We start from the raw sequence: 144,179 nt of genomic DNA on the forward strand, positions 1-144,179 counted from the left end.
TCTCATGTCACAAACTTCAAAACAGCCCAGAGGAGGATAGTCAGAGAGCTCTCAACACACATAGATTTGCCAGGAACCATATCAATGATGGCAGTATCACCAGATTTCAAGAACTTGAGACTGTCTTCCAGCTTTTTTCCAGAATGACAATCTACGCCTTCAGCTCAGCAAACTTGCAAGCAATGTGCTCTGTGTGACCATCCAGCACAGGTGCATATCCAGCACTGATTTGGCCTAGACGGTTCAGGTTAATCACCTGAGCCATGAAGCCAGCTGCTTCCATGGGTGGGTCATTTTTGCGGTCATCAGTCACACTGCCACCATGAACATCTTTGACAGATACATTCTTGAAATTGAAGCCCACATTATCCCCAGGAAAAGCCTCACTCAAAGCTTTATGGTGCATTTCAACAGACTTTACTTCAGTTGTAATGCTGACTGGAGCAAAGGTGACCACCATGCCAGGTTGAAGAACACCAGTCTCCACTCGGCCCACAGGGACAGTACCAATACCACAAATTTTGTAGACATCCTGGAGAGGCAGACAAAAGGGCTTTCCAGTTGGACAAGTTGGTAGCAGAATGCAATGCAGAACTTCAAGCAGTGTTGTTTCACTGGCATTCCCATCTTTAGGGGTGACTTTCCATCCCTTGAACCAAGGCATGTTAGCACTTGGCTCCAGCACGTTGTCACCATTCCAGCCAGAAATTGGTACACAAAAATGCTACTGTGTCGGGTTGTAGCCAATTTTCTTAATGTAGGTGCTGACTTCCTTAATGATTTCCTTGTATTTCTTTCGGCTGTAGGATGGCTCAGTGGAATCCATTTTGTTAACACCAACAATTAGTTGTTTTACACCCACTGTGGAAGCCAGAAGGGCTTGCTCACGGGTCTGCCCGTTCTTAGAGATAACTGCTTCAAATTCACCAACACCAGCAACAGCAATCAGGACAGCACAGCCAGTCTGAGATGTGCCGGTATCATGTTTTTGATAGTCTCTGTGTCCTGGGACTTCAATGATAGTCACATAATACTTGCTGGTCTCAAATTTCCACAGGAAGATACTGATGGTGATACCATGTTCGTGTTCAGCTTTCATGTTTATCCAAGACCCAGGCTGAAGGAGCCCCTTCCCAATTCAGCAGCCTACTTGAATGGGATCAAGTAGTTGAAGGCACTTTTCAAGTGCTATGAAATAGGAATTATTATTATTTATGTTGTTAATAAAAAATAATAATAGTCATATGCATTATTTTGGTATGTGTAGTCCTTGAAGATAGACAGAATAATTATCTTCTTACACATAAGAGAAGTATCAGATTACATGTGACCTTCCCATAGAGACATAGCTGGTCAATGAGTGGCAGAACTGGGAGTCAAGACTTCTCCCGTAGAGCTAGGAATTAACTCCCCTGCAGCACACTGCCTTTATGATGAAGGAATCTGTGACATTTTATAGTTCCCAAAGTACTTTGGACTGAAGTCACTCAAGTAACAATAGACTCTGTTTAGACATCATTCTTTAAGTGATATGCTTATGTGATTTTTCACTCAAGGTACCAGGATAAAAATAACACATGTTGGCTAGATCTACCCTTTCTTTAGTAAATAGCACCTTTCTTTAATAAATGTTGATAGAACTCTTGTCAAATAGGAGCTTTTATAAGACAACCAAGAGATTACTCAAGATGAACTGAATACCCACTATGGAATACCACACACACACACACACACACACACACACACACACACACACATATATATATATATGAAATTATAAATGATATGCCCAACAACTACTATTACTTTTAATGTTAATACCATCCCTCATTATTCTGGTGACTGACTGTATCATATTTCTATTCTTGTCCTTTTCATCCACTGTCTTTCTCTGCATGTTCTCTTATTTAAATGTTCTAGTTCTTGATCCCATGATGGGACACGATGAACCAATCAATTCTTTGTGACAAGTGAGATACACTCTCTACAGGATGTTTTCGGTAATGGTTCAGTGTTCAGTCACATAAATGCAGATGGGTTCTGCCTAAACTGTTCAAAACTTAGAAACTATTTTGATGTCTATTCCTAATTACTGTTACATAAATGTTTCAAGGAAGGAAATTTAGGAGATGTGACTATCTTTGTTCTCTATAAAAACCCAATATTCTGTGAAAATTTTCTGGGGCTTCAATGGCAGAAATTTTTATGGTTTTCCTTGCATTTAAGGGTAGAAAATGAGTATCTTCTAGTCTGAGTGCTACTTTGTACCCCCTCTGCTATTACTCAAATTTTCTTTCTTCTCTCTTTTCCCATTTTGCCATCAAAAGTTCCTCCCACATCCCCACCCATTTGTAAAATTTAGGATTAGAAGCTACTTTGCTACAACAAAGTGTTTTCTCAACAGGAGCTTGTTGTTTAACTGTTTGAAGACCACCACACTTCACTTGCTCTTTGGTACATTTAATCTCATAAATATACACCAGAAAAAATGAGAGAAAGTGGTTAGATTCAACCAATCCTTTGAAAAGATGGTGCCTTTGATTTTCTTTTCCTGTTAAAAGCTCACAATTCACTAGCTACGCAGTTTGTGAATATTTTTGTATTCTTTTTATCTGTCAAAATGTACAGTTTTAAAGGACTTATGAATTTTTTAATCACATGAGTTTCAATGCCAGCTCTCTGTACTGGTAATAGCATAAGAAGAAGGTCAGTCATGAGGCCTTAGCCCCACCAATAATTCAAATCTCAATAAACTGGAAAAATGCCCCTCCCTAGGAAGTCACAGCAGGATCCTCCATCTCTTTTATATCTGTTACATATTTTTGATATTAACATAATGGAATTTATAAATCCATTGAAAAGGAAATATACATGGACTTCCTAGCAGTAAATCTAGTCATTGCCTATGACTTTAGAATGGAAAAGAGGAAAATCCAAAATTTTTCTATTTTATATAACCTAGAAGGAGAGGAATAACAATGGCACCAATCCCAGGGCCCTTTCTCTTTTCTTCTTATCTAAAAGCATCTGGACTGGCAGAAAAAGGCCCACTTTCCTCTAGGCGGCAGTGCTGTGCAGGTGCCATGGTTTTCACTTTCATGCTCAGGGGCCATTACAAGTACTATCCACTTATATTCCATTACAATTGATTGAATATTATACATCAAAAAGTAGAGAGAAAATGTTTAAGATTTTATGAATGCAAGCGAAATGATTAGAGCTCACAAAAGCTTTGAATTTTGAAGCTTGGCTTCTATCTTGTCCTTACATAAGCGTCTTTGATCTTCTCTTCACCCAGCTTTTTAGATGACTTTTATGTGGTCTTATAATTGTTTTATTATTTTAGGAGAATTAGTCATGTAGACTTCTTTTTTAAATTTTTTCTATAGAGGTTATTTTTAAAAGAAAGTTTCCATTCCATTACAAGTCAGGGGATTTCTCAAACCAGATGGAATTAGTGTTTACTCTTCTGTGTGTTGTAAGGAATAAAAGATGGAAGAATTAGTTAGGTTCTAATCTTAGATCTTCCATAAAATAATGTCGTGACCAAATCATTCATCAGATCCACTTTAATTTTTCTCTTCCTACGATGGGCTACTTGTCACTTATTTTTCAGGATTAAAAGAGTCAATTTTGAAGAGACTTGAAAACTATTTTACAAATGTGAGGTATTACTAATGTAAAAATCCAAGTTCTAAGGTTAGGTTTATAATAAACATTCACTAATAAATAAGAAGAAACTGCACAAAGGACAGTCAGCCTCCCTTCAAATTGTATTGTTTTCCTATTAATAGCCACCCTTGATTGTGCCTTCATGTGCACTGGCAAGTTGCCAAGACTTTGCAAACTTTTCCTGTGGGGAACCCCTTAAGCGTAATCTCTCAGAATAGAGACAGGATTAGGAAACACCTGGAACTCTTGGTTTCTGCATGTGGGCCAACCATTGGAAAGTCTCCAAATAATGGAATTTTCACTATTCTTATGGTTCTACCACCACTGATTTACTATTTGCTCAATTGGAATAATGATTTTTGAGCACTTTCTCTGTGATAGACACTGTTCTAGACACTAGAGATACAGTGGCAAACAAGAGACCCTCTCCTTCTACTTCAAAAAGGAAGCAGACTCCAAGAGAAATTGTGGTGCAGCAAGTAGCAACTTTCCAGTAAGTCAGAGGTAGGCTCTATTTGTGATGCTGATAAATTTACCTTCGCCGCCTTTTTTGTTTCTTTCCAGGTGTACACCTGAGCAAGGGTTTTCATTCTATTCCTGCTTTTCATTTTTCCTGACTTGAGTAATGCAGTCAGTCCCTAACCATGGCACTCCTTGTCACATCCATGTTGATCTCTGCCATGTTCTGCCATTTGTCTCGTTTGAGCTTCTGATCAGTGTGTGTAAAGCAATTTTTCCTCAATTTTCCTATTTGCCATTAAAACAAATCTCATTTGAAGGCTCTGAGAAGTCCTACAGTAAAGAACTCTCTTTAACATCATTTAACAAAGAATTTTCCAAACTTATTTTGACCACAAATTGTGTTTCACCCCAACTCTCCCCTAATACTATCCTTTGGTGCTTATTATCTGAGTATCACATTCTAGGAACCGCTGCATTAAGCAATCTTCAAAACACCTAATAACCTCTTTCCCATAATTCTCTCCCAAAGGCAAGGTCTTGATAAAAAGGTTGAAACAAGAACATTTTTTCCCTTAGCAATATGTTTCCAAATTAAATATATATGTATATACAGCAAATATATAGCTATTAGATGATTTTTAATTACTAAAAGATAAGAAATACAATGCATGTTTTAAAGATTAGCATATTGGGGTGCCTGGGTGGCACAGCGGTTAAGCGCCTGCCTTCGGCTCAGGGCGTGATCCCGGCGTTCCGGGATCGAGCCCCACGTCAGGCTCCTCCGCTATGAGCCTGCTTCTTCCTCTCCCACTCCCCCTGCTTGTGTTCCCTCTCTCGCTGGCTGTCTCTATCTCTGTCAAATAAATAAATAAAATCTTTTAAAAAAAAATAAATAAAGATTAGCATATTATTCAAAATAAATTGATAACAGAATTAGATCAGCAATCACTGTTGTATTAGTAAATGTTGATGGTTTGAAAGAAAAAAAGGTAATTATATTAGGAAGGTGATAAAATGATAACAGCTATTGAATTATGTAGCTAGGTGAATCTAGTAATATTTCTAAAACTTTTGAAGGTATGACCTTGACATAAAACACCACTATTTAACACATAAACTAAGGCTGTTGTGGTACATTAAGACATGAGTTGAGGTCTGGAGTTCATGGGTTTATTCCATTTTTCCCCCCCCTTTTTTTTTTAACTTTGTTGAGAAATAACTGACAAATATAATTGTATATATTTTATGTGTACAATGTGATGATTTGATATACATATACATTGTAGAATGATTACCAAGATCAAGCTAATCAGCATAATCACCTCCTCACATAGTTCCCTCTCTCTAGCTCTCTCTTTTTGTATGTGTTGACAGTGCTTAAGATACATTCTCAGCCACTTTTCAAGTGTACAATATCATGCTATTAACTATAGTCACCGTGCTCTACATTAGGTCTTCAGAATTTATTCTTATAACTGAAACTTACAGCTCCCCATTTGTCCCTCTCCCTAGCCCCTGGCAACCACCACTGTATTCTCTGTTTCTATGAAATCAGCATTTTGTTTGTTTTCTATGTTTTTCGTTTTGTTTTTAGATTCCACCACCACAGAGTGACAGCATATAGTATTTGTCTTTCTCTGGCTTATTTCACTTACATAATGCCCTTAAGATTCATCCATGTTGTCACAAATGGCTGGATTTCTTTCTTTCTCAGGGCTGAATAATACTCCAGTGTATATACACCACATTTTCTTTATTCATCTCTTAAAGGACATTTCTTTTTCATTCATCTGTTTTTTATTCTTATTTCATTCTTGCTTTAATTAAAAATCTTATAAAAATGTCCTGATTGGAATGCCAATTCAGTACATTTTCTTGACAGTATTGTGAATAGATTTTATTCAAGTCTTTTCTGGCATGTGGTTGCGTTATATAGCTGCTTGCAAGGATCTAAGGAATGATGAAGTCTTACCTCTCAGTTATAAATGAGGATGTCTTTTGTAAGGACTGGCATCTATGTCCTTGTTTACCCCTTCCTGTTCCTTAATTCTGCTGTTCTCCCAAGTTCTGCCATATTTTGGATCTTCTCTCTTTTCATTCTAGACTTTCTCTCTGGGGCAATCCAGCTTTCATGGCTTCATATGATATTTGTATGTATTTGACTCTGAAGAGATACATCTTTAAGCAAAATATTTCCCCTAAGCTCAAGGTCTAAATACATCCTTCCGTGGATGGCCCTTCCCTCTGCCACAATCTGCTCATTGACAACACATTGAAACTGAACCCTTCATCTTTTGTCTTAACCCACACTGTTACCAAGTAAATAATATAGACCATGCCTTATTTGCATTTCACTTCTATCTTTTGGAGACCTCTATCCTAGCATCTATAGTATTTTACTCTTTTTTGTTCAATGACAGTCTTCCCTTATTATATTCTAAACTTCTCAAGAGCAGCAATTAAACGTATGCTTTTATTCTCTTTTATTCTTATGTAAATATTTTATCCTCAGCATATAGCATAAGGTCTGGCACATAGAAAGTTCTTGATGTCTATTTGCATTGAGTGGATCCGTCCAAGGAAAGAGACAAAACCAGGTGATGGGCTCTAGGGAAAGTGTGGCACTGTGGTTTGGGGAGATACATTACCCCGAGAAGATAAATCTCTAACTGTGGGGTGAGTTCCAGGGGAAAAGATATAGGATCCCAGTTATACTATAAAAGTGGGTGAGAGTGAGGTTGACTTCCCATTCCTGAACCTAAGAGTCAGGCTGCTGTAGTCAGAGCCAGAAGGCTTTGCCTCTACTGCCTTGGCAACTAATAGAGTGTGTTAATGTTATGTGTTGCATTTCTCTCTTCCAAACTGGAACTTCATGGAGGGCAGAACCCTCCCACAATCATTTTTGTGTCTGTGGTCCTTAGCTTAATGCCTAGAACACAGTAAACACTCAGCAAATACTGTTAGATAAATAAATGGTCTGTCTGAGTCTTATAATACATAACTTAGAAAAAGTAATAACTACTTTAGTGGTTATTTTAACAATTAAATGGGAAACTGTAAGTAAAACAACACTCACAATGATTGGATGGAAAGTACTATAAAAATATGTCACTCTCCTTAATGTTTACTACTCTAAGACCAGAATTGTTTCCAAGGTTTGGAAGGAAAAAAGGAAGAAAGAAATGATAACATGTTTTGCGGGCCTACCAAATGTCTGTGCTTTCACATATTTCAGAGACTCTTCTGTGAAGGAAGTAGGCCATTTTCCAAGTAAGAAAACGGATGCTTCATGAAATTAAGTGCCCAGCCCAAATCAAACAGTCAAAAGGAGCAGCGATGGGATTGAAAGCTACAGCTTCTGAGTCTGACTCATGAGCTCTTTGCACTGTAAGGAATAGGAATTAAATTTCCTCAGTAGCAGTGGGTAGGTGGGATCAGACATGGGGAATCATATAGGAAGTTAATGTTTGGCCTCATATAAGATAAACTGGTCATGTTAATTGTGCAGTTAATTGTACAGCCACAACCAAGCCTTTCAAAGAAACTAATATTAATTAATATTTAACCAATGTTCTCTTCACCAATCACAACTTGTCTTTAAATGTCTCTATATTCCCAAGAACCTCTCTGAGCTTTAAAAATACATCTTTCTAATATTAATCACTGGAAGAAAGGGGTGGTATTGTGAAGAAGCCGTGTCAATACGTAAAATCTCTTCTCTTGGGATCTATGCATAATGACTAGCATATTTTTCCCAATTTAAGGAGCATTTCCATTCTATTTCCTTGTATGGGAAGACTCCAGTTTTGTGGATAATGATAAATGGATCTTTAATCACTCCCATTCTTACTCCTGTCTTCTCTCCTCCATCTCAGACTTGCTCTCACGTCTTTTAAGTTTTTCTTCTTGACTTCATTTTTCTACATTAACAGATTTGGCAGAGCAGCTTGGAAAACCTCTGGGAGCAGAAAACCAACATATTTAAATGTTTACTGCAGCTGGGAAATTATAGTTACATCCACTCTAACAGATGACAGGGAAGCCATATTTAAATGTCTGAAGGGTAGCTTACAGGTATTTTAATGCATTGTCTTTCTTTATTTAGGTCCAAAAGACTCAAACCTTTCTAATATCCTAAGTAAATTTGCAGAATGGACTAGTCCTGTTAGTCTATAAAATAGAGTAATATTTGTTATTCTATAGTCTACATGCCCATACTGTCACATATGAGGTTTTCCTGAACAATTTCATGAATAATAATTTAGCCATGCATTATGTAGACCCAGGAAACAATCTCTTCCTTACTGGTTCTTGGAGGAGACTTAGGTTCTCATGTGGTAAAAACTGCTTCATATGTCTTTGGAATAATGAAATATAAGGATTTTTTTTCTCCTGATAATTAAAACCTTAAATGAAACATGTATCATCCTCTTATAGGATTAAATTGATAATGAAAATATTAAATTTTCTAGAAATGCTTATTGTGGTATATGTTCTTTATTATTTTAATGTAGTTTGAAAATAAGAAGCGGTCTTCGGTATCATAAATGTAAAATTATATTAACTATGCAATCAATAAGAAATTACCAACAGACACAAAAATAGTATTGAATGTATGACATAATATAGACATAGTCTCCACTGTATTTAAAAAATGGAAGCAAGTATTCTTATTGCTGGCCTTAAAAAGAACACAACATACTATAAGCTCCATGAAAGCAAAATCAATTTTTCATTACCTCCTTCAGTTTTTAGTCCTACAATAACTTGCATTTGGGGTAGTACTTAAGACCCCCAGGTTATAGAGCCCAAGTGTCAGATTAAAAACAGGCTCTTCCACTTAAGGTCATGATGGCCTTCAGCAAGTCACTTAAGATTCATGTGCCTTGGTTTCCTTGTCAGCTGTGGTGGGAGACTAATACCTACTTTGTATACACACTGAAGGAAGTAATACTCTAAGAGTGTTTACAGTAGTGCTCAGCACATGTTAAGACCTATATAAATGTTTGCTATTATTATTGGTGTTTCTATTGCTGTTATTAAAATTATCACTAGTATTACTGACGTAATGTCTTACAGTTAACTGATGAGGAGGAATAAATTAATGAATGTACACTAAACTACATTTTTTTTTCTTTTTGTCACAAAACAAACAAAAACTTCCACTGCAAGGTTGAGTGCACGTTAGCTGCCTGTCAGGCCTTAAACGAGAGAGCACACAAACACACATGCACATTGTGATGAGTTCTATGAAGGCAAAGAATAGGATAAAATGATAGAGACTAGAAGGGTGTGGGTGAGAAACTAATTTAGACGGGCTTGTCAAGAACAAGCCCTCTGGGGAATTGGCATTTAAGATGGCACCTGGAGGATGAGAAGAAGCCTGAAAGTGAAGAGTTGGGGGAGGAGCTTCCAGGTGGAGGAAACAGCATATAAGAAGAATGGCAAGCGAGTCTGCTGGGGTCAACCACAAGATAAGAATGAGGTCAGGAGGGTGGATCCCTCAGGAACTTGGAGGTGAGTTAAGAACACTGGATTTTATTAAAAGTGCAGTAGGAGACTTCTGACGGATTATGAGTCAGATAGTGACATCCTCAGGGTTTAAAATGTAAAAGCTCATTATAGATGCTTCCCAAATAACAGAATGGAGAGGGTAAGAATGGCAGAGACAATTTAGGAAACTATCGAGAGAAAATAGTTTATACACTAGAGCGGTAACAGCAAGCAACGGGAAAAAGTGAACATGTGATGGACATAGGAGGCAATAGTGACTTACTACTGAAGTTTTCATATAGGGATTGAAGGAAAATAAATAAAGAAGGACTCCTAAGTTTTTGAGAGTTCCCCCCAAATGAGAAAACTGCGTGAGTAAAGGGTGTCGGGGTTGTTTGAGTTTGGTTTTATTCAAGTTAATACCACGTGGAGCTGTCAAGAAAGCAGTCTGGTAGAAAAGTCTGGTGCTCAAAAACAATAATCTTAGCTATTTGGGGAGTTGTAAGCAAATAGATGGTATTTAAAGCTGTGATGCTGGATGAGCTCAGCTAGAGACGGGGTAACTAGAGAAGAGTTCAGTGAGGGAGGCGCTCTGGGCTCTGGGACACGAAGTTGGATGCAATGACGTTAACGAAAGAGAATGAGAAGGGTTGGTCACGGGAGGTGGCGGTTGGAATCCGGGAGAGTGAAGTCATGCGAGCCATGTGATATTTCACAAAAGACTGAATGCTCCTGAATGCCTTAAATGCTACTGAGAAATCTAGTAAGATGAGAATTGAAAAATACGCTTGAGATTTGTTATGTGGAGATCATTTGTGATTTCGGCAAAAACAGTTTTATTAGAATAGTGTGGGAAGATGCCTGACTGAATTGCTTCACGTTGAGAGGTAAGAGAGAATTGGAGACATTGGTTGTAGACAACATTTGTATTTATGGAAATCAGTCTTCGTTGTTTTGGGGGGAAAATGTTTAATCGTAATGTGATTCAAATCATGCTGAAGAAAGCAGCACTTATTAAACTATACACTTCTCTGATAAGTGTTCTAAACCTTTTTTTTTTTTTTTTCCATCAGGGACCTCTTCTCTCCTGTTGTCTCACATTCTTCCTCTAACAAAAAAGATATATATCAGAATTGCCATATGGTGAGAAGGAGCAGGCAGATAGAAAGATGTTTATAAAAACAAAATAAAACCCTGGAGAGACAATGTAAGCCAAAAGTAAAGGGGCAGATGGATAAGCTTACCCAGAAGAATTAGCCCTTAGCCTCTGCACAATCAATAAATGTTGACTGGCTATTGACAAGAAAGGGGACGGGAGAGCAAGAGAAGCACATTGGGGGGACAGGCATTTCTTCATAACAGCTGCTATTGCCACCACCAAGCAGCTGTTCAGGTCCACAGCTCACAACTTTTTGCTCTCCTTACAACTCTCCTCAGAGGCCCAAACTCACACCCTGATACTGCAGTCTTAGAAGAGATGTCATGTGTGATTTATAATGTATCGAGCCAGAAATTGTTAAATCACTGAGTAGGCCAGGGGAAAACTGTGTCTATGCAATGAGTGGATGGAGTTTACACTCCACTTTCTCTACACTCTGAGCTTTGGTGATCCTCAAAGCCAAGTGGTAATATGCAGTCAAATGGAGTTATAGCCTTGCCAGCGAGAAAGAGGAAGCCATATTTTAGAGATTCAGAAAGGGAAAATTCTCTCATTTTCTCAGTAGGATTACATTTAGAATGGTTAAGATGAGGTTAGGTTTAGATTATTGTACCCTAAATTCAGCCATTTGTGTCTATTGGGAGTACTGTTCTTATAATATGCAGAGTCCGAGAGTGTCGTACTCGTGCGTTTCAATGCCCCAGATGAAGAAGCTCCTCTATTGCCTGTTATGTGGTTCATATGATAATTCTGTTCCTCATCCACAAGAAGCTGAAATATCAAACACATCCCCTTTGTTTTAAAAATAAAAATGCTAATTTGTTAATTATTTAGGGATGTCCTAAACGGGGGGAAGAATATTTCCATCACTATAGAACATATATCTCAATATTGAATAACCAATCAACTGCATTAGTAACCAGATATCTGCTTGGTAAGTATGGATGTGGTGGGATGCTCATTTCTGGCTGTAGGCTATTCAATTCCACAATAGAATATACCTCTATAGACATAATAATGCCCATCCTCTGGATTCAGTTGTTGATTTTAACACCAGAGAAAATATGACAACACTAAATATTTTGCTATTTTTTTTCATGCAATACTAAAATATTACTAGCAATATTGGTATTTTTGTGAAAAACAGGTTCACAATTTACACATTTAAAAAAAATGAAAGTAACCATGTATTACATTTCCACACAAACATTTCACCACAGCAATCTAGTATTATTCGGTGGAAGAGAGGCAAAAGAGGATGGCAGGAGGTCAATGGCTTGTAGGAGATGACTAGGAAAAAGAGGCTGAGAGAGGTTGGCTGAGGATATCAGAGTGGGGAATAGGTAATTAGAAAGTAGAGAAGGACAAGGATGAGAACATAGAAGAGAGAGTCAACAAAAGTGAACAAAACCGCTGATGAATATCTGAGACAATAGTATTACACATGCAAAAATATGATTTTTTTTTAAAGATTTTATTTATTTATTTGACAGAGACAGCCAGCGAGAGAGAGGGAACACAAGCAGGGGGAGTGGGAGAGGAAGAAGCAGGCTCCCAGCAGAGGAGCCTGACGTGGGGCTCGATCCCATAACGCCGGGATCACGCCCTGAGCCGAAGGCAGACGCTTAACGACTGCACCACCCAGGCACCCCACCAGTTTGATTTTTAAAAGCAGCACAAAATATCAGAAGGTCACTATCACATTTAATAAAGAAGTCAGGAGAAATACTGTGAACATTTGCCTTTTGGTTTCCTTTCTTCAAGATTTATACAAGGCCACCCGTAAAACTCCTTTTTATTCACAGTCTATAATTACTAGGTTTCATCTTTACTTATTGCTTCTGACAAATAAAAACATATGTTAACGTGCTCTAGTCTAAATACTAGTGTTCAGCACTAATGATTTAATTACCATGGCATGCAATCTATGTACACATTTATTCTATTCATTTCCTGCATTAAGTAAATCTTCCATGACCCAGACTTATTTGGAAAGTGACAGTAAAATGCAAGAAACTAATCCAAAACATTGACTGTTTCATCTGGGAGAATCGGACCATGCAGAGAACAAAAGCTGAGAGAGATGGGATTAATTCACTCCTTGTATATTTATTGAACGCTATACTAAACATGAGGAAAAGGCACATAAATTTTGCCATCGAGGAACTTACCGATTACTAGGAGGTGGGGAGGAATGACTATAATAAACAATTAAATCAGGTGCGACTGATGTTAGGAAAAAGGTGAGATAAGGTGCTATGGGAGGGATTTTATTCCAGAGTAGAGGGTGAGAAGAAGGGAGAAGTGACAGAAATGGCAAAAGGAATGAGTCTTAAAACTGAAGTTTGGACAAGGTGGAGGTGCATTCATATTCTAGGCAGAGATCCGTGAACAGTGGCCTGAAGTTGAAGAGAACAAGACAGGTTCAGGGAGGTGAGATTAGTTGTTCACGTGACAAGGTCAGACATGGAATCTGTATCGGGGGAAACAGTGAGGGATGCATGAGAAGGAAAGCAAGAGTGAGACCATTAAAGGCCTGCTTTTGCTATTTGAACTTTAACTGAAAAACCACGCAGAATACTGGGAAAAAATTAAGACAGGAGGGACATTCACATATTTGCACTCTAGAAAGAAGTCTCTGGACAATATTAAGAACAGATCAGAGAAAGTGGTGTGCTGAAAGATGGTGTGTTCCAGGGTTGTTTAATGAAACATTAGAGGATGCATGTGTATTGATTAGATACTTGTGTACTGAGCAGGGTAATGGGTCGTGGGTGTTAAGCTAAAAGGACAAAGAAGAGAATAGAGTGACTGAATGATGAGAAGAGAATCAGGGATCCAATCCTGTATCCATGAGCTCAAAGAACAAATGTGGTAGAATAAGGGAGGAGATGGGTGTGTCATGGGGAAAGATGGCCTAGTTACGGGAAGAGTGAAGTAGGATCAAGGCGAGAAGGTAAAGGGAAAAACCTGTGAAAACTGAGAAAATGAGAGAATTTCTCTGCTTTAGAATAGGGAACTCAAAAGAACAGCACACTAAGAGCGGAGAGAGCTAAGATGGGAAGTTTAAAGAGAGGAAGCTCGGAATAGTATGGGTGTTATGTTTACGGATGAGGACCAATGGTTGGAAGAGCTTGATTCTAGCTATGACAAAAGATGCCAGGGATGTGAAGCATCCTGGGTTCTCTATTATCTCTTACATGGCTCACAGATGGTGAACAAGAGAGCTGGTTGTAACTCTGCTTTCTGTATTGCCAGTGCTGGTCTATTTACAGGTTTGTCCTTACAAAGTATACATATATAAAATTTAGTTTCAGGATTTATCATAATAAGGCAAACATATATCCTTTGAAAAAGATAAATGTGAAACTAGTGAAAAAATTTTACTCTAGTTTTCTAAATAGACATATTTTTTTTTAAAAATGTAGCTTCTTCTTCCCAAAATCTGAACACTTTTAAGAGAACTAATTATACATTAAAGAAACTAAAAAGGAAAGAGTTTCCTTCAAATATTATATATATATCAAAATAGCTGACAGGCTTCTTGAAGGCTCTTATTTTAAATAGTACAATTGGTTTTATTAATTGAATTGCTTTATAAAAGTTTTTGGGAAAATGTTTTGTAGGCTTCCAGGTAAGGGTGAGGGTATGGGCTGAAATTCAATTTATAATGACAAACAGTACTGAAGTAGAGAAAAGCGGGCATCTATACTAGAAACTAGAGAAGGTTGCCTTCCTCATAGCGGACCCTTCAAGGAACATCTAAGTGTATGCAGGTGGGGACAACTGAATGACGGATCATCCTACTACAAACCAACTGCTTCACACTAGTTGATCCTATCTGTATTTCCGGCATATTCATCTTTTGTATTTACTTGACCAGAGATAATTTCCTTTTATTTTTTTAAAGATTTTATTTATTTATTTGTAAGAGAGGGAGAGAGAGAGCACAAGTAGGGGGAGTGGCAGGCAGAGAAGAGGGAGAAGCAGGCTTTCCGCTGAGCAAGGAGCCAGATGTGGGGCTTGATCCCAGGACGGGAGCCGAAGGCAGACACTTAACTGACTGAGCCACCCAGGTGTCCCAATTTCCTATACTTTTCAAATGAATTTGGCAGTTCTAATTTTTTTTTTTTTTTTTTTAGTGAGCCACTTCAATCCACTGTTAGTTCATGTGGTTGGGATGGTGCTGACATATCTCTATTAAAAAGGATTGGATTTAGCTGTGAATGATGAAAACCCAAGATAACAGTTAAAACAAGGCTGAAATTTATTTTTTCATGCAAAGTAAGACTGGGAAAAAAAAAAAAAGAAAAAACAGGGGCGCCTGGGTGGCACAGCAGGTAAGCGTCTGCCTTCGGCTCAGGGCGTGATCCTGGCGTTATGGGATCAAGCCCCACATCAGGCTCCTCCGCTATGAGTCTGCCTCTTCCTCTCCCACTCCCCCTGCTTGTGTTCCCTCTCTCGCTGGCTGTCTCTTTCTCTGTCAAATAAATAAATAAAATCTTTAAAAAAAAAGAAAAAACAACAGGACTGGCAATGTGTCATTTAATGTCACAGCTCTAAGCTCCATCATTTTTGTTGATCTACCATCCTGTCCCATTAAGTTACTTTTCTGAAGGGGCATGTACCAGTTCTTACTTGCTGTTGATCAGAACGTAGCCACAGGCATACGTCTAGCTACAACAGAGGCTGGAAACTTAAGCCATGAGGCTAACTAAAATCCAAGGGTTGTCTTTATAAGGTAAGAAACGGATAATGGATTTTCAGTGAAACTAGCAATCTCTGCCATAGCACTCTTGGTTCTAGAGTGGGCAGTCTGAGAACTGTATCCCCTTGGCTGCTATGATTGGTTCAGAGATATGTTCATGTTCAAAGCCTATATACTACAAAGTGTGCCCATGATTTTAAGAGAAATAGTAAATAAACTAAGCCAAACAGATATGACTGAATTCTGGGAAACTCTCTTCTAAACTTGATGGTGGGTCAATGTAAGCCTGGAGCTGCTGGACACCACCATAAGAGAAAAGGCAAAAAAGAAAACTGATCCAACAGACGGAGAGATGAGGACTGACAACATCTAAGCCTGGAATAGAGCCATGCCTGAATTTTGACTAACTGAGATATTTCAATTAAGTGAGTCAATAACCTTTTGTTGGGTTTTTAATACACAGAATGAAAAGTTTAGTGACAAAAAGAGAAGGCTGGAGATAAGGGAAATACAAAGAGAATATACCACTTCTATTCTATTTTACCACCATGAATCATCTCCATTTAAAAACTCAATCTGAAAAAACAGACAAAAAACTGCACCTGGTCCAGGATGGTGCACTTCATTCACACCCACACACACACAAAGAATGAAAGATCAAACAAGCTCACATCCAGACACATTCTTGTAAAGTCTTAGAATATTGAGAAAAACTAAAGCATTCTAAAATTTTTCAGAAAGAAGAAAGAGATGCCTACAATGCCTACAGCATTGAAGGAATGTAACTTTCATCTTTGAACTCTAGAGTCACAAAAACTTGCAACCAAGTATGATAAAATTAAGATATTTACAGATGTTGAAGAGCCTAGAAATCTTACCATGATTTTCAATACATGATTATACTCAGTAGCTAGAAACTGAGATCAGAAATAACAGGTGCTCAAATGGAATATGTTTTTCTATCTGTCAAATGTATTTGTAGCCAGTATCCATATTTGTTAAGTACAATATATTATAACACGGCTAGTAGAGCAGTTCTATGATGTCAACGAGGACATAGATTCCCCTCCTTTTGTTGTGCTGTTTTTGGTGTATAGCTTCAATTGTCAGGATTGCCTCATGTTTCAGATGATTGCTGGAGCTCCTCCCATCACTTAGAAGTAGGTGCACGTGTGTCTGTAGAGTCCTTACCAGCTATGTCATCCATCTGAGGGGTGTTCTCTGAAGTTGCACCCAATGCCCCCTTAAATTATTAGAATTAACCTAGCTACGAGGTAGAATCTTTCATTTGTGCACTTTGCAGCCTGAAAAATAAATTGGGACTCTGCTCCTAAGTACGAAAAGGAGGATGGATGTTGAGGTCACTAGGTCCCACACCATCTTATGAGCAGCCACACCTCCCAAATCTCATTCTGTAAAGTTACCTGAGTTTGTACTCTCAATAAATGAACGAGTAGATTAAGAAAGAAAAAAAGACATAAGAACAAGGAAACAGAGAGCAATAAAGGGAAAAACCTCAGGATGACAGTGGTCTATCAGGTCGAATAGTGGCTGTTTTAGAATGCAGTAGAAGGATGGTGGGCTCTATGGGAGTGGTCTCTGAAGGTAAAAGTCTTAAAAAGAATTGTATGATTAAGGGGACAGAACAAACTTGAGACAAGATTAAGCATGTTATTCAAGATAAAAGGAAAACAATGCAAAATTCCAGGAAAAAATTAAATTGCATATAAACAATTGATTTCAAGCAACTGTTGGAATGTAAGAGAATTCATCTTTGTCTTGATGCTCCTAATATTCTCTTCTAAGTGGCTCAGGAGTTATGGTATTGTTTACAGAAGAAAAGGAATGTAATCCTAGTGCTTATTCATAATAATATGATAATGTCTTAATGGTTTTCAGCTTAGGCAGCCCATGGATAAATTGTCTAAGACTTGGTTGTAAACGCAGAACTTAGAATGTAAATACTAACAAAATTCCGGTATAAATGTAAAATAATAGCACACAGACAATGGGAAGTGAAAGGGCAGAGGAATTATGAAAGGGAATAGAGGAGCACTAATATTTAAAATACTAGATAAAATCTAAGAGCCAATAGAAGAATCACACACACCCACACACGCGTGCACGCATGCAAATGCTACTGATAGCACTGAGAAAGCAAGGAGGGGAGGTTAAAAGTTTACTAAGGAAAACTATTTTTAATTTTAGAAAATCAATACTCATTTGGAATATTTAAATTGAAACAGAAATAGAAGTATATTACTTGGTGTTTTGAAGGTAACAGAAAGTAAAACAGCTTGTTCCTAGGGAGTGGGACTAAGAGCTTGGACAGATATGGGATGGGGAGGTACAGAAATTATGATAGGCTAACCTTATAATTTGATTTATTCACACATATCTTTATAAATATGACAAAAATAAAAGCAGCAATACCAGAAGGCTTCAATTTTCCTGGAAGTCTTACAAAGCACAAATCTCAGCAGAGAAGCAAAGGCTTATCACTGAGGTAACATGAGCTTCTCTCTTATGTGGTGTGTGACATGTAGGGAACTGGCTACAGACACAGCGTGAACCTACACCAGCCAAACAGACACTGGATACCAAAAACTGACCATTGGTGAAGTAGCTTTACTAAACACAGGAAATGAGCAGAGAAAATGTTCCCCTGCTGGGACTGTATTCAACTTGGACTCTCTCTTTTCAGGTTGTTGCATAACTTAATTGTTAATTGAATTTAGATCTACCAGTTTTGTTAGCATGTTCAAAAATTCTAAGTATAGTCAGGCATATAAATTAAGGGGGACAAGGATATTCTCTGTTTAGAGATGTATACATCCTAGATAAACATCATGTGGAACCAATGAAGAGATTCACAATATAAGAAAATAGATAATAGCAGTTATTATGAAGAAACAGATGACAATTTTAGAATAATTATGACATTCAACAGAATTAAATTGTACAAATTACTTGCTGAAATGTTAGGAAGAAAATAGGAACGGTTATATGGTATGCTAGTCAGGATAGGCAGGGTTTTGCTGCAGTAACAAACAATCTAAAATCTCAGTGACTTAAAGTAGGATGATTTTATTTTTTCATTTATTCCACAGATTTAACATAGGTTGAAAATGGGCTCTGTTCCAAGTTGTCATGAACAGCTCAATGAATTACCCTATGAGAAGACAATTGTGTTCACTACTCAGGCTAAGAAATGGAACATTCCCTGTGTCCTTAAAGACATTCCCATGCACTCTCCTCCTCAAAGGTAAGCACCATCCTAACTTCTAAACCTGTATCAGTTTTGTGTATTTTCAAACTTGATATAAATGAAACCACATAATGGAGGTTTTCTTATATGACTTTTTTCTCTTATCATTCTGTTGATGTTCCAACACGTTGCTTTATTATAATTGCAGCAGATTCAGATTCATTGTTGTATATAATTCTATCACGTGAATATACTAAAATTTTTATTTATCCTAGTGTTGATATACTCAATAGAATTGTTTCAAGTTGTTTGCTATTACAAATAATGATTCTTTAACATTCTCATACATATTTTTTGCTGCACACACATATTTCTGTTGGATGTGAAATTGTGAAATTTAGTACTACATTGTTATCTTTATTGGAGGCCATCTCTAGATGCCATATTTAAAATTGCAATCTTCCCCTTTTCTCTTAGAGCTCACATTCTCTTTACTCTCCTTTATTATCTTCACAGCACTCAATCCTCATCAAATAAACTATAATCACTTATTTTGTCTACTCATTTTTATTGCCTATAGTTTGCTTATTGAAGTATAAGCTCCATTAGGGCCAAGATTTGTGTTTATTTTGTTAATGGCTGTTCTCCCAACATATAGAAGAGGTACTCAATAACCTTTGTTGAATGAATTAATTATTTTGTATCATTATGAGTTGGGCTCCATATTGCATTATATATTTATTTCACATTTGTAATTTTTTTCTGTACACTGCCTGTTTGTAGCTCTTGATTCCTCTTTAAGATTTTATATATACATTTTGAGAATTTGAAAAATTTACTTTGTGTCTGCTGTACATGCTGAAAAATTGTTTTCCAGTCTGCTGTTGGTCTTTTGACTTCATTTAGGGTAATTTTTTAAATATATGTTTTTTATAATATAGTTGATGTTATTTATCTTTTTTTCTATAAATCTTCTAGATTTTATATCCAATTTAAAAAGGCCTTTCTTATTTCAGTAATATGAATAAATTCACAGTACTTTCTTTCCAGGTTTTTTATGCTTAGTTTAAATCTTTGCTCCATCAAAGTTTATTTTGTTTTGAGGAATGAGGTGAGGATCCAGCTTTACTTTTATCTTACATGATTTATAGAATTATCCCTGGCTTCCCCACTAATTTGAAATTGCATCATTAATTTAAAGTTAAGCCAATCATGTTTGAATCTATTTACTTTCCTCCTACTCTGTTTCACTGTTTGTCCCAACTTATCTCTAGTGACATTATAAACATTCATCTCTAGTGCTCAAGTTTCAAAACATTATTTTATATTTTTAATATATTTTAAAGTTGTACATCTATCCATCCCTATTATTAAAACTTTCTAATTTTCTTCATTGTTAAAAGATGTCCTAGCTATCTTCACATACTCATTTTACAAGATGAACTTAATATATTTTGTTTACTTTCATGTGGCATGCAAAATCAAATCCCAAACTAAAAACTACAAAGAAAGAAGCATGCAAACAACAATAAAATCCTCTTATTTGTTAATTAGGTTTGTGTTGAATCTATAGATTAGTTTAGTAAGAAGTGACATAACCAGTGGATTATATCTTCCTATCCAAAAACATATCTTTTTGGTTATTTAAATCTTCTTTAATGAGTCTTTATAGATTTTTAAAAGATTTTAAAATTTTGTCTAATGCAATAATTATAAAATTTATATCTAAGTATCCTACTGGGTTTCCTTGTTTCTTGAAACAATATACTTTTTGTAATATTCTGTTTTCTGACTGGTTATATGTGAACATAGGCAATCTAGGGATTTTTATATATAACTTTCTATTCCATCACCTTATTAAATTCTATTTCTCTAATAGGTTTATATCTAATTCTCAAAGCATATAGGCATTATTTTCTAGAACTATGATAATGAATTGATAATAGCAGAATTTTATTAATACAAAAGAGAAAAAACATGTATACAGAATTGATTTATAAATCTGAGATTTAAGAATATTGAAAAATTCAATGAACTTAAAAATACTGATCAAGTAGGTACATATTAGGGAGGCTTTCAAAAGAAAAATATAGAAAGGGAAAATCAGCAATATATACTAAGAGATTTAAAATATCACTAAATTGCTAAATATAATTCTTTAATGATTTTTTGCTTTAATTTTTAGGTCCTATGATCCATTCTGAATTAATTTTTGTGTATGGTCTGAGATAAGGGTCAAGGTTTTTGTTTTTTACCATTGGGATATTCATTCATTCTAACACTATATATTAAAAATACCATTTGTCCCTGGAGGGCCTGGGTGGCTCAGTTGGTTAAGTGTCTGACTTTGGCTCAGGCCCTGATCTCATGGTCCATCTCTTAAATGTAGAACTAATTTAGAGCTAAGTATCAAACCTTCTTTGTTTCTCATTCTGACCCAGCTCTTTTCTCACACTCTATTTCACATTCTATCTACAAACCATTTCCAAATACATAACTCTAGTCTAGTGTACTTCCTTAACCATGGGAGACATAACAAGTTCTCTAAGTGGCAACATGACATCAAAGTGGAGGGTCACATCACACTGAGACAAGGGGTAGATGTGGGACTATCTCCAAGGCGATCTTTGGGTTCAGTCTTTAACAACCAAAAATGCTCATCTGGACTTGTGTTAGTAAGTGTTTCACTTTACTTCCTATTACACAACAATGACAACCAACATTTACTGAGTGTTTACTATCTACCAGGCACTCTTCTATGAGCGTTACACATATTAATACATCTTTGTAATCCTCATGACAATTTTATCCTACGTTATTCCAATTTTACAGATTAGGAAATTTAGTCATTGGGAGATTAAATAAATTACTTAAGGTCACAGCTTGTAAGTGACTGCAATTACCTTGTAGCCTGACTTCCGGGCCCATACTACCAACTACTGTGACAGAACTACGATTATATACAACACATCTTACGACAAAGGTGGCATTTTAAAACAAGATAAGGAAGTTTTAGTAGAAAGAAAGAAAGAAAGAAAGAAAGAAAGAAAGAAAGAAAGAAAGAAAGAAAGAAAGAAAAAGAAAGAAAGAGGAAAAGAAAGAAAGAAAAAGAAAGAGAAAGAGAGAAAGAAAATAAAAAGATAATTAGAATATTATTTGAAAAAATTAAGGTTTTTTTTCTTCACAGTATATGTCAAATGAACTAAAGACTCATATAAAATGCAAATCTTTAAAAGGTAGAGAACATACAAATGTCCTTCAAAATACTTTCAGTGGGGGAGAGGCATTCCTACATATGGATTTACAAGCTGAAAACAAAGATAATTCTAGCAGATTTGACTATGACCACTTATTTAAGAAAGTCCTATGCTACCAAATGCCACAAACAAATGAAGAGGCATAAAGCAGGGAGAAAGTAATTGTGGATTAACAAGAAAAATAAATGCTCAAATAGAAAAATAGTACATAACATGACAAATATTTCACAAGAGGGTATATTTTCATATCCCATGAGCATATGAAATCACCATATAAATAAAAAAATAAAACAACATGTTTTTTCTTTCAAATGGTAAATCTATTTTTTAATGAAAATTCCCAGGGTGGGTGTGGATGTCAGAAATTTTATAATCCTACACTGCTGAACTGGTGGGTGTATAATTGGTAAAACCTTACTGGGTAACAATTTTGTAATAGGTATTTTGCCTTTAAAATTGTTCATTTGTCTTGCAAACATTGCTACCTTTATCCTAGCATTTCTACACTAAGAAAGTTACTCTAATGGAATATTTGCATTTCTGTGTTTATTTTGTAAGGATATTTACTCAAGTTAACTATAGCAGTGAAATATTGGTAATAATCTAAATATCCCATATGGAAGGATTACCACAGTGGGCTGGAAAATTAATTTTGTTAATTTATCCTCAAATATATAACATTTCATTGCAGGGTTTAAGGTTGCTTTCAGAAGTAGAATCTCCACATTGTCAAGTCAAGGCTTGAATTGAGAACATAGATGAAAGAACATTCTGGGCTATGTCTGGAAATCCTATGGCTTTTGACATAATGTGATTTTACTATATCACATAACTTGAACTCTGTCACACACTAATTTAGTTTACCATATGCTGAGTAAAGTAAAGCTTCTTTATGTATTCCTTAACTGCTACAAAGAGGCAGCTTCCCTTGAGGAAACACCCACATCATCATTATCATCATCATCATCATCATCATCATCATCATCATCATCATCATCACAGGGGTGGTTTTCACTTTGCCAATTTGGTTAAGTCAGGATGTACAGTTCTCCAAACTCCCTTCTCTTATAGTTCTGGGTTACAGTTGGTCAAAAAGAGATATTTGCATGAGATTTGGAAAGGGGAAATGAAGCACTAGTCATTATCCTTTAAAGGTTGCTTTAGTCGGATGTCATGATGGACAAATGCAGAAATGGGTTCCTGTTTTTTCTTACTCTGCTCTATTCTACGTCCGGGTCTCTTTCCTGATTGATGACCATGTTGACCAAGAGCAGCTCTGGGCCTACCACTAAATGCTAATCTGTAGACCTACAGTGTTAAGACCTAGACAGATATGAGATAACTTCTCATAGACTTCACAAAGAACTTGTCCTTCACAGTCTAAGATTGCCATATAAAATACATATAAAATACAGATAAACAATAAAATAAGATAAAACAGATAAAATAAGTTCAGATAAACAACAAATACTTTTTTTGTCTAAATATGTCCCCATACTTCAAGAGTTGATTATAGCAGTGACATATTGATAATAATCTAATATCCCATAATAGAGGATACTCCTGAATGGGTTGGAAAATTAATCTTGACACTTTATCCTCTACTGTAAGTACATATTTATCCTTAAATATCTGTTGTTCACCTGAAATTCTAATTTAACTGGGAATCCTATACTTTTTATTGCTTCATCTGACTATTCTAACTTTTGTGGATTGACATGGTTGGTTCTTAGACTAATTGATGAATCCCTTTCCTATCCTCCATCTCCTCTTCCAAACTTTAATTCGTCCAGCTCCTTGTACAACTGTGTAAGGTCTAATTCCTAAAAGAAATTGCCTTCCCAAAATATTCATAGGGACTCTGCTCCTTCGATTCCTAATTTTTTAATACTAGTAATGGTGATAATAAAAACAACAGCAAATGCTAAGGTTTATTAAAGCTTACTATATGCCAAACTCCATTAAACAATTTACAATAAATCTATATTATTTATTCTCATTTAAATTTAATGCATCTCAGAATTTGATTAATACATTGCACTTAAATACCAATTTCCATTGATCTCAGATAGCCTATGCTCCTCTCTTTCCCTTCTCTATTTTTCCTTAAAGGAAATGTGAAGTGAGTTTGTTACTTCAGACATCTGTATCTGAGAAGAAAGGAAACTGAGGCACCGGGGATTTTAGAGAAATCCTCAAGGTCATATATTGAGTTAATGGAGCACTTGGGAGTAGAATTTGTCATCGCTGAGACTGTAAACTGTTGTCTTGACTGTTGTGCTGAGCAACACTATGTATCTTTAAAAGAAAAGGAAAAATAAATCTTGAAATTTCAGAGAATCAGTTTCCATTAAATTTCTATATCTTGCATGGAAACTTTTAACATTAATCAAAATGTCCAAATGTAACTCACTCCACAAGTTTTAACATTTATTTTTAATCCAAGAACCTTACACATCCCTTTGTTGTTCTTATAAAATCAGATTTTATATTCTTTATCAAACATGTTTAAGTTCAGTTTCTAAACATAAGCCTGGTTTTCACATAAGTGCCTCACATGACTTGAACAATGGGTTTTATATGTACCCAAAGAAGATATTTAATCACTTGGAATTTCTTGCTTTATCAGAAGTTATTTCTTTGAGAGGGATTTTGATGAGAAAAGTTTGGGACAAAAATTAAAGAAAAAAAGAAAATTGGAAATATTCAGACAAGTGAAATGACTTTAATTGATATAAAGAAATTGATGTAAAGAAAATGAAAGAATAACACTTACCCTTAACAAGTCAAACCTGAAACAATCTCACGGAAAAAAGGCGATTTCAAAATAATTCTAAAGCTTGCTATAAAAATCTCTAAGCATAATAAAGGTACTTTTCATTTGTTCTATAATTGATCAAATATGGGATTTCCAACCACAGGTGTTCACTTTTCCCTCTTTTTTCTGATTTGGGGGATATTTGGCATAGGCACGTCCTTTTCTCCTACAGGTCAATTTCCCACATAACTCTCCATATGGTCCATGTATAGCAGAGTATTTGTTTTGTAGAAGAACTACTTATCTGCTAATACCCTACCTGATGTCCAGAATGGAAGACAGAGGAAGAAAGAAGATAACCTTGCCTAGACCAGGAGGGCTGATATCAAAGAGCTTGCTTTAGCTTCATGAATTATTGTTTAATTTCATAGCATTCATAAGCACATTCCTAAACTTAAATTAGGTATAATAATTTATAAAACTTCCAGTTTCCATAGCTAGTCTACCCTATAAACTGTCCACAATATTCCAATGAAATAATCAAATACAACTGTACTGTGTAGTGACTTAGAGCAGTGTTTCTTGAACTATCTGTAATGAAAGGCTAGTTGTTATTCCTGATCCACTGCAAACCAATATTTTGTAAAACACAAAAAGCACAAATTACTATAAAAATAACCATGTACATGGATGTTGAGACAATATCAAATAGTTACAAAAGTTCTCAAACATTTATGCTCAGTTTCTGCACTTATTTTGTTAAGGACGTGCCCCAGCTGATGGACCATTTTTGAGTAAAATTGCTTTAAAGTATAATATAGTCTTTGGGACTCAGTTGCTTGGATTCAAATTCCATCTCTGCTATATTCCACTCACCTTGTAACCTTCCACTTACATTTTACTTTAAAGTAAAATGAAAAATAACACTGATGCCTTCTTCAAAGGTTTGCCATGAAGATTTAATGAGATACTATATGTGAAACACTGGGAAGAATGTCTAGCACACACTACGGAGTCAATAAAGGTAAGTCATTATAACGACTACATGCACTTCTACAATATACAAAGTGCTTTCCCATCCATTTCATTTATTCCCATGAAACTTTTGTGGTGGTAGGCTAAAGAAGTTATGATTATCCTCTCCTGCACATTTGAGAAAACCAAGGATCAAGTGTTTAAATGGTTCCTCAAGTGTTCAAATGGTTGTACAGCTGGTAAATGATAAAATCAGGAGTTATATTTAATGCTAGCTCTCCTTATTCTATCCTCCCCACCTCGCTCCTTCTTCAAGGCATGTCAAAAGCTACACCAAATAGTTTTCTTCATACAGAACAAAGTCTTCCCACTGGATTCGCAAGCCTCTTTTTTTTTTTTTTTTTTTTTTTTTATGACACACCTTGACAAACCAACAGGATCATCCTAGCAATATCCTTGATTGCCTCTCATTGATTAGCCTCTCTCTTCCACAGGAAAGGCTTTTGTTGACCATGCACTTACATTTCTTTTTGGAGCTACTGAAGAGCAAGATGTATACAATTTATGCTTTTAGCACACAGTGCTATATATCTAGTATTAATGTGATGGGAGATATATTTTAGATGTTGGAAACACTGCTTGGAAAATAATTTCCAATCCAAAGATGAAAGATATGACCATTGCTTTTTGTGTGTCAGTGGATGGTCTGGCTTACCTTTTCTACTTGAACATATTCAGATGTTAGGAAGGTTTCTTTATTCAAGGTTTGGATGTTTTACTTCTTACAGGTCCAAAGAAATGTTTACTTCTTCCTGTGGTTAAATCATTCATATGAATTTTCAGAGTGTAAGGCACATAAGAAATTCATATGGGACATTAAACATTCTAGTAATTATGATATCTATTTGATTCAGAGACAAAGGAAGGAACCAAACTCAAGATACGTTAAGAGAATAAAATTTCCCTGTGTTAGTAAATTAAAAAGGGAGTTACAAAAATCAAATACTGCAGATGCATTTTCTCCAATAATGCCTTCAGGGAAACTTTCTTTCAGAAAAGAAAACTCTTCAATTATATAGCAGCACAAAATGAGCTTAGTGTAAACAAACCATTGTCCGCTACTCTAAATAAGGTAATGAACATCCCATTAGCTAATTTAAAATCCAAATGATAAAATGACTTTTTAAATTGTGTAGAACAAGAAACTTGGGTGAAGGTAAACTCAAAGCATTCAGAATTATGTCTAAGTGCTACACCTGTGTATATCAAACCTCTCTAGAAATTAGTCCCGAAGAATGAAACACTCTCTCTCTTCTGTCAAAAGTGTCAAGTAAATGAAGTAACTCAACCACACTTGTTTGGGAGCAGCCCTGTGCGCTCAAAATTCTGGGTTGAGGTCAGGAGTGCTATAGCAACCATGATGAAATATGAGATTCCATCGTGCCCTAGACTCTTGTTTACTGCACATAAAGGACTGCACTAGATAAATATAGAGAGTTCCAGGCATTGTACCATTAGTGGCCAAAAAGCAAATAACCTTTAGCTGGAAAGTAAAGCTGTCCCAGACCTAATAGACAGGGATTGAGAGCTGACTGCAGTGAGCATGGTAGAAACTTTATTTTATTACAGGTGAAGAAAGATTACCATCGTGGATACAACATCGCCTGCAATCTGCTTAAATATTCTCTTTGTTGTAATTCTCAATAGGTGAACCAAAATCTTGAAGCCAGAACAAAAGCATGGACATATATGAAAAATAAGGATCCTACTTAGAAATAAAAATCTATGATTAATTTGAGTTCCCTCAGAAGTAGACCCTGAGGCTAGGGTTTGAGAAGTAGGCTATTTGGCAAGTGATCTCAGAAAACATTGTTAGGAGAGTGGAGAAAGCAGGCAGGAAAGGGAAAGCACAAAGTAAAGGGTAAATTTTCAAACCAGTATCACTGGGGCAAACCAGAACTCTGGAGTCCCTATAGGACAAATTCTCCCAGAGTTAGCTCAGTCCAGGAGCCAAGGAGCTGTGCTACTTGTATACTGAATCTATCATCAGTTGGGGAGAGGAAGAGATGATAGTTTAACACTACCAAGCTGATGTGTTGGTACCTTAAGGCAATTGGGTGTCCAACAGAGCCTTTAAATAGTGAGGCCTCAGGGGTTATAGATGGGGCATTGGCTACAGCTTGTGAAGCCAGATTTCTTTTGTTTTTATAGCAATTGGTGCTATATCCTTAGGAATTTAAATACATATGTACACACACATTTGACTTAGGAATTATCTTCATTTGCTTTTAAATGTAGATGTGTGACCCACATTAAGGCAGAGAACTGAGACAAGATGATGCACAAGATCATAAAGTGGAAAGAATAAATGCTATGGAGTTAGACAGACCCAGATTCAGAGCCTAGCCTTACTAGCCAAGTGAATTTGGGCAAGTAATTTAATGTGCTTATCTTCTAAAGCAATTCCATTTTCTTTATTGGCAAAATGAGTAAATAATATGCATTTTGCAGAGTTGTGATAATATATTTCAAGCACCTAGACTAATGCTTGTGATAGAGCAGTATGTCAATGAAGATTAGTTATGATCACTAACATCTCCATGAGGAATACCACCACCACCGTAATCAGTAACAGTATCACCAACATCGTCACTATCATCATCATCATCATCATTTTTTCTCGCTCAAAATGCTTGATGGTTTCTCTGCAAAAAAGAAATACACCTCTTTTGATGTAATGGGAAAAATCAGAACGATCTTCAGTCTTTAAAAATATGTGAGAAGAACTCAAGACTCCTCTGACATTTCATTTCAGAGGAGTTGCACTTAGCAATGGGTGTACAGCTGCTTATGCTAGAACACTTAGACAGGTAGTAATTAACAGGCACTAACAGCTTCAAGGGAAAAGAGTATGTAAATACTTATTTAGAAAATATTTAAAGTATTCATTACAGAGATTCTCCAAATTGCCACATATTTTATGGTAATCTATTTTCTAAAATGAATCAACAGGACTAAGCCATTCTGTTAAAATGTCATTTAGTAACACCTCCGTACAACTGGCTGCACCATCATATGGATCCAAATACAGATTAACACAGTAACTTCTTTTCCTCTCTTCTGAAAATTATAGCATTAAAGAGAACACTAGTGACTTGCATAAAGTAACTATACTAACTGGGTATCACTGAGTGAGTATTAGACTTCGTTAGAAGAATTTGGATAGTTTAGGTTCTCAAAGGCACCGTGACCTAAGTATATTAACTGACTGAGGATGTCACTACTTGACCCCTCAGTGATTCAGATGAGAATAACCCAGGAATTGTTCAACCTTAAAAAATCCAATGATCCTGATGATGATAACTAAAGATCTTCCCTTAATTGACCGTATCTAGCTCCATAATTTTAAACACCATCTTTGTGTTGATAATTCTAAATTTTTATCATTAGTTCAGGGATGTTAATCTACATGTCTCTCATCAATCTGCCTCCATCTCAATATCTTTATCACGATGACTAACAGGTATCTCAATATTATATAAATTAAAATAGTGGAGTTTACTTCACCTCCTCTATTAACCTAGGTGCTACTCCTCAAAGCAAATCTTTGGGAGTCATGTTTGATTTTCCTCTTTCCCTCCCCACCTCCCCATTTCTAATACATCAGCAAGTTCTAAAGCTTTGCCTCCAAATTATTTCCTGAGCCTGTCTACATATTGTTACTCCACTGCTCCTATCTATTCCAAACCACCATCTTCTGTTGTTTGAACTTCTTTAATTATCTACTTACTGGACTTCCTGCTCCAAACTATATAATATTTTATCAGCCAATGCAGAAAGGTATCTTTTCAAAAACTTGAATCAGATCCTATCACTTTTCTGCTTAAACCCTTCCAGTGGTTTCAGCTCATATGCCAAATAAAATTTAAAATGCTTACCAAAACATATACAGACCTACATGGCCCTTTGCCTCTTAGAAATCTTTTCTTCCTCCTACTACTCTCCTGCTTACTTTCCAGGCACAGTAGGTTCCTTTATCAGGGACATACCAAGTTTATTCCTTACTGTTGTCTTGCCTTTCTGGCCATGTAAAATATTCTTCTTCCAAATCTTTTTTTTTAAGATTTTATTTATTTATTTGAGAGAGAGAGAGAGACATTAGAGAGAGCATGAGCAGCAGGGAGGGGTAGAGGGAGAAGCAGACTCCCCACTGAGCAGGGAGCCTGATGCTGGCCTAGATCCCAGGACTCTGTGACATGACCTGAGCCAAAGGCAGATGCTTAACCTACTGAGCCACCCAGGTGCCCCTCCCGAATCTCTTTATGGCTAGCTCTTTATAATTCAGCCCCGAGCTCAAATGTAATCCTTTCGAGGAGCTTGTTTCAGCAACCCTATTTAATATCTCCCCTACATCCTCTTTAGTCACTCTATATATTATTCATTTTTTTCTTCATATCATTCACAATTCCTTGAAATGATCTTGTTTATTTATTAACTCCCTATTGTTTATGTCATGCACTAGAATATAAGATCCATGGGTGCAGCCAGTGACTGGAACTTCATAATGGTAAATGGAATTCTCTGGGTGGAATAATGTGCTCCTCTCAGGTTCTTCCTATGTAGTTGGGTAGTCTGCTTAAAGAGACTCTGACATGATGCCCAGAAGTGGTTATCTAGCCACTCTTGAGTTTTCCAAGGCTTGTTCTCTGGTATCAAATAAGCTATCTTCCTGAAGAGGAGTGGTGATAATTGAAGTTATAATACTTCACAACCACAGAATTGTTTTATTCCCATGGAGGGATGATTGATCTGACTATGACTGGAATGTGTCAGTCATGCTAATCAAATGCCCAATTAGGTGAGGCCTGGGACTTGGAGACACTGTTGACAGGCTTAGACTGGCCAGGGTTGTCTTATACAATGGAATGACTTTGAGTGTTGGCTACCCAAGAGGATATTACACTCTGACCAGCCTCATATTTGGTACAGATTATTACCAAGTAGAAAAGTAGAACAATCATGTTCTACATATAGTAATGAGCAGGATGGTTATTTAAGATACCCTAATAAGAATCCTGGGACCTCTTCTCTTGGTCAGGTCAGAGTTCCCAAGTTTGATACAGTGGAAGGCTTGCAGGTGTTATTGTTTGAATTTTTTCTTCTTCTATTTACTGCTATATCCATCCTCCAGAGTCTACCGCAGCCATATCTGTGACTAGCATTGCAACTATTTTGGGCTGAAATTGTACAAGTTGCTGATATGTTAGTATGTGATCTATAAAGTCCCCTTTTGTGATCAGAGAGAATATATAAGCTGAGAATCAAAAGTTAGTTTGTCCAAAAATTCTTGCAAGCTGACCTCCTAAAAAATTCTAAAACTGGCCACAGTTGAATGCTTAAGGCAAACATTTTTGGTAGAGAACTGAGAGGGTAAATCAGATCATTTACCAGGCTGTATAAGCTACAGCTACAAGGCTTAGACCCCAGCTCTCTGGTCACATTAGGTATATTAGCTATCTATTGTTGCATAACAAATTACTGAAGAACTTAGCAATTTAAAACAACAAATATTTATTATCTCACAGTTACTGTGAGTCAGATGTCCAGGAGTTATTAAGCTGGGTGGTTACAGTTCAGTGTCTTATGAGGATGTAATCAAGGAGAGGTACCAGGCAAGTAATTTTAATACTTGATGAAAGGAGGATTTATTTCTAAATTCACTTATGTGGCCTTTGTCAAGATTCAGAAAATCTGTTTCCAAAGTCACTCATTTCGGCTTCTCCACAGGGCTGTCCCATGACATGGCAGCTGGCTTCTTCTAGAGTGAGCAATCCAAGAAAGAGTGAGAGAGAGAACCAAAGATTGAAGTCACAGCCTTCTTATAAACTAATCTAGGAGGTGACATTCTATTGCATTTTGTTCTTTACAAGTAAACCAATAAGTCCAGCCTACACTCAAAGGGAAGAGAATTAAACAAAGGTTTGAATGCCGGAAAGTCGGAACCGAGATGGCCTTCAACAGATGAATGGATTAAGAAGTTGTGGTCCATATATACAATGGAATATTACTCAGCTATCAGAAAGAACGATTTCTCAACATTTGCTGCAAAATGGATGACACTGGAGGAGATAATGCTAAGTGAAATAAGTCAAGCAGAGAAAGACAATTATCATATGATTTCTCTCATCTATGGAACATAAGAACCAGGAAGATCAGTAGGGGAAGAAAGGGATAAAGAAAAGGGGGGTAATCAGAAGGGGGAATGAAGCATGAGAGACTATGGACTCCGACAAACAAACGCAGGGCTTCAGAGGGGAGGGGGGTGGGGGAATGGGATAGACTGGTGATGGGTAGTAAGGAGGGCACGTATTGCATGGTGCACTGGGTGTTATACGCAACTAATGAATCATCGAACTTTACATCAGAAACCAGGGATGTACTGTATGGTTACTAACATAATATAATAAAAAAACATTAAAAAAAAAAGAAATAAGGCAGCTTGATCTCCAAATTCTTTATAATTCTTGATAATAAAAATGCTATAATTTTAGTGAACAAATAAAAAAAAAGTCTCAGAAGCTGTCTACAACACTTTAGAGGGGTAGGTGATCCCTATCCATAAACAGTGTGCATATAGAATAGGGTTGGTTTCCTTATCATCTTACTGCTGGATCCTTGCCGCTGGTAATGTCAGTGAGTGTTGATGTTTCCTTAATCACGCAACTTAGGAGTCCCTCTCCCAGTTTGATTTCTGACTCCATTAGATGCCTGTGTGCCATCCAAGAATGCAATGAGCAGTGAGGAATCTGAGCTTCTACTACTGCTTCTGTCTCCATGATTTTCTCCTTCACCTACCAGCAGCCCTATTAAGAGTGGCTTGCTGCTATTTAAGCAGATATGGCATGGATTCTTGTCCCATCATTTGCTTCTGTTGATGCATCACTTAGTTTTGTTGTCGTTGCGTTAGTATTATATATACTGCCGGTATTTCAAACCCAAATCTTCCCTAAATTGTGCACACTTCCTTTTAGTAGATGAAGTCCTATTACGTTTTAATAGAATTTTAATAGGATTTTTAATAGAATTTAGTAGAATTTTAATAGGATTTATTGGATATGTTCTTTTAAAAAAAAAAATCTCTCCTGGAGATTTCTGTTGTGTTACACAGCAGTTGAATTAGATTTTCCATTACCATCATGCTGGGGATTACTTTACCTATCATCCCACGATGGATTCTCTTTCTTGGATTACTTTTACCCTTTTTCTTGTATTTGGATGATGTTGTTTAAATTATTGGGTTCTGTTCTTTACCAGCTTCTTGAGAAATAGTATACAGAAGCAAAATTGTAAGACATTGGTATGCAATTCCAGATTGGAAATAGTTTTTTTCTCAGAATTTTACAGCCTTACTCCACTCTCTTTTAAGTGAAAAATATTACTCTTAAAAAGTCCATATTTTGTGTAAGTCATGTTTTTATATTGTTTTATCTCTCTTTGAAAGCTATTTGTCCTCAGTGCTTTGAAATTTCATAATGATCCAGGTTAATTCATCTGTGTCTTTTGGTTTTTTGGTAGGCTTTTTAAATCTGGAAGCTCTTATCCTTTACTTCTGTGAAATTTTCTTGACTTATTTTATTGGTGATTTCATTACCTCTACTTTCTTTTTTCCCACTTTATGGAATATACATTTTAATGCTATTGTCACCTCTCATATTCTCTTTGATTGGGCAATTAACACCTGAACACCATTTTCAGCAAAATGGAAAAAAAAATATTTGCTCTTGCTTTAGTGTGTTTATATATTGTAAGTGATGAGCAGAAATTAAACGTCTGTATTTAATCAGTCATCTTTATCTGGGCATACTGAATTGTTTTTTTTACATTGATATACTGGCATCTCTATATGAATTTAACTAACATTTCATTAAAAACATTTAATATAATTATTGAGTTTATATCCACTGTCTTGCTATATTTTTTTTCTCTGTGCCCTTTGATTTTTGTCCCCCCTTTTCTGCCTCCTATTAAGTTAATTGGGTATTTTTTTAGTTTTCCTTTTATTGTCCCACTTGATTTTTAGCTTCTTCTCTTTGCACCATTTTGTTACTGGATTACTCTAGATATTACAATGCACAGACTTAACATTCTCTTATGAATTAACATTATACTACCTCCTGTAAAAGTAAGAACTGTGGAGTATTACAGTTATATTAATATGTCCTCCTGTCTATTATGTTATTGTTATAGTAAATTTTACTTTAGATCTAAGATTAGTCCTACAAAAAGTGTCACTATTTTTTGTTTGAACTATGAAATTAACTTCCAAAGAATTTAATTTAAAAAAATGTCTTTTAAAAATCTTTTATTTTTACCCACATACTAATCATTAAATTACTTCTTAGAGATTTATATTTCTTTCTGCTATTATGTCCATTTAACTTGAGGGATCTCTAGTATTTCTTATAGTTTAAGTCCATAGGCGACACATTCTCTAGGTTTTTATTTTCTGCAAGTGAATTTATTTAACTTTCATCTCTTAAGGGTGATTTCCTTTTTCTATTTTCTTAGGTTAACTTTTTTTTTTTTCCTTATAGCACTTAAAATACGATGCTTCCTCCTCTCTGGCCTCCACTGTTTGTGATGTGAAGTCATTCTTAATGTTGTTCCCTTGTAAGTAACGGGTCCCCACCTCCCCTCTCCAAAAATTAATTTTTTTCTTTTTCTTTGGCATACATAAGTTTGACTCTGATATGCCTAGTTTTATTTGTCTGATTGTTTTGTTTTGTTTTTGTATTTGTCCTGCCTAGGGTTCTCTGAAATTCCTGGATCTGTGGATAAAAGAAATTATGCTTTCTGCCCTATTTTATCTCTATTCCTTTTCTAGAATTCTAATTACATTATATTAGATGGCTCAATTTCGTCTCATAAGTCATTAAGATTTTGCTCATTTGTTTTAATCTTTCTTCCCCCTGGTGATTCAACTCTACCCATTCTTTCTTCTGTTACACAGTATGCTGTTAATCTTATCTAACAAATTTCTGATTTCACATACTGTTTCTTTTTTTTTCCTTCAAATTTAGAGTTTCCATTTTGTTCTTTTGTTGAATTTCCATGTCTTTCTAAACTACACCATATTTTTGCTCATTATCTTTTCAATTTTCTAAATTTTTATAAAGGGTTATAAGTTTTGTTCTAACATGTAAATTAACAACTGGAGGCCTAGTTTGAAACTTTGTTAGAATGAGTCTACTTTGGTTTTCATTTTGTCCTTGGGTATGGACTTTTTGTGTAAATTGAAAGCACAAGATGTGTACTAAGTCCCTCCAAGTTGGCAGGACCTCAACTCTAAACAGAGTTTGGTAACTGGCAACTACTGAAATCTCTCCTCAGTTCTTTAAGTCTTCCAGGTGTTGCATTCTGCTAGTGTACCTGAAGTCTTGATTTATGCATGCTTAGTATCATCCCAAGATCCGGGGGGAATTTGTACGCACATCTGTGGCTGCTCTTTTTTAAGCTTCATCTTTCTTAGGTGTTCCCCTCTCCATTTCCTACTATGGTAGGAGCTGTGAATTCAAATATATGATTTCCCAGCCAATAAAATTGCTGCTCTCTCATTGAGTTCTATACCTTCGTGAGCCACAAACCTCGCAGTGTCCTGAGAGAAAATGTCAATATTGAGTGTGGATCTCACCCAGTGTGCTTCCTTTCTTTCAAGGGTGATACCTTCTCCAGGTTCTCTTACTTATATATAAAGACATTTATCATAAGAAATTGGCCAAATGATTATGGAGGCTGAGAAGTCCCAAGATTTGTGGTTGGCAAACTGGAGACCCAGAACGGCTGATGGAATAGTTCTAGGCTGAGCCCGAGGCTCGAGAACCAGGAAAGGTGATAATGTAAGTGCCAGTCTGAATGCCAGTAAGCTCAGGGCCCAAGAACAGCAGTGGTTTCAGTGTAAGTCTGAAAGCCGGAAAAGACTGATGTCCCAGTTCAGTGCAGTCAGGCAGGAGGAATTCCCTCTGATTCAGCCTTTTTGTTCTATTAAGGTCTTCAATTAATTGGATGAGGCTAACTCACATTGGGCAGGGCAATCTACCTACTCAATCTATGGCTTCAAATGTTAATCTGATATAGAAACACCTTCACAGATACACCCACAAAAATGTTTGACCAAATGTCTGGGCACCCTGTAACTGAGTCAAGTTAACACAGAAAATCAACCCTAAGTAGATTTGAGTTCAGTGAAAGAAGAAAATTTTCCAAGCACTTATTTCTTACTTAGGTTGCTTTCTCTCAGATATAACTTGTGCCACTCTTTGAAGGGCTCAGCATACTGTTATGTAGAAAATTATGGGTGGATTTTAGCATGGCAGGTATACACAACTGATAGACGGCATTCCTTAAAATGGGTCAAATTTAGGCTAAGGCTTAAAGAGAGTGGGCAAGCATTATGCTATTTATTTATATTTTGTAGTTAGGTATCATGAAAATGCAAATATTATTGACTTAAAAATTAGAAATAAAAGGGTATATCGGACTTCATTTATACCCTCCTCAAGGCTGTGGTAGTACATCTCTGTGACTCTCTTGGTTCTACCCTGCTTAGTGTGTCACCTTTGTTCTCAGGATAACTTATTTTATAGGATTATGACGGCTAAAGAAATTCCAGTCTCCATGGCCACCATCAGAAAGAGCAGAGTATTAGTGTCTCAGAATTATTCCATAAATTCTTTATAAATGTTCTAATTAAGTCATCCCTTACCTAATTTCTTAAATAATATAATACATGTAATGAGTTTGTTTTAGTGTCTGGTACATTATCAACAGATGTTATCAGTTGGCACCATTGTTTCTTTCCCTTCTGAGTAAAAAGGCATTTAGTGTGACTTCAGGTCACACTTCTTACCCAATGCTCCCAAAGCAGGGGAAAAATGTGGTGATCTTGATCATTCCTATCCTGTACCTGACATTTTAGTGTGAATAAAATTTGCCTATTTTCTCTGCCAGGAGTAATTTGTTGGGAATGGGACCAATTTATGATAACGATGGTGGTGATGATGATGATGACAGTCTCAGGTGGTGAGTGAATGATTTCTTACAAAGTGCTTTCTTACATGTGATCTTATGCAACCCTTACACCAATTATAATAAAATGATCTCTCTTGGAACCTGCCTATTTATGGAAATGCAAGGATTGCAATAGTACCTCTCAAATCAGAGGCAGGCAATTGCTTATTCTGCATGTCTATAAGAATTGCCCTTCTTGGGACTCCAGTGAACATTAGAATCCCAAAAGCTACTGCAACTGTCTGTGATTGTCTAAGAATCAGCTCACTCTCTGATTGGGTACTCAGGATTAAATTTTGTCCAACAATATGTGAATTTTCCTGCTCTCTATTTGACAATTCATTCCTGAATTATCTTCCAAATTTGAGGTGAATTACAATTCAATAATTTAGTCTGAAGTAGAAGCTAATATGAGCTCATATTTTTGGACATGCAAATAAAAAATAATGATGTTTATCTTAGTTAAATAAAGCACATTTATAGACACTATCTTACTTGATCAACACAATTCTGTCAGATAGGAAAGGCGGGCGGAATAACTATTTGTTAACTGCATAGTATGTGCTAGACTTAGACATTAAAAAAATACATATAAACAACTCTAACTCTCAGATAGTCTTAATGCCAAATGGTGACTTATTAATTATTGATCTCAACTTTAGAAAATAGGAATGTAAGGCTCAAAGAGGTTAAGTGACTTGCCCAATAGCATGCAGCTAAGAACAAGTGAAGCTAGAACTCTCTGGGTCTTCTGATTCAAGTCCTACGGATTTTGCATTATCACAATTGCTGCCTCTGACACTAATGCTGCACAGTAGAGATATATTTCCTCAGCTTTTTCTGTTGCTTGGCATTTTAAAATAGGCTCAGAGAATAATTTACTGTCTCCTTGTGTGTGTGTGTGTGTGTGTGTGTGTGTGTGTGTGTGTGTGTGTAAAGCCTTTCTCCATTTACATACGCTTCTATTTGCAGATTCATAGTCTAGACGGCCAAGGCTGCAAGTATCCACTGGTGGGCCATTATGATGATGTTTGTTCTTTCTCACTAATATCATAAATGGGTGTAAGGTTTGATAGCTCTAAGTGACAGAAAAATATTTTTATAGGTATAGCAGGCACCCATGTCTTTGTAATTAAGCTTGCCTGAAATAAGACCAAATGCATCAACATATTTATGTCTTGGATTGTGCAGTTTCTTTTTGCTGTTATTTTATTAACATAAAGGGTGCCTTTAATTATGCAGAGCTACAATCTGCATTATTGATATTCTATAAACAGTAACTATACCCGACTCTAACGAAGCAAAAACAAAATGTGATCTCTTATTTTTTAAGATTCGTAGAAAGTCTGTGTTATGAAATAAAAGTAGTTGGAGGCATTAGTTTCCTTGAGTTGTTACTATGTATGGATATGGATGTAGTCATTTTCATTGTTGGGATTTCCCAACTCCATACATTTTGTTCAAATTTGCCTGAATTACAGTAACATTTAAAAAATGATGTCATCTGACTCCACTTGACACACTTTTATTTTTTAATTTATCTTATTCCATATAGCCTACAGAGACATTTCTGAGAATATCTCAAAGGAGTTGACGTCTACTTGGCATTTTATTTGGGAGTCTGAAATCTGTCAGTCAAGTTAAATTCTTAATGGATTTAAAGGAAGTAGCTATTTTCCAGGATCAAGTACATTAAATGCCTTTCTACTCAGATTCATATTGCTTTGTATTGTTTGACCAGTTGATTTAGGTTTTGAGAGAGAGAGTGAGAAATATGGATGGAAGGAGGGAAGCAAGGAGGGAGGGAGGGAGGGAGGGAGGGAGGGAGGCAAAGAAAGAATAACTTCCCACTTGCAGTTGCATGATCTTAACCTTAGTAGTCTATTTATATATAAGTCATATGGGATTTATTACCATTAGAAAATATAATGGAAGATCATGAAAAAGGGAATCATAAAAATAATGATTATTGTCTTCCAAGCTTAAGGAAATTACAAGAATTGAAAAATCAAGAGGCTTTTTCTTGCTTCACTCTGCTATGTCTATGACACTTCCAGCCAAAAACCCTTTCCATACTAGGATCAACTGAAAAATTAAAAAAAAATAGTTTGAACAAAATGACCTCCAATATTTTATAGCTCTGGTAGTGAAAGATATATATGCCATTGGAACCATCTTTATATTTTGTTCTTGGTTCAAAATTTTGCTACAAGTGTATTCATGAGCTTTTTTTAAATGGCATTGCCTCAAAAAACTGTGGTACTTAGGTGGTCTGGTCTTTTATTCATTCCCTCTCTCAATAAACACATAATAGGTCTTTTCTCTCTGGATAAAGAAGAGAATCAACAGTCATGGTCCCTGTATTTCTAAAGTTCATGGTCTTGGGTAGAAAGATATTATAGAGAAAGTCACAAAAACAATTTCAGATTTTGTGATTAGCAGACAAGAACTTTAAAATAACTATTAAAGGGATGCCTGAGTGGCTCATTAAGTTAAGCATCTGTCTCTGGCTCAGGTCATGATCCCAGGGTCCCAGGATCAGAGTCCCACATCAGGCTCCTTGCTCAGCAGGGAGTCTGCTGCTCCCCCTGCTTGTGTTCTCTCTCGCTCTGTCAAATAAATAAATAAATTAATTAATTAAATAACTATTAAAATATATTAAGCTATAGGTAAAGATATATATGATGGTTGAAGATGGGGACCGCATTGGTCAGAAACGATCAGAGAGACAGCTCAATTAAGATACAAGGCAAGGTTAAATGATAAGGCTCATTTCCTACAGACCAACTCCTGCAAGACAGGGAGAGATAGCTGTTTTGCATCATAAATAGAAACAAACACAGAGAGTCAAACAAAATGAGGAAACAGAAGAACATGTTCTGAATGAAGGAGCAAAATAAAACCCCAGGGAGAAAAACTTCATGAAACAGAGATAAGTGATTTACCTGGTAAAGAGTTCAAAGTAATGGTCATAAAGATGCTCACTGAACTCAGGCAAGAAATGGATGAATCACCAAGAACTTCCACAGACACAGAAAGTATAAAAAAGTACCAAACAGAACTCACAGAGCTTAAGAATACAGTAACAGAACTGAACAATGCACTAAAGAGAACCAACAGCAATACTCCACTTACATCAATAGATAGATCATCAAGACAAAGAGGTCACTAAGGAGATATCAGCCTTTTTTTTTTTAAGATTTATTTATTTATTTGAGAGAGAGAAGGAAAAAGAGACAGAGAGAGAGCACGCGCGTGCATACACACAGAGGGAGAGGAAGAGGAAGAAGCAGACTCCCCCCTGAGCAGGGAGCCCAATGTGGGACTCCATCCCAGGACCCCAGGATCATGACCTGAGCTGAAGGCAGACGCTTAACCAACTGAGCCACCCGGGTGCCCCAGGAGACATTAAACAACATATTAGAACACAGGGACTTAACAGATATACAGAGAACATTCCATTTCAAAACAGCATAACACACATTATCTCAAGTGCATACGGAACATTCTCCAGGATAGATCACAGGTTAGGACACACACAAAACAAACAAACAAACAAACAACACTTCAATAAATTTAGGACTGAAATCATCAAGCATCTTTTCTGACCACAGTGGTGTGAAACTAGAAATCAATTATAAAAGAAAACTGGAAAAAAAAACCCACAAATACGTGAAGATTAAACAATATGCTACTAAACAACTAATGGGTCAACAAAGAAATCAAAAAGGAAATAAAAAAATACCTTGAGACAAATAAAAGTGGAAACACAACACTCTAAAATCCACGTGATACAGCAAAGGCAGTTCTAAGAGGGAAGCTCATAATGACACAGGCTTACCTCAACAACCAAGAAAAATCCCAAATAAACAATCTAACTTTACACCTAAAGGAACTAGAAATAAAGAAAAGAAAAAAAAAATGAAGTCTAAAGTTAGTAGAAGGAAGGAAATACTAAAGATCAGAACAGAAATAAATGAAATAAAGACTAAAAAACAATAGAAAAGATTAATGAAACCAAGAGCAAATTCTTTGAAAAGATAAATAAAGTTGGCCAGTGCATTCTCTTGTGCATTCTCTGTATGCACAAGAGAAAGAGAGAGAGAGAGCCTAAATAAATAAGATCAGAAATGAAAGAGAAGTTACAACTGATACCACAAAGATATGAAGAATTATGAGACTTAATTGAATAATATTACACCAACAAATGGGACAACCTGGAAGAAATAGATAATTCCTAGAAACACAAACTTTCAAGACTGAATCATGAAGAAATAGAAAATCTGAATAGACCTATTATCAGAGATTGAATGAGACTGAATCAGTAAAAACAAAAACAAAAACAGAAAAAAAGCCAAATAAACCAAAACTTTCAACAAACAGAAATCCAGTACCAAATAGTTTCACTGGTGAATTCTACCGAACATCCAGAGTTAATACCTATTCTCAAATTATTCCAAAAAAATTGATGAGTAGGAAATGCTTCCAAACTCATTTTATAAGGCCATCATTACCTTGATAGCAAAACCAAAGACACCACAAAAAAAGCAAATTACAGGCCAATATTCATGATGAACACAGATATAAAAATCAATAATATATTAGCAAACCAAATTAACAAAAAATTAAAAGGATCATACACCATGATCAAGTGAATTTTTTTCCAGGAACATAATGATGTTTCAACATTTGCAAGTCAATAATTATTCATCATATTAACAAAATGAAGGATACAAATTACATGATTGTTTCAATAGACGCAAAAAAAAAAGATCTGGCAAAATTTAACACTCATTTATGATAAAAACTCTCAACAAAGTTGGTATAGAGGGAATGTACCTCAACATAATAAAGGTCATATATGACAAACCCACAGTTAATATTTTACTCAGCAATGAAAAGCTGAAAATTTTTCCTCTAAGATCAGAAACAAAACAAGGATGCTCTCACAACTTATATTCAGCATAGGATCAGAAGTCCTAGCCACAGCAAGCAGGAAAGCAAAAGAAACAAAAGGTATCCAAATTGGAAAGGAAAAAGTAAAACTATTACTATTTGCAGATGACGTAATACCATCCATAAAAACTCCACCAAAAAAACCCTGTGAGAACTAATAAAGGAATTCAGTAAAGTTGCAAGATTCAAAATTAATATGCAGAAATCTTGCATTTGTATACAATAATAATGAACTGTCAGAAAGAGACATTAAGGAAAAATCCTATTCAGAATTGCATCAAAAAGAACAAAATACCACACTGGCCCCAGACATAACTTCTATCCCTGTCCCTGTTTTCTGTTTATCACTAACAGACTACCTTTTATGTGGGTTGTTTTGTTTTGTTTTGTTTTTTAGTGGGGTTTGGGCTTGGTCTGTTTTGTTCCCTCCAGGAATCAGGTCACTTATCCTGGTTTTATCTGCTAATTTCCTACAGGTTGGGAGCCCTGTGAACCACAGGGCAGTAAATAGATTGATGAAGCCTGATGCGCTTGGTTCCGTCTGTCCTGTAGCAGGAGTTTCTCAACTATGGAGCTGGAATACAAGGCTTCTTGAAAAAGAATGACCTTGTGCTTTCCTGAGAAAGAGTAATGAACAGTTCTGGTTGAATCAGTCTCACAAGGCTTTTGTGTAACTTGAGGACTGTCTAGAGGCCTGTTCCCATTTTGAAGAATCAAGGATTATTGCTAAACTTTGCAAAATTTATAACATGTATCCTTCTTATCTGGAGAAAGAAAATAAAAATCTTTAAAACAAAACAAAACACCTACAAATAAATTTAACCAAGGAGGTGAAAGACCTGTACTCTGAGAACTATAAAGTACTGATAAAAGAAACTAAAGAAAACACAAATAAATGTAAAGATACAGCATGCTCATGGATGGAAATAATTAATATTGTTAAAATGTCCATACTACCCAAAGCAATCTACAGATTGAATGAAATCCTTATCAAATACCTATGGTATTTTTCAAAGAACTAGAACAAAACTTCCTAAAATGTGTATGGAACCACAAAAGACCCTGAATAGCCAAAGCAGTCTTGAGAAAGGAGAATAAAAATGGAGGTCTGATTTTAAACTCTACCACAAATCTATAGGAATCAAAACAGTATGGTTCTGGCACAAAAACCAATATGTGAATCAATGGACAGAACAGAGAGCCCAGAAATAGCTCATGCATATATGGTTATTTAATCTATGAGGAAGCAGGCAAGAATATACAACGGGAAAAAGAAGCCTCTTCAATAAACGGTGGAGGGAAAACTGGACAGCGACATGCAAAAGAATGAAACTGGACCACTATCTTCCACCATACGTAAAAATTAACTATAAATGAATTAAAGACTTAAACATAAGACCTGAAGCCATAAAACTCCTAGCAGAAAGCATAGGTGTAAGCTCCTTGACATCAGTTTTAGCAATATTTTTTTGAACTTGACCCCACATGCAAGGGTAAGAATTTTAACAATGAAGTACAAGGAGCATGAGCTATGCATTTAAATATATGTCAACTTTAATCTCAGTTATATGATTTGTAAGCAGGGTAACCCTGGACACGTTTTGTAACTTAAGCCTCAATTCCCTCAACTGCAAATGGGAATAATAGTACCAATCACAAAGCTTGACATGAAAAGCAAACTAGTTTCTTTATTCAAAAATAATGGATGCGGGCATTCAAGAACTGTTAGACTTTTCCCTCACCCCTACACCCCCCTACACACTGTTACAAATGGTCTCTGATTTACATTGGTTCAATTTATGATTTTTCAACTATACAATGGTGCAAAAGTGATATGCGTTCAGTAGAAACTGCACTTCAAATTTTTAATTTTGACCTTTTCCCAGGCTAGTGATATGAGGTGTGATACCCTCTTGTGATGATGGGCAGTGGTAGGGAGCCCCAGCTCCCGGTCAACCATGTGGTCAAAGGGTAAAACACCAACACTTACAACCATTCTGTACCTATACAATCATTCTGGTTTTCACTTTCAGTACAGTATTCAATAAATTACATGAGAGATTCTACACTTTATTTTAAAATAGGCTTTGTGTTAGATGATGTTGCCCAACTGTAAGCTATGAAAGTATACATTTTTTTAAGATTTTATTTATTTACTTGAGAGAGAAAGAGAGGGAAAGCACAGTGGGAGAGTGAGGGAGAAGCAGACTTCTGCAGAGAGCCCAATGTGGAGCTCGATCCAAGGACCCTGAGATCATGTCCTGAGCCGAAGGCAGATGCTTAACCAACTGAGCCACCCAAGTGCCCCTAGTGAAAGTATTCTGAGCACATTAAAGATAGGGTAGGCTAAGCTATGGTGTTCAGTAGGTTAGGTGTATTAAATGCATTTTCTACTTACAGTATTTTCAACTTATGATTTATCAGGTTTACCACAGTTTATCAGAACATAATCTGTTAACCAAGGAAGATGTGTATATAATTTAGACTATTCATCTATTCATGCTGGCATTTGAGACCACATAATCTAGTTCTATGTAAACTCATACAACTCATGTTATATCATTCCTGTATTAAGCCACTGTTCTAACTTCATTCAGTTTCAGATATCCCATCAATTTTTTGATGACTCTTTGCATATGCTGTTGGTTCTACTAGGAAATATTCTTCCTTATCCTTACTACAAATAAACCCTTTAAATCCTTTAAAATCTGACTCAGTCTTAAGGATGTTTTTTCTTGTCTCAGATAAGCAAGTTTCATCCTTTCTCTATTCTTTCACATCTGAGACACTTCTAGAACATGCATTGTGCTATAATCTAGTTTGATCTAAACACATAAATCGTGAGCTACATTGTAAGTTAGGAGAACAGTGACTGAGTTTTCATGTCTCTGAGTCTCAAATTTCCCTATGATCTTGACATATAGCATGTGCATAACAAATATTCTCTGAACACATCAATAAATGGATAAATAGTATTGGTGAGGCAAAGTGCAGTTGAAGGGATCAGCGGTGATTTCAGTCTGAAAGACCTAATTTCAAGGCTGAGACTTGCAAATTTCTAGCTGCATGAGGTCTTTTTCAAGTCACCTCATCTCTGTGTTTCAGTTTCCTCAACTGAAGGAAATAACATCTTCCTGCCTGAATTGTTAGAATTAAATGACACTAAATACATGGCAGTAGTCTGTAAACTTCAAAATAGTCTGTGCATTTACATTACATTACTTCTTTTACTAAGGATCAGTGAAAGAAATTTTTATTTGAATATTTTGTTAAAATGATTTTCCAAAGCAGGCAATGTCCATTTTGCAATATACCTTGAATGTATAACAAGTTTTACCTGTAGACTGCTCTTGGGAGAGTGGGTAAGTGGGCTGAGAACAGCCTTGAAAGGAGGATAATTTTTGAGATTTCTGTAAAACATCTTTAATGAAGTGAATAAAGATTTGGGGAGAAAAAAAGACAAAACAGAAGAAGGAATATTCATAAGATGAGGAAAACTGTTTTGTTTTCCTGGCAAAGACTTAGAGTGAACACTTGTTTACAAATATATTTTGTTTTTAATTATGTCCCCCCCCACACACTTTCTTATAGATTGTTTATATCTTATATTCTTAGGCAGGAAAAACCTCTAGTTATATATTCGTCCTTCCATTTCCCTAAGTCTCCAGGCCTCAATTCTCTCACCTCTAAAATGAGAGAAATAATATCATTCTCATAGCACTTTGTGTACATTAAATGAAATAATACATAAAATCGGCTAGCACATGATAAAGGCTGCAGCAAACATTTTGTTTTGTTATTTCAGAAAAAATATTTTTCAACACTCAATCTACTCATTAAGTGGGGTATTTCTCTGTATCAGGACTAAATGCAATCTCTCATTCTTAGTCATCTTTGTTGTTCTCACTGGGAGCAAGAAATAAAACTTACGAGAAAACAATTCCAAAGTCTCTCATATGCAGGAAAGCAAGTCTTTGAAGTTACCTCACGGGACTCCAGAGATCTGAAATGAAAGTGGAGATAAACAAAGGAAGCTCAAAAAGAATGAGAAACAGAAAGCTATGGACAATAGTGACAGACCATGGAAATCGGGGAAAAAGAGACAGAATTTATGATTGAAGCACACTGAATAATTCTGGTTTTGTTTTTGTCCCGAGGCTATAGATAGTTTGTCCTAAAGGAATAATGCATGATTTTCGTTGTTCAAATGGTTAAGAACGTTTGGGTGACCGAGGAATGGATTATTAGTTGAAGTAGAGACTTCATACCTTCCCAAGTGGGTTTAGGTGTGAAATGCTTTAATTAGAAGTAATCTGGTTACAGAAATGATTCAGTCTGATTTTTTTTTTTTTGCAATAAAACAGCCCATTGGAAAAAAAAAAAGTCACTTTTTTTTAATAATAATTTTTTATCATGTTATGTTAGTCACCATACAGTTTATCCTTAGTTTTTGAAAAAGTCACTTTTTAAAAATGTTTACTTTTTTAAGGCAGAAGCAATTACAAATGACCCAAAAACATACAATAAAAGATTTCACCTTACTAGCTATCAAAAAATACTAATTAAGATGATGTTTAACTGTTTTTTCACATGTCAGAATGACAAAAATTATAATAAATGACTATACATAATATTAGTGAAGAAAGGGAAGATGAGCACTTTTAAACACGGTTGTTGAGAGTATACATGGAGATCAAGGAAAGAAGCATCAAAATCTGGATGGAGTGAGGCAGAATTTGGCAATTGCTATCTAGGTATATTCTATTCTTTTTTAAGGAATCTATCTTAAGAAAATAAATTACATCATAACCACACAATAACATAAAAACAATATTGGATAAGAATATCTAATGAGTGGAGAAATGTTTATAATTCCATGTTTTAAAAATAGTTCTTCATTGTATGTAAAACTTTTATGTACATGTACTCATGTCAACATCGCTCTGGATATAGACAGAAATGAACCAGCTGATAAGAACCTATCTTTGAGTAGTGGGAATACCGTGATTTTCTTTCATTTTGCTTGCTCCCTTTCTCTGCCAAAGCTTCCTACTATGAAAATGAGTAACTTTTGCAGTCTTGAAAACACTGTGTTTTTCATAATGAAAGTATTTTTCTCTTTCAACCTAGTCTTTGCATCCTACTTCCAAATCAGCTTTTATTGTTTTTACTTTAACGTGTTTCATGTAGCTTATTTCTGTAGATTTCAAATCCCTATTCTACATCTGAAAACAGAGCTGCTGGTGACTTGGATGGCCTGAGAACATCCCAAGTAAATTTTTTTCATAAACTAAGAACCAAAGCCCATTTTTTAGCCATTCAAATAAGGAAGTGATTGTTCACTGGTTAAAAAAAAAAAAAAAAACACTATCAATTTTTGCAGAAGTTGTTGGGTCGTGGAGCCTTTAATGGGGACCGTGGAAAGAAACACAAAAAAAGTAGGACAAGAGTCTGCAGTGTGTCAATGAAATGCCAAGGGATGCAAAGCGACAACATAATGAAATGTGACGTGTCTCTGCAATGACATGTCAAACTTGTACAATTCAAAGGCCGGGGTTTGTCTAAAACCTTGGCAAAAGCATGGTTCCAGTTAGTTGCATGTAAGGGACCTTCAACATTAAAAATAATGTTTATTAACAAAATGGTTTCACTATGGGAAAATCTTCCTGTGACATATCTTACCAGTGGAAAAGAATGGTTTGAATTGCAATTCTATAAATGAAGCCCATCCCCCTAAGGACTGCATTTCCAATAAGGAAGCTTCAAAGTACAAGAAGACACCATTATTTCTGTCTTTTCAGTGCCTATATTCAAATGTTCTTTCAGTCTGATAACTACCTCTGTTTACTGTCCTAGTTGTTATACTTGGAGGGCAAGAAATCCTGGAAGCTTTGCTTTTCTGATTATTTACCTTACATCGTGTTATTCTAAAATCAAACACTATTATGCCAATTTTAGTATTAGTCTTCAGGTTTTTGTTTGTTTGTTTTTGCTTTAACATTTGAAAAAAAATCCATGAGAGGTGATGCAATGCTTTCTTTTTCACTTATGCACATTACTGTTACAGCTTATTTTATAATTGCTTTCTAAGAAAATGCCAGGACTCTACCAAATGATAAATACACACTTTTTCCATTCTCCTTACTATCTATATCCATGGGAGTTTATTTCATTGTTTCCCAAAATATATGACTTTGTTGACACTGCTAAAGTTAGTGACTTTTTCATTCACTTTAGGTTTTCTACAGATATTTTATAATAGGGGCTCTGGATATTAGAGCAAATACTGCACATTTTCAAAAATCCATATGAGAATTGTCCGTGTTTAAGTTCCTGGAAACATCTTTTCCACTTTTTATTCGTTTAATGTGGTCTTAAAAATATATGTAACAGACCACAAGGAACATGTTTCTTAAGAGTACCTACATTAAATACTCAGAAGTGAGTAGGTAATGCTATGCAGATGTTGTCATGGTAAATACTCATGATAACATACTTGAAAATGGCCAGAACTCAAGTTTCAATCTAGGCTAGTCAGACTTAAATTACTGGCTGTTATTTTTCAAAATGTTTTCCTTTATTTTAGTCTTAATGAATAAATGTTTTCAGATCTGGTACAATAATGTTTGAATTCTGTTGAAACCACAATTTTGTGCTACTCCAAACCCACCACAAATGGTATGAAGACAGAACTAGGAGGTTGTGCTTCCCTACAGATCTCCCTTTAGTACGCTGACATGGTTTGGGTTATTTTTCTCACAGTTTCAAGTTGGTCTGCTAGAGAAATCTCATAAAAGTAGTCTGGAACTCTTTCCTAAAAGAGAAGGTCTTTTCTCTTTGAATGATTTTGGATCCAGTTATTTATAGGGAAAACAGAATGGAATACTAACTAAATGCAGAGTTGCATTTAATTCACGACAGACTTCCTTTTATACAGAAAAAAAACCATATATTTTTTTTAAATCACTGGACAGAAAAGCCACCAAGGTTCTATCTCCCTGAATCTTTTATAGCTGAAATGGAATTACTAGACTCATGTTTGTGCTTCATTAATACCATCAATTGAAAGGCGATGAAAAATCTCATGATGTCTATTGCTTAAAAACTGACATTTTATGGTAGCTTAAAACTCATATTTGCAGCTATCAGCTAAAGGGCTCCTTGGGGATCTGAAATGAGCTAATACTCGTTCCAGAAGGCTAAAACTGGAAGTTCTTGTGGTCAGGCTCTAAGGTATCTGCTAGATGGAAGATCTCAAAGCTCCTGGATGCTTCTCCTAGATAGAGTAAACAGCCTTGCTCAAACTTCTTACAGACTTTGTTTCCTTGATTAAGCCTCATAATGGGCAAGGACCTCAGTTGTTTTGACTCTTATATAGGATTCATATGTCTTTATACATTTCAAGGCATATAGATTACTGATTTACTGCTTTGAATTGCTTGCTATTTTACACTGCCTATGAAGTGTAATATGGTATGATATATATTTCTTCTTAGTACCCGATATAGTGCTCAGCCCATAGCAAGTACTCAGCAAACGTTTGCTATTGTCGATGGTGTTCTGTACCTTACTCTCTCCTTCATTTCAGAGAGCAGTGTTAAAGTTGACACGCATTAACCTGCCTTATCGAAAATGAATGCTTTCTTTTGCCTTTAGTGATAGCATGCTGTTAACAGCATGCTCTGTTACCTAGTATAATATGTGAAGTTTAATCACCAAAAGTAGCTACTTCAGAATACACCTAGAGGAATGACCTGATTAATGGGGCTTATTCCCAAAGCAGAAGCTATGCCATCAACAAATTCTTAAAATGCAGAACATGAGTTTACATGAGCAACAAGCTTCAGAATACAAGTCCTCATTCTGTTATTCATTTTGTTCAATCACCTGTGAAAAGAACCTTAATCTGTGATTGTTTATGACAAAACATATTATAGTATGTTTATGTCCTTCAACTTCAGCATGTGTAGCAGTCAGTCATTTTGTCCTGGGCAATCAGTGCTTGTGAAAAAGCAACTGAAATATTTCCTTTCACATGAATGCAAAAGTCCTTCCAAAGAATCCCCTCTGGGAATGTGCACAATAATATCAGAACATGGGCTAGCTTGAAGTCACAAATGCTGACAGTTCCTGCCTTTGGGGACAATGAGACAGTGGAGACTTCCTGACAAATGCTGTACTTGACTTACTTCCCCCTTATCTGTTCACAGAACAAGTGTCACACAAGGGATTACAAAGCCAATGTCGATTTCCCTATTTAAATACTCTAGGTATTAGGCTGAGTTCCAAGATGGCAAGAACCAATCATCTACCACTGCTTCATGGCCTGTCAGGCCCAGAGCAGCTCAACCCTATAGTTGAAAGTGGTATATAACATCAAGCCATTGGTTTTCAGCAGAAAATAAAACTGATGTGTTTATAAAACAACCAGTAGGCAAGACTGCTGAATAGATGCAGGAAGAAGAAATTTCTACAGATATAACTTAGAAATAATTTTAGAATGCACTGTAGAAAGTTGCTTTGCTTGGTTTGGTTTTCTATAGAAAAACTAAAACAATCATAGTAAAGTAGAATGTATGACTCCACAGGCTCCTCTGAGCAGCCTGGTAGCCCAGACATCCAAAGGAGTCAATTCCATTCTCCCGGCCCATTGCTACTAAAAGTGGGCACTAGAAACTGCAGAAACATACATAAGGATGGGAAATTTGGTTGTTGACAGAAAGCCAGCAAATAGTACCATGGTTTCTTTCTGATGGCCTGCAATTTCACAGGTTTTTAAGTATTGCAGGGATAAAAACTTTTCTTTTTAATGAAACTCATCCATTCTGTAAAACGTACGTTGTACAAATTTCCCTGAGAAAAATTAGATGGAAGTATGGTAACTTACACTTCTTTCCCAAGTGTATTTGGAAATGCATCAGATTTAGAAACCAAGGAAATACTTACCATATGTTGGGCAGGAGGAGGGAGGGATGAAATGAAATTGGATGTTTTTCATATGTGAATCTAGTTTTGCTTGAGTTAGTGTAAAAAAACATGGAAAAGCCAGTACATTTGTCTATTTCATTTAAAATATCTTTTTATTTTACATAAACCTGCTCTTAAACTTGTACTGAGCAGTTGTATAAATTTTCACATTTTATGATATCAAACCAACACATATAAAAATTCCTCTATGGAAATGAACACCTGAAAAACAGTGCATATGGGCCTGGCCTTGCAATATGTGTTACTAATTAGAACCAAACAAATAATGGCTTCAGAATTTTTTTTTTTTAACATAGGTGTAATGCAAAATCAAAAGCACTCTAGGCAGAAGATTACTCTAATCACAAGATTGCTACATTTCTTTGATTTCTGTCCATGTGGGACCCCCTGCAGTGGTGAAGGTCTTGATAAAATGAATGCCCACATAGCTAATTCACAGAACCTTGGTGTGGAACTCCCTAATTCAAGAACCCCAAGGAAATACTGGCTTCCCTGGTGAAAAAGCCATAAAATGACTGTTTATTTAAATGAGTTAATCTCCAGCTATTTAAAAGTATCTATGGGATTCTCATTGTGAAGCCTGTGCCTTCTTCAAGGTATTGGCTCTTTCACAAAACAAAAATCCACTCGTTTTGAGTAGGTGCTTAATAGTTCCAGAGCATTACACTTTTAATTACCTTTATTTAAATAACAAGCAATTTTATTAAATAGTTAAAGGCACAGCTTCTCAAATGCTTTCCCATTTCTAAACCTTTTTTGATTCCAATGAATTGGCTTGAGACATGTAACTTGGATGAAAATATTTCAGTCTGTAAACTCCTTACTAATGGTTAAACACACTGCCCATTTGATGCCTAGCCTGACACTCAGATAAGACATTATCTGACTTCATTACCACTAAACTCACCTATTTTATCAGATGAGTTGAGCTTCAGTAATTCAGACAATGATGAGATGAAGAGCAAAACAGCCCCCAGCAATTAAGAAGCATATTTAAAAGCACTTTAGACCAAATGTACCTCTTGTACGACTTTTTTTTTCTTCATTCTCTTTAGAGCATTTTCAAGACTCGGTCTATAATTGAAAGAAAATTTAATCCTGCATTAACCATATAATCATTTTGCAAACTAGGTTCTGGAACTCCTCTTTATTAAAGTGGGTAAGTCCAGAATTTGTGGATTAATGATTTCAGACCCTATTTAAAATCTTGTAGACTTAGCATACTTCACAAAGTCTCTATTTTCCTTATGATTAAATCACTGGAATACTAATTCTCTGCATTTAGCATCTTTCTTTTAAAAGCACAAAGTGTTGTAAGAACTCTAGCAAAAGAGAGTGAAAACTGTATTGCAACACAAAGTGAATATATTCCTATTTCCTATTCAGCAATCAGATAATATGGAAACAAATCCATAGCTATTAGGCAGGGTTCGTGACCATGAGATAAATCAAGGAAGCTCTCCTAAAGCTGCAAGGATAAGGGTGCAAGGAATTAAGTGGTTTGTTTAAGATAGTGTTTATTTGAGAAATAATGCCTACACAGTATTTTATTATTAATTAAAAGAATTGTTCTATATCTTATTGTATAAAAATGATTAAAAAAATAATAATAGTGGTAACACATTTGCATAGTTATTTACACTTTTAAAAGTTGTTTTACATGCTTTATATGTCATTAAAAATTTCTAGTAAGTTTCCAAAGTGTTATGTCAGTAGATGTTTTGCATATTTAGTGATAAATATCCAAGGAAAATTACTGTCTTAAAGAAAATTTTTAAAAAAACCATATTGGCTCATGAAACATACCGAAAAAAGAAACTGGCTTCAAGCATCTGAATTCAGGGATTCAAGATGAAGTGTTGCCAACCCCCCTCCCTGCCAACTCTCTTCCCCTCCACTATCTTCATTTTCAAAAAGGATCACTCCAAGCAGAGGCAAGATGACCACTGACAAACTGAAGTCAAATTTTTCTCCTTGCTCAGAGTCTCAGAAAAAGGGAGTTTTCTTGCTGGTTAGATTCAGCAAAAGTCTTAGCTTGACATTAGTTGGTTTAGCCTGCCTCAAATGTCTATTCCTGTACCAATTGCTGGTACCAATCCCTGATTGGCCAACCCATGTGTCTACCTTGACAGAATTCTGTCAACTTCTCTCAAACCACCTGAACTGAAACAAACAAAACAAACAAACAAACACCTGAACTAATGAGTTTACTGTGGGACACGTGATGACAGGTGTGGAGCAGAAGTTGGAAGGAGGCAGGCATCCTTCTTCAAAAAGGGAGTCCAGGGCAGACATGCATATATCCATTGCTTTTTACACTTTTCTTTTACAGATGAGGAAGCTGAGAGCAAAGGAGATTAGGTACCTTTATTTACGTTTTCAAACTCCTTAAAATTATTTAAAACTGTGAGTTACCTTACTGAAAGAACACCCACTTGTCTCATGTTACCAATGAGAAAACTAAGGCCTCCAAGGAGAAGTAGAGTTTGAAAGTTATAGAACCAAAACACAAGCTCAGATTTCTTGATGTCCACTTGTGTGCTCTTTTCATCACTCCAGACTGTTACTTATATTCCTCTTTTTTAGAATTAATAATCCACAACTGTATATGTACTGGTTCCATATTTGCCAAAATATTATTAGCAATCCTCTCTACTTTCACTGTGCTATATAGTTCTGTGCTTTATAAGGGATTATAGAACTAGCCCAAAAGTGTGAGATTGTTTGTCCTTGAGCTGATATTTTGAGTGTGAATTTTTTTTTCATGATCAGTAGTTGAAGAGTAAGATCTTTAAGTGCTGAATAACATCTGTTCTTTTGAGACCTTTCATATTTAAAACAGAAGTGAATTATATTGGAAGAGAAACTGAAGCATTTTTTGCAGCAGAAATCATCTAATAGCAAGTATCTATTAACACTGTGAGATTTTTCAGGTCTTTCTCCTCTGGGCGGAGCACCAGCTCTGATATCCTGCATCTACCAGGAATCTGTCTATATCAAGAGGGTGCTTAACATCAGGGCTATATCCTCTCATGAGATTTAGAGCATAGTGCTTGTATGGACCTTTTCCTATAGTTCAGATCCAAAGATGCTTCTGATCCTAAAACCATTACTTTCTATCTCTCTTCAATCATAGATCATGGCCATACTCACGAAAAAAGGTCCTGCTGCCTCAGAAACATTTTCTGCTTGCAAAGGGGCTGGGCAGAACCTAAATTCCATTCCCAATTGAGAGCTGTACTGATTCAGAAGGAAGCTTCCAGTCATATTTGGGGATATTATTTTGTTGATCTAAGCATCCTAAGAATATCTCCTTGATAAATAAGCCAAATTCATGATAAATTGGAAAAGAAAAGAACAACTTTTAACTTCTAATTTTTTTGCAGCTAGGAGTCTTTGTAGGAAAGAATCTGACTTTGTTGGGAAAATTCTTTGGTGTGTCTTTGGGAGTAGAGAGGTAAGAGGAGATAAGAGAAGAAATGTAGTGGTGTGTGCAGCCATTCATACAGGGGAAGATTCATATTCCTTTTCTGATATTCCCCAAATCATCTAGAAAACCAGCATTACAGAATGCTCTCGGATGTTATATGTGTGTATGTGGGCATGTATGCACACAGTGAGGTGGATGGGCTGTGATGGAAAATAGCATATGCAGAATCAAGAGGAAAAATATAAAGAAAAAAATGCTGAGGAGGTAAACTCCTTGAAAACCACAGAAAGTCTGAGGAGGGCAGAGGCTCCTCACAGGTGGGAGAGCTAGGATTCTTACCAGGTGTAGCCAGAGAAGATTTTATCTTTCCTACCTCATAATTCTTTGTCTAAAGGGACTATGTCTTTGGCCCACACAACTGCAATCTGAACATCTGCAACTCTCTATCCTAAAGGTCCAAGTTCTATTAGAAAGAAACTTTTGTAAAGCTCTTGAAACTGTTGGGCTATTTTTCACAGTGAGTAACAAAACCTGAAACAATGATGTTTGAAGAACAGGTCACTTACTAGCTCATATAAGAGGAAACCAGGTTCATGGGGTAGTGATGACTGATTCAGCAGCTCAGCAATCTTCCCACTGGCTTCATTCTGACTCATTTTTTCAAAGATTTAGGATGGATGCCGAAAGTAATAGGCGCTACATGTTTCCTCATTGACAACCATGGGGGAGAGAAAAACCTTTCCAATTCACTCTGAAAAGAAAGAAAGAACTTTCCCAAGGGCCTTTCATGGACCTTACTGCATGGCTTATTGGCTACAAATGGTCACACATCCATTACTAGACCAATCTCTGCAAGTGAGTTGGTATTACACTAGGGCCTACCCACTCTGGATCTGGGGTCAATTCCCCCAAATACAATCAAGCTACTTGAGGGGATATTAATACAACCACACCGTCTCCAATACTGGATAATATATTAGATAACAGAGAAAACAGTGGTACCCATCGCTTTCTGCCCAAGAAATTTCCAAATAACTACAGGACAGGATTCAACTGCTATGACAAATATGGAAACCTAACCACAAACCTGATTGTTTTCTCAATTTCAAATATACTAAAGAATTCTACTCACAGTGAATAGGACTGAGAAAGTGATTCTGAAATATTGGGTTTTTTTAAAGATTGTATTTATTTATTTGAGAAAGAGAGAGACAGAGAGAGAGAGAGAACATGAGAGGGGGTAGGGTCAGAGGGAGAAACAGACTTCCCTCTGATCAGGGAGCCTGATGCAGGACTCGATCCTGGGACTCCAGGATCACGACCTGAGTCGAAGGCAGATGCTTAACTGACTGAGCCACCCAGGCACCCTGAAATATTATTAGAGGGAGACAAACCATGAGAGACTATGGACTCCAGGAAACAATCTGAGGGTTTCAGAAGGGAAGGGGTTGGGGGGTGAGGGTAACAGGATGATGGGTATTAAGGAGAGCACATGTGGTGATGAGCACTGGGTGTTATACACAGCTATTGAATCACTGAACACTACATCAAAAACTAATGATGAACTGAACATAATAAAAAAGAAAAAGAAAAAAAGAAATACTCTGTGAATTAGCAACTTTCTGAGTTCTATAAAGATATTTTTTAGTTATGTCAAATTGTTTAATTTCTTTGCACCTTAATAAAACAAATGGCTTTTCTGAATTGTTCACCTATAAAAATGACAGAGTTTAAACTTGAAACCTTGATATAAACAAGGAGATCAGGAATGTTCTTGTATATATCATATTTTCTTCAGAAAAATGGTCCACAATGTAAAAGGAAGTCAAGATGAACATTTTCCCTCTTACACATTTAGACTGCAATGCTTTTGCAAGAGACCTCATCAGGAAGGATTACGTAAATTTCTCTATTTCCACAGACCAAGGAGGGAATCTACTCAATGAAAGTGCTGGGTAATGGTTTGATCTCCAACAGAGAACACCTTCTCTGATGACCGTTGGCTGCACCCATGTGTTATGAGTTTGTTTATTTTTTAATTGCTCCACAGTTGTTCCAGAGTGTGAGAAGTCGAGTTCCATTGAGCTGGCACTTCTAGTTTTAATTTATGCATGAGTATGTACATTGTTTTTCTCCTGCAGTTCTCAAAGAATTTTATGGGCCATTACTGAGTGACTAAAATGGGTGCAGATTTTGCAAGCCTCTGCCAGAAGATGTTTATTACTGTCATCATTCTTAGGAAAATCATGTTCCAGCAGGTTCAGGCAGTGTGCAAAACGTGGCACATGTGTGAATTGGCCATTTCACACCACTCTTACAATATTGTCAGTAATAATAAAACCAAGGGAAAGACCTTGGGGAGGGGGATAAGCTACACATTAATTTGGTCATGAAGCTTTGATATGTGATCTTTGTTAGACCCAGAGATGCAAAGTATAGCTTGTTTTGTAACCTTCTCACCAAGGGCTAAGGCAGTAGCTTTATTTTAAAGGTTCCCACTTCTGAGGTTCCTATCTCACGAAGTCTATGTCTAGAGTGTAATATCCTTGGAAGCTTCTGGATGGTTCTGCCTCTCTACTTGTTTTGTTAACTTTGAAACACAACTTTCATGTGGCATCTAACACTGTAGTGATAAGGGAAGCAAAATTCATTCAAGGTATTTCAAATTATAGCGTATCGCCAGTTGTGAAAGCTTGCCACAAATTCTTTCGTGTTCACCTCTTCACCTGGAATCCTTACCTTTCGAGAGACATGTTTTACTTTCTTTTGGGATGGCTGTTTTGGGGGGTTGTGGACAGAACTCGGACATGAATTTGGGAAAAAAATTCAGCCAAATATTTCCAGAATCAATATTTCTGGCTACTATACTATATTGCCCCTATTTCTTCTTACGTTTAATGTTTCAGTGTCATTTCCTTTTTGATGTCTCAGAATGGTTCACATTATGAGGCCATTTTTATATATCTTCAGAAACACTTTCCATTTTTATATTCAATTATTATATATATTGTATTTATTGTAATAATTAAAAATGGGGAATACATATTTAATATTATCCCACAAAGTTTGAGCCTTATTTCAAAAGGTATAAATTTAAAATTCCAGATTTGTGCCATTCATATAAGCATGCAGCATATACTCGTAACCTCAGTATCAATACATATAAATTAATAAGCATGACTTGGATTGAAGTTCCTAAGGAGGCCATATAAATAGTACCTCTCCCCTCTCAAGTTCTACAAATCAAGAGGGGGGGGAAAGAGTGGTAGATAGGGCTTGAATATAACCTTCATTATTAATAAAAGCTAAGTTAAAGAAAAATCCTTAAAATGAGAGTCAAATGGACTTCCTAAGTTTTAAGTTGAGTTAAAGACTATCCATGCAGTCAAGCAGCTTAGACCAAGAGACCCCCTGCCTGCAACAATAGAGCTGCTCCTTGAGACATAAGAGGCAGCTTCTTCCTAAAACAAATCAAAACAACAACAACAAAACACACACACACACACACACACACACACACACACACACACACACAATAGTATAGAACTGATCAAACTCTTTCCAAATTCAGCAAGAAAATCAGTAGGGAAGCAGAGAGAGACCTGCAGGATTTCAGGATATGTCTTCCTCATTAAAACCAGGAGTGTTGCACTGATTCCACCCCCCCCCCAAGAGTTTCACACAATCTTGGATGCATGCATCTGAAAACTACAGCCAGTCTTAGTCTTATCTTTGTTTCCCATAGAAGCTGTTGTCTTCATTTTTGTGTGTGTGCATTTTTAAAAACTCTATCAGGTATTGAAGTTAACGTAGGATTTCAAGTACCATGTTTTAGAGGAAATATTATACTGAAAATTACTCATCATTTATCTGAAATTCAAATTTAACTGGGTGTCACGTGTCATGTATTCTTACTGGGGAAAATTGGCAATTCTAATTTCAAGGGATTTTATTTTGGTTGAAAAATATTAGAATTCATCATTCTTTGCTATCATGATAAATTTTGACATGTTTTATCTCCGAGATTCACTGTTTTCCCCAGCTGTTTAAAAGCCAGGAATGTGGGACCTAAAACCATAAAGCTCCTAGAAGAAAACATAGGCAGTAAGCTCTTTGACATAGGTCTTAACAAATTTTTTTCTGGACCAGTCTCCTCAGCCAAGGGCAATGAAAGCTAAAATAAACAAATGGAATTACCTCAAACTAAAAAGTTTTTGTACAACAAAGGAAAACATCAACAGAACAGTCTAGTGAATGAGAAAAGATATTTACAAATCATACATCCAAAAAAAAAAGATTAATATACAAAACATATAAAGGACTCACACTACTTAATATCTAAAAATCTGACTAAAAATTGGCCAAAGAATCTGAATGGACATTTTTCCAAAGAAGACATACAGATGGCCAACAGGCACATGAAAAGATGCTCAACATCACTAATCATCAGAGAAATGCAAATCAAAACCATAATGAGATGTCACCTCACACCTGTCACACTGGCTATTATCAAAAAGTTAAAAAATAAGAAATGTTGGTGAGGATGTGAAGAAAAGGGAAGCCTCAAGCATTGTTAGTGGGAATATAAATAGATGCATCCACTAAGGAAAACATAATGGAGTTCACTTAAAAAACTAAAAATAGAACTATCATACAGGCTATCAATTCCACTTCTGGCTATTTATTCAAAGAAAATAAAAAGACCAGCTCAAAGAGATATATACACCCCAGTGTTCATTGCAGAATTATTTAAAATAGCCAGGATATGGAAGCAACCTAAGTATTTATCAATAGATCAATGGATAAAGATGTAGTATACATATACAATGGAATATTACTCATCCATGAAAAAAATGAAATCTTGCCAGTTCTGACAACATAGACAGACCTTGAGAGTATAATGTTAAGTGAAAAAAGTCACACAGAGAAAGACAAAGATACCACATGACTTTACTTATATGTGGACTCTAAAACACAAAACAAATGAACAAGGAAAACCATTCACAGATACAGAAAATAATCATTCATTACCAGAGCACAGGAACTGGGGAGACAGTCAAAACAGGTGAAGGGGGTCAAGAGCACAAAATTCCAGTTATAAAATAAATAAGTCATGAGGATATAATGTACAGCATATGGAATATCAATAATATTGTAATGACTTTGTATGGTGACAAAAGGTAACTAGACTTATAGGCATCATTTCATAAGTTGTAAAAATATCAAATCACTATGAAGTACACTTGAAACTCATAGGATATTGCATATCAATTTTACTTCACTTCTAAAAAGCCACAGATTTGAAGTTAGAGGTCAGTATTATACCCTAAGATCAAGGGGTGATTCCTGATTGATCTAATTCTGTTGAGGAAACCCCATGTCACTTAACATAGTGCTTGATTCGCATACCTAAAGTTTGCTCCAATCAGCATATAGCATTCCTTGGTCTCCCAGGAGTTTTTCTGGATGGACATATGATCAATTTCAGGGGTCAGAATGATTAAAGATTCAAGAAGAATTATGCCATAAACATCTAGGAAAGAGGATATTTATATTTTTCAGAGAATTGATTGTAGCCAGCTTTGGTGTCTTTCCAGAAGATGTAATATAAAGGTGTGAAGCCTGGAATTGTTAGTCATTTTGACACCATGAAGGATATATGCATCCCCAGGTTTACTGCAGCATTATTACAACAACCAAGACATGGAAGCAATCTAAGTCCATTGATATATACATTATTTAGCCATGAAAAGAAGGAAATCTTGCCATTTGTAGTAACATGGATGGACCTTGATGGCATTATGCTTAAGTGAAATCAGAGAAAGACAAATACTATATGATCTCATTTATATGTGGAATCAAAAGAACAAAAACAAACCCCAAAACTGATTTCACAGATACAGAGAATAGATGGGTGGTTGCCAGAGGCAGGGAGTGGAGGTTGGGTGAAAGTGGGAAAGGAGGTCAAAAGGTACAAACTTTCAATTATAAAATAAATAAATCATGGGGATATAGTGCATAGCATGGTGACTATAGTTAATAATTATTGTGTATTTGAAATTTGCTGGAAGACTCAATCTTAAAATTTCTCATCACAAGAAAAAAATTTTCTTAAAATTATGGTGATGGATGGATTTATTGTGGTGATCATAACACATACAAATATGGAATTACTACGTTGTATACCTGAAACTAACATAATGTTAATATCATTTATATCTCAGTAAAAAGTTTTAAAAATACAAGGCCTGATCAAGATTAGGAAACAGCAGGGGCGCCTGGGTGGCACGGCGGTTGGGCGTCTGCCTTCGGTTCGGGGCGTGGTCCCGGCGATCTGGGATCGAGCCCCACATCAGGCTCTTCCGCTATGAGCCTGCTTCTTCCTCTCCCACTCCCCCTGCTTGTGTTCCCTCTCTTGCTGGCTGTCTCTATCTCTGTCGAATAAATAAATAAAATCTTTAAAAAAAAAAAAAAAGATTAGGAAACAGCAGGGGCGCCTGGGTGGCACGGCGGGTGGGCGTCTGCCCTCGGTTCGGGGCGTGGTCCCGGCGAGCTGGGATCGAGCCCCACATCAGGCTCCTCTGCTATGAGCCTGCTTCTTCCTCTCCAACTCCTCCTACTTGTGTTCCCTCTCTCGCTGGCTGTCTCTCTCTCTGTCGAATAAACAAATAAAATCTTAAAAAAAAAAATTAGGAAACAGCAAAATAACTAATATCAGGAATGAAAGGGCAAACGTCACTGCAGATCTTATAGACATTGGAAATTAAGGGATTATAATTAATAAATATCCTAATAAAAGTGCTAACTTTGATGAAATGCAAAAACTCATTAACATACAAATTTTTAAAATCTGACACAAAAGGAAAAAGAAAACCTAAAGCCCTGAATCAAGAGAAACAAATAAAATTCATAGTTAAAGTCCTTCCCATAAGCAATAGTATAAGCCTCAATGGCTTAAGAACTGATTTCAGGGCGCCTGGGTGGCTCAGTTGTTAAGCGTCTGCCTTTGGCTCAGGGTGTGATCCCGGAGTCCTGGGATCGAGCCCCACATCAGGCTCCTCTTCTGGGAGCCTGCTTCTTCCTCTCCCACTCCCTCTGCTTGTGTTCCCTCTCTCGCTGGCTATCTCTCTCTGTCAAATAAATAAATAAAATCTTAAAAAAAAAAAAAAAAAAGAACTGATTTCAACCAATGATAATTATACGCAATCTCTTCCTGAAAATGGAAGGGACAATTCCAATTTATTTTATGGAGCAAGTACATGCTGATACTAAAATCAGACAAAGATATTAAAAGGAAACTACAGATGAGCATCCCTTATGAACACGGACACAAAAATCCTTAACAAAATATTAGCACACTGAATTTGGAAATATATAAGAGGATAATTATGTTGACTGATGTATGTATGTGTATGTATGTATGTATGAATGATGTATATATCAGGAATTAAACAGTTGATTTAATATTTAAAAAATAATCAGTGCTGAGGCCCCTGGGTGGCTCAGTTCGTTGAGCATCGGATTCTTGGTTTCAGCCCAGGTCATGACCTCACGGATCATGAGATCCAGCCCCACATTGGACTCTGCGCTCAGCGGGGAGTCTGCTTGAAGATTCTCTCCTTCTGCCCCTCCCCTACTCGTGTGCTTGCTCACTCTCTCTCTCTCAAATGAATAAATAAATCTTTAAAAATATAAAAATCAATTTAAAAAATCAATGTATTTGAGCATATTAATAGAATGAAGAAGAAATTCAACATTCAAGTTAAAATTTATCAGCACATGAGGCTTAGAGAAGACTTTATTCAACCTGATAAAAGACATGTATGAAAAACCTGCAGTGAGCACCCTATATAATAATAAAAATCTGAATGCTTTCCCCAAAGACTGGAAACACGTCAGGATGACTGTTTTCCTCACTGGTATTCAACACTGTACCGGAGGTAATACACAGTGCAAGAAGTGGAAAAAAAAAAAAAAACAATATAAAGATTGGAAAATAATTAATAAAATTGTCCTTGTGAACAGATGACATGATTACATATATAAGATATTCTAAGGAATCAAGAGCAACAAAACTGCTATAAAAAACAGCGAGTTTAACAAAGTCATAGGATATAAAATCAAATTAAAAATCAAGTGTATTTCTATCCTAGAAAAGAACAGTTAGAAAATAAAATTTCAAATAAAACATACTATTTGTAATGGCATACAAAAACATGAAATATTTAGGGATAAATTTAACAAAATATGTTCAAGATATCCAGTGAATAATTCAAACATTGTTAGGACAAGTAAAAGGAACCTAGTTATGGAAGACTTATCATGGTTAAAACGTAAATTCTCCCCAAATTAGTCTATAGATTTCAATACTATCCCAATAAAATCCATCAGACTTTTTCTTCAACATTGACAAACTGATTCTAAAATTTGTATGAAAATGCAAAGAACTTATAATAGCCAGAACAGCTTTTCAAAAGTGGATTACATGCCCGATTTTAATACTTACTCAAAAGCTACAGTAATCAAGACAGTGTAGTATTGGTGTAAAGAGCAATGTATAGATCAATGGAACAGAATGGAGAGAGTAGAAATACACAAACATGCTCATAGTCAGTAGATCTTAAAAAAGTATGTGAAAAACTGAAATCATGAAAAGATAACATTTTCAACAAATAGATATCCCTATGGGGAAAAAAATGAACTATATACCTTACCTCATAATGTACACAAAAATGAACTCAAAACTTAAAATATTAAACTAAAATTTCCAGAAGATAATATAGGAGAAAAATCATTGTAATTTTATTTAGGCAAATGTTTCTAGGTAGAATGCAAAAAAAAATTAGATATATAGATAGATAGACAATCATTAAAAAAATGAAAAGGTGACTCGCAAACTAGGTGAACATATTTACTTTACATTTATCTGATAAAGGACTTTTATCCAACATATAAAAATCATTCTTCCAACTCAAGAAGAAAATTAGAAACCCAAATTAAAAAAAATGGGCAAACGATTCAAATATATATTTCACCAAAGAAGATACATGAATGTGAATGACTAACAAACATAAGATGCCCAATGCCTCTAAGCCTCAGGGAAATGAAAAGTAAAACCATGAGATATTGCTGTAACAGCCAGAATGGCTAAAATTTAAAACGTTGAAACTATAGTTGTTGACTAGGATATAAAGCAACTGGAAGTTTCATACACTACTGGTTAGGAATATAAAATTGAATAAACATTTTGGCAATCAATTTGGCAGTTTCTTACCAAAAAACTAAGCAATTCTAAGTATTTACCTACGAGGTATGAAATGCCTTGCACATAGGTTTTACTCTCAATAGGCAAAAACCTGTAACAACCCAAGTGAGTAGATAAGCATAGTATACCCATATAATGGAATATTTTTCAGCAAGTAAAAAAAGACAGTACTATGATACCCCAGCTACATGAACGAATAAACTAAAGAAATTGTGTGCTGTATGATTTCAAATACACAACATTCTAGATCAGGCAAAATAGGTCTATATTGACATCAAGCATTATCAGTGATGTGTGGAGTAAGCAGTAGGAAGACTGATCATAAAGGAGTACAAAAGAAGGGCTGAGTGATAGAACTGTTCTATATCTTGATTATGATGATGATTACACGGATATAGTTAAAGCTTATTTAACTATTACTCTAAATAAATTATACAAAAGTTATACCAAAAAAAAAAAAGAAAAGAAAAAAAGAAATACATGATTAAAAAAGCCTATATAATTTTAAACCATACGAAAGAAAAAAAAAGAACAGTATGATTTGGGCTTAGTCCCTTTTTCTCTATAGGTCTTCATTTTTGTCTATATTAAATGAAGAAGAGTTAAACTGAAAACTCTTTAAGACTCATCACATTACACATTTCTAAGGAAAATCTTAATTCCCCTATTTCTTTTTTCTTTCAGAGGAGAAAACTTACTACAAAGGACAGAAGTTGGTCTTGGATCCAGGCAAACCAGGATAATACTGGGATCCTCACACTTATTAGCTGTCTGAGCAGGAATTCAACATCTCATGGTTACAGTCTTCATCTACAAAGTTAGGATAAAAATTTATACTTTATACACTCATTGTGAAAAACCAAGTGATTCAAAAATGTATGAATGTCTTTGACTCTCACTAGCTGCCTTTCACCGGAGAAAATTTCAAGATTCAAAACCAAAAATAAAGTTAAATAGAATTCTTCCAGAAATCAAATATTACCTTTATCAACTGAATCCTCTAAGGAGGACATTTGAGTTTCTATAAGAGATCCTGTCTTCTACTAACTGCCTTTGCAGATGCTCTGAGCACAGCACCTGTCATGCTGTTCAGGGTGAGAAGACAAGCATTAAGGAATAGCACAATAGTGGGAATAAGATAGGCCATCCTAGGGGAGCCTTCACTCTGCACTGGTTTCTCACGCTGAGTACCCTTAGACAGCTGAACTACATGAATCTTTTCTTATTCTCTGACTCAAATGGAAGACTCCCAAGTGAGCTATAAAAGTTATTTAGTGCACTTTCTTCGGTATCTCAAACGTATAGTTAAATTCAAGAAATTCACATTAAAAAAAAAATCCTACTTTGACTTTGCTTGTGTTACTTTTCTTTTAAATTAAAAACAAACAAACAAAAATTCCTAGCCGCCAGTATCTACTGAAGCCCTGATATCCCAGATAGAATAATTCGGTGTCTTGAAAGCCTTATGAGAAGCAAAATATGACATTTTCATAAAAGTACAATATTTTCTTTATGGGCAAAGACGTAAAGTTTTACCAGATCACAATGGGACAAAGAGTTTAAATGAAACTTCAATGACATACCAAACCAGATGAGAAAAATGTAGATACCTCCAAACTCAACCACCACCTACGGCATAAAACATTTCATAACCTATGTATCAACCAGCCACTGCCAATGGGGTAGTTTAATCAACTCCTCTAGGGCCAATTTAAAAGGGTAAACATGAGCAAAGCTTTTATTAATGCTTCCCTTCATCACAAAAGCAATTTCCCACTGTCATTTGAGCTTTTTACGATGGCCCACTACCAGCAGAAGCCATTTCAGTTTACCTCTGACTGTGCACCAAGCAAAAAAGAAAACAAATCAAATAATTAAAATGGTCAAAAATATACCATTTCAAAATGGCTCAATCCTTTAAAACATTTATAAAAGTACCCCCCTCCTTTTATTTCTGAAGAGGGCAAATTGTGAAGGAGGAACAGAGCAAGAGCTTTTTCCTCTTCTCCATATGTGTCAGGGAATTCTAAATATTTTCTTTTCTAAGAATGTTAAAGGATCTTCTAGCATGGTTACTGAACCAGCTGTTGCCTATCTTCATCTTCCTGCTTCTAGGAAATATCTCTAGTTATAATCTTGTGTGCCAATGCTTTTGGGAATAGAATGCTTTCTGACTGATTAAAAAATTCATACTGGCTTCTCATGCTGAGAAGTGAAGATTATTCCCATTCAGGCATAAGAGGGCTCCGGCAGAAACAGGGTTAATTTTCTTTCCCCCTGAGCCAGTAGCTCCCACACCTGTCAACCATCAAGGTCAGGCTTGCCAGGAACCTGGGAGGGAATGGGCATGGGCGCAGCTGTAGCAAATTAGTGTATCCTGAGGAGGTCCAGCATAAAAGATGTGAACTCTTGCATATGTCTCTATGGGGTTTTGACTGATCTAAAAACTATGTTGCTATGGGGAATCAAGAGTGGTAGGAGCCTCAGAGACTTCTACCACAGCCTTCCCCTAATAACACATGATATGTAAAACTGTATGTGTGCCTGTGTTTGTGGGGTGTGTATGTGTGTGTGTGTGTGTCTATGTATTTTAAGGTTGGGATTATAGCAAGTAGCAACACTTATTTATAATTTTGTAAACAGTAAGAAATGATTTAGAAAAGGATACAGTAATGATTAAAATGGTCTTTTGGCTAGCTCCATCACTAAGTATGGAAAACACATAATTATTGATGAAACAATACTTAATGATTTTCATCAATGCTCTTTCTCAAGAGTACATAGGTATCACAATACAGTAATCATATGTGTGGATGTTTTAAAGAAAGTAACTAAAAAAGTAACTAAAAACTAAAAAGAAAGTAACTAAAAATTATTTCCCAATAATTTGGGAAAAAAAGGCACTTGGCCCAATTGTGACAATATCTTAGCATCTATAGATGCCAATTTCCTTGTAATTTGGAAGTCTAAATTCTGACTTGGTTTGTTTTCTTATTTTTTAAAGGTGAAAAATATTCGAAGAGCTATGTCATAATCGAGTCTCTTGTATTCTTGCATAGTTATAAGATGTTCTAGGCCTTTGAGCCCTGCCCATTTTCACCTTTGTGTGTAATATAAAAAGGGCAGAATTGTAGGAAGGATAGAAAGGTTATATGGTGAGAAAAACATAAAATGGAAGGGCATAGATGCTTAAATAGTATGCTACATTCCTGCACTCATTCAATTTCTCCAGCGGAATGTGAAGTCAATATTTCAAGCAATAATAGAATAAAAACATTGCAGAATGCTGTGTGTTCTCTTTGCACTGAGCAGGAACCAAAAGAAAAGTGGGGGCAGAGGGATACATCTTAGTGATTCCACAAAGCCCGTGCATATTCTCAGTAGAGGAGCAAAAAAAGCAAATACATCTAATTGCTTATAAAAGTTAGGCCCATCAACTACAGCTTAATTACAGTCTACCGCTAAATCCTACATTAGTATAAAAAATTACAACCCTAAAGAATAAAATAAAATGACACTTTGGCTGAGCAAAAGTTCCAAAGTCCTACAGGGTCATGATTTAACGTTTCACACCCTTTAAGCATCATTAATAGCAAAGACAAAATGCAATTTCGAAAAAGATTGTCTCCCAGGGGTCTCTATTTAGAGGTGAAGTTTTTGAAAGGGAAGAGGGCAATTGATGGGATAAGTATTAGATTTGGCCCAGCACAGTCACTCAAACAGATTAAAAAACAACAACAACAACAACAACAAAAATCAAACCCAAAAACTATCTAAATTGTTAATCGACAATTTAGGAAACCTGCTGAGATAACTGATTTAGAGACTTCTCAATTTATCAAAATAGCCTAAGCACCTTAAAAAAGGAGTTGCTTTAATTACAGTGGGCTATTATTGAACATTGCAGAACCTATTTTGTAAGGACCTGTAGAGTTTGCAAAGTCCTGCTGAGCAGATACTACTCTGCAATGGAGAAGGGTGGCAGGTTCCTAACTGACTCAGCGAGACCAAACTGACACGCAGAATAGAAAGCTCATGCCCTTACTTTCTTCCCTTTCCATTGATACTGACCCATGTTGCCACCCCCAACTCTTCCTTCAACTTTTCTTGAAGGACGGAGGAAGTACTTAGAAGAATGAGGTAACTTGTTTCTTCACCAAGACTGCCAACACATGCACACTGCAGCATTTTGTGACATGTGTGTTTTCAGTCACCTCAGGATTTTCACCTGAGGGGCAACTTATTTCATATGTGCTTGTGGAAAGGCAATGAAGATTTTATTATTATTGTATCAACCGAACCAGTTTAGTGCAATATCAACTATTGACATAAGTAAGTTCTACTTATACTGTTTCTTTCCGTTCATGGAATACCCCAATTTAGCAGTACAAAACCATGATTGAATGAAACAAATGAATCCCCGAATTGGAATTTTGATCTCAAAAATCATTAAATTCAATAAATTGTTCAAAGGTAAGAACTGATTTGATTGATTACTTATCATCTTTAGCCAATGGTAACCAAAAAAAACCAAGAAACAAAAACCAAAAACCTCAAATTGGTTAGCAGCCTTCTCTAGGACGTCCCTTGTCCCACTTGGTTGTTGTTCATCTTGCTGTTATCTATTCTTGATATTGTGGCTGATGAAAGTCATGTTTATGTCTCATTTTTTCTCTGCACAGTCAGTGCCGCGAGGGCCCTTTGCTTCTACAAACAGGCTCCACTACTCCGATGTGGCCCCTCCTCAGACTTTTCTGCCGCAGCTGCTCTGCTGAATCTCAGCCATATGTTCCTTTGATCCCTTCCTGAAGAACTACCCTCCATAATGAATCAATGATTTCTCTGTTCTCCACTGAGAACACACAGTGTCTTTGAGACATTCACTCATTATGCACAGAATGTGTACAGGTAAGGGTGAGAGTACGATAGGGTGTAGTCTGTGGCCATTTGGCCATCACCACTCAGCTGAGTGTGTCCATGTTGGTGTGGGACATTCAGCCAAATGGCCTCCTCCTTAGATCCAAGAAATTGTGGGGCTCCTTTCTTTTCAGCAACCCTCACATACACATATACCTTCTGGGGTTCCTCTATTACTACCCAATCTTCATCTTGAGGTTTATCATCAGGTGAACTAGATTAGGGGTGGAATAGAGAACTAAAGACACAGCATCTGATCTTTTGCTCTTTTCTCCCTCTTTCTTACTCTAGACACTCTACAGACTCAGATGTCTCTCCATAATATCCCAAGATTCTTTCTATATAGTAAAATAAAAACCCAGGTCTCTACATTTTTTTAACGTAAAAAATATTGGAATTTTAAAATTCTTTTGTCTTTCATTTGAGCCTCGATTGCAAAACTACTGTTTTATTGGAACACCAAAGCTGTCATTTACCATACACTTGACATCTTTGTTCCAGATTATGTGACTCTCCCCTGGACCATGGAAATGCTTTAATGGCTGGGAAGTAAAGAAGGCTATAATTTAAAAGAAATACAAAATACATGATCTTATCTTTTTAAAATATTACACCCATTTTCTAGCTCAAAAATAATGTGAAATGAAATATAAAGATTCTGGCATACCACAAACCGAAGGAGAACCTTCATCTTAGCATAGAATTGCCTGGCACCAGGGCTCAACACACTGTGAGAAACCTCGTCTATACTTTCTACCTTACTCTCCATGTCTTTTTATGGCTTTTATATTTTCATCTCTTTTATCAGTTTTTTATTTTCTGTACCAGCTTTCTCTCTATTTCTAGTCTATAAAATGGAAAATATTGGATTCCTATTAAGCTCTCCAGTTTTTATATTCCCTTTTCAAGAACACAGCTTTAACTGGGACTGAAACACCATTGCCCCTTTCCCTTTCCAACAGAAAACTTTAATTGCTCTAGTTTGGATCATCAGCCCATCTTTTGGTCAAGGGAACAAAATGGTGTTAAGTGTGGAATCATAATACCCTCTAGTTTCATCCACGTTGCTGCAAACGGCAAGATTTCATTTTTTGATGGTGCATAATATTCCATTATAGATAGATAGATAGATAGATAGATAGATAGATAGATAGATATGTGTGATATATATCACATCTTATTTATCCATTTGTCTGTCAATGGACATCTGTGCTCTTTCTATTGTTTGGCTATTGTGGACATTGCTGCTATAAACATTGGGGTACAGGTGTCCCTTCGTATCACTACATTTGTATCTTTGGGGTAAGTACCCAGTAGTGCAATTGCTGGGTCATAGGGTAGCTCTACTTTCAACTTTTTGGGGAAACTCCATACTGTTTTCCAGAGTGGCTGCACCAGCTTGCATGCCTACCAACAGTGTAGGAGGGTTCCCCTTTCTTTGCATCCTCGCCAACATCTGTTGTTTCCTGACTTGTTAATTTTAGCCATTCTGACTAGTGTAAGGTGGTATCTCATTGTGATTTTGTTTGTATTTCCCTAACGCCAAGTGATGTTGAGCACTTTTTCATGTGTCTGCTGGTCATCTGGATGTCTGCTTTGGAGAAATATCTGTTCATGTCTTCTGTCCATTTCTTGATTGGATTATTTGTTCTTTGGGTGTTGAGTTTGATAAGTTCTTTATAGGTCTTGGATACTAGCTCTTTATTCTTAATTAGAATCTAATTTCATTTTGGATTATGCACTAACATTCAAAAATGACCTTGAGGGTTTTTGTTATTGTTTTTATAAATATTATCTACCTTTGACAGATGCTGATATCAATATTCTGCTGATTTCAGGGTGACTGGGGTGGCTCAGTCATTAAGCGTCTGCCTTCGGCCCAGGGCATGATCCCAGGGTCCTGGGATCGAGCCCCGCATCAGGCTCCCTGCTCCACTGGGAGCCTGCTTCTTCCTCTCCCACTCCCCCTGCTTGTGTTCCCTCTCTCGTTGGCTGTCTCTCTGTCAAATAAATAAATAAAATCTTTAAAAAATATATTCTGCTGATTTCAAAAAGATGTTGCAAGCATTATATTCTTAGTTCTTTGCAATAACTTAAATAGAATTTAGATTTAAAAAATTTAAATAGAATTAGCAATACTGGTTGGCTTAAGTGTTAAAATAATTTGGACTTAATTCCTAGTGAAGGTTGTTCATGGCAATTCTGGGGTCTCCAGCATTCTTCCCAGTTGTGGTCCTAAATCCATCTGAAATGGAGGCAGCAAATTTCAAAGTTCTTGCTGGTGTGAATACAAACTGGTGGTGGTTGGAGTAAGTGATATTGGGGAAAGTGCACTGACAAGCCAGCTAATCCAGAACCACTTTGTAGATGAATATGATCCCACCACAGAGGATTCTTACTGAAAACAGGTGGTTATAGATGGTGAAACCTGTCTGTTGGACATACTGTGTACAGCTGGTCAAGAAGAGTACAATGCCATGAGAGATCAACACATGAGGACAGGTAAAGGCTTCCTCTGGGTATCTGCCATCAATAATAGCAAATCATTTGCAGTCATTAACTTCTCCAGGGGACAGATTAAGCAAGTAAAAGATGCAGGTGATGTACCTATGATGCTAGTAGGAAACAAGTGTGATTTGTCAACAAGGACAGTTGACACAAAACAAGCCCACGAACTGGCCAAGAGTTATGGGATTCTATTCACTGAAACCTCAGCCAAGACCAGAAGATTGTCGAAGATGCCTTTTACACACTGGTAAGAGATATTTTTTAAGTATCAAATGAAGAAACTCAACAGCAATAATGATGGGACTCAGGTTGAATGAGGTTACCATGCATAGTGATGTAACAAATACTTTTAAAGTTAGAACATCAAAATAGAGCCACTGTCTAGCTGTACCAACACCCTGGTCTTGAATTCCCTGGAGGAGAAGCAATACTGTTGTAATCTTCAGTCTCCCAAAGAAGCTCCTGCTACTTCAACTCTCAGTAGATCAGTACAGTATTCCCTATTTGAGAAGTTCTAGGAATAACTACCTTCTCACTTGGTTGTCTGACCAGAGCAATGAACCACTATTTTCCACCCTGGGTTCTCCCTCACTGCACATGAATAAACTTCTGCCATCCCAAGTTTTTCACCTGAAAAGCAATTCATGCTTTGAAACAGGGAATATAACTGAAGACATGAAATTCTGTAGGAATTCTAAAGTAACAACTGCTGGTGACTTTTTGTTTTTGTTTTTTTTTAATGTTGAACATGGAACTATGTTGGGTTTTGGAGAAATGTCATAAATAATCAAGTTTTTGCTAGAAAATCACATACTTCATTTAGGTTGTCATATTCATTTATATAGAATTGAATAAATATTCTCATTTAAAAATATCTTCTATGTTTTTCATTTTTAAATTTGGTAAAAATCATAATAAACTAGAATAATACTACTTATTCATTTAAGGGAAGAGATATTAAGTACATTATAAGCAAACGCAATTCAAGAGTTGATGAAAGCATAATCTGTCATAAGATAAACAATTTGCTCCAATGAAGTCACATGGATTAATTGTTGAAGTTCAGTTTTTTTCATTTACTTGTTGTTGAAAATTACGTAATTTATTTAACTTCTCTGAGTCCCACATTTTAAAAATACTGAGGAAAGAATGCGTGCCTTAAAATACCTTGTCAGGATCATTGAAATAATCAATATAATTGACTAGTAGAGCAATAACACAGAGTTAATGCTCAGCAAATTTTACTTTCACGTAAGATAGAGTTTACCACTAGACAGAGTTTATTTTAGAAATCAAGGATGATTCAATGTTTTGAGTTTAAATAAAATTAAATAAGGAAAATTAAGTGATCACCAAATGGATGATTACACTAATACCAATACCTCAACCTAACAAAAAATTTATAAATAATACAGAGAACAATATTGAATTTATTTTCCACAATATGTCTCTAAAAGACTAGTGATATAAAAATAAGTCACATATTTTAAATCATTAAATTCTAATTAGATAAGATATTAATTGGGTTAAATATTAATTAATTGTATCAATTAAATGAAATTATCTGATTAGATTAAATTAATTAAAACAAAACTTTAATTGATTGAATACATTTTTTTCTTTCACAATAATCTGTGTAAAGTGAAACATCCTTTTCTCTGAAGTTCGATCCTGAGTTAAATCAGAACCTCAGACTCCTATCTCCATGCAAGAAGAATTTTTCTAACTGCCATTTCCAACAGAAGGAAAAACCAAAAGTTCTACTGATCTATGTATCTATTTTTGTGCCAGTGTCATACTGTTTTCATTACTGTAGCTTTATAGTGTATCTTGAAATCTGGGATTGTGATACTTCCAGCTTTGTTCCTTTGTTTTTCTCTTGACTAGTATAGTAATCAAAACAGTATGATACTGGCCCAAAAATAGACATATAGGAAGGGTAGATGGCCCAGAAATAAATCCATACCTATATGGTCAATTAATTTACAACAAAGTAGGCAAGAATATAATGGGGGAAAAGACAGTCTTTTCAGTAAATGGTGTTGGAAAAACTGGACAGCTACATTCAAAAGAATGAAAGCTGGAACACTTTCTTATACCATACACAAAAATAAACTCAAAACGGATGAAACACTTAAATGTGAGATATGAAATCATAAAACTCCTAAAAGAAAATATAGTTAGTAATCTCTTGGAAATAGACCTCAGGAAGATATTTATGGAAATGTCTTCATAACAGAAAGGAAATGAAAGCAAAAATAAACTATTGGGACTATACCAAAATAAAAAGCATTTACACATCAAAGGAAAAACCATCAGGAGCACCTGAGTGGCTCAGCTGGTTAAGTGTCTGCCTTTGGCTCAGGTCATGGTCCTGGGATCCAGCCTGCATGGGGCTCCCTGCTTAGTGAGGAGCCTGCCCTCTCCCTCTGCTGCTCCCTCTGCTTATACTCTCTTTCTCCATCTCTCCATCTGTCAACTAACTAAATAAACAAATAACTAAATAATCTTTTTAACCACCAAGAAAACAAAAAGGCAACCCAATGAATGAGAGAAGATATTTGCAAATAATATATACAATAAAGGGTCAATATCCAAAATATTTAAAGAACTTATACAACTCAACACCAAAAAAAAAAAAAAAAAAGAAGAAGAAGAAGAAGAAGAATCTGATTAAATACTGGACAGAGGACAGGAATAGACATTTTTCCAAAGAAGACATATAGATGGCCAACAGACACACTAAATATCAGGGAAATGCAAAGCAAAACCACAGTGAGATATCACTTTCATCAGTAAGAATGGCTATTATCAAAAAGATAAGAAATAATAAGTCTTAGTGAGTATATGGAGAAAAAGGAACCCTCATGCACTGCTGATAGGAATTTAAATTGGTTCAATCATTGGGGAACCAGTGTGGAGTTTCCTCAAAAATTTAAAAATAGAAATACCATATGATCTAGTAATTCCACTGTTGGATATTTACCCAAAGAAAACAAAAACACTAATTCGAAAAGATATATTCACCTCTATGTTTATTGTAGCATTATTTACAATAGTCAAATTATGGAAGCAGCCTGTGTCCATTGATAGATGAATGAATAAAGAGGATGTAGGATAGATAGATAGATAGATAGATAGATAGATAGATAGATAGATAGATAGAATATTACTGAACCATAAAAAAGAATGAAATCTTGCCATTTGCAGCCATATGGATGGACCTAGAAGGTATTATGCTAATTGAAATAAGTCAGACAGAGGTAGACTAAGGTCATATGATTTCATTAATATGTAGAATCTAAAAAACAAAACAAATGAACAAACAAACCAAAAAAAAAGAAAGAAGAAAAGAAAAGAAAGAAAAGAAAAGAAAAGGAAAAAAAAGAAAGAAAAGAAAAGAAAAGAAAAGAAAAGAAAAGAAAAGAAAAGAAAAGACTCTTAAATACAAAGAATAAACTGGTAATTGCCAGAGGGGAGGTAGGTAGGGAGATGGGCAAAAAGATGAAGGGGATTAAGAGCTACAAACTTCTAGATATAAAAGAAAGAAGGCACGGGATGAAAAGTATAGCATAAGGAATATACTCAATAATATTTGTAATAACATTGAATGGGGACAAATGGAGACCATACTTATGGTAAGCATTGAGTAATGTATAGAGTTTTCAAATGAATATATTGTAACCCTGAAACTAATATAATATTGCATGCTAACTATACTTCAATAAAAAAGTTTGCTCAGGGGCACCTAGGTGGCTCAGTCTGTTAAGCACCTGCCTTTGGCTCAGGTCATGATCCCGGGGTCCTGGGACTGAGCCCCACATCAGACTCCCTGCTAGGTGGGGAGCTTGCTTCTCCCTCTCCCTTTGCCTGCTGCTCTCGTGCTTGTGCTCTCTCTCTGTCAAATCAATAAAATATTTTTTTTAAAAAACTCTCAAAAAAAAAAAAGTTTGCTCAGAATTGAAAGAGTCCTGTTAATTCTATTGATTCTCTCATGGTTGCACGTTATGGCTGCTAAAAATAGGAAATCTAGATTTGCAATGCAACCTCCAGTTTTTAAAAAATGCCCCAAGATAACCAACGTATGACCAAAAATCACCCAGCTCAAGCAGTGCAATCGTCTGATGCAAGATATAGACTGCAGTAGGACATGTGGTGGAAATCAAGGACCAAACGGCATTGCTTGTGAAACAGTAGTTTATCCTGTTTCATATGCGGGAGTTTTGCATTTGCTGTAGTAACTGGGTCAGTGTGGGTGCCAACTTCATATGGTCACTTGGCAATTAGGAATATTTCATTATATCAGACACGTTTCAATGTTTATCTCTGAGGGCAGAAGTATGGATTTCAGAAGCTTGGTTCCCCAAAAGAACCTGGATTCATTAAATAATTTTACTCACACTTTCCCAGAGAATTTTTTGTGTTATGTATCATACATACCAACATATTTATGTGTGAGTAATGGGAGAAGCGGAATCACCATATATATATATAGAAATGCCATTACTGGCTGAGTCAAAATGACTTGTTGGTCATAAATTTCCATTCTGATGACCTAGCTAAAACAAATAAAGTATATTCCAATATGACCAGATGCCCCTAACGGCTAACATTTAAATAAAATTTCCCATCACTAGGGCATATATACATTCACTTACAGACACACACACACACACACACACACACACACACACGTGCGCACACACATACACACACACACACACAGTGATTTGTTTTAAATTACACCTTCTTATTGTACTGCAAGCTCCATGAGGACAATGATTTGCACATTGCTATAGTCCAATATCTATATTGTATATATTCAGGAAATTGTATGGATTCAGTAAATGTTTGTTAAATCAATAAATTAAATATGTATATGATACGTATATGATAATACAAAAAATAATTCATAGATATATTTTAAAGCAGCACTCACATAAAATTTTGTTGGCACAGACTTGGCCACTCATTGAAATATTACCTATGGTTGCCTCCTCATCACAATAGCAGATTTGAGCAGTTGCAGCAGGGACAGTATGGCCCACAAAGCCTAATAAATCTACTATTAGGCCCTTTACAGACATTTGCTAACCCATTTCCCAGAAGCATAATCTTTAAATTTATATGAATAAACACAAATTAAATGAATATTGTTACTGAATACAATTTTGGAATTTCTGCCCAATACAATACTAGAAACAGATAAAAACAAACAATGGAAAGATGCAGAGTAAGATAAAATTATGAGAAGATATTACATTTATGTAAAAAACGAAAATTAATTATAAAATTATTACAATTAGAAAATGGTTTCTTGATAGTGGCCAAATTAATTAATTAATTTGAAATACATTTTTTGAGTGCATACTATTCACCAGAATTTGCACTTCGTAGAACAGATTTTTAAAAGATGCCTATACAGTATCACAATTTGTCTTTTTATCTTCTTTCCATAATCCTTTTTAGCCTAGACTATTACAACCGCTCTTCAAGTACCTCTGATGGTATCCTTTTCTGGAGCATACACATCTCAACTAATCGGGTCATTTCCCTGCTTTTTGGTGGTTACCCATTTTACTTGCATGAATCCCACCGTATTTACTGTGCTTTACAAAGTTCTTCACAATGTTGCCTCAGTCCAAGACCCCCTCAAAGTATATAGTCCAATGGTAGGGACCATGGGCTTTGAAGTCACCCAGTTTGTGTTCAAATCTTGATTCCACTTCTAACAAACTGAATGAATTTGAACAAGTTACTTATCCCTTCTCTGCCTTCATTTTTTAATCTATAAAATGGGAATAGTAATTATATCTATGTAATCAGTTGCTAAAAATTAACTAACTTATGTAAAGTGTAGACAAAAGTCCTTGAAAGGTAGTTAGCACTCAGTAAATTAGGCTGCGATTACCTGTGCAATTTCAAGTCTTCCAAATTCATATCCCCCACCCCAGGATTACTTTTGCAACACTAAGCAAACTAAGGCTATGATCGTGATAGTTCTTTCCTTACATTGCTCCCTTTGACATCCCCACACCTGTCCTGCTGTGGCTTGACTATGTCCTACTTTGACTTCAGGTCTCTGTCCAGAATTATGAAGATCTGAGATTTAACTCTGTTTGTAGGTTAGCTAGTTAGCCAGCCCCAGTTTCATGGATGCTGGCAGAAGACATGAGATTCCTAGGTCAGGGACAAAGGACTTTATTACTCATGGTAATAGCAGAAAGAGTTTCAGTATTTGTTCTGGTTCTCTGAGCCCAATTTCCACAGGATGGTCAAGAGGGTCCACAAAGAGGGTCAAGCAACACATGCAGCAGATGATCTTACTGGATAGCAACCCTGAGCTTAGAGAAGCTGACTTTTATAATAGTCAGAAAGCATGTCTGTCTTTGCTGTCAAGACAGACACTATATATTCCAAAACCATAAGCAAATCTGCCCTTTGCTCTGGAGTGAAACATTGTTATCTCTATTTTCCAAGGCTATTTACTATATAACATTAGTGAAAAGATTGTTGAGAACAAAGGCAGTCAGTGTTTCTGCTACCAGAGGTTTAGAAATGCAAGAGTGCTATGGGACAATGATATCTTAACAGTCTCCAGAGAATTCTTTTATTCTGTATTTCCTTAAGATAGGGTTATTGACCCATGTAAGCTCCTTGAAAACAAATTCCCTATATTTTTCACCAGTTATCCCAATTCCTAGTATAGTTCCTTGCACATAGTAGGCATTCAAAAATGTTTTTGAGCAAAATTCGAGAGTCTAGTGTAAATGACATTATTTTTATTCCTACTGTTACTACCATAACCAGTTGGAGAATAAAATTTAAAAATATATCTCATTCATATGAGCAACAACTTATAAATACTTCAGCATTGTGCATACTTCATGAAAAATGTGCACTAAGTATATATAGAAATCTACAAAATGACTTTAGTGAAATAAAGAAAGATTTTGGTATATAAAGCTACATGCATAAAGATGGAGCAGCACAGGCTTTGAATTGCAATGAGAAAACAGGGATTTTATTTGCATCTTTGCAACTTAAAAAGCTACATGCTCTCAGAGAAAAAGGGGAAGTCTTCATAACTTTTTATGCTTTTATTCAACAATAATTTACTGATGCCTTAAGTAGGTCCAGGTCCTTTTTCAATAGCGACTGTCTTTATTAACCAACCCCCATTATTAAGAGTGTCTCCTTAGAGCAAACCTATAATTGATACAATAAAAGCATTTTTCTTATTTCTAAGCTTAGTGACCATATAGGAAAAATGTTTGTGTCTTCTTAATAATATACATATTATTATGTATATATTATGCATAGTATGATATAAGCTATCATATATATTATATATACAAGTATGTATATATTATATGGATAGTATCTTACTCATATAATTAAATATCACTTTACTCTTATAAAGAAGGGGCAATTCACAATATAAAATTTGATATTTGTTTTCAAAGCTAACCAAAGCAGATAGTTAGAAAACTCAAAAATGGCATAAATTTGAATTATCTCAGTAAAGGCCAAAACTACACATAGCATTTTTCCTTCATTGTGTATAGAGACTCCTGGGGAAAAAAAGTGACTAATTAATTATTTTACACCACACAACTAAATGATAATGCTTGGTATTGGTGTAATAACCAGACCCCTGGACAAGACAGTCTCATTATCACTCCCAATAAAATAGCACTTCAGTATTCTGCAGGACTGCCATTACTGTCAAGGATCGTTGGGTGGTGTTTACAAATAGTTAACCAGCCTTCCTCACAGCTGTTCAAAATTGAGGGCTCATGAACACTTATGCAAGCAGAGTAAAATCTTATAAGCACAGATGAGCAGGAAGAGCAGTGGTACACCAAATGCATAACAAATAAGAATTTTAATTCATCTCATCATGAAAACAATAAGAGATGAAGAAAGAGAGGACAGAGGCCCTGGATGCCCAGAATTAGAGACTTAACTTGGATCAACAGTGCCTGTCAGACTTAATGAAGATTGTTTATAAACACAAATTTGGCATATTTTAGAGCTGAATGTAAGAAATAACTGCTCAAGTGCTATTCTAGTTGTGTGGCTGATGTTCGGGGATATTTTTAATTTAATCATTGCTTTGACAATGGGGAATCTAGGCCACAAGGCATTCAGATACTTGCATAATTAAAGTTTCTCTGGGATACTTCACATGCCATGTTTTAGAAGATGCTTAATACTCTCCTAAGATTTGGTTACTCAATTTATATTTGTTTGTGAAATATGCAGACCAAAATCCTTAGGTGGTAGTATTTTCCTACTTAATCCATTGTAAAAAGAACCACGTAGCAAAATCTCAATCATTATTTTGTGGTTTTTAAAACTAAGTCCAACCTCTTCACTTTAGAGGAAACTGAGACAAACAGAGATCAGTTAAAGTCTTTCCTGAAGATACAAACAAGGTAAGTGACAGCTCAGGTCTCCTGCACCTTAGTCTAGAGTTATTTCTACCATTCATCATTCTTTCAAAGTGAAGTTATTCTATAAGTGAGAATCTGGGGTGTAACACTCTAAGAAATCAAATTTATCAATAGATATAACATAAAGAATCCCAGTCTGCATATGCTGCTTCTGAAAAGCATGGACTTTGATATTTCATAATTTTCAGTTTCTTCTACTGTCATTGAATGGCAGTGGCACATTCATTTTGAGGCAGATTTAGCTAGATGAGATAGGACACTATAATTTCATCTAGATCTTTGTTTTCAGACCTGTGATTTAAAATTTAGTTTCCTCCTTTCCTAATAAGGAAATTCAGATTTGTTTCAAAATAAAAAATTCTATTTTTAAACATCCTCTCGGTAAGTATATATTGATTAATGACTTCCAATGTAGTAACATAAAATAATAATTTGGGGAGTTTCAAAGAAATCTATATTCATTCAAATATTAGCTTTATTTTACAGATTTTTTTTTCAGTCATTGTACTTATTTTCTCTAATTCCCCTGATGGTAAAATGTTAAGAATAAGATATTTGTTGTAATTAATTTTATTTAATTTTCATTAGCCAGAAAATAATTCAATGAACCTCTCTCTGATCCTCAAGTAAGCCTTAAGGTACATGTAAACTATCTAATCATTTTCTAGTTTGCATTCTTTATAGTACATGCTGATATAAAGTTAACTCTAACCCCTTTAATACACTGAATTGGTGTAGTACCATCTTTAATACCCTACATATGGCCACTATCTTAATACCTTAAGAGTCTGAGTTCATGAAAATATTATTTGCCTTCATAATGCCTACAGAACAAAGTTGAAATTTGTAAGAAATCTTTTAAAAATGTTCATGGTTTTGCCTATTATAGTTCTTCCTATTCTCCAGCAAAAAACATTCTGTTCCACACTGGTAAGTTGTTCTATTAACTCCTAACATTTAGATCATGCATTTCTTCAACAGATATTTATTGAAACAACATTGCTATAAACTATAGTAACAACTGAGTTATGTAAAATAACTTAGTAATGAGTTAAACAAATATAAAAATATTAATTATTAATGTAGTATGTTAAGTACAGTATACGCAAGTTATTTAATGGGCACTGTAGGAAATGCATGAATATGATATAATTACTACCTGAAATAACTGAAATAATTTTCATGTCCAGTGAAAACATTAACCACATTAGAACCATAAATAAATAAATATTTAAAAATGTAGTTAAATTAATAATTTTTATTATTTATTTTTCTAGTGGTACAGCCTTTCTACCCCCTGCTCCAATCTCTTGTTGCAGAGTTCCCAATCTATATAATGCTAACACTAATCAAAAGAAAATTGAAGTAGCTATATAATTCCAGACAATGCAAAGTTAGAACAAGGATTGCTGTAGCACTACATAATAAGAAGGAATTAATTCTCCAGAATGTAATAACAATCCTAAATGTATATGCACCTAACAATAGAGCATCAAAATATATGAGATAAAAAGAGAACTGCAAGAAGAAATTTAAAAAATCCACTAGTATACCTGGAGATTTCAATGTCTCTCAGTAATTGACAGGCAAACAAAAAATCAGTAAACAAGGAGACAGAAAATCAGCAAATTTGTAGATGACCAGAGCAGCACTATTAATCAACTGGATCTAACTGATATTTATAGAACAGTCCATCTAACAACAGCAAACTACATACTCTTCTGAAGCTCACATGAAACATTCACCCACATAGATTACATTCTGGGCCATAAAACACATCTTAACAAATTAAAAGGAATAGAAATCACATAAAATTTGTTTTCACACAACAGAATCAAATTAGAAATCAATAACAAAAAGATGGTTGGAAAACCCCAAATATTAACCCAATTCTCAATAATATATGGGTCAAGGAAAAACTCAAGAGAAATTTTATTTTTTTTAGAGAGATTTTATGTATTTATTTGACAGAGAGAGACAGCACAAGCAGGGAGAGCTGCAGGCAGATGGTGAGGAGAGGCAGATTCCATGCGGAGAGGGAGCCCAATGCAGGACTTGATCCCAAGACCCTGGGATCATGACCTGGGCCAAAGGCAGACGCTTAACCAACTGAGCCACCCAAGTGCCCCTCAAGAGAAATTTTATAAAAATATTTTGAACTAAGTGAGAAAATAATTATTTATAAAAATTTGTGGGATACAATATAAGCAGTGCTGAGAGGGAATTTTACATTAGATGCATACATTAGAAAAACTGAGGATCTAAAATCAATAACTGAAGCTTCCATCTTAGTAAAAAAAGAGAAATAAGTACACTGTATGCCTAAATCAAGTAGAAGAAAGAATAATAAAAATTAGAACAGAAATATATGAAATTGAAAAGAGGAAAACAATAGGGGAAATGAAACCAAAAGCTGAATATTTGAAAATACCAATAAAATTGATGAGCTCCCAGCTTGACTAACCAACAAAAAGAGTGAGAAGCAAAAATTACATACATAACAAACAAAAAGAAGTCATCATTACTGATTCTGTGGATATTAAATGTATTGTGAGGGAATACTATAAACAACTCTATGTTCACAAATTTGGTAAGTTAGGTGAAATAGACAAATTCCTTGAAAGACACAAAATATAAAATACACACAAGGAAATTAACCCTATGTCTATTAAAGCAATTTTATCAATAATTAATAACCTTCCAAAAGAGAAAGCACTAGGGCCAGAGGGTTTCACAGATGAATTCTACCACAAATTTAAGGAATAAACAATATTATTTTTTCACAATTTCTTCCAGAAAATAGAAGCTATACACTATCTTTCTGCACTTATCCTATGAGTTCAGCATTATTCTAATACCAAAACTAGATAGGGGCGCCTGGGTCACTCAGTCGTTAAGTGTCTGCCTTTGGCTCAGGGCATGATCCCAGCGTTCTGGGATCGAGCCCCACATCAGGCTCCTCTGCTGGGAGCCTGCTTCTTCCTCTCTCACTCCCCCTGCTTGTGTTCCCTCTCTCGTTGGCTGTCTCTCTCTCTCTCAAATAAATAAATAAAATCTTTAAAAAAAAATACCAGAACCAGATAAAAACAGTATGAGAAAACAAAACTACACAATATCTCATGAACACAGACATAACAATTTTCAACAAAATATTTGTAAATAGAAGCCAATAAACAACTGCACACCACAAGAAAATGGGATTCATTCCAGGTATGCAATTCTGGCCTAACATTCAAAAATTAGTCAATCGATAAAAAAAAAACACTAAAAAAAAAAAAAAAAACAGAAGAAAAATCCTATGTTCTATCAATTATCACAGAAAAAATTGTGAAAATCCAATACCCATTCATAATAAAAACTCTCAATAAAGTAGGAAGAAAGAGGATTTCTTCAGCTTGATAAAGAACATCTACAAGAAAACTAAAGCCAATATAATACGTAATAGTGAAAAACTGGACCTTTTTTTTGCCTAAGATTGGAAACATAGCAAGGATGCTTTCTCTCACTACTCCAACTCATCGTGATACTAGAAATCCCAGCTTGTGCAATGAAACAAAAACAGAAAGTGACAGGCAAGTAGATTCAATAAGAAAAACAAAAACAATCAACTGTCTTTATTTTCAGATAGCATGGTTGTCTATGCAGAAAATCCCCCAAAAAATCAGCAGATAAATGCCCGCAATTATAAAGCAAATATAATAAGATAACAGAATACAAGTTCATATACACAAGATACTTTCCTTCACATATAGCAGCAATGAACAATTAGGATTTGAAATCTTTTTAAAAAGCACCACTTGTAATAATACCCAAAATATGAAATCCTTAAGTGTAAGTGTAACAAAATATGGACAATATTTATATCCATAAATATATAAAACACCAATGATAGAAATTTTAAAATATGTAAATAGATGGAGAGATATTATACTTTCCTTAGATATTATGCTTTCCTATTATTTTTTCTAAGGAAGGTATAATACTAGATTTTATAGGGCTGGGACTACGAATGCATTGGAGAATGATCTAAACATCATCAGAGTAGATAATTCCTTGAAGAATAGTTTTTCCTTTACTGGGTGCTCGAAAGGAAGAAAGAAAGAAAGAAAGAAAGAAAGAAAGAAAGAAAGAAAGAAAGAAAGAAAGAAAGAGAGAGAGAGAGAGAGAGAGAGAGAGAGAGAGAGAAAGAAAGAAAGAAAGAAAGAAAGAAAGAAAGAAAGAAGAAAAGAAAGAATGAAAGGAAAGAAAGGGAGGGAGAGAAAGAAAGAAAGAAAGAAAGAAAGAAAGAAAGAAAGAAGAAAGAAAGAGAAAGTGAGGGATGGATGGATGGAGGAAGGGAGGAAGAAAGAAAGGGACAGAGAGAAAGAAAGAAAAAGAAAGAAAAGAGAGAAAGAGAAAGAAGGAAAGAAGGAAGGAAGAAGGAAGGAAGGAAGGAAGGAAGGAAGGAAGGAAGGAAGGAAGGAAGGAAGAAAAAATAGTGGTGATGATTGCACAATTTTGTGAATATAGCAGAAACCACCGATAAAAAAAAGTCAACATCAGACACTTAGAGAATCTATTATGACTCCATATGAATCTCAGGACAGAGCACTGCTATGGTTTTGGTTTTTTTTTCTGTTTTTTATTGTTTCTTTTCTCTTTTATTTAAATTTTTATTTTAATTCTAGTTAGTTAACATACAGTGTTCTATTAGCTTCAAGGGTACAATTTTTATGTATTCTTTTAAAAATGATATATGTTTTTGAATATTAAAATTTTTAATTCCAATTATTTACTCTAAGAATTTATTTTTTAGTTTATAATGTGAGCTGTTCTTTGTAGAAAACAATAGGGAGAAATTTCATGTTTCATGAATTAAAAGTCTCAATATTGGTAAGATATTAATTACTTTCGTCTTGAGCTATAGATTGAACACAATGCCAATCAAAATCCTCGCATGCTATTTTGTAGATATTGACAAACATATAAAAATTTATATGGAAATCAGAAGACACAGAACAGCCAACACAACACTGAACAAGAATAAAGCTGGGGAATTATCACTACCCAATTTCAAGATTTGCTATTAACCTACAATGATCAAGACAATGTGGTATTGGTGGAAGAATAGCCTCATAGATTAATGAAACAGAATGCAGGACTCAGATACAGTCCACACAAAGATAACCAACTGAATTTTGACAAAGGTGCAAAGGTAATTCAATGGAGAGAGAATAATCTTTTTAATAAATAGTTCTGGAATCATTAGTCATGCAAATACAAAACAAACAAACCTAGACACAGATCTTACACATTATACACTAAATGAATCACAGACCTAAACGTAAATTGCAAATTATAAACCTTATAGAAGAAACCATAGGAGAAAATCGATGTTTCCTGGTTTTGGTAATGAGTTTTTGGATATTCATGACCGAAGTATGAGCCATGAAAGAAAAAAGTTACATTTTTGACTTCATTAAAATTAAAAGTTTCTGCTCTGAAAAAGACACTATTAAGAAAATGCAGAGATAAGCCACAGAGTGGGAGAAAATATTTGAAAAACATATATTTAATAAAAGACTTGTTTTTAAAAATATACAAAAAAGTCTTTTAAAAATCAGCAAAAGGAAAACAAACCACCCAGTTCAGAAATGAGCAGAAGATTTGAACATATCCCTCACCAAAGAAGATATCCAGATGGCAAATAGCACATAAAAAGAGGCTCGACTTCATTTGTCATTGGGAAGACAGGGTGGAATACGTGAAGCACAGAAGATTCTTACGGTGGTCAAACTGTTCTGTATGATACTATACAGTGGTGAATAAAAACATTAGGTATTTGTCAAAACTCACACAACTTTATAGCATAAAATCTACAACTTAATGCCTGCAATTAAAAAAAAAACTATTTAGGGTTGAAGAATTTCAAGATGGAATGCGTACTGTGATGACCAAAAAAAAAAAAAAAAAGAAAAAATCTAAATGCATTACAAATGTGTGAGATAACCTCAGTGAATGGGGTAGGGAATAAATTGCTGACCTAAACCATTTTAGAAATGAGTTCAGTCTGTAAGACTAGAGTGCAAAAGAAAATATAATCTAGTTGATAAAGTTGTTTCATGCAGGGGTTTGAGTTAACAATTCTGCAGCTACTATACATGTACACTAGAATTTGACAAGCAAATAAGTAAATGAAGCATTGGTGGGAGCTAGGTTTGTCAGTGTTGGAATGAGAGGTTTCAAATAAGCAAAAGGAGAAGGCTAGAACAATCCATATGGTGATGGATTAGATGGAAACATCAGCGTAAACTCATGTTTAGCTTGATATATATACAAATGATTACATATGAAAATATTTATAGATTTGTGTATATACATGAGGTAGTATACACACATACTTCAGCTCTGTCAGCTGAGAGAGTCTGGAAGCAACAACATCTCATTAATAGCAAGTACACCTAGTACTCAGCTCTTGGTTTCTAATGCCGTTCTCAACCAAAGGAATCGGGACTCCTTGGAGAACAGGCTTATTCTAGGACTGGGACAGAAAATTTACAAGATGAGTCTGTAGCATTTTATACTGCGGTAAAACAAGGAACTGCTAACACACACATACACATTGATAGTTATACTAAAGGGACATAAGAGCTAACTAAAAGAGCTCCTAATGATCAAAACTGGAAAATTATAACCGTCAAAATATTGTTGGATTATAATGCAAAGCATAAAATAAATACCCATGAGTACTCCTCCCAAAATTCATATGTTGAAGTCTGCCCCTCGATGTTATGTTGTTTGGAAATGGGGATGTTAGGAGATACAAGGATTAGATTAGGTCATAAAGGTGGGGCCCTGGTCAGATGGGATGAGTGTTTTTATAAGAACAGACACCAGAGACCTCTATCTGTGTGTCCATACAAAGAAGAGATCAAGAGAATACACAGCAAGATGGGGGTCACCTAAAGACAAGAGAAGAGTTCTTAGAATAATAGCTACATTACCGGCATCTTGATTAGGTACATATAGGTTCAAATAAATGGCCAAAAAAATAAATAAATGGAAAAAATAGATAAATTCCCCACACATAAGAATTACAAATAATGTATGCAAATACTCCCCCTTGAAGAAGTAAAGCATAATTCCCTACTCCTTAAATGTATATTCTGTATATGACTTCCTTATAAAGTATAAGATGGGGAAAAATTGTTCCTTTATTAAGAGAAATCTGGCAAACACGACCCCAGCCAGGTGATCAAGATTAACATCAACAGTGATAAGTCATAGGGATAGTTATCTACCCTAGACATGATGTGATGTGAATGACACTTTACCTCCATGGTCTTCCTCCCAAAAACCCATAACCTCAGTCTAATCATGAGAAAAACATCAGAGACATCCTAATTGAAGAATATTCTACAAAATACCTGACTAGTACTTCTCAAAATGGGCAAAGTCTTCAAAAATAAGAAAAGCGAGAGAAACTATCACAGTAAAAGGGCATAAGGAGACATGACAACTAAATGTAATATGATATTCTAGATTGGATCCTAGAACAATAAAAGGACATTAGGTAAAAACTATGAAAATCTGAATAAAATATGGACTTTGGTTAACAATAATAATATATTAATATTGATTCACTAGTTGTGAAAATAAACTATACTAATGTAAGATATTAATAATGTGAACCTAAGGGGCGCCTGGGTAGCGCAGTCGTTAGAGCGTCTGCCTTCGGCTCAGGGCGTGATCCCGGCATGCCGGAATCGAGTCCCACATCGGGCTCCTCCGCTGTGAGCCTGCTTCTTCCTCTCCCACTCCCCCTGCTGTGTTCCCTCTCTTGCTGGCTGTCTCTCTGTCACATAAATAAATAAAATCTTAAAAAAAAAAAAATGTGAACCTAAAACTACTGTAAGGTAAAAAAAAAAAAGAAATTTATTTAAAAAAATAATTTGGTAACATCGTTAATAGTACTGGACTTCCCATGCATCTGTGTATTCTTTCTGTGATAAGATTATACTTCTTGAACCACTGATGTTATAACTTGCTTTGGCCAATCAAATGTGAGTGGAAGTATTTAGGGACCCTACAACAAAACACCCACAGGAAGCATCATCCGTTGTTAAGTATTTCTCTTGTCTGAACAAAGCAATGTCCCAAATAGGAGCTCTTCTTTCAGCCTGGATCCCAGAATGAATACATCTCATGGAACTGAGCTACAACTGACTCAATCTATATTTATCATTTGATGAGAATGAGAGATACACCTTAGTTGTAATAAGCTACTAAGATTCTGTCATATTACAGTATAATCCAGCAAAGAGGACCAATTAAGAAATTTGAACATTGTTTTCTGTTGAAACAAAAACACCAATATATGTGCCATTGGGTTTGGACTGGGTAGTTGGTAGAGTGGGTATTTACTGTTGATTAGACAGATGGCAACCCATTGTGCATGCGCACAGATGAACATGTTATATAACCATTGCCTCTGATAACTTAGAGGATAGGCAATGTACTGATGAGCTTTGTGGGAGAAGTTGGAAAACAGAAAGTTACTCATGTGCTATTCGCTGCATTTGATAAGGTACTGTAAGAAAGAGAGGCTAACTGAACATAAAAGATAAGTAAAAAAGAGATGAACTCAAAAAAGAAGCGTTCAGTTTATTAACAAGGATGAATGATGTAATTTTTTTTTAAATTTCTCTAAGTAAAATATAACGTTAGGAAATTTTAATGACAGAGGCCAATTAAAACTCAGCCTGATGGCAAAGACTAATTTGGGGGGAGCTAAAACCTGTTGGTAAAATTCAGAAGTCATTGATGTGGCACCCAGTAAATCCCTCTAATTGGATAAAATGTCTCCAAGAGAAAAAAACTCGGAGTGAGACTCCCCTATGGAATCCTGACAAATTTAAAATATTGGCAGTTAAATCTAGAAAAAAGGGCAATGTACAAGGGAGGAAAAAAAAGAAAGCTCTTCCATACACTCTGGAAACTGACTGTAATCAAACAGTTAAAAATATTACTATGTTTTTCAAAGAGTTGTGCCAGCACCCTAAATTAAATACTTTCTTTGAGACTTGAAATTCCCTTTGTGTATTTGGGTTGCCAGAATTAGTAAATAAAAACACAAGATGCCTAGTTCAATTTGAATTTAGATAAACAGCAATTTTTTTTTAGTATAATTATGTCCCCTACGATATTTGCAACATACTTATACTAAAATATTTGTGGTTTATCAAGATTCAAATTTAAACAACAGTCCATACTTTGTTAACCCCATTTGGGGATCAAAACTTCTATAGGCATAAAATAGACTGAAAACCCTTTTGAGCTCTCAAGGAGGGCATATTCTTTAATAACTTCTTCAGATGTAGCCAAGGAATAAAATGAAAAACTAATGTCCTTGCAGAGATCATGTCCAAGAACCATCACAAATAAAAGACTATTCCCAGGAAATAACCCCCCATCAAGAAATGTCCTATTTCCCTCCATTGCTGTGATCTGCACTAGCAGTGAGGGGATTACACCTTCATCCCACTGAGACAAGTTTGGCCATGTGACTGACTGTGGCCAGTAGCATGCGATTGCAACTAACTTGTGACATTGATAAGCAGCAACTTTGTTCTTTTCCCTCTCCCACCAGATCAGCAACATCCCACCAAAGAGCTTCTCCTTCACCCTGGAATCCATAATAAAGGAAACAATTGTTATGGCCCAATAGTTACCTGCAGCTAACATGTAATAAAAACAAGAAATCAATATTTTGGCAGTTGTGGAAGTCACTAGAGGAGCAGGGAGCAAGTCACTAAATTTTGTTTTTTTGGGTTGTTTGTTAATCTGACCAATACAAGTATTAATGAGTTCTGGGAAAGCATTCATTCATCTTCCTTCCTCCCTCCCTCCCTCCTCCCTCCCTCCCTCCCACCTTCCCTCCCTCTCTCTCCCTTTCTTTCTTTCCAATCACAATGGAGCCATAGTTTATTATAGCCATAACAGACCTTTATAGTTAAATGGCTTATTAAATCCAGATTAAACGGTTTGCCCAAAGTCATATAGTAAGACAAAACTTTGATTCAGTTGTTTGTTTGGCTTTTAATATGGGCTTGCTGCTGGTCAAGACTCAAAGAAAATAAAACAGTACCTGACTTCAAAAAACCAATCGCTTTACTAGGAAGGTAAGTTTTACATGTATGTGTGCATGCATGTAAACACACACACTCTTCATGTTGTTTGAGTTACAGCCCTCACAATACTTCACATTGTTCATTACCATATCCTGCTCCCTCATGCGGCTATGTCTGCTCTCACCCATGCAGGCATGCCTTGGAGGCCTCTCCTTTGACACTTAAACACCATCAGTATATTTCTTTCTTTTCCAAAGAGAAGCTCTGCCACTTGTTTTATAGTAACATATTTGTCATTTGTAATACAAAATAATGTGTTGGATTATGTAAATATAACTTGGGCCTGATATTACTAAGATTTTTGCCAAGATGCATAAATTAACCTAATAAAAGTAAAACAAAAAATAAAGTTTTGCTCTAACCAACTCATTTTAGTTGTAAAAAAATAAACATCCCTTACAACATAGTCCAACAACAAGAAGCAGGAGAAGTTTTTTAATGGATTTGGAAGAAGTGCAATGTGGACTCATGGGAACTAACACATCTTAAAACAGCTACATTAACCTCATGTCTTTCTGATCCAGAAGGTCTCTTGTTTCTGAGCAACAGTTCCTCTCTCTCTCTCTCTTTTTTTTTGGGGGGGGGGGGTTAAGTTAAGGTTTTTCCTTCCTCCCCCCCTCCTCCTCGTTCTGTTTATTCATAATTTTGGAGGTGGCTTTAATTTGCTATGATGCTGGTTCTGGCCAAAAAATTGCATAACTTGTTCAATCCAGAGCACTTTATCTTCTGACCAGTTTCTGTTACTGGGGGAAACTGACTGACTACTGACTGGATTCCCTTAAATCAGATGTCCATTCCAGTCTAATTACCTATAACCATGGAGGTGGGGTCATCTGGTATGCTGGATATCTCTTGTAAGAGTTTGAAGAAGACAAAGTAAATTATTAGCAGGATATAGATATGGCAGTGAAACTAAACTGACATGTCCAACACAAAGGTGTGGTTTCTAAAAGCAACACACACACACACACATACACACATACATACATATCACATCAGGATATTAACAATTAACAAATCTCTCTCTCTCTCTCTCTCTCTCTCTCTATATATATATATATATATATATATAAATTTTTTTTATCAGGACTTCATAAAGTTTAAAAATTTGCCCAAGAAGACAAATTGATAAATATATTACATTTTGGCTTTGGCTGCTTCATATATGTTCTAATATTGATTTTTTTATTAATTTAAATTTCATATAAGATTCAGTTGTTGAAATTTAGGAGTAGTTGATGCAGTTAGAGGCATTTTACTTATTTTGCCTTGATCTGTTGGTGATTTGAAAAATCTTAATTTCTGAGTGAATTATGAGATAATTTTATTGCTTAAATTTATCTATTTCTGTATAATTAGGATATAGTAATTTAGTTTATTATATTTTCTGTTGAATTGAGTTAACAATGTCCGCTGAAAATACAATCCTATTAGCTGATTTGAAGGAATGTCTATAATTAACTTTCTTATTAGGACTGATTGGATAAGAGTGACTTTTATCATAGGCCTCTCGTCTTCTGAATTTCAGTATGAAATACTACCAATGAATAAAAAATGCATTGAAAAGGGTTTGCTTTCATTGACAAAACCCCAAGGGTCTATGAATACATTTAAATTATGGTGAGCTTAAAAAGATAAAATTTATAAGTATAACATTTTAAGAAATATTTTGTGTGTGAATAATGTGCATTTGAGAATAAGAATTTTATAATTATTTTAACCATTGTGCCTACCTTAAAAAGTAAAAAAAAAAAACATGAAATAGATGCTTTTACATTTTCTTCATCTATTAAAGTCAGTTGAACACATTACCTACACAAAATGAGTAAATGTAGGTAATGTGTTAAACACAGTGCCTAAAAAATAATAAGAACTAAGTAAATATTATCTCTTGTTATCATCATTATAACGATCTTCATCATTAGCCTGCTCTCTGGATATGCAACAGCATAATTAAGGTAATCTCAAGGTAACATGTTTTGTCTTGTTTCAATGATGATTATCAAAATTTTAATTTAAAAAAAATCCTAATTTCTAAAAGATCTTATGAATGATCTCACAGATGAATGCAATTTTAACCCATGTTTATATTGCACATGATATACACCCAATTCCAAAGTTTTTCCTTCGGTATGACTTAATGGAAATTCTCCTATGATTTTTACTTCCCTTTCTTCATAGGTACAAACATTTTGGAAAACCTTAGGTTGGAGAAATTTAGTAGCAGATAAAAAGATTAAAACTGACAATCTCTTGCTAACTAAAGATATATTAGTACAAAACCGTATATTTTGATCACTTTCTGGTACTGCTTGATCAAAAAAGATTTTCTACTTTCTATTTGTGACTGAGTTTTATATAAACAAATATGCACTTTCTGTGGATAGTGAATGGCATCCAGATTATCTTGATTTTCCCCAGTAATCTAGCATTGTCCATAACACACACATACACATGCACACGTACACAATTCCATTTTACCAAGTACCATATAAAATATGGAAGAACCATTTTAGGAAACAGATCTAATTGAAATGCAAAGACATATAACCAAAAATTTTATATCTCCTACGGAAGAACAAAGTTAGAAAAGCTTCACTTTTCAAAGATATAAAATACTCAGAATTTTTATTACCACAACCAAAATGACCACCCCAAGTTTCTTTGAATAAAAAAGTCAAAGATCTAATCCCTATGGTACAAACTGGAGAAGACTATGCCATCTGTAACCAACTTGAATTACACAATAACAAGCTTACAATGGCAAATTTCAGGCAGAGAATATCATAGGTTATCCACAACTAAATTTCAGTCACAAAAGTGGACTAAAAGAAAAGTGAAATGCCAGAAGATAATATTCAAAGTAAATGTAATGAATGTTATCTGAGAGAAAGAAGTCAAATTGCATGTTGGTTATCAACATTAAATATGCAAATGTACATATAATATTAGAAGGCACAAATTCACAGATACAAAATTTTTTTTTTAAATTGAAATTAATGTCAGGAATTTAAGAATACTATGTTCAATTTTAATTTCCAAGGAAACAGATTTAAAGCTATTCAAACAAAATACCTTTCAGAGAAAAGGGAGGTATAAGCCACACAAAAGATTAAATTGCAGTCAAGCAAATCCATTCATGAAGCTAATATTCAAAACTACTGTAAATTTTGTAGCTTCTATCTTTGTTTCAGTCCTCAGCTCTTTCATAATTCTAACACCATGCCAGAAAAAATTCTCAATTACTATAAAATTATCAGCTGATCAAAATTCTGGAGATAGGACAAACAACTTTATGAGAAACTTGAAAATAATGATGTTCTCCTAAAGAAAAACTATTTTTGTGGACTTTGTTTTTCATTTTCTTTCTTAGAATCTCTAAGGTTTCCATGGAAATTTATATCATGTCAGAAGTGAAAAACAAAATGGAATAGCTATTTTTTCCACCTCATAACTTTCATGAGTAAAACATTCATCTTTCTTGCTAAAGAAAGGGAAGAAAAAAGACACTACCTTCATAATAATTCTTAACTCTTTCTTCCTGATACTTTGCATCAGAGAAGACAGGATTAGGTGGACTCTAATAGAAAAGGTTAAGTTAAGGGCTTAGGATATTTTTATATGTGATGAAAATAATCATTTATTCAAGTTTTGTCACCCAACTCTTGGTAAACACAAAGTATTTTAAGGCATAACACTTATAAATCATAGTTGAAAAGAGTCTGCTTTGGTTTGCTAAGTTTTCAATCTTGTTCCAAATGAATAAAAATCATACAAAACACTTACAATATTTCTTAGTCATAGATCTAGAGATAAAGTATACCAGAAAATATTTGTAGTTGGATGTTGATATGCAATACTAGACTACTGTAAATAAGCATATAAATAACACCATTTAAATGGCAAAGATATTCCATGAGCCAACTGGTTTGAGTCATTTATATACCTTACACTGTGCCTGCCTCTTGGTAATTATACCAATTAGATTGGAGATTCATTTATCAGGGTGCCAATTAAGTGAATTCTACACTTTCTAGGACTTAAAAAAAATCTAAATTAGACATACTAACAACGCCTATGTTTATGGGTACTTTAGTTGACTCTTGATCATGTAACATGGCAATAATTTAACCAGTGCTTCTTACTCCATTTACTAAGGATATAGTTAGCTGGGGGCATACTTTATTCGTGCAGTTCACTCTGCTCTTTGAATTTCAAAGTAAAAAAAACTTTAACCAAAAAATATTGGCTTGGAATCATACTTTTAATTTTGTTTAAAAACTGATTTCAATGAAGATTTTCTTTTTAGCTGATACTTGAATTTAAAGGTTAATTAATGTAACGATTCCTGCGTTGGTAGACATGTAATTATGGTTGATTGCAAATGTGTGATTTTTTTAGTGACACATTTTTCAGAAGATGCAGAAGATTGAGTTTAGAGTTAACTGACATTTGATAACAATGGAACAGAACTTTTTAAATGCTTATGATAAAAGTATTGCTCAAAATCCTTTCAGCTATTGAAGTCTCTCTTTTTTTTTTAAATTATAAAAGTGAAAGAACATTTCTAAAGCTTTTTCTACCATTTAATAAAGAAAGGAGATGTTATTAACTGTTTTAATCATTCTATGAAGGACAAAAAATTCTACCTAGTTACTCTCTGAGTAGTTCTACCTAGCCAACCATTCAATAGTAGGCAGAGTACAGCAAAAAAGGTGGGGTGCATGGCCTTTAACAACTCACCTCTCCATTAATTTTTGTAGAACTAACATTTACAATATTTTAATTATATAATAATAAAAACATGAGAGATGAACAGTTCTGAGAGAACAGTTTTGCTAAAAAGAAAAATCTCCAAGTCATTTTTCTGTGGCTAGTATCCATATACACAAATGTTTTCATTCAGTCATATGAAATGTTGATGTTGGTCAAAGAAATCCTCAAAATCTTTTTAAGTGAAAAATTTGCTTTGATGTTAAGTCATCGGTTAAGTGATTATCTCATACACCAACTAGTTCTTTTTATGACTGTGTAGATCAACACTATGGGTGTCAACTTTGAGAGTATTACGTTGCCAAAATGTATTCTGATAGTGTAGAGGAGTTCTTATACATTTATACAATAAATAAGATAGTATTCACAAGTTGAGGAGAAGTGAGAAGAATTAAAATCTTGATTGAATTTGCAGAGATATGTATGATGAACAGATATGAGAGATGTCCTTTGAGTAGATAAGTGTTACACTAATTGAAAACACCTGTTTTATAAGTCAAGTTGGAAGATCATGCATCATAATAACTGAGATAACGGTAGCACAGGAGCCAAAATAATCAAATAAATAATTTCAGATCTTGAAGTTTAGGTATCAATAAATCAATTCTGAATTATATACAAGCATATTAGTTTACTTGCTAAAGCCAGAGAGAACCTATTATGCTTAATTACAGTCCTTGTAAACATTTTTTATACCTATATACTCTTATGAGTCATACCAAGAAAACACTTCAAAATTAATATACTTAATATCCATAAAGAAAGAAGACTTAAGTCACACTTTAAGCCACACTATTCTATCATCCTTTATTGCCTAGCCTTAGAAGTCTCATAGGTTTGCTTCTGCCATATTGTATTAGTTGAGACAGTCAGAGAGGCCCAGCCAGGCTTAGGGAGAAAAAAATAGGTTCAATTTCTTTCTTTCCTTTTCTTTTTTTTTAAGATATATTTATTTATTTGAGAGACAGAGAAAGAGAGAGAGCAAGTGTGGGGAGGGGCAGAGGGAGAGAGAGAGAGAGAGAGAGAGAGAGAGCCTTAAGCAGACTCTGCACTGAGCATGGAGCCTGACTTGGGGTTCTATCTCACTACCCCAAGATCATGATCTAAGCTGCAACTAAGAGTCAGATGCTTAACCAACTGCACCACTCAGGTGCCTGTAGATTCAACTTCTTGATGAAGGATTGGCAAGGTTCTAGAAGAGCATGTGGGTCTAGAAATATTGTTGTGACCACTTTTGGAAAATACATTTTGTCACATCAAGCTTTAAGGAGGAGTCTATCTCCCAAAATGAATTAATGAATTCATAAATTCTTGAAAGGAGGAGATATCTTAGTCTTTTTATATTTAACTATATAAATAGATTATAAGTAGTAAACTATTAATGTCAAACATTTTAAGGAGATTTTTTGGCTTCATCTCATTTAATGTTAACAACAATGCAAAGTGATAGGCATTATCATCAATTTCTTTTTGATTTGATGAAGTAACTGAGCCTTAGAAATACTATTTAATTTGTTATTTAATTACTGAAGTTCACACTACTATGGTAGTTTCTAGAGTATGTTCAAATGCTGATAGAACTAATCCTATACAGATAGGGTTATACATGTGTTCTAGGAAAGATAAATAACTCCAGGAATTAAGCTCTTGAGTTGGCAAAAGGGGTATGATCCAGTATACAATTGGAGAGTCTAGCCATACTAACAGAGAAAGTTCATCAGTTTTAACAGGGGGGAAGACAAAATTTATGGACATAGATAAAGCTAATTGGGTAGATTTAGTTGTGATGAGATGAAGTACTTCATTTTATGATTGCTTTCATTTTCTCAGTGAAATAAGCAGCAACACCATCAGCTGAGGCATGGTGTTAGAAGCTTGACCATTGGGGCGCCTGGGTGGCACAGCGGTTGAGCGTCTGCCTTCGGCTCAGGGCGTGATCCCGGTGTTATGGGATCGAGCCCCACATCAGGCTCCTCCGCTGTGAGCCTGCTTCTTCCTCTCCCACTCCCCCTGCCTGTGTTCCCTCTCTCACTGGCTGTCTCTATCTCTGTCGAATCAATAAATAAAATCTTTTAAAAAAAAAAAAAAGCAGCTTGACCATTGAGCCACTGTGAAACAACCAAGTTTGAGAAGAGAGTATAGGGACAGGAGGAGCAGAGTTGGGTAGCCACTGCTTAGGATCCACTTGAGATTTATTGTCATGAATTTACCTGAGAGTACTCAGCTGAGTTGGGTGTTTTTCTCCAACCACAGTTCACTATTGGGTTTAGATGCAAAGTAGGAGGAGAATTTAGATTTAACCAGGCTTTAAATTTTCCTTATAAGCATAAAGAAAGGAAAGAAGGAAAAAGACCTTGGGGATATGTGTAAATAAATAATTTTCATTATTGGCCTCACAATCTAACTAAGGTAAAGTGGGTAGTGAAACATGAGACATGGAGGACAGGAAAAAAGTGGGGGTCCCTGTGTAGTAGAATAAGGTGTGGAACAAAGTGAATAAATTTCCATGGTCATACTGCTTACCAAAGAGATCAATGAGTATTCGTGATGTCAGTGCCTGAAACTTGTTCCTTCCCTTACCATTCCTTTGCCTCTACTTACAAATGAAAGAATATGTGTATGTGTGTGTATGTGTGTGTGTATATATATATATATATATTTGGTCTGAGGGCCTTCTTTTTCTCTGTGGGCTATAAGTATGAGGAATTAACGTCCCTATGAGCAGACGTCAACCAAAGACCGATGGTAGAGAGTATATAAATATTACAAATTCCTCTCCCCTGGGGTGAGATAAATCTGAGGCATGTGTTCTACACCATTTCCCAGATTCCCCCAGTTGGATTAAACTTCAGTTACCCAGGTGGGAATTGCTTGATAATACACATTTAATTGGCTCTACTCATTCCATGTCTTACTTCCTCATTGTCCTTGTATTTCCTAGAATCATCTCTCAAATAAATGAATTATACTCAAATCCTTGTCTCAAGGCCTGCTTCTGAGGTACCCCACTAAGAAAACCCCTGATATGAAGAAAATATTTATCAAACACCTCCTTTGAGCCTCTAGAGCTCCTATCATAATACTTACCAAAATACATTTTGTCTTCTTACTTGTCCTTCTCTCCATTACTGTGTTTCCCCCCAAAATGGAAAAATCTCTATCTCTGTACAGCCGTCTCCTCATACAGTTCCTTTTACCTAATAACATCAAGCTACATATTTAGTAAATGTAATTGAATGCTCAATAAAAACTGATGGTTTTGCTAACAAATGATTTGAAATATCTTTTTAATCCATAAAGACAAAAACATTAGATTGGTTCAGAATGTCATGAATGCCAATTCTAACATGTTTTTGTCATTATAATTCTTTGAAAATTGATAATCCAAAGTAGTTAGAGTGTCAAATATGAAATTTTGGCTAGCCAGAATATATCACTACTTTTAGATTGTTACATCTGAGAAAGTTGAATAAAATGATATCATCTCTTTAGATATATATTTAACAAAGTTAAAGTGCTGTGAGATTGAGCATTCATCGTTTCTCCCTAAACTCTTTATTCCAGGAATTACTTTAGTTTCAGCAACAAAGAAATAACCATAGGAAAATTTTTATTTTTATTTTTTTACCTCATAAATACCTAATATACAGGGTCCTGAAAAAATATACACAGAATAAATATTTTTGTGAGAAAAAATTATCATTTTAAAATAAATTATTGTTGAGACTAAAGTGATTTTTAGTTTGGGAAATAAAAGCACAGCAATAAGGCTCCTTACTGTTTGTTTTTTGTTTTTTGAGTGTTTTTTTTTGTGTTTTTTTTTTAGATTGTGATTTGACTATCACTTAAGTAACTGCTATTTATATACCTGTTTGCTACTACTAATTACTTTATAAGAGTTCAATTACTATAATGGCTAAATATCACAATCATTGTGTAACTCTACTAACAGCCATAGTAGCTGTGATAGGGCTACATTTGTGAGGAAGCTTATTTGCATTTGCAAATCTCAACAACTGCTCAAGTATCTGCTTTCTAGCAATTAGGCAGCTGCTACTTAAAATCAATAGTGGCAAACTCTGGTTGTGTTTGGTTTGGAAACGAAGTGTCTTGTGTGGCATTCTGGTACTTTCAGTGTATTAATGAAGCCGCTTTGCTTCACACTGTCCTGTCACCACTGCTTGGCATCCATTCCTCCTCAGCTGGCTGTGATATTACTTCATCTGTTTTCTTTTCATCCTTTGTCTTATTCACAGGCTTTTGGTTTTGAATAGTTTTGAATTTCCCCTGTCAAGAGTTCATTCACAGCCTTTATAATGTACAGCTATGGAGTCTGACCTCGGTGATATATGTTAGATAATTTATTGCCAAAAGCTATGTGTGAGATATTTAGTTCTATTCAAATTTCCTAAACAGTTGGGACATTAATTTCATGGAGGGCACAAGGTATATATGGTGAAAACTGGCAGGCAAGTGGATGTTAACAGACTGAATAGATAACTGCAATTATACTGGCTTCTACACAAGTAAAACAATCTGTTTTGAGTGGCAAATTATATCTTACTATGTGCTAATAAATGAAATATGTAAAAAAACACTCAGATCAAATCTCCTATTTATACACATTACCTTTGAGATTTTATGGTTCATACTTAACGCCAATTTTTGCCTTGTTATAGTGTTTATGTAAGATTTCTAGCTTAGAAATGTGCTTTAGAAGTCTAGCAGGAAAAACTGGCTGAAAAACAAGAACTCTGAAGTTAAACTAAATGCTAATGGAATACCACTCTGAAGTTTTCAAAGGCACCTGCTGCTTCATGACAGTGTACCTCCCCTCCCCACCATCACTGCCTCTCACCCACCCCAGGAAATTCTGCATTTTTTTCTAGTCCCTGCACAAACCTCACCTCAGTCTCTCAGGTGCAGTGGGATAGTCCAACATCCATTGTCTTTGATCCCACTGTAGTTTGCCCACAGAAGGTAGGATTATACTGTCATAGAATTACTTCTGTTCTAGGGGCTTTAGCAGAATGGTAAATGCTCCTACTTTCATAAGTATACATCTGAAGAGATGATATTGTTCTTCCTCAATAAACCTCAGTATTTTACAGTTACGTTGAGTAAACAAATATCTCTAAGTGCAATGTTTTGCAGATACATCTCATAAAGTCTCCTATTTCATTTCACTTTAATTCAGGATGCAATACTACCACTCCTCTAACTCTTTTCCTCTATAACCTGAAGTTCCACTGATTTCTCCTGGATCTTCACCCTTTTCCCTAAAAAACTAACTTAAAAATAGTAAGAACTGTAATGAGAGAAAGACAGCAATTTTCCTGCTCTAAGCCTCGGAAGGAGTTGCTATTGAAGTAGTTTGGGTTGACCCTACTTCAAACCACAGTCTTAACGCGCAGTACAGCCTAATGAGATGTTTCTGCTGTTAGAAAAACCTTTAAAAATATCCAAAAAGTACAGACCCATCCTAGGTATTTGATTACATCGATGTTTGTAGTTTCCCTCTCTAATTCAAAATCAATAGAACATCAATAATTTTCAAAAAGATGGTATTGGTTTTCTTCTCACTGTGCAAGAAATTACATTAGAGTGGCCATTGTAAAAATATATTTTATTTTACTGAGTCTTATAGTTGCCTTGGCACTGGAGAGTTTAATGCTTTACAGGCATAGTCCACTCGAAATATGCTAATTCTTCACATCTTTTTTTAAGGGTAGAGATGTATGCTTATCTTGGAACAATGACTATAGTCACTGAAAAATGATTCACTCTTTAAATATTCTTCTATTTTCTCAAGCTATAGATCTGTGAAATACATAGACTTGAGCAACTAAAAAATAATGTATATTGTCCTTTAGAGATCAATAGACTTGAGTTAAGTTGAACTAAGAAGGTTTCTGAGTTCAAAGATTAAAAGCCTTCCACTAACAATGTCATGATAATTAAACCAAAACACTTTAATTTGGGTTGTATATAAAAAATAATTCAAATAGACAATCATAGAAATGAGAAATAACTTTCAGGCATTTGTTAACCAAATTGTCTCTATTCCCTACATTTATCAATAGCTACAATTTGGAAAATCTCTAATTCAGAAATGTGTCTATTTTTGTAATCAGCTCTTCCACAATGAAAAGAGAAAGGGCGCAGACTGGTTTGCTAAGGTTCTTGAGTCCTGAGGGCTGTCCCTCAAAAATGTGAATGTGACTTTACCTCAAGGTGTGAGAAGACCCAAACATAAAACAATGACTCCCACTATAGAAGATAATTTGAAGCCTTCAGGAACTGGGAACTTGCTTTTGAATGGTTAGAAAAACAAAGAAGGAAGGCAGAATTATCACTCTACCTGGAGGTGTGTTTATCCAGTTTATCTGAAGTCATAGCCAATCTCCTTACAGACTTTAAAGAAAATGAATCTCCTCAAAAGTTTAAAATATTCCTATACCATAAAGCAATTACCTTTACTCATGTTGGGGTGTGTGTGTGTATAAATCTGATCTTATTGGAATGTAGGTAGGTGTTTAGCACAACTTACCAGACCCTGGCACCTGCTCCTCTAACCAACTTTCCCTTTATCTCCAACCTTAGCAGCATCAGGTTTCTTTCAAGCCTATGAGCCTGGCTAGCAAGATAATGCAAGTTTGGAGGAGCTTCACATAATTGAGACATCAAGTTGGAGATAAAAGTTAAACATTTAGTTAGAGATAGGTTGACAGAAACAGGAAATTGAGGAATCGCAGTGAGTATTTCAGGGCCAATTTAAATTATCTGAATTTAAGCCTTGAACTGACTGTTAAGGATTGTGAGAAGAGACTGATTGATTGATTGATCGATTTGTTCTTTCATTCAACATTTGCTAAATGTTATGCATAGTGCTGATTGTTGACAGTAGAAACATGAGTAAGCTAGAATTCTATTCTCTAGAGGTTGAGAGTTAAGAATTCATGGAGGTGGTTGGGTGGGGATGGAGAGGAGACAATACCCAAACATTTCATTGCATTTGTATTTGTATGTGTACGACAAGGTAAGAAACACTTCTAAACACTTTAAAACATGTGGTCTTGCTAGACTAACATGTACACTGTGAAAATATGCGGGTTAGAGATGAGAATTTCTTGATAGAGGGAAGAGGATGGAAGGGATGGAGTCATGGAGGTTTTATACAATCTGGTATACCTAAGAGTAATTGCAGATAATTACTATGGTTGAAGCATGGGAAGTTATAGCAATAGATAACACTGGACAACTAAGTACATTCACACACATCACAGAAGAGGTTTAACTACAGTGCTATACCTCCAAGTACAAGTGTTAAGACTTTCCCTGATACAGGAGGATCTTTTAGAAGTTAAGATGCCTCCCCTCTGTTTCTTCATCTTCTAAATGTTTTGGACCATTGAGAGGGACTGGAGAATAAACATGCCAAATGGTCTGTAAGAAAGATAAATACAGTCCTGGGGCACGAGGGCCATCTTCCTAAATGAACCACAGGTGACAGCTATTGATGGAGGGCATACAGGGCAAAATGAGCAGCCAGGATGGAGATATGCACAAAAATAAGATATTGGTTTGGATTGCACCATTGTCAGGGCTCCTTCCAATGACTTCATGACATCCCTGGACTGGCACCCAAAATGACCCCTGAGTTCTCTCAATGCTAACCTCGCACTACTCTCAGCCACTATTCATGCCTCTTCTCCAGGGTACCAATATTCTAGAAGATCACTTCTCTTCCTCATTCTTCCACACTGCCCTCAGCCTTGGTGATATTCTTCCCCTTATCTCTCCTGGAGTTGGGGCTGGATTTCAGTATAAACTCTGATTCCTTCAGATTTCCCAATTTGATTTTCAATCCCTAGTTACTATTTTCTTTCATTTTATTTCAGTCTTACCATTCCAGGAATGTGACTGCTGGATAAATTACTTAGTAAATTACCCTTAGGTAAAACGAAGGGTAAATAACTTGGCAGGGTGAAGAAAAGCGTAACGATTAATATGTAAGATATTATATAGCCATCCTAGTAATGGAACACATTAATCCTGAGGGTAATGATGAACCACTGAAAATTTAAAGGAAGAAAAGAAAAACAAAAAGTAATGATTTACTTCCTGAAAGTTCCCTTTGCCTAAAGTGTAAACGGTGGAAGGTGGTAAAGCCAGATTAGAGATTAAGGAATGTGGGGAGGGGCGCCTGGGTGGCACAGCGGTTAAGCGTCTGCCTTTGGCTCAGGGCGTGATCCCGGCGTTGTGGGATCGAGCCCCACATCAGGCTCCTCTGCTATGAGCCTGCTTCTTCCTCTCCCACTCCCCCTGCTTGTGTTCCCTCTCTCGCTGGCTGTCTTTATCTCGGTCAAATAAATAAATAAAATCTTAAAAAAAAAAAAAAAAGGAATGTGGGGAAATCATTGCTCAGGCCAAGGAGACAGAAGACAAGGTCCAAAATGAAAGCAGTAGCTGAAAAGATGATGAGGAGGTTTACACTAAAGAGATGTTAAGGGGACTTGGAGACTACATTTTTTGAGAAATAAAAGGAAACAAATAACAATAACACACAAACAAGAATTAAGATGATTGCCCTCAGGTATAAGCAGCTGGGTGACAGTGTCATTGTCAGACATGGAATACAGGAAAAAAGTAGCCTATTTGAGCAAAAGTGATTATGAGTTCAGTTTTGGACAAATTGAGCTTGTTCAGGGGAAGATATAAATATATGTATACATTTATATTTATACCTATAGTTCAGTAGAGGAAATTCATATTTGGACATCATCTACATTCATATGATAGCTGATGCTCTGCGTGAGAACGAGATGAAGAAGGGAAAGCTTATAGATTAAACAGAAAGCCAGCGACAGAACTTTTCCTCTTTCTTCTCTTACCTTCTCTACAGAATTACGAGTGCCATTATTTAAATCAACTTTTCCTATATTCTTTAGTCTACTCCACTAGAATTTAGGAGGAAGATATTTTCTTGATCCAGTGCTAGCTATGAGGAATTCTTCACATCAATAACTGAACACTAGCCAAATGGCTCAAAAAGAGAAATGTGATCAAATGAAATGTGGGGTTCTTCCTGAATTCAAACTTTCATAGATCTATTCAGGTGGTCAAATATGAATTCACAATGTTAATAGTGGAGATTTTATCAAAATAGAATATCTCTGCCTGCCTGCTTTGCCTATAACTTTATTCCAACTTGCAGTAACAAAATGCCCAGGAATAATGTCAATGAAACATGCCATGTATATTTGAAGATAACTATCAAATAGGGAATTAAAGCAGAATTAAGAAGTTAAATAAAAATACCAAGCTTTAGATAAAATTGATACATATTTAAAGATATCTTCTCACTCATAATTACTTTGTTTACCATAATTTCATTCAAAGTAAAAAAGAAATAACTTTTAGGAAAGTTGACATTATAATTTTAAATTTTATATATTAAAAACATGTATAAAATTAAAGGAATGGGAAAGACCTGTCAGAGAGTATATATTTACTAAATCATAATATTTAAATGATCATAACACAATTAGCTAGACATAGATAAGTAGCACAGAATATACACATGAGAATTAGAGCTTATCTTCCATGAAGAATACTGCACACCACAGAAACATCACAAACCAGTAAGCAAAGGAAGGATGATTTAATAAAACTGTTTTGGTAACCATTTTGCTACTTAGAAAATGATGAGGTCACATACTCATTTCCTATATTAACCAAAAATTCAAAGATGACCTTGCAGAGAAATAAATATAGCAATTCATTAAACCTACTGAGCTAATAAGATTTTTATAAATGTAAATATGACATCATAATAAAAATAGATTTGAGGTACCTATAACTAGAACCTTATTTTAAAGAGAACACAGAGTGAAATAACACAATTTAAAGCCATAAGAGAGTATTAAAGTTATTAATATAAGGGGATTTCACAAATTAGTTTAATATGTCCTATAATCTCACTAGATAAGCAACCAATTGATAGGACCTGATGTTTAACAAAGAGGTCATACATTTGGGAAATATTCTACCATATCAGTGTTCAAAAAGCAAATAAAATCAAATATAAATTTTAATTCTAGGGAAATTAAATACATATGTAAAACAAGAGTATGGAATGATAAATTTGTGGCCAAATATAGTGTAATAAAAAATTATCTCAGAAACAGGTCAGGACAGTTGTGAAAATTTTAAATACTTATGCAATATGATCTGATAATTTCACTCCTGGGAATCTATTTTAAGAAATTATTTATAAATTCTGAAATAAAACAAAATAAAAAAATTGGCATAAGTACTGATGACAGAATTATTCTTAATAATGAGAAGCATAGCAACTTGTGGTAGTTAATTTTATTTCAACTTGATTGAGCCATGGGGTGCCCAGATATTTGGTTAAACATTATTTGTGGGTGCATCTGTGAAAGTGTTTCAAGAGGAGATTAGCATTTCAATCAGTAAGCTTGGTAAAACAGATTGTCCTTCCCAAATTTGAGTTCATATCATCCAATATGTTGAGGGCCTGACTAGAACTAAACTGGCTTGGATTGAGACTTACATCATCAGCGCTCCTAGTTCTTGGACTAGAACTTATACCATCAGTTCTCCTGGTTCTCAGGCCTTGGTCTTGAACTTGAACTTTTCCATCAGCTCTCCTGGGTCACCAGCTTGCCAACTACAGATTTTGGGACATCTCATAATCATGCAAGCCAATTCCTTATATTAATTAACTACCTATCTACCTATCATCTATCTATCTAGATCTATCATCTATCCTTTTGGTTCTGTTTCTCTGGAGAAGCCTGATTAATACACAACCTAAATGTCTATGATAGGATTATGATTATGTAATGCATAGTATATATACTCAGTGAGCTCTCATGAAACCATTAAATATTGTTTAAGAGGTATTAGCTCCTGGAAAAAGTCTATTTCATTTTCATAAGTGAAAAGGAAAGATTTAAGGTTTCATATTCACTATAAAAAGAACATACACAAATATAAAAAAACAAACAGAAGTGACTATAAAAAACACTTGGGTTACTATCAGGTAGTGAAAATATGGGTAGTTTCTTTTGAAGTTAAAAAAAAATGTTTCCAGATTTACCAGTGTAAGTGTATATTAATTTTAAAATGGAAAAATTAACTTTAACAGGGGATTTATTAACCAGCTAAAAATATTAAGTACACTTAATGAAAACATATGCATTTTTATGCCCTGAAGAGAACACTGGAATACAGAGTGGGACTCACACATAAGTACACACACATGCCATCTGCTATCCAGATACACTCACTGAAAAATAGAAAGTACTGGGGCATCTGGGTGGCTCAGTCAGTTAAATAGTTGACTCTTGATTTGGGCTCAGGTCATGATCTCAGGGTCCTGGGACCACAAGCCCCATCATAGGCCCCATTCTCAGCAAGGAGTCTGCTTGAGGGTTTCTCTCCCTCTCCTCTGCCCCTCCCCCTGCACATGCTCTTTCTCTCTCTGAAGTAAATAAATAAATCTTTAAAAAAGAAAGAGAAAGAAAGAAAGAAAGAAAGAAAGAAAGAAAGAAAGAAAGAAAGGAAGGAAGGAAGGAAGGAAGGAAGGAAGGAAGGAAGGAAGGAAGGAAGGAAGAAAGAAAGAAAGAAAGAAAGAAAGAAAGAAAGAAAGAAAGAATGAATTAGCCTATTTGCCTGCCAATACTTCCACAAGGCTGGTATACTTAAGCTTCATTTAAATGCAGCCACTTAAGCAAGATGGGGGAACACTTAAAGCTCACATGACAAGAAATCACTTCTCTTGGTATAAAGTGGCTCCCAGGCAAGAAACACCCCAAAAGGGACTACTATAGCTCATTATACACATTTCTTACTAGAATGTGCCCCAATTTGCTCCTTTAGTGAAAAATGGCGACATCCTTCCAAACACTTACATTCACATTCACACAATTTTTCTCTCAAGTAAAGAAAGGTATTAAATACCACTAAGAAAAAAATTTAGAGAGTAAGGATTTTAGGATAAAAATAAAGTTGAAAAAGCTATGGATATTTTTTGAGCACCACTCTGATCAGGAAAAGAAAAATCAATACATAATTCACTTATAAAATGTATATTACAAAGTTAATGCTTACCTTTCCAGGAAATGTTGATAATCTGTTTTTTATTGCAGATTTATTATAAGCAACCTCCAGTGACTAAACTTTCTAACAAACATAGAACATAAAAATATGATGTTAAGATATTAATATGTAGTTAAGTTTTATGAACGTAGGTATATTAATTTTTTCATAAAAATTATAGTTAAATAATGCAAAATAAAAACCAGTTTGTTACTCCAGCTTGTTACATTTGGAAAACTACATATGCTTTGCCCCTAAAGTTTAATGCTGGCACCAGGCCTCTGCTGTGCCAGCATCCCATCATTCCCATCCCACTCCCCTCCATCAACCCTGGCTTAGGAAGGACATTATGTTGGTACCATCCTCACTAGCTCATCTCCCATTGATTTACTAAATGGAGAGTCCTTTAGACTCTCTTTGGGAAAATAGGTTAGACAATGAATAAATTCATTCCAGCATGCCCACCTCTCTAAATATTCTGAACCTCTTCCACACCATTCTAACAAGGCATTTACAGTAGTTTACTAAACTTTAAACTAGCTATTAGTCTAGAAGTAATGAGAGGAGGTAGAGGCAAATCTTAAAGAAGGCTCTTATCATCTCGAGATGCACCCATCTCAGTAGAGGCCTCTGCCAGGTCTCCAGGCAAGAGTAGGCTATTATTGTCTAGGAAGGGACACAGGTCACTTCTGCAGTCTTGGAGGGTTCAAGAGTATGTGCAGATCCAAGATTCTCAAGTGTATCCACACACTCGTGTTCCCATCCCTGTTAGCCAGGGCCCATTCCTTTTGTACCTTTGTACCCATTCCTCTGGCACTTTCTTTAGAGTAGGAGACATGTCAGTACTGGGAATCATGCCTTCCCTGTAATTCAGCTACTTTCACAATTAGATCTGGGGCTGGTTTGGGCCTGATTTGCCCTCCAGTTGAAGGAAATGAGGATCACTTTAAATACCATCAAAGATACCCTTTGGCCTTTTCTCTGTGCAGAAGCTGTCTGTTGACTGATTTGAGTCTATCATTTTTATTTAGCTGATCAATGGAGTTTTAAAATAACTAAATAATGTCACAGCCTTTATAATCACCATTGCCACTGTGTATCTCAAAGGTCAGAGATATTGCATGTATCAGCGCATTCTTCTTCCATCTCAATTCACCACTGGTGAGAGACTTATCAATGGCTATGCTACAGAATGCCAAGGTTATCACCATCCCACCTATCACCAGTAATGCAGTATTCTTTTACTATCTGCCTAGCCAATGACCCAACCATATAGTTCAGTCTGGGGATGTGTTTCCTAGAACCATTTCTAACTCCCCAGTAGGGTTCCCCTTAGAATCAAACCTCAGGGGCGCCTGGGTGGCACAGCGGTTAAGCTTCTGCCTTCGGCTCAGGGCGTGATCCCGGCATTATGGGATCGAGCCCCATATCAGGCTCCTCCGCTATGAGCCTGCTTCTTCCTCTCCCATTCCCCCCTGCTTGTGTTCCCTCTCTCGCTGGCTGTCTCTCTCTCTGTCGAATAAATAAATAAAATCTAAAAAAAAAAAAAGAATCAAACCTTGAGAAGAAAGATTGTGCACTCTTAATTTGAGAGGTGCAAAAAAACCAAAAGAGTATAAAGATAATGTAGAAAAGGAAAAGCAACTTGTCAAGTTGTTATTAAGTATCATTCCCAGAGAATCTCTGGGGAAAAGGTACTAAACACATACTTCAGAATTATTCTGACCACAGGTGAAGGAGCTAGAATATTTATATTCTTGAACCCATAGGTAAAGGGCTGCTTTCAGGGAAATGTTAAGTTCCAGACATTTTTAGCCATCTGTGCATTGGCAAAGAGGGCTCTGGCAACAAAGGGCAGCCTTCCAACAGAGAAGGTGGGGTTAACGATGAGAAGTCAGACTGTCACTCCTGGAAGAAATAAGGGATTCAAAAGGATCCAGGCGGAGAATTGAAAATAATAAAAAATAATTTTGATGTATTATATAAAAATAGTAAGTTAAACATAGCATTAAATTTTTCGATAAAATAGGGGTGACTGGTGGCTTAGTCATTAAGCGTCTGCCTTTGGCTCAGGGCCTGATCCCAGGGTCCTGGGATCGAGCCCCACGTTGGGCTCCCTGCTTCACTGGGAGCCTGCTTCTTCCTCTCCCACTCCCCCTGCTTACGTTCCCTCTCTTGCTCTCTCTCTGTCAAATTAATAAATAAAATCTTTAAAAAAATTTTTGGATAAAATATGCATTTTTTGTAAATAAAGAAATCAGACAATTCTGCTACATTACTTCAAATATCAGTAACAGACCATAGCAATCACTATCTCCAAGAGCTGTGTATACACATATGCATAACACAAGCTCTACTATTAGATACATAATAGGTGATCAATTAGTGCAAACTCACTATTATTGATATAAATAAGGGACTTATTGTGAAGCTATTTTAAAGAAATTATTTCAGGTTAATGTTTTCTCCCCCCGTGGGTTAATACTTAACCAGTAATAATTAAACCAGTAATAATACTTAAATGCAGCAACTAGGAAAACTTTAGTGTGGAAATTCGCCAAAAACTAATTCACAATTCAGAATATCACATCGCTGCAATGTTACTACTGGTATTTAAATCAATACAAAACACCTGTATTCGATCTTTCAATAATTTAACAAAGTATTTATCAGGCACATACTATGTGTTAGGCACCAATCCAGGCACTGAGGATATAGCAGTGAATAAAACAGATAAAAATCCTTGCCTTTCTAAACTTTATACAACCTACATTTGTAGCTGTAGTTTCATGGTGGTTTTACCTGAGTGTTCAAGTATCTGATTATTTCTTTTTATCTTCTAGGGTTGTTCTGAGGAAGCATTTATATAGAGAAATAATAATTTTATTATATTTTGTCTTTACTCCTCCTTTATCCTAAATTTAAGGTATTGCATTTTTTTTTAATTATGTGTATATGTATTATCTTTGAATTTAATTTCAGGATAGTAGAAGGAACATTTCACAGTATTACAAAAGGAGGCATTAAGTCTGATTGAGTTGATCACAACTTCATTACAGTACATACATTCTTACAGTCAGGAAAGCGATAAGATCCTTGGGATCTATTATATGGATGGCAGCCTGAGAGTTTCTGAAGATTCTAGAGTGAGTATCTTTGTATCTTCAAACAGATGCAATGTCTGCTAAAAATAAATAAGCTTTACTTTTAAAGTCACTTTATCACCAGAGAGAAAAATACAGTATAAACATCTATGAAGTTTTTCTTCTAGAAAATATCTATTTCTCAGTTACACTTCCGAAATATCAATTCTCCATAGCTATATAGCAGGGAAAGTATCCAATGCTGCATTTTCCAATTCTCCCACTCTCCTTCCTCAGTTACAAAGACAGCCTGGCACTTCCCAAGTCTCTCTCTATGGCCCAGTTCCGTTACATACATCAAGATCTGCATATCCATTTCTGAACTGAGGATCTCCATTTGTATATTCTTCAGTCATCCCAAATCCCAAACTGAACTCATTTCCAATTGCCATTCCCAAATTTACTCTATTTTTTTCTCTCTTTAAATGGCATGAGGACATCTACCGGGTGAACAGTGAGAAACTGAGTAATTATTCAAGATACCTTCCTCTCACTCACTCTCAATGCATCTATGTTCCAATCCCCTCTGAAATTTTCAGTCTATTCCTACTGACATTAACTTATTTTAGAGAGACATCATTTCTAGCCTAGATGATTAGAAAAGCCTCATAAGTTGTCTATCTGCCTTAGTACCATCTGGTTTCATACCATCTATTTTCTGTCCATTGTCCTCTCTATAGTAACCAGATAATCATTCTAGAAAGAAAATCTGAGTACGCCCACTTTAAAATCTTGCCAGTATCATCACATCACTCTCTGGATAAAGTGCAAAATGTAAAATAGTATCAGATTTAATTCTCCAGCCTCTATTTTCTCTAATTCCAATTCTCTACTTATAAACTCCTACTCATCATTCAGTTTTCTTTTAAGGTGTCATTTCTATCAGGTAATCCTCTCTGATCAGTTCTAGGATCTATGTGTTCCCAAAGAATGCTATCCTACTGTGTTCACAGTGCTCATCATAATACATAGCAATTAAGGTTTGTCTCTAGCTTTCTGTCTTATATACCTCTGTCTCCTAATCACAAATATAGCTGTGGTTATTAAAGGTGCCCAAGTATGTTAATTAATAAATAAAAATTATTGGGGCATCTGGGTGGCTCAGTTGGTTAAGCATCTGACTCTTGGTTTTGGCTCAGGTCACGATCTCAGGGTCATGAGACTGAGCCCCACACTGAGCTCCTCACTTAGCACGAAGTCAGCATGATATTCTCTCTCCCTCTCCCTCGGCCCCTCCCCGCTTGCACAGGCTCTCTCTCTCCTAAATAAATAAATATAATCTTTAAAAATAAATAAATAAATATTATTAAATAATAGTATATGTTCAATTGTAATATTTCATATTGTATATTTCATATTGTAGAAAAAGTAAAATTTTTAGTTAAAAAACTTATTTATTGAGAAGTTTTAGGTTTACAGAAAAATTCAACAGGGAGTATAAAGAGTTCCCATTTAACCCCTCATCCCCATTCCACTTTCACCTACTATTAACATCTTGCATTTGTGTGGTACATTTTTTATAGAAGTGCATAGTTTACATTATGATTTATTTGATTTTACATTTTTCTTTGTTTCTGGTACTTAGAAAAAATCAGAAAATGGGACCGTATATTTTATAAATGTAAAATGAAATTTCTAAGGATTTGAGTCAAAACATGGGCAAATACTAAAGTGTATCTAATATACTTAATTCATTAAGCAAATATTTATTAAGTACCACATATGTATATGTAAACTGTGCTATATTCTGAGGATGTGAAGCTGAATAAGATGTGGCCCCTTCCCTTATTGAACTCCCAGTTATAAAAGAGAAGATGAATAAGTAACCTAGTGACCAGGTGGAAGGACAGCAGGTGCTATGGTGAGATACCTAAAGTGCCACTTCAGTAAAGGAGAAGAATTTTGAAAAACTAGGATTTGGGTGGAGAAGGTGATTAGGAAAGTTTACCAGAGGATATGGCAGTTTGACCTCAATGTTGAAATTTGATAGGATTTGGGGCACCTGGGTGGCTCTGTTGGTTAAACGTCTGCCTTTGGCTCAGGTCATGATCTCAGGGTCCTGGGATCAAGTCCTTCATCCGGCTTCCTGCTCAGGAGGGAGTCTGCCTGTCCCTCTTCCTCTCCCCCAACCCCTCTCTCCTACTCGTGCTCTCTCTCTCTCTTTCTCTCTCCTCTCTCTCAAATGATCTTCAAAAAAAGAAATTTGATAGGATTTATCAGAAAAAATAAAAGAAGCAAAAGCATCCCAATTTGAAAAATAGCATATGGAGATTCATGAAGCCTCAAACCATAGAACATGTTTTGGTGGCTAAAGAAGAGGAGAACAAATGTTACAAAGAAAGAAATAGAAGAATAAACCAGTTAATGAAGGACCCTTGTTTCTAAGCTAAGGTGTTCAATTTTTATCTTCAAAAATAGGAAGCAAGACTATTATATGGGGAAATGAGATTATCAGTTTTGTTTTATTAAAAAGATCATTCTGTATTGCTAGAGTAAAATATGTTTAAAATATGAATTCGTATAAATATATGTATATGACCAAAATGTTAAAGTAGTAGAATAAATATAAGATGTATAATCCTCAAATCACTGGAGAACAAAAGACTAAAGAAACTTTGACTAATTTAGCAAAAGCAGTGAACTAGGGGTGGAAGAATACCGTGAAAGCTTAAGAGCATAAAATACACAGTAGAATAACAGAAATAAGCCCAACTAAAGATAAATATGTTAAACCTCACTACTTGAAAACTTTTAGATTGCAAAACAAAAGGCAACTAAAATATATGAGGATGTAAAACTAAAAAATACAAACAAAATAAAAATAATAAATGAGAAAAATTAAAAATAAAATCAGTAGTGGCAATGTCAATGTTATGCAAATGATCATCATCATCCCTATTATTATAATCATCATATAAATCCTTTATCATGTTGTCAGATATTATTTAAGGATTAAAGGTATAATATAATATGCATATTTAATCATCAAAAACATTTATGAGTCAAATATATATCACTGTTTTGTAGTCAAACATATAATCTATCCAAGAGAATATTCCATGTGTGCTTGAGAAGAATATGTATTCTGCTGTTCTTGGATGTAATGTTCTATAAATGTCTGTTATGTTCATCTGATCTATTGTGTAATTAAAGTCTTCATCTATGTTCTGTCTGGCTGATGTGTCCATTGATGAAAGTAGGGTATTTAAGTGCCCTATTATTATTGTATTGCTATCAAATTCTCCCTTTATGTCTGTTAATATTTGCTTTATATATTTAGGTGCTCATACATAGGGCACATGAATATTTACGAATGTTATAACCTCTTGTTGGATTAACCCCTTTATCATTATGCAATTCCTCTCTTTGTCTCTTAACACAGTCTTTGTTTTAAACTCTATTTTGTTGAATGTAAGTATAGTTACCCCATCTTTCTTTTGGTTTCCATTTGCATGGAATATCTTTTTTCATCTCTTCACTTTCAGTCTATATGTAACCTTAAATCTGAGGTGAATCTCTTGTATGTATTAGAATTGGGTCTTGCTTTTTATCCATTCAGCCACTCTTATGTCTTTTGATTGGAGTCCACTTACATTTAAGGTATTTATTGATAGGTATGAACTTACTATTGCATTTTGTTAATTTTTTTCTGGCTATTTTGCAATTTCTTTGTTGCTGTTTTCTCCTCTCTTTGTCTCTTCCTTTGTGTTTGATGATTTTCTATAGTAGTATGCTTAGATTCCTTTGTCTTTATCCTTTGTGTATCTACTATAGGTTTTTGCTTTGTAGCTATCATTAAGCTATACATAAAATATATTTATTAAAGTCTACTTTATATTTAGAGTCTATTTTTTATTTAGTCTATTTTTTAAGCTGATAAAAACTTAAGTTTGAACACTACTAAAGATATACATTTTTAGTCTCTACCACAATATTTTATGTTTTACTGTCACAATTTACATCTTTTTACCTTGTGTACCATTAGCAAATTATTGCATAGTTATTTTTATGACTTTGGCCTTTTAATCTTCATACTAAATTTGTTAGTGATTTACCCACCACCATTGCAACTTTAGATTATTCAGAATTTAACTATATATTTACCCTTCACAGTGAGATTCATACTTTCACATGTTTTCCCTTTACTAGTTAGCATCCTTTTATTCCTGCTTGAAAAAATCCCTTTAACATTTCTTATAAGGCTGGTCTAGTGGAAACAAACTCCTTCAGCTTTTGATTGTCTGGAAAACTCCTTGCCTCACCTTTAATTCTGAAGGACAACTTTGCCAGAGAATATTCTTGACTGGCAGTTTTTTGTTTTGTTTTTCCTTTCAGCACTTTGACTATATCATGCCAACCCTTTCTGGCCTACAAAGTTTCTGCTGAAAGATGTGCTAATGGTCTTTTGGGGGGTCCTCTGTATGTAGCAAGTTGTTTTTCTCATGTTGCTTTTAAGATTATTTCTTTGTCTTTAACTATTGGCAATTTATGTCAATATAATGTGTCTCAGTATCAATCTCTTTGGATTCCTTTCATTTCTAACTCTCTGGGTTTCCTACATATGGATGTCTGTTTTGTTTTGTTTTTTTTTTCCTCCAGGTTAGCGAAGTTTTCAGCCATTATTTTTTATTATTATTATTATTATTATTATTATTATTATTAACCTTCTTACCTTTTTTGCCCTCTTTTCTCCTCCTGGGAGCCCTCTAATGTGAATACTGGTCCATTTGATGGTGTCCCATAAGTCCTGTACACTATCTTCATACTTTTTTATTCCTTTTTTTTCATCCCCTGATTAGATGAATTCTACTGCTCTGTCTTCAAGTTTGCTGACCTCTCGTATGCTTGTTTTAGTCTGCTGTTGAACCTCTCAAAGAATTTTTTAGTTCAACTATTATATTCCTCAAGTATGTGATTTCTATTTGATACTTTCTTATATTTCCCATCTCTTTGTTGAAATTCTCATTTTGTCCATGCAATATTCTCCTAGCCTTGGTGAGCATCATTATAACCATTACTTCCAACTCTTTATCAGATAAATCACTTATCATTTTATTAAGTTCTGTTTCTGGAGTTTTATCTTTTTCTTTTGTTTGGAACATATTCCCCTGTTTCTATAAATTCCTATGACTTTTTGGTTTCTGTGCATTATATAAAATAGTCCCTCTTTCAGACTTTAAGGAGTGGTCTTGTGCAGGAGATGAACCTTATAGTAGAGGGTGGCTCTAGCTCTTGGTTGTCTCTCAAATCTGTGTGATTGTCCAAGCAGACTTCTTGTCTCTTAATGGCTCTCAGTAGCTGAGTGTGTGCCAAGACGTGTCAGTGTCACAAAGAGAAGGATTTCAATCAATTCTTAGATGCACATTGATAAAAAACTTCATGCTTAAGCAGAAACTTTTAAAATGTACAAGTAGATTTCTTTCAGGAAAAGACTGGAGCTGGGTATTTGTCTGCTCTCTCTGCACTGAGACTTGAGGGGAGAGCCAATTAAGAACTGATTCTTCGTTTTGCTATAGTCCCACAGGACCTGCAAATCAACAAAGCTGGGTGATGAAGGGGTGTGTTCCTTGGGTATTAGTTGTAAAAGCTGGTACGTAGGCATATGTATAAGCTTGTTTCAGACTGGAAGATGGCTGTTTCTGTCTGCTGCCTCTGCACTGAGCCCTGAAGAGACAGCACCCCAGAGAGTCCTTGCAAGCGCATTAAAACTGTTTCTTTGTTTACTCTAGTCTTATGGGTCTTGTGGACATAAGCCCCATTAGCTTTCAGAGATATATGTTTATAGATCCTATCCCTTAGGTAAAAATCTTAAAAATTTGGACACTAGATGTTGGGTGCAGACCCTTCACTTCTTAGGGAGAATCTGAGAGTTGTGATTTTCCCCCTGATTATATGTCATTATGCCAGGGGTGATATTTATGGCAATAGTATGTCTCAGCTTTTCCCACCTGTTTCAATGTGGATTTTTTTCTTATTGTTTTCAAACCACAGCTCAGTAAATTTAAGGTCACTGAAATCATATCAAACATCTTTTCTGACCACAGTAGTATGAAACTAGAAATCAGTAACAGGAAGAAAATGGAAATTCACAAATATGTGGAGATTAAACAATGTTCTACCAAACAACTAGTAGGTCAAATAAGAGATCAAAAGAGTAATACAAAACTGAGACAAACGAAAACAGAAATACAACATACCAAAACTTATGAGATGTAGCAAAAGTAGTTCTAAGAGGAATGATAATAGCAATGAATGACTGCATTAGAAAAAAGGAAGAATTTAAATAAACAGCCTACTTAACTCTTCACCTCAAAGAACTAGAAAAGAAGGGCCAAAAAAAAAAAAAAAAAGCCCAAAGATAGTAGAAAGAAAGAAAGAAAGAACAGAAATAAATGAAATAGAGCCTAAAAAGACAATGGAAAAGATCAATTTTCTACTGAAAATGAGCTATTTTTTTAATCATACACAAAATAGACAAACCTTTAGCTAGACTCACCAAAGAGAGGACTCAAATAATTAAAAATTATTAATGAAAGAGGTGATATTAGAGCCAACACCAGAGAAATACAAAGGATCATAGGAGACTGCTATGAACAATTATATACCAATATCTGAAAGAAATGGATGAATTCCTAGAAAGATACACTTTCCAAGAAAAATCATGAAGAAATGGAAAACTTGAATAGACCAATTAAGATTGAATCAGTAATCAAAAATCTCCCCAAACACAAAAGTCTAGGACCAGATGGTTTCACTGGTGAATTCTACCAAACATTCAAAGAAAATTTAATACCTATCCTTCTTAAACTCTTCCAAAAAATTGAAGAAGAGGCAATATTTCCAAATTCATTTTTTAAGACCAGTATTGCCCTGATGCCAAAACCAGACAAGGACACTACAAGAAAATAAAACTATGAGCCAATATCCCTGATGAGCACAGATGCAAAAATCCTCAACAAAATATTACCAAACCAAATTCAAGAATACATTAAAAGGTCACACACTATGATCAAATGGCATTTATTCTGGGGATACATGTATGGTTCAACATCTGCAAATCAAACAATATGATATACAACATTAACAAAACAAACAATAAAAATCATATGATCATCTCAATAAATGTAGAAAAACCATTTGACAAAATTTACCATCCATTCATGATAAAAACTCAATGAAGTGACTATTGAGGGGACATAACATAATAAAGGCCATATATGACAAGCCTATAGCTATCATCATACTCAATGGTGAAAAACTGACAAAGACACCAAATTGTCAAAGCAATCTTGAGAATGAAGGACAAGTCTGGAAGCATCAATCTTCCTGATTTCAAACTATATTACAAAGCTATATTAAGCAAAATACTGTGGTATCAGCATAAAAACAGACACATAGATCAATGGAACGGAATAAAAACCCAGAAATAAACCCACATATATATGGTCAATTAGTTTCTAACCAATGAGTCAACAATGTACAATGGGGAAGGAATAGTGTCTTAAATAAAAATGTGTTGGGGAAAAGTGGATGAACACATGCAGAAGAATGTTACTGGACCCTACCTTACACCATACATAAAAATCAACTTAATCAAAAACTAATGATGTACTATACATTGGCTAACTGAACATAATAAAAAAAATTTTTAAAGAAAATTTAAGTATAGCTATAGCTAATAAATAACAGAACTGGAATTCAAACCCAAAATATCGGACTTAAAAATATGTTGTACATGATATAGATTTATCCTAACAAAATAAAAATACTAAGGATGTTAAAAAAATAAAAAATTTAAAAAATATAAAATGGATTATATTTAAACATAAAGTTTGAAACAATAAAACTTCTAGAAGAAAACATAAGGAGTAAAGTCCTTATTATTCGTCTTGGCAATGATTTTTTTGGATTTAATATTAAAGGCAAAGGCAACAAAAGCTAAAATAAGTAAGTGGGACTGCACCAAACTAAAAAGCTTCTGCACAACAAAGGAAACCTTCAACAAAATGAAAGGGCAAGCTCCATAATGGGAAAAATTTTGAAAATCATATATCTAATAAGGGTAAATATCCAAAATATATTTTTAAAACTCATACAATTCAAAACTCATACAAAACTCATACAACTCAACAAAAAACTCATATAATTCAGCAAAAAAAAAAATCTTATTAAAAAGTGAGCATAAGGACTGAAGAGACATTATTCCAAAGAAGACGTACAAATGGCCAACAGGTAGATAACAAGGTGCTTGACATCACTAATCATCAGGGAAATGTAAATCAAACCCGTAATGAAATATCACCTCACACCTGTTAGAACGTCTGTCATTAAAAAGGTAAGAGATAATAAGTGTTGGTGAGGATGTGCAGAAAAGGGAACCCCCGTGTGGTGTTGGTAGGAATGTAAATTGGTGTAGCCACTGTGGAAGCAGTATGGAAATTTCTCAAAATTTAAAAATAGAGCTACAAATGATGCATCAATTTCACTACTGGGTATATAATCAAAGGAAACAATATCACTATCCTAAAGAGATATGTTCACTCCCATGGTCACCACAGCGTACTTATAGTAACCAACACGTGGAAACAACCCAAGTGTCCATTGCCAGATGAATGAATGAATGAATAAATAAATAATTGTATTATATGTTTTATAAATGTTTATATAATATATATAAATATTTTTCAGCCATAATAAAGAAGGAAATCTTGCCATCTGCAACAACATGGATAAAACTCGATGGCATTATGCTAAGTTAGGAAGAGAAAGACAAATAATGTTGATCTCACCTATATATGAAATCTAAAACAAAAGCAAAAATAACTCACAGTTAACAGAGAACAGATCAGTGGTTGCCAGAGGTGGAAGGTGGGGGTGGGATGAGTGGGTGAATGTGGTCAAATGTTATAACTTCTAGTTGTTAGGTAAGTAAGTTCTGGGGATAGAATGTACAGTATGGTGACAATAAAGAAATAAAATAATATTTCACTCACCTATAATAAGAAAAGCATTAAAAATAAGAAAGATAAATGGGAAAACATAATTATGTTTTGAAACTTTCTCTATGATGATCAAATAATCCAAAGTCAAATAAGGAAATTGAGAAATTGAATATAATTAATATTGTAGCTCCTAGGCAGAAAATACATACACTTTTTAAGTATTCATAAGGCATATATAAATATTGATCATATCTTGAGTCTCGGAAAAATTTCCAAACGGAAAAGAATAAATCATACTACTTCTCTTTATCTCATTTCAGTGAAATAAAAATTAACTTTAATAATAAAAGCATTACTTAAGAAATATATTAAACCACAAAAGAATAAAAAATAATAATAACTAACTCTTGAGTCAAAGAGGGTATCAACTTCTCAAATCAGAATATACTAAAAACCAGAGGATACAGAGAAATACATACTCCAGAGAAATAATACCCTCAAAGTAGGAAAAAATAATAAGTAAACAAAATATTCTACTCGTTACAAGAATGTGGTAGTCAAACTTTCCTGTGACCCCCTGGTAAATATATGCCTTTTCCCAGTTATTCAGTCAAATATCTATTTACATGCTGCTATGATTTTATAAATATAATTAAGCTCTGAGGTCGATTGACCTTAATATAGGAAAATATCCCAGTGTGTCTGACTTAATCACATGATCTCTTTAAATCTGATGTAGAGGACAGAGACAATAGGTAAAGCTCCAAAGCATGGGGAAGGATTTAACACACTGATGCAGATCTGAAGATGTAAGGCCACATGGGCAATCTCTAGAAGCAGAATGTGCCCACTGAGTGACAGCCAAAAACGACACAGGGACCAGTCCTATAAGAGCAAAGAACTGAACTGCGCAGATAGCAAGAATGAGCTTAGAAGCAGATTTTTTTTTCCTTAGAGCATCTAGGAGAAGACTCAGCCTGACCTGCATCATGATTTTTGCTTCATGATACCCTGAACAGAGAACACAGCAATATCATGCTAAACTTCTGATGTGCAGTGAGCTAAAAAATGGGTGTTGTTTTAAGTTGCAAAGTTTGTTACAATTTGTTTTGCAGCAATAAATACTACTATGGTGATAATAAAAGTACATTGAAATAACTAAGAATCAATAGAAAAGAAGTTATAAAGATGACAACATAGGAGCACCTGAGTGGCTCAGCTCAGTTGGTTAAGCGGCTGCCTTTATCTCAGGTCATGATCTGGGGGTCCTGGGATTGAGTACCGAGTTGGGCTTTCTGCTCAGCAGGGAGTCTGCATCTCCCTCTCCCTCTGTGCTCTCTCACTCTCTCTTGCTGTCTCTCAAGTAAATAACTAAAAATCTTTTTTAAAAAATGACAACATAATTTAATACATAAGAAAGTTAGAAATGAAGACACATCTAAGGCTAGTTATTTGAAAATGATAATGAAACAGATAAACCTCTAAAGGATACTCACGGGAAAGTGTGAGACTAGTAACTCACAACATTAGGTATGAAAAGAGAACCTGAGACACAGAAAAATTCTTTTTCAGATTAATTACATACATGAAATCATGCTCATGAAATTTAAACACTCAATGACATAGTGCACTTTTATCATAAAGTTAAATTACTATATAGACTAAAGAAATTTCTCAAATTGTTTCATGACCCAGACAGTTTCACAGATGCTTTTGTACAAAATTTTAAGAAGACACAATTTATTTGCTCTTCAATCTCTTCCAAGGTACAGAGAAGTAAGAAACTACCCAATTCATTTTATGAAGCTAATATGATGCTGCTACCAACTCTTAACAAATATTAAATAAAGAGAGCAAAGCAGAAATGACACAGAAATGTGTGGACAAAGTTATTTTATGGATATACATACAAAATGGCAAATAGTAGTATCTCAAATTTAACAGAATATTAAATTATAAAGTACCATCATTAAGAGAAGTTTTCTGTGGGAATTCAAGGGCTTTTCATTAATAGAAAATAGATTACCATAATTAATCACATTACATGCGCAAAGCGGAAAAACTCAATGAACTTTATGACAGATTCCAAAAGACCTTTGATCAATTGAACCCAGTTTCTGATAGAAAATAAATGTTCTCTTTTTTTTTTCTTTGACAAGGCAAAACAGCAGTCATTTAAGCCAATAACAATTGGAGTTGCACCAGTGTAGTTTTAAAAGATCTCCCCATTTTAAAAATAATAAGAGTGAAAAATGAAGTAGTAGAGTAAATGGAGTTAAAAGGTCTATGATTCAAACAGTAGCAGGAAAGTGATAAAATAATAACTTCTTTTAGTTTCTAATAAGTACAGGATGAATATATAATCTCGAGGGTAGTCATTACAAATTACAGAGTATATAACTAAGGAATTAATATAGGGACAAAATTCTAATGTTTTACTAAGTCAAAAGTTAGAAAGAAAGCAGGAAAAAAAGAAACATTATAGGGTGAGATATATAAACACAGCTATATCAATTATTACATTAAGTGTAAATAGACTAAATTCATCAAGTAAAGGATTAAAATAGTCAAAGTAAAAAACAACTATATACTGCTTATATAAGAGACACATATTATGCATAAGAACACAAAAGAGTTGAAAGAAAAATGATAGAATGAAACATGGACCAAGAGAAAGTTGGTGTTGCTATACTAATATAAGCTAAAATAGACTTCAAAGTAAGAGATAAGAAGGCCATATTAAAATATAAAAGAGTTAATTCAATAGGAAGATGTCCCAAGACCAAATCTATAAGCGTTTAATATCATAGATTCATATTACAGAAAATAAATCCACATTTAATATACTCCCCTCTATAACTGATAGAAGTGAGCAAAAAAAAAAAATCAGAAGTTATGAACAATTAAATTTTTTTAAAGATTTTATTTATTTATTTGACAGAGAGAGACAGCCAGCGAGAGAGGGAACACAAACAGGAGGAGTGGGAGAGGAAGAAGCAGGCTCTTAGCAGAGGAGCCTGATGTGGGGCTCAATCCCAGAACGCTGGAATCACGCCCTGAGCCGAAGGCAGACGCTTAAGGACTGCGCCACCCAGGCGCCCCGAACAATTAAATTTTTAAACATCAACTAATTGATATGTAGAGAATATTTCACCCAAGAACAAAAGAATATATATTCTTAAGTACCCATGTATAAAATTTATCCCTAAGCTAGGCCAAAAAGAAAGCCTCAACAAAATCCAAAAGTTGAAATTATTCAGTTATGTTCTTTGATGAGAGAGAAATTAATCTAGAAATCAAAACTAAAAATAAAATTAGAAAAAAACTACATGATACCAAATAATGCATTTCTAAATAGTCCAATGTGAAAATGGAAAATAAAAGCAGAAATTAGACAATATTTTGAAGTGAATAATAATGAATACATAACATGGCAAAATGTACATGGTACAGTACTTCCATTTCAGACAAGCTGATGTAACAGCACTGAATTTACCTTCTCTTCTTCAACAATTAGGAAATGGGAAGAAATAATGAAGCAAATATTGTCAAACACTGGACAACAGATAGTGAAGGAATATGATCCATGAGAGAAGGATAACAAAGGTGAGCCCAACAATTACGGAGCTAGCTACTCAGAAACAATTTTCAGCCTGCAGCAGCAGAGAAACGGAGATTTAAGGGCTTGTTGAAATAGCCAGTAAAGGGAATTGGGAAGCCACATCAGTAAGAATTTGTAAAAAAGGCATATTCTCTTATTACATTTCGTTATGGTCTGTGATGAAATAAGGTACAGATATGGAGATTAACATTTAGAAATTTATCCATGTAATTTATTTTAGATACATGAGGAAATGAAAAGCAATCCCATTTGTTACATAAAAACTCTAAATACTGATTTTCATGGTGTTGGTTTAAATGTGCAAAAACAGTATTTGATTTGGGTATCATTTGTTACACATAAGTTTTTGTTTAGTTACAACTGAAGAAAGTCAAAGGTTTTGAGTATAATAGTGATTGTCTATACTAACAATCTATACACATATACACAATTTGCTATTTTTATTTCTTTTTTCTACGTAAAATTTCTTCCTGTTATATTTACTAAAATATAATTTTATGCCTATTAAATCTAAAAATAAATAATTTGAACTTGTGTTTTGGATATCTTTATTCATTTTAATTTTGTAGCAATTTATTTTTTTAAATATTTATTTACTTATTTTAGAGAGGGGGAGGGACAGAGGGGGAAGGACAGAGAATCCTGAGCAGATTCACCACCTAGCACAGAGCACGGGGGCTCAATCTCACAATCCCAAGATCACGATATGAGCTGAAACCAAGAATCTGATGCTCAACTGACCACATCACCCAGGCTCCCCAGTAATTTACTTTTTTTTCTTTAAGATTTTATTTATTCATTTGAGAGAGAGAGCACGAGCAGGGGGGGAGGGACAAGCAGACTCCCCACTTAGCAGGGAGCCCGGGCGCCTGGCTCTATTCCAGGACTCCAGGATCATGACCTGACTGGAAAGCAGACATTTAATCAACTGAACCACCGAGGTGCCCCAATTTACTTTTTTTTTTTTAACAAACATATTGGTACCTGAAGTACTTGGGAGTGGGGGGAATCAACCAAAAACTTGGTTCTTCACCACAGACAGTTTGAAATGCACTCTCCTGGAAAGGAAATATATTTCTCTTGACCAACCTTTCTTAGTATTATTTTATATTTAAAAAGTATTTCACTACTGTATATATACTGTGTATGATTAATATTTCCGGTTGAGACATTTGGGTGAACTTCCAAATTAATCAGATTAAAGAACTGTGAATATCAATAATGATATCAGTATACAGTCATTTAAACCAAAACTGCTTAATACAAATTTTACATAGATTATGTTTTCAAAAAAATCTGTTCCACTAGACCAATGAAATAATTGATTGTTTTAAATTATAGACAGAGCTACTATTATGAAGAAGAGAATTTTTTGGATTCAATTTTCCAGGTGTTAAATTGAATCATTCTCCTACCATTTTTAGTAGATATAAATGACATATATGGAAAAAATAGACACATTTGAGTATCTGGTTATATGGTAGCGAGGGATATTACACTTGACTTTCCTATTCCCCTGGCTAGGTTAATTCAGCTGATAATTCTCTTTGTCCTAGCTGATCTGAGATATGTCTCTGACACAAAGAGCCTTGAGAAATACATTAGACACATTTTCCCCTTAGTTGTTCAGACACACAGAAAACATATCTTTTCCTGTTCATATATTCACATATTCAAATAAAGTCTTTGGTTCTTCTATCTCCACTGCATAAACATTAAGTGTTGAAAGGAAATTTATGACATAAATCTGGAATTCATTAATAAAATCAAGTCATATTCCATTTACATCCCCAAAATTACCAAAAAAAAAAAAAAATCACCAGTATGGAACCAGGTTTTGTCTAGTTTTTCCAAATGGTCTTAGTAATGTTTTATGTCTAAATTTCAAAGAGTATTCTTGGAATTCTTCTGTCCATATTCATGTTTATAAATGCTTATAGACTGAAGGGATGCATGGTTGATATCTGTTCTGAAAACTTTCATGATAGTAAGCTGATCTATTCCTCAAGCGAAGTGTAGGTCCTCATTGTTCTCAGTGATCAGAAGCAGGCAGCTCTGACAGCCTGACAAAAATACACTTGTTTTTGTTTTACATTGTATAAATTCATTGGTTGTTGCCAAAGTATAGATAATTCTTCATTCCTCTCTTACTACTATTTTGCTTGAGCTGTATTGGAATAAAGCATAATTTTTCCCCAAGAGAGATCATAGTATTAATATGCAAACAAACCATTGAAAAATACTGTGATGATTTCCTTAAAGCATAATGGCTTTAGAGTCCGATTCAGAAGCCAGACTCCCTACAGTTGAATCCTGACTCTGCCACTTGCTTACTGAGTGACATTGGGCTAGAAATATTACTACTACTACTACTATTACTGCTGCTGCTGGTACTCCTATTACTAATGCTACTAATAATAATATTTACCATCACAGAATATTGTGAGTTTATACAAGATAATATATGTAAACATCTTAGTGCCTGGTACACAGTAAGCACTCAATAAATGTTAACATTTTATGCCAAATGGGATAAAGAAAGGAATGATCACATCTGTTCAACTGGTGTATATTGTGGAAGATGGGCATTTGGAAAGGCTTCATGGAATCAGAGACTCTTGATTTATTTCTTTTTTTCATTCAAGAACTATAAACTGACAGGATAATAGGTGCCACATGTTCTTCTAAGCACTGGGGATAAAGCAGCAGATAGATTAATAAAGTCGTTATGCTCTGAGCATATATTATAGTCCAGGAGATGGACAATAAAAAGTAAAAAACTAAAAAATATAATTTCACTAAGTAGAAAGTGTTATGAAGAAAGTAAACAGGCTAAATGAATAGCCAATGATGAGGCTGTCAACTATTTTAGACAGAACCATAAGGGAGACCTCTCTGGAGAGATGATATTCTGCAGGCACTTAAATGATATGATAAAGGTTTGTCAAGTTCTAGTGAGAGATTTTTCCAGATAGAAGGGTAGAATTTGGCAGGTTTAAGAAACAGCACAGAGCAGATTTGGAGGGATAGTGAGGGGCCAGATGACAGTGTACTGGGTGCTGGTAAAGACAGGATTTCATTTTGTGTTAGGAGAAGTTCCCGGGGGAAAGTTTAAATAGTTGTGTGATATCATGAAAAGATCCATTTGGCTACTATGTGGAAAAGATGGCAAGAGAGAAAGAGCAAAAGCAGAGAAACCACTTAGGTGGGGTATTCCAGTAGTCTAGAACTGAAGTGATGATGGTTTGCATTTAAATACAAAGATAGGGAGATTTTGCTCAGAACATGGATGTTCAAGGTGAGAAATGGAAAAGTCTTCCAGAATGGAAACAGCAAGTACAAATGCATGGATACTAGAAATAACATGATTATTTTGGAAAGCTATAAGTTAAAATCTTGCACCCTTTAACTAATTCTCTTCTATGTATCTTACGATAGAGTCTCTACAGGAAAATGTGGTTTGTTAGTGTTTTTAACGTATGAAAATATTGCTAGAACTTTTCTTACAAATCTCTATGTCTAGACGTAAAACCGTATTCAGTTTCTTAATGGCAACACTAATCAGCTGTGAGATTGGTGAGGATTTTTACAATAATGTTTAATTAGAAGGAACAAAATTGGAATGAATCTTCACATGCTTTGGGGAGGGTAGTTTAGCCCCGGGAAGGTTCTCCTTCTTTGCCTTGCAAAATATTTATGTAAATAAGTCATCTTTCCAAAAATCTGGCCCAATAATTTATTTTAGGAATGGGAATATAGAAAATAAAAGTAGCCAGGAATAAGGTCTTGTTATCAAAAGAGATGCCTGATTATAGCACAAAAGCACATTTATTTGTAGGACTCTTCGTTGTACTTAGAAGATAAATCTTTTTTTATTTTTTAAAATTTTTTTCAGGATTTTGAAGTTCTGCTTTAAAATAAAGCAAACAATTTTTCAGTGTAGGAAAAAAACAGCAATAAAGACATATGCATTTCACACCATTCCTCAAGCAAATAAATTTAACACCTCCCACTGGTATGAAATGTAGAAATATTTTCCCAATGTGAAGAAAATATTAAATATGTTTTAAAATATGTCACAATATGTGACCTTCTGGTTATCAGCAGGATTCAATTTGGCAAGGTCTATGTTCATAAACATGTTACCTGCACTCATTAAATAATCTATATTCTTACATTAAATCTCCAAAAATAAGAAAAACTCCCAAAATAAGAGTAACTCACTGAATATACATTATTATTTTTCCCATTTGAAACACTTCATTAGTAAAACATTTTTAAGAAAGCTGTTTTTGTGATGTCTTTTTTTAAAATAACATTTAGAAACTGTGTTTCTTAAAAATAAAAACACTTGGTCTTTCATAAAGAACTTTTCTTTGTTTAAAAAGAAATAGCTTTTAATATTTTGTTTTAAAAATTACATTTCTGTGTCGATTAGAACCTACATTTATACAGATTAATCTTGAGCAAAAAGTAAACCACTTGCACATATTCTGAGGGCTGATTTTCATTACTAGACCCAGATGGAATAATTCAGATATTGACATAATAAAACAGGGTTTATAAATAACTACACATGATTCACAAAAGGTGAAGTTTTTCAACTTACTAAGTCAATTATAAAAAAGCCAGAACTTCATTTTTTATTGTCCTTCGCTTTTATGATAGAGGCAAACTGATTAACATAAAACAAGTATAGAAAGGTATTTAATAATTTAAAAAATACCTTTTGGGTTATATCCAAGGGTCATTCAGTACAATCTATTCTATCTTCTAAATTTATACCTATATTTCTCATACAAAAATTGATTACCAAAGTGATAACCATAAGCATCACAACATTCTGAATTATCAGAAAAGGTTATACAATGTCTACTATCACTGAGTTTACTAAGGCAGGAAAGAATACTAAGACGTTTGCAAATATATTCTACAACAATGTCTGAAATTTTGCAAAGCCTCTGGTTAACCACAGTATTTATTTTATTAGAATGGTGCATTACCTAAGGATTCTAATTAAGCTGAATTTTATTAAACCCATTCTGCAGAGTCCTTGAAAAATGGAATGCACCATCGAAACAGTAACATATCCATTACCTTTTGTTTCTGACCTTGGAAGAAAAGTAATTCTCATGAAAATCACTGCTAACATGATAGTTTATTTTCCTTCCCTTCTTAACCTAAGAGATTAGCATGAGATTCCACAACTTTCTCCAAATAATGATGACTACAACGTTTGGGAAAAAATCTGTGCCTTCTCACACTTCCCCTAAAATAACCATGGCCTTCATTTTAAACATTTAAGTGATTTAGCAGGCATACCTGTTCATTGAGGTGTTATCAGCTTTGTTCTATAATATTAATTTACTCACTCAATATCCATTAAAAGACTTTTACTTGCTTGACACTTTAGTAAACATTCACAAAGCAAGCTTAAGTAGCAACATATATGATCTTTTGTCTCATGGAGGAAAACAGATGCCCATCAATGAACGATGCATAAGCAATTATACAACTGCAATTCTGACAATGGCTACACTGTCAGTTTCAGTGGTAAAAACTCTGTTACGGGAATATTTGACCTAGCCAGGAAGTCCAATAAGACCTCCTTAAAAAATAGTACATAAGATGTAGCTGAGGGATAAGTAGAGGCAAACTTGACCAAGAGGGGAAGAAAAAAACATTCTTGGTAGACATAATTGCATATGCAAAATACTCATGGTAGGAGGGAACACAGGTAATCAAGGAATTGAAAGAAATCCAAGGTGGTGGTTCCAGGGAAGAATCCAAGGAAAACAGGGTGAGAGAAGACCTGGAGAGGTTGATAGAGTTCATATGATTTACAATCATAAGTCATTTTATCCTTCTATCCTGAGGTTCTCTAAGGAAAGGTCATCCATTGAAGAGAAATGAAAAGCTGTTGAAGGGTTTCAAACAGCAAGTGCGGATTATACGAGCAGATCAACATTTCAAAAATATCCTCCTGCTATAGGTGGAGAATGAACAACAAGCCTCATGCCATTTCCCTCACCGCCCTCCTAAATGTACAGTTCTCTGGAAGCCTCTCAGCTCTAAGAAGCACCAAGAATTTCAGTAACATCTCTCGTTAAATCTGACAGATCTACTTCTACTGAAAGGTTGGGGTACTATTGGAGACACAATGGCATCAAGACACATTCCTCACTGCCTGTAGTTCATGTCTGAGAAGCCTCACTTCTGTCATCTTCTCCATAGTCTGACTTAAGATATCATTTCAAAGCTCAACCTATTTCTACCACAAATTTCTTCTTGTATCCTTGCCCTCTACTGTAATTCAAATGTCCATATCCTCTTTCTTTCTTCATGAATACCCTCTATTCTCTCTCACTTATAAAGCATTTAGATCCATATAATCATGTGGCTTTCACTCCTAATTGTGCCTTTCATCATGCCTTTCACCATACCTACGATGCTGATACATTTAACAGAATTTATTTTATTTGCCATATGCTTATGCCTGTGCTACATTGCTGGTCTCAGACCATAAGCTCCTAGAGAGAAAGGAACATGAGGAGAATTTTTTGTGATGTAAACTTAAAAGCTTGGAAAATGATTTTTTAAGATGATAAGCCATTTAAATATGGGTAATATCATGTATATTATTGCTTATACATTTTTAGAAAGACAAAATGATGTCACCATTTATTATATATCTCAACTTTACAATTTTCTTCTTGATAATATCTGTGTTTTTACTATATTTTTTTCTCCAGCAGGAATTTATTGTTTCAGGTTTTCATGGCTTTTTCTATAACAATAGCATCCTCAATGGTATAATCCTTCTAGACTTTCATAATGTTCTACCAGGATTCTCTTCCATAGCATTGATAATCCTTCCCATAGAATACCATGTGTATTGAGCCTGAAAGGTCCATATGATTCCCTGATCTAGAGACTGAATTACACACATTGTGTTTGGGGGCAAATAGACCACTTCAACACTACTGGTGTTAAGCTCATGGGGTTCTGGGTGGCCAGGGACATTATCTAATATAAAACAAATTTTTTTTAAATAAAAAAGATAAAAAATTTTAAAATGCAGGGATGCCTGGGTGGCTCAATGGCTTAAGTGTCCAACTCTTAGTTCCAGCTCAGATCATGATCTCAGGGTCATGGGATTGAGCTTCCTGTTGGGCTCTGTGCTCAGTGGGGAGTCTGCTTGAGATTCTCTCTCTCCCTTTCCCTCTGTCCCTCCCCCCACTCATGCTTGCTCTCTCTCTCTCTCTCTCTCAAATAAATAAATTAATTTTAAAAAAGCAAAAAAACACACACAAAAAACGTAGTCCCCTACTGGCAAGGTACTTCCTCATTTCAGGAACAAAGCATCAATGGAACCAATCCAGAAAAACGGATCTCACTGTTCAGGCCACTATTTTCTTCTTGATTTATCATGTTTGTCTAGGCCCAGATAAAAGATGAACTTCCTCTCTTTCAATAGATTATTATCTCATTTGTGATCGACAACTTTACAGCCTATATCAGTCAGTATAGTTTAATTATGCTGCAGTTACAAACAACCTCCAAATTTTGGTTCTTGTTCATATTTAATATAGATGGGTCAGAGGTCTTTGGTTCAAATAACCAGGTTAATGAATGTTCTAACATTTTTTGACAATTCCATCTCAGCCCCAGTCTAAAGGTTTTGCCACGGCTTAAAGGAGAGAAAAGAATCAAATAATTGAGCACAAGTAATTAAGTGCTTTTTCCTAGGAGATACTTCTACTCTCATTTTATTATCCAGAACTAATTACATGGCCACACCCAACTTCAAGTGGGCAGGAAAACACAATTTTCTGTATATTGAGAAATGGGGAAAAAATTCATTAACATTAATAGAGTCTATCATTTAGTATGTTCTGATGACATCATTTACCTAGTAGTTGGGATACAATAATTACCTTTTTACTCTATTTAAAAAATTATTTGGCAACAGAAAGTATGTTCAATTTTTTAAAGATAACAATTCCTTCTCTATATAACCTCTATATTCTATAATTCCATAATTTTTGTCCTTTTGATAATTAAAATTGTTAGTGCTTTCACTTCCATCCTTATAGGGAAAAAGCTTTTAAATTAGTTACCTTTTGTAAGTAATAATATTAATATTCTTACATTACAGTTGAGGACACTTAAGTTTTGAAAGACTAATCAATTTTATCAAGAGTTTACAGCTTAGACTTGAACCCAAGCCTATTAAATGTTTAATTAGTAAATAATGTAGTTCTTTAGTTTAAATTTTAAGCCATCTTCTAAAGTTCAGATCAAGTTTCCTCTCTTTTATAAGGTTTCCCATACCTTTAATCCCCAATGATCAACCTTTTCCCTCAGCTTTCCAAACGCTTGTCTATGTACACATTTTATGTATGTCAGCATATTTGCACTAAATTTTATTAAATTGAACTCAATCCAACAGTGGGGTGCATATGTTAATTAAATTAATTACAAATTAAGTTCGTGTCTCTCTTTCAAGCCTACATCTCTTTGCTGACTTATTGTACAAAGGCTGTCATTCTTATTTTCAGTATGGATTCAATTCTCTCTAGGACTACTTGCAGCAAGACCAGCAGCCAAAGACTTCTATATATGACCCCTCTGTGTGCACAGGCACAAACATTAGGATATAGATATTAATCACAATATACTCTGTACCCTAACAGCATCTGAGTTCCAAGTGAGGTTTCAACATGAACACTGGGAAAATGCAACTGCAACACTGACTTGAGCTGCTAGTGCCTCTCTTTCAAGGATACTCACCCCAACTCCACTTTGGCCCACAGACACCCATGCACCTGTTATCATTAGGATTTGTCCACTGCTGGATTCATAAATTTAAATACCTCATTCTCTGAGCACAACCTCCTACCTATCCAGATCTCTTGCAGTTACTCTCCCTGCCCATGCTTGCCCATGTAAGTGACTGACATGTCCAGATCCTAACTCCTCTCCTTTCCCCTATGTATCAGTACCTTCCTATTTTCACTTCCTTCCCATCTAGCTTGGGAAGAAACCATCTCCCATGGTCCATTGTTTCCACCTGCATTAATTACATGTATATCTCATAGGAAATGTTAACTCAACAGATTCACAACTGAAATCATCTTTACTACCAAGATTCACTCCTCTTCCTACATTTTAGCAAATGGCATCACTATTCATTCTGTTGTCCTGGCCAGAAACTAAGTGCCATCCCTAAATATTCCTTCTCCCTTACTTCACACATGGAGTTCTTTACCCAGTTGATTCTATCTCCTAAATATCTTTCAAATTCATCTTTTCCTTCCTCTTGCTACTACCCCAGCTGAGCCCTAGATCATAACCTATGTGGATTGCAGCAACAGATTTTTAAGTGGTTTCCCTATTTTCAGTCTTGTCTCGCTCCAGGCAATTCTCCAGACTGCAGCAAGATTGACCTTTCAAAAATACAAATCTGATGATGTTAAATTCCTATGCAAAACCCTACATGACTTCCCATTGCCCTTCCAATAAATTTGAAATTCTTTAGCATGGCTTGTGAGCCCTTTCAAGATTTTGCACAGCTTACTTCATAGGCTTGTGTCCTTCTAATCCATATCACCCACTAATTTCTGTGCTTTAGTCCTATTGGACTCTCAGACTCTCCAAATTGCTACAGAAAAAAAGAAAAAATTCCAGGGCTCTACCATCTTCAGTTGTTTCTTGGGATGAGAACATTTCCTTTTTCCTGTCCTTTCCACCTTCAGGTCCCTAATTATTTCTCCCTCTTCAGATCCTAGCATAGTTTTGTTTCCTCTTCCGTAGGCCCTTAAGTCTGATTTAGAGGTCCTTCTTGTATGTTTTAATGAACACCAAATCTCCCCAAGGACTTCACATGGAATTATATTTGCTGGTTTTCCTCATCACCCCCTATACAACTCACCCTGGAAATGGTCCCAGCTGACTTGCCATGCATTTATTCCAATAAATTTTCCATTAAACCATCTTCATCTATTTTTGTATTTCGAGATGAAATTCCTTGTGCTACCTCCAAACCCATTTTCTGAAATAATGTTTAAAAAGTGCTTTAAATATTTTAGATCCCACAGGAAATATATTATATAAATTTGGAAAGTATATATAAAGCTCATCTTTGAAGTATACTTCGGCAAAAATACTTGAATGACAGAATCATAAAATAAGGTAGAGTTCCCTCTTTCTCCAATTAAAGGTATCCAATTATGTTGTAAAATTGCAAGTGCTGTTAAGATACAAAATACTCATTTTGATAAGAAAGGGTTAATAGGATATTTTTATACTAAATTATAAAGTCACCTAGAAGGACAATATTTTAAGTTTCTGTTTTATTGCCAGTGACATCCATTTCAATTTTGCTTAGCTTACAAATTGAAACAAAAAGGAAAGTTTTTTTTTTCCTAATTGCTCACATTGCAAAGTTTGGAATATGAAAAATCAAGCTGTGTTCTCTCTGGTTCAATATCACCTCAAGTAATAAAGTTTCTGCAATTAGCACTTTACTGACAGTTTGGTTGATGATGCATGAGGCAGAATGGAAGCCAGCTCACTCTTCCATAGCTGTAATACCGTAGCACAGCTGAGGGAAGTGTAAATTTTGAAAGAAAAGCCAGCGGATATGTCTTGAAGACACCCAGGGAGCTAATATGCTGAATAAGAAGGTGACATTTTTTATGTAGTTAACTTTTCTAAGTACATCCAAACCACAACTGCAACTCTTGGTCATCAGCGTTTTATTCTTAGCAAACGGACCTTGAATCTTCTGGGTTCTTATACCTTGGTAAATCTTTACAATATACATTTTATGACTTGTAATTTGTATATGATCTATAACTGTTTCCAAATTAACCTGGATCAATTTAACTAAAATTAAAATATTTCCAAAAGTCTGTATTACTTCTATGAAACTGGGCCATTGCAAAACTCAGGGAGACAAAAGTAATAATAATAATAATCTATCTTTACAAAACCATTGCAGCAGAATATATACTTATATGTAAACTAGAAAGCTCTGTGAAAATTAATTGAAAATTGATTTTTATGAATCTTCATGACTTAATCTTAAATCTACACACATCATAAGAACTATATGTAGAATTCACTCCAAAACATGGCATAGTCCCTTAATCTTTCCCCAATTTCTTCTTACTCTAGATTAAAATTGTCCTTTGTTTATCTGTCCATAGCACTTTATAATAACAATTACCTTATTGATAGTATGGGTGGTTCTAGAACTACATTTGACTTTCAAACTGTCTTCTCTTTCTTAATTAGATAACATTTGCAAAACTAGCTTTCTCAATACAAACTGGACTTTCATGCAAAGCGGAGCCATGATGAATTTGAAACATCACGTGGAGGCACTGTCTGCCAGTCAATGGTTCAGTTGGCTCCTTTAAAGATTCATTTATGTTGAAATACAAAGCTTCACTGTTGCATAGTAATCCAGAGAGCATAAACTTCCTATGAAATTTAGAATTATATTCCTACTCATAAAAAAGTTCTCCAAAATTAAGAAGACTTTTGTAGAAGAAGGTGGACATATTATGCTAAAGAACTTGGTGCAGTGTACAGCATACCAGTCACGAGAAAGCCACGTTAAGTTGGCTTGGCAAGCTTTAGCACTTCGCTGTTCTAAGGTTTTCCAAACACAAGTGCCAATATGTTTTCTCCTTCTTAGCCAGAGAAATAAGTCAGGCTTAAAAAGCTGTGAAAAGTATTTGAAAATTGACTATTTTTACTCATTCTTTGCTGATTTATTTTTAATTTACATTCATTGTCATAAGAGGTCTGTTTTCACTTCAAGATATTTACTCCAATAATTTAGCTCACTTCTCTGTCTTTGTCTAGTTATCATCACTGTCTATTCAAGAGGGCCTGCTAAATCACTTACCAATGCTACGTCCTACTGGCCGACACATATATCATAGTAGGAAAACATTTGCATTTGAAACTTCAATTTCTGTAAAATAAGTCTGTGCACTGCTTTATCAATTTTTGAAAGTTCAAATCACAAATAAAATCGTTTGACTTAGAAGAAGCTTTCCTTTTTTTCCCCCTGATCTCTACTAAATTTTTCATAGGGATATCTCAGAAGGAATTATAAATAGAAGTTTAATTTTGATAACATCTTCCAAGACTTAGGTTTGGAGATTTTTTTTACATTATTTATTTATTTATTATTTACATTATTTATTTATACAGATATAGCATGCTTTTATATAAGACAATTTTTTGAAAAAAAATTTACTGAAAGTGAGGAAATTTCTCTATATCCATACACAACACTGAATAATACAAAGATCTGGTGAATGACAAGTTTTCTATCTATTATATTTAAGCTACAAAAGTATTTTTATAATACTTTTATTTCCTAAGTCAATTAAAAATTGTTCTATAGTAGTGTTGCTTATCATCTGGGTCACTCAACTTACAGGTATTTTTTGCATTACTCAATTATATTATGGAGGCTGGGTTCTGCACAGATCGTTCTAATGGCTATATATAAAGCACTTGAAGTCTATTATTTTATAATAGGCAATACCTCCATGAATAATGAATTGGACTCATCTTTCTTATGTGACTCTAAAGGTCAAACCACACCACCTGAATATTTTTATCCTCTATGAATATTTCCATTTAAGAGTTTATTTAAAAGAATTTTTAAATCTTCTCATTATGTCTTAACAGCATGATATCATACTCTACTTTTTGACTTCTCGATTTGATATGGAATAAAATTGCATCATATGGCCAAAGCACATTCACTTAAAGTCTTCAATTTAGAAACTTTCCAGAATCAAACTGAGTCAATCTGTGTTTTAAAAGTCCCTCACAAAAAGAATCCTACATAAATTACTGTGTGTTTAAAGGTTTCTGATTTTAATCTAATAACTGAAATATCAAAACTACATTTTAATTCAGGCATTTGTGCATCACTAACAGGTGTTCTCATCAGATTTGGGAACCCTGCAGCAAGATTTATCAGTGTCAAAATGCTAAAATCCTAAATTTAGTGCAAGAATCCCTTTCAAATGGCATTTATATTTTGATATCTTAACCTACTTTGAATCCTCTGAGCATCTTGTCTATTTTTATTAGTAGGTTTTGCTGAGTTTTTTGACTTTTCAAAGGCTCTTTAAATTATCTTAGTCATATATTTACCAGGAGAAAGCAGGTGTCTTTTTAGAGTGTAGATGCTTAAGTCTCTCATAAAATTAATTTCCTCAGGTTGAAAGAAGGTTTTTAAACTCTAATTTGAAAACCCTAATCTGGCATTCTGAAAACACTGTATCAGCATTGAGATATAATAAAAATGGAAACATAACAGCATAATAAATTTAATTTGCTCTAGTATAGCACAAGTATAGGGCATTTTTACATAATAAACTAGAGAGTTTTTAAAGTCAAACACAGAGCAATAGTGTCTCTGTTTGGGGGGACCTATTGCCACAATACGCCTTGATGATGCTATCTTGCTCATCGATTCAGTTTCATTTCCCGCTAACACCTGTATATTGTGGCCTACGCTCTAGACAGACAGAGGTAGTTAATATTCAATAGATGAACTCAGTAAATGTTTTTATTTATTTATTTTAAATAAATAGGTTATAAAATAAACAAACAAATTTAAAATTGAGATTGTCCCAGAAACTGGAATGTATTTTTTTCTGTACCCACAGCATTGGAGGTTTTCTTACTTTTATATAATTAGAAAGCAATATTATATATTGAACAATAAAATTATACTGTACATAATTTAATCTTTGGTGAGTCAAAAGGCACTCTAAGCTACTACAGTTTCTCAGAGTCAACACTGGGTACTTTATAATTTTTTATTGCACTGGTAATACATGGCGATATTGATTAATAGATATTTCCAGTATACACAATGTTTTATAAACTGCTTTTACTATATCTCTTCTTCTTTTTTTTTTTTTAAGATTTTATTTATTTATTTGACAGAGATAGAGACAGACAGCGAGAGAAGGAACACAAGCAGGGGGAGTGGGAGAGGAAGAAGCAGGCTCATAGCGGAGGAGCCTGATGTGGGGCTCGATCCCATAACGCCGGGATCACGCCCTGAGCTGAAGGCAGACGCTTAACCGCTGTGCCACCCAGGCGCCCCTACTATATCTCTTCTTAACATAGGAATGGTCAGAATACAGATAAACTCCAGGCATCTCACTTTAATATTTCCAAAAATAAACTGAACACTTTGCCCTTAAATCTCCTCCCTCTCCTTCATTTTGACCCCAGTTTATATCTCCAAATACCTACTCTCCAAACCTCAAAATATCAGAGTCATCCTCACCTGCTTTTCTTTTCTCATTCTCTGAACCCAAATGGTTAAAGAAACCTAACCTGCTACCACTTAAAAGACACTTGCACTTTCTTTTTGATTGGATTGCCCACTGTCTCTCATCTAAGTTTACTTTGACTAGAAATAATAAGAGTTGAAGTTATTGCATGTGTAATACTTGCAGACTTTAGGCTAAATCCTGAACATTCATTACGTATTTAAATCCTTAAAGTAACTACAATTTTTATTCTCACTTAAGAGATAAGTCTATCAAGGATTAGATAAGTTTGGTAATTTGCCCAATTTCAGAGAGCTAGGTACTGATAGTCAGAATTGGAAGCTGCTCTTAACTTCTATACTCTACTGCAACAAGCATCAAACTGTGACCTTCTCATTCGGAGTAAAATCCTGACTTTCAGCATGGTACCCTGTTTCATGAAATTCTCCTTTCTCATCTCAACTCCCACTCTCCACTCCATGTATCTAATACACCTACAATAGAAACTTCTTTCCAAATCCAGAAAATATCACCAACTTAAAGTGCTGCTGTTTTATTGCACACAGTCTTCTTTCCACTTCCTTTTGCCAAAATTCTACTCATTACTCAACACTCAGTTGAAATGTGAATCCCAACATTGTAACCTCCAGACTTTAGAAGGCATAATTTTAGTGCCCACCAGAGAGAAACGTACAGCATAGTGACTTGCAAGCCAGACTTTCTGGGTTTGAAATCTCGCTATAGCACTAACCAGTGTTTTGACCTTGGGAAAGGTCAAATATATAATGTATATATTAGTTTCCTCACATGTAAAATAAGGCCTTTTATAACACCAGCTTCATAGGGTTGTCATTAGCACTCAATCAATTAATATATGTTAAAAACATAGAATAGTACCTGACGCACTGTAAGCAATGTCTAAAGGTTTGCAGCTACCATTTATTCATTTCCACACCTCATTCCCAAAGTAGATGGAAGGATATAGAAATTTAACATGTGGTATAATAAGAAAAAAAAAACATGGATTATGAGTTCAATAAAAATTATAAACACATGGGAAAAATGTAAAATAATATTTATATGTTCTTTAGGATAAGTCTTCTCAAGTACTTATAAAATTAAGAAACCATGAAAGAAAAGATTAATACAATCAACTATATATAAATTTTAATGGTTTTATACTAAAACAAAATTATAATGCAAATGACAAACCAGGAATGTATATTTGCAACATATATCATAAATAAGTGTTTAAAACCCACATCAAATAAAGAGCTCCTACAAGTAAATATAATTCTTAAACAAATAAAATAATGCACAAAAATAAACATAAACAATAGGCAAATATCCAGTAAACATTTAAAATACATACTTAAGTGATAATATTGCCTCTTAAATGAGGTACATTTATAAACATCGTTATTAATTTTATTTTAGCAAGAGTTATAAAAGTGGTCAATCTTATTATGTAAATTAGAATAATATTGAAGGATATATAGAGTCTACCAAAACTTTTTGGAAATGGATATATCTTTTGTGTATCTTTCTCTCTCTCTCTCTCTCTCTCTCTCTCTCTCACACACACACACACACACACACACACACACACGCATACACATACTTCATACATTTGAATCAGGATCCTGGCTGCTGCTTCAACCTTGTGTAACTTCCTATTATTCTTTCCCCCCTCTTTTATTGTACATCTGTCATGCTGTCTTTCTTGCTGTCACTTAAACACACACAACACTTTCTTTTCTCAGGGTCTTTATATTTGCTATTACTTTGTCAGAATTCCGTTCCTTTGGTTATTTGCAGAACTTCATTTCATTCAAGACTTTATTCAACTATCACTTTCTCAAAGACGTCTTCCTTAAATACCCTATATAAAATAATACCCCTGTTATTCTTTATCTCCCTCTTCTGGTTCATTTTTGTTTGTGGTTCTTATTAGTAACTGGATACTAATGTTATCCAGTTGTTTATTTGTTCTCTGTTGCCTTCATTTGAATATAAGTTTCATAAAGACTGTGTTTTGGTCAGAGCTGAATCCTTATCATCTATAATAATATATGATACATAGTAGGTGTTCAATGAATATTTGTTAATCAAGTGAGCAAATCCCCAGGCTTCCTTGCTTCCACTGACTGGAATCAAGAAAGAGAACCAAATACCCATACTTCCTACTAACCCATGCTTATAGACCTGTCACCATCTTGTGCGTTGAATCCACCAGAATTAATTTCTTTTGTCTTTCATCTTTACATGGTTTCCAAGGCATCTCTTACTTCCTAAACCCAAATCCCATAATGCTCTGTACACCCCAGAGTCATACCCCTTTTTATACCTTTCCATCCTCAGATAGTCTTCCATTGTGTTCTCTGGAATTCACAGTTGATCCTTAGAATTCCTTACATCTACAATCACTTTTCTATTGTTTAATTTGCTCTCTTTATCTAATGAAAACTTGGCTCCCTCCCAAAGGTTCTGGTTTCCCTGCAAATCTGTCAGATCTGCCTTTTTTACTCCCACAACCTTTCCCTTATTGGAGCTGGTTTTGGGGTAGGTGTATTTTATTGTTCTTCATTGTCCCTTTCAAAACAGTCTCTTTGTCCTCTTTCCCCAAATTTCCTATTTTTGAATCTCATGTCATCTAGTCCTATCATCCAGTATCCCTCATTGTTACTTTGCCTTATATCCTTAGACCTATCTACCCTATTTGGTTCTTGACTTTCAGCTCTTGGCTGGTTTTCTCTTTTACACAAGCCCTGTTTTCAATCGCAATTTCAATATTTCAGGTGGGTCATCGTGACACCCTAAATTCTCTGATCCTTGAATTCCATCGTCCAGTGATCTTGTACTCTGTCACATTCATTATCATAAAGTACAACACCTCCATAATTTCAGTTACATATGTCCCTCTCTGATGACCATCTATCTATTTTTTTTTAAGTAATCTGCACACCCAATTTGGGGCTTGAATTCGCGACCCCAAGATCAAGAGTCACATGCTCCACCAACTAAGCCGGCAGGCACCAACTCTGATCATGAACCTTCTAATTTACTTTCTCTAGTTTCAAATACCAAATGCTTTGATCCCACTGGAAAATCTAATCAATTGATTCAGCTAACTTTTTACTGCCCCTCACCCCTTTGATGTTCTCATCTCCCCCTCTACCTTATCCAACTTAGTTCCATGGGTAATCCTTATAATCACTTCCTGATATACACCCTTAACTGTCTGCCTGCATTTTATTATTTTTACTTGTTTGGCAAGACCACAATTTGGTTAAATCCAGATCACTGTTCTGTATGTCTACAACTCTGCAGCTAAACTTATAAGGAAAAATACACAACCATCCGTACTCATCTCAATTTAAAATCATAACCACAAATCTAATGGTATCTCTTAATGCTAGTCAGGAAATCATGCAATTTCTAATTAATTAATTCCTCCACTCTCCTGTTTCAATTTCACATTTTCTCTTCCTTCTGTATACTTACAATACCTCCTCCCCTGTCTTTACTCCCTGCTGATAACTATATATACAATTTCATGAAGAAAACTGAAATGATAAAGAGAACATCAGGGGTGCCTGGATGGTTCAGTCAGTTGAGCGTCTGACTCTTGATTAAGGCTCAGGTCATGATCTCTGGGTCATGGCATCCAGCCCCGCTTTGGACTCCAAGTTCAGCCCAGAGTCAGCTTGGGATTCTCTCTCTCCCTCTCCCTCTGCCCCTTCCCCAACTTGTGCTCACTAAATAAATAAATAAACAAACAAATAAATAAAATCTTAAAAAAAGAGAGAGAGAATATCATAGATTCCCACATCTACCCACTTACCATATATGAACCCACATTCTCTGCTTCTCATCTTGTTGCCAGGAGAAAACTCTCTGTACCACAATCTAAAGCCAATTCCTCCACGTATGTTCTAGATTCCAGCAGCTCCTGTTTACCCAAAAATCTTTTCCAGCAATGCCCCTTCTGTGTTGCAACATCATTTCCCCCATCTCTACTGGATCATTGTCATCAGCATACAAACAATCTATTAGCTATCCTCTGATCCAGCTACATTTTCCCTCTTCCGTTTTCACTACTCTGGTCTGTGCTCCAATATTTTTTCCTAAATTACTGTAATGGCCTCCTCTCTGGTTTCCCTGCATCCACCCGCTCCTTGTCTCCACTATGATCTATCCTCAACATACCAGTCAGAGAAACCCTTTTTGAACAGAAGTCAGGTCGTGTGTCTCCTCTTCTAACACCCACCTTGGATCCCCATGTCACTCAAAGTAAACTCTCAAGTCCTCACATGTCCTACAAGATCTTACATAGTATATGTCCTTTTCTGCTCAACAAACCCTCTGACCATCTTGCTACGTACAGCTCTCCTCATTCACTGCTCTGCTCGTTTATTGCTCTTCCTTCCACATACCTGTTTCTTTCTCTTCTAAGGGTTTTCCCACTTTTTATTCCCATGCCAGAAGTGATCTTCTACCAATGGTTAAATTCCCCAGCTCATTCAAGTCTTAGTCCAAGTGTCACTTTTTCAATGAGTTCTGCCTTAATAAATTTATTTAGAACGGTAGTCCACACGCCTACTCCTTACACTTCTAAGCTACTTATTCTGCTCTGCTTTTGCTTTTTTCCATAAGATTGGTCACTTTGTAACATATCACATAATTTATTTTTTACTATTTGTTATTTTTAAATTGCTTGTATCTACCATTAAATTTTAAGCTGCCGAAGGGCAAGATCTTTAACTTTCTTGCTCACTGATGAATCACACACACACACACACACACACACACACACACACAACACACACAGAAGAAAGAAAAGAAAATGAAACAAAAAAAACCCTAAAACAATTATCAGCCAGATAGTCACCATCAATTAATACTTTTTAATTGAGGGGCACCTAAGTGGCTCAGTCAGTTAAGCGTCTGCCTTCCACTGAGGTCATGATCCCAGGGTCCTGGTATTGAGCCCTGCATGGGGCTCCCTGCCCAGTGGGGGGTCTGCTTCTCCCTCTGCCTCTGCCCCTGCTCATGCTCGCTCACTCTCTCCCTCACTCTGTCAAATAAATAAATAAAATCTTAAAAAAAAAATAAAGTTTAATTGGTGCCTGGGTGGCTCAGAAAGTTAAGCATCTGCCTTTGGCTCAGGTCATGATCTCAGGCTCTGGGGTGGAGTCCAGCATTCAGCTTCCTCCTTAGTGGGGAATCTGCTTCTCCCTCTCCTTCTGCTCCTCCCCAAACCAGGTCCTGCTTGCTCTCTCTCCCTCTCTCTCTCTCATGCTCTCTCTCTCATGAGTGCTCTCTCAAATAAATAAAATCTTTAAAAAATACATTTAATTGAAAAATGTATTTTTTGTTAATATAAAGACATTTGGTGCACCCTTGTTTGAATAGAAAAAAACTGGAAAATATCAATAGTGGAATGGTTAAAGGATGGTTTATTCATTATATGAACATGTCATTAAAAAAGATGACATGGAAAAAATTCCCAGATACAAATAAATTTTAAAAATAAAATAAAACATAGAATAAAATCTTTTAACACATTGAAATTATATTTATATTTCTATCTATACATAGATCTAGAAAGACACACCAAAGTGGTTTATAACCATGAATACAATTAGGCAGAATAGAAATTTGATAAGGTAAAGAGAGAAGGGTGAATGTGGAATTTTTAATTAATTTTAAATTGTTTGAATTTTTAGACTGATACTTATCTTAAATTTCAATGTTTATAAAATTTATAGTTTTCAGGGGTGCTTGGGTAACCCAGTCAGTTAAGTGCCCAACTCTTCGTTTAGCTCAGGTCATGATCTCGGGGTTGTGGGATCAAACCCTGTGCAGCATTCTGTGCTTGGTGTGGAGTCTGCTTGGGACGGTCTCTTCCTCTCCCTCGCCACCCCCCTCAAATAAATAAATCTTTTAAAAAATCTACAGTGTTCATAAATTTAAAAATGAGAAAATTAGGGGAAGGAAAAAATAATATACGAAAAGCAAGATGAAATCAAGAGTGAAATTACTACCCAAATATGCATATAAAATTCTCTATATTTTATACATACAGGTCACAAATTTTACTCTGAACTTTTCTGCCAACAATGACCAGTTAAGTCATGGTGTCGATATGATTAAAAACAAACTATTCAGGTGATATACACCATTCCTGGGAATAGTACCTGAAGAAAAGATTCTATTCTGAATTTCTGCTGAGTGATGTGTGAGCAGCTTCTTGAACAATATCTTTATAGAAACTTCAGTGCATTTCCTAGAGCTTTCCTTTTTAAATGGAGACTGCCAAAGTATAACTCAGTAATATCAATCTTGTAGGTCTTCAGGGCTTGTAGGAGGATGCTGGCCATGGGCCACAAAATACTGTGATCACAAAACATGACTCTGATTTCATCTTGTTTATTCCAAGAGCTGTATTTAAGGAGGACGGGGAGGGAAGTTGGGAAACGTTGGTCAAAGGGTACAAAGTTTCAGCTACATAAGATGAATAATTCTGGAGATCTAATGTACATCATGGCGACTATAGTTAATGACAGTGTATTATATACTTGAAATTTGCTGAGAGGGTAGATCTTAAATGTTCTATCACATAAACACATACAAACAAAAAGAGCCATATTTAGAGGGCATTAACCTATCATTCATTATTTTGTACTCTGCAAAAGTAGATTCCTTGGTCAAATATTTGAAAAAAAAATCTATATCAAACCAAGTTAAATATGTTTCTTTACATTAGGGATTTCCTAGAGCCTTTAATATGCAAATATGCATTATAAATCTTTCAGAGTGGGATAGAAAATATTGTGTTCGTCAAGCAAAATTAAGTTTGGGACTCTATTTTTGAAAGAGCATCTCCAGGGCTTCGGTTCCATGCGCACACTTTGGTAGGGCAATATGAACAGATGGCCCTTCATGTTAAGCAAGTCTCTACAAATAGGGTTTTGTTGTCATTGTTCTTTGTTTGTTTTCTTTCAATGAGGCTATTGAGTGATAGAACTTCTCTTGATCCCATATTTGATTTTTAGCTCCATTATTATATTTTCTATTTTTGCCGAATTAGACTTTTCTTTGATAGTTTCTCTACCACTTGGGAAGTTCATCAAGAATAGTTTTTGTGGAACACCTGGGTGGCTCAGTCGGTTAAACGTCTGCCTTCAGCTCAGGTCATGATCCCAGGGTCCTGGGATCCAGTCCTGATCAAGGCTCCTTGCTCAATGGGGAACCTGTTTCTCCCCCTGCCTGCTATTCCCTCTGCTTGTGCTCTCTCTCTCTCTCCCTGACAAATAAAATTTTTTAAAAAAAGAAGAATAGTTTCGTTATTCAGTACCTAACGTTGCCAGTGCCTAGCACAGTGTTTACTGAATATTTACTGAAAAAAAAAAAAACCTAAAAAGATATGTTTGCAGGAAGAGCAAAAATCCATGGAACATTATTTATAGGTCTAAGGTATTTTCCATACTCCAAGGCTTTCTACGTATAGAGAGTCAAATGGCACTTCTTTTACCCTGAAATTATACCAACCCAATGCATCTGATTGTAAATTCATTTAATAAAAGTTGGGAAAAAGTAATAAGTATAATTTAAAACAAAATCTTTAACAATATGAGATCTGACAAAATTAAAGTATTTCATGGTGAAAGAAAAAGTTGAAAGACTAGTCCAATTCTCTTACTTTACAGAAGAGGAAATTAAGACCAGTGCAGTGAAAGAGATTTGTCCACTATTTCATGAATGCTTTAGAGCAGAGTAGGTATTAAAA

At 35.1% G+C, this 144,179-nt stretch overlaps 2 pseudogenes; one reads left to right on the plus strand and one right to left on the minus strand.

Moving 5' to 3' along the window:
- LOC103663112 overlaps positions 1-4,262 on the minus strand; it is a 4,361-nt pseudogene extending 99 nt beyond the window's left edge.
- A 14,360-nt stretch (positions 4,263-18,622) lies between these two features.
- On the plus strand, positions 18,623-71,163 carry LOC103663113 (annotated as a pseudogene).
- Positions 71,164-144,179: the final 73,016 nt, after the last annotated feature.

This window comes from Ursus maritimus, unplaced genomic scaffold, assembly GCF_017311325.1.
Source record: "Ursus maritimus isolate PB19 unplaced genomic scaffold, ASM1731132v1 scaffold_12, whole genome shotgun sequence".
Taxonomy (NCBI): domain Eukaryota; kingdom Metazoa; phylum Chordata; class Mammalia; order Carnivora; family Ursidae; genus Ursus; species Ursus maritimus.